This window comes from Cyprinodon tularosa, unplaced genomic scaffold, assembly GCF_016077235.1.
Source record: "Cyprinodon tularosa strain WSP-4 unplaced genomic scaffold, ASM1607723v1 ctg855, whole genome shotgun sequence".
Lineage (NCBI taxonomy): Eukaryota > Metazoa > Chordata > Actinopteri > Cyprinodontiformes > Cyprinodontidae > Cyprinodon > Cyprinodon tularosa.
The window spans coordinates 43,309-187,487 of NW_024039624.1; the positions used below are offsets into that span (position 1 = coordinate 43,309).

The 144,179-nt window shown below is 40.8% G+C and overlaps 1 protein-coding gene across 1 annotated transcript; it reads right to left on the reverse strand.

Moving 5' to 3' along the window:
- Positions 1-28,042: 28,042 nt before the first annotated feature.
- On the reverse strand, positions 28,043-103,660 carry LOC119775194 (POU domain class 2-associating factor 1). Its single transcript, XM_038273081.1, has 5 exons — positions 103,528-103,660; positions 83,766-83,893; positions 63,035-63,074; positions 62,654-62,946; positions 28,043-28,781 (listed from the first exon to the last, which is right to left on the reverse strand). The coding sequence occupies exons 1-5, from the start codon at positions 103,592-103,594 to the stop codon at positions 28,347-28,349; spliced, it is 963 nt and encodes a 320-aa protein (XP_038129009.1). The 5' UTR covers positions 103,595-103,660; the 3' UTR covers positions 28,043-28,346.
- Between the last annotated feature and the right edge of the window lie 40,519 nt (positions 103,661-144,179).

Here is a 144,179-nt window from a genome sequence, read left to right on the forward strand (position 1 = left end):
ACATTTATGTTCCATTTCCAAGTGTTTTTCCTTTCATATTTTTAGATCATTTTTGTTTACATCCAATTCTATGCAATACAGCTGTACTGGAGAGGTACAATAATTTTTTTTATTTATGAAGAAAATAGATTTTCATCTGGTTTGAACACATATTTTCGATAATTTCACAAAATATGCCACTTAATGTGATACAGACTGGACATCAAACCTGCATAGGGTGGCCAGATGTCTGGCTTTAGGGCGTACAGTCTGGATTTTCATTGCACTGTCCGGCGTCCAGCGCCGCATCCAGCCGGACGTGTCTTTGTCCTCCTTTATGAGGCACTAGGCTTGTAGAGCAGATTTTTATTTATAAAATTTTTTTGCTGGGCTGCAGCACAAAATCCAATTATCAAAAATGCATCACTATCTGATCTAACAGATGATTGGCTAAGAGTGGCGGCGTGTCAGATAAAGATCTGCTTGTCATCGGTTACAAAAGTAAACAAGGATCAGAATTACTGATGCTGAGTATTAAAGTTAGCGTCCTGTCAAAACCAGGACGTCGTTTAACCCGGAATGGAAAAAATGAATTTATGACCAAAGGTAGTGGAGATTCATTCCATGGTTTCTGCCACTTTGTCGATGCGATGTGGGCGTAAGCAGTCGAGGAAAAGCTGCACAATGCAAAAAAAACAAATTCTAGATAAGTCATTTTTTCTTAAAATAAGTGCATTTGTTCTTGAATTGAGGAGGTAAAAGAGACATTTTGCCAATGGAACAAGACAATTTACACTTAAAATAAGAAAACACAATTGCATTTTATTTATTTTAAGAGTAAAATTACTCATTCGATTGGCAAACTATCTCATTTACCTACTGAAATTAAGGTTGAATACACTTAATTTAAGAATTTTTTACTTATTTCTAGATCGTTTTTGCAGTGCAACTGAACAGTGTGTGAGTACGGATTAACATAAAAGTAATAAACGTGCAGCAGCACCTGCCCCCACCCATCCTCACCACCTTCTACAGAAGCACCATAGAGAGCGTTCTGAGCAGCTGTCTCACTGTGTGGTGTGGAGGCTGCAGCGCCTCAGACTGGAAGAAGGTGAGAACAGCAGAGAGGATCATGGGGGCTCCTCTTCCCTCCATTGAAGACATTTCATCCCAGCGCTGCGTGTCCCGAGCCCGTGACATCATCAATGACCCCTCACCCCCCCACCATGGACTGTTCTCCTTGCTGCCCTCTGGGAAGAGGCTTCACAGCATTCAATGCAGGACCAGCAGGTTCTGCAGCAGCTTCTTCCCCACCGCCATCAGACTGCTGTGTGTATGGGCTATGAAGGTGGTTATGCTCAAATTTTGTGACTTACATGTTTTGATATTAGTTTATATGGGTACGGCTTATATCGGAAATCGGAACTTCAGTGTTTGGAATACCGGCATATCGAATATCTGCTAAAAAGTAAATATTGTGCATTCCTAAAACATTTTAAACTAAACATCCTAGCAGTTTACTCTTTCGGTCAGATTTTCTGAAAATATAAAAAGCACAAATAACATTCAATGCTGCTTTGTGTGATAAAATGCATAGACGAAAATTGACAGGTGGGGGCTTGTATTTGTGCATTGTGGGCGGGTAGGTGTTTGATTATTGATTTATTTGTAATATTAAGCAGTTTAAGAAAAAAGAGCGAGTTCCTGCCTAAAATAAAAATTTCATCCCTTTTTGTAAATATGATGTTAATAAGACATTAAGCATAGGCATAAAGAACAAAAGCAGATCAAAGGAAGGAGAGGGTTCCACCTAGCCAGATGTGGCAACGGGTTGGACTGTGGAGGAACATCAACGGGTCTGGTTTGGATTACCAATCTAGACGGTGCGTCATGTAGTCTACAGGGGGGTAGCGAGGGGGGATTAGTTTCTCACGACATCCTCCTGATCAGAAATCGTAAGGTCGGATAAAAAATCAAACGTTTGAAATTCAGTTGGCCGTCGTAAGGTGGCCGTGGGCAAATCGATTAGTGTGCAAACAAGGATTCTGCTTCCTCTCAGACGAATACCCAGAAGCATGGCGGGTTGCGAGTGAAATGGCGTTTTGTCTGTCAAATTGACAGACTGTAGTAGCCATGTTTGCTCAGCCATGTCTTTGTCCAAATACGTCGTTGCCTTTTCATTTTAGTGCTGTCAGCAGAAAATTTCACAAATAGAAAAGGCGGCGCTTTTCACTCTCATTTGGCTTCTGGATAGACGAATCCGAGTGGTCTCACTGTGGAGCTGAGTCCCACCTGGTTTTTAGACGTACAGTGTGAGCAGGTAGATCGCATCAGGGCGTCGGGTCGCACAGTGTGAAACATACATCGTGAGCTGTGAATTTTTTAAACCCTGCGGTTTCGTCGGTCAATGTGAGCTGTACCTGCGTGCATCGATTGAAAACATTGCACAATGTTTGCTACAATTATTCTCTGTTGCCCCTCAGGGAGCAGTGTTGGGTTAAGGGTCTTGCTCAGGGACCCAGCATAGATGCTGTGAGGTTGGAACCAGGTAATTGAAACCTTCTCTGAACACAAGAAAAAGTCGTTCCCGTCAAACGTCTGCACTTTCTTCCTAATATGCATTACTTAAAATGACTGCAGTATCAAAAGTCTTGAAATTTGAATTTAAGAATTGATTTTAGTGGCTATAGTTCTGGTATCTGATATATCTTTATTTTAATTTCTCTCCACACATCACAGCATGTTCATGAATTTGCTTAAGAGTGAGAAATCACAAGTTACACATTAAATGCATGAATCTTAAGAGTCTTGAACAAAATCTACGCCCAACTGTGATACCATCACATCGTTTTATTGATAATGGTTTTTAACCATTATAATTTAATTTCATGATCTACATGAACACAGTTTATTTTATTATTTTAGATTTAATTGAGAGTTTCTGGCTTATTTAAGAGTTTTTTTTGTAACGAAACTATGTTCGACCCTAAGTTGAATTATATCTGTTAATTCCCAAATTTTGCATGAGATTTAGAATTTTTTGCATTTAGAATTTTAGAATTTATAGAAGCCAATTAACCTAACAGTCATGTTTTTGGACTGTGGGAGGAAGACGGAGTACCCGGAGAGAACCCACGCATGCTCAGGGAGAACATGCAAACTCCACTTTGAAAAAGTAATTAGTTATAGTTACTAGTTACCTCCCCCAAAAAGTAACTGAGTTACTAACTGAGTTACTCCACAATAAAAGTAACTAGTTACTAGTAAAAGTAACTATTGCGTTACTTTTGCGTTTCTCGCCCCGTAGCCCTCACCACCCGGCCCCCACCTTCTCGCCGTGTGTTTCAAAGCCAGCTGAATAGAGCGGACGACAAAGACAAGGACCTGCAGAGAGTTTAGCATTTATTGCAACACAACATAAATGACATCGGGGGGGGGACGCTATCTGACGGCCTATAAACCCCGTCAGATAGCGTTCCCCTCTTCTTAACATGGGGGGGACGGTATCTGATGCGGTGTAAATATCATCAGGCTGCTATCTATCTATCCATCCATCCATCCATCCATCCATCCATCCATCCATCCATCCATCCATCCATCCATCCATCCATCCATCCATCCATCCAGATTTCTCCCTTTCTCCATATGGCTATCATTTGATCCTTCACGCTCTCCATAGTTCTCCTGTGGCGCAAGCACAGGGCGGCTGTTGCGCGCCTTCAGCGAGCATGCGCGTTTCCTGTCGCTTGCGCGGTGAATCGTGCCGCCTGCGCAGTGCGGAGATGCAGGGGAAACCGTATCTGATGGGTAAACGCAGCTCGACGTAACACCGGTATTTCCATGTGGAAAACGCTGTTTTGCTGCTGGAGTCCTCCTCACTCTCCATCTCTCTGTGTGTGCTGTACGTTAACACCCACCAGCAGAAACACCCACCTACCCAACTGACAGACGGAATCTCACTATACATCAGCCAATCTCATCCTCCCCTCTCTCATGACAAGGCGCGCACGAGTCCTATCATGAAAAAAGGTTCATTGTGCGACCTGAGTAACGCGCAGTAACGGGGTGTCTGCAATGGTACCTGCGCTATAGTTACAGTCAAAGTAATTAGTTAGATTAACTCGTTACTAAAAAAAGGTAACGCCGGTACCTTTTTTTAGATTGCTACCCACTTCTCCACTGAGCAGCCCATGACAGTCAAATATTAACTATTAAATATCAAATAACATTGAAAAGCACTGAACTTGTAGCTTTCTGCACCCATTTCAGACTCTTTTTTTCTGATCACTGCTCCTTTTGCTCAGCCTGTCAGTCTAAGTGGATGGCCATGTATCATAGGCGTACTGTTAAACCAGAATCTTTCCATTCCCAGATTATAAATACAGTCATTCTATGTGAGACAATCAAAGCTTGGGATACTGTTTTAGAATTTAAGTTTCTCCAGAACTTTCTCCCTGACCTGTTTGCTGGGTTCCTTGGCCTTAATAATGTTTGCTAAAGTTTGCCAACCTCAGAGACTACAAACAGAAAAGTTTAACAAAAGCTTTCTCTAAAAATAAGGCGGCTTTTGAAGGCATTTGTCTCTACTTAGTTAATTTATATGTTTATAACATTTTTCAATGTCTAAAATAATTATCCTTCTGCATTACAGTCATGTGAGTTTGCAACGATCTTGCAACAGAATGAGAAAACTTAAGCAACAAATTGTATCTGATTTGTCTTCCACTATCCAGAAATAATATAATCCCTCCTTCCTTTCACTGCAGCTGTCACTGATACTCCTCCAGTGTGATAACTGTAGAGATATCCGCAATGTAGGAACAGTTACAAGAGATGACACAAGTGGACAAAACAAAAACATCTGTGTTCCTCGGACTAAAGCAGTACGGCTTGTTATCTTGATCTCAGCTGTCTTTTGCTGTTTGAGGATAAACTTCACATGAATTTTTTGTCTTTTTCCGGAAAATAAACCAAGGGAACAGGCTTCAACTTGATTGCTCTGGTTTCAGTGAACACCCGGCTGCTGACAGGGCATTTTCTGCAAAGGATGGGTTTTCATTACTGATATTGGCTGAGATAAATCACTGGAGTGAAAAACGGGGGAGGGGCGACGAAGACTGCACAAAATGACAAGCGTGGAGATTTTTTCTATAATAATAATAGTAGTGCATCTTTACTTCCGCATACCACCCAAAGGGATACAGATCTCTGATCAGCATACTGTGATTCAGGTTAGACATAAGAGTGAAAATTGCACAGTTAAAGGAAACACATCAACACATCCTAGATGGAGAACTTTATTCAAAAACAAGCTGATTAAAAAGGTGAGCGGAGCTTTGAATGTTGTATGGATTAGATGGAGGATTTTTGTGGATACTGAGCCAGACTGTGCTGAAGAAGGTCCAGGGGATTGTCAAAAAGTTGTTTTATGAACTGCAGGATTGACCAATGCACACATAAGGTGGTGATGCTTGACAGATGCTGAAACCTGAGAGGCAAAATCTGCTGCAACAGCCACATAAATGTCAGAATGACCTTTCTTCCACAGAACTATTAGTGTAATCGTTATGCAAAACTCAAGACCAATGTGTTCGTTTGGAAAGGCACGTACCCCTACTTCATCTCTTATTCGGAGCCAGGTTGCGGGGGCAACAGTCTCAGCAGACTCCCAGAGTTCCCGCTTCACAGAACCAGCGGCGCCATATGGGTTGGGGTGTGTGTGCATGTGTGTGTGTGGGGGGGTTGTTGTTGGATACAGACTGCAGAAAGCAGCACCCCCAAGACAATCTAAATTCAAAAAAGAACAGAGAGAGAGGAGAAACAGGAGAGATGCAGAAAGGTGTCCAACACACTGCAAAAAAAAAGTAAAAATGTCTTAAATTTAGTGTATTTATATGATTTCCAAGTGGGAGAACTTGCTTGCCATTGAAATTAGTATTTTTACTCTTAAAATAAGATAATTAGATGCAGTAATATGCCTCTGAAATAAGACAATCCAATTGTTTTTTCTTATTTTAAATGTAAATTGTTTTGTTCCATTGGCGAAAGTCTCACTAACTTCCTCATTTCAAGATAAAACTCACTTATTTTAAGCAAAAATTACTTATTTGGATAAAAATTTTTGCCAGATCCATGACTCAGCTTTTTAAGAAAGGTTTGCTACCTGAATATTTGAAATTAGTGACAGATCATTAACCTGTTGAGTAGAATAAGATAAGTCTTTGCAGGCTTCAATACTTAGTTAATCCTCCTGGAGTTTGGAGTGACATCCCATCATTAATGATGCCAACCAGCTGGGTGCTTTCTTACACTGTAAGTTTTTTTAATTAATTTGTTTTATTTCATTTATATTTTCCAAGATAAATTAAAAAAATATTATTTCAGAATCTGAAATACTTTATTAATTCCTTGCAGTAAATATTTTTCTTGACATTTACCATTTACTGAAGAGAGAAAATTGAGATTGTAAGTACAAATAAGTTATAAGAATATAATATGATATGAATAAAAAATAGAATAAGATACGGTACGGGGTCACATCACAGCACTTCTCGCTCCTGGCTTTGACCCCCACCAGTTTGCCTACAGAGCAAACAGATCCACCGAGGATGCTGTGATCACAGCCCTCCATGCTGCTCTGTCACATCTGGAGTAGAAGGGGAGCTATGTGTGGATGTTCTGAGTGGACTATAGCTCTGCTTTTAATACCATCCTCCCTCACAAACTGGTTGACAACCTGGAGCACCTGGGTCTTCCTCACTCTACCTGCAAGTGGATTATGAGCTTCCTGTTAGGGTGGGGGAACATTTATCCACTGCCCTCAGCCTTAGCACTGGCTCTCCACAGGGCTGTGTGCTGAGTCCCCTGCTCTATTGTCTATACACACTGCAAAAAAGGAAAATCTATACAAGTGTAATAAACTTGAATTCAGCATTTTGGTCTTGTTACACTTGTTTTTCAATGTATTTTCTTAGTAAGACTGAATATTGTTAAGATTATTTGACTTGATTTAAGAAAATTCATTTTTTTCATCCTAACTAGATAATACAACTAATTCTGAGCAGCTTTTTTCTTAAAATAGCACACATTGCGGACTGAATCGCGTTAACATTTAGACTGTGAGTACATTTTTACTTGTTTCAAGACAATAAGACAATGCATATTAACCTGTTTTAAGAACTGACCCCATCTCATTAAGATATTCCAGCTAATTAAATCTGATTGCATTCAAATTGATGGGGTCATTGAGATTATTTAGCTTTGAGATTCTGAACCTCAACTGTGGACCATTCACTGTTTACAATACATCATAACTACTGTACATCATCATTATTATAATAGCAGCTCTGCCTTAAAGGGGAACGCCGGTTTTTTATACATTTGGCCCTTAATTTTACATTATTACATCATGTTCTACTCACCCATATGAGTTTTGTGTCATTTGGAGCCGTTCTGAAGATATTCTGTTAGGTTATATCCAAGTAACGTCTTCCTATGAACTTGAAGGCACAAACTAAACTGTTCATCATTTATTCTTTATGGTACGCCAGCATTCAGAACATGGAGGCCAATCACTGTCCCCCAGACATCCGCGGTTATATTTTTATATTTTAGAAACAAAGCGGCGCGTGTATGATGTCATCCGTGTGCGCCGGCTACCATTTATTCATCCTGTCCGCTGAACTGCTGCTAGTTTTCCTCACATGCCTGGAAGATGTCTAGTGCTGCCATAGGTGGATTAATGACCGGGCCTACCGGGCCCAGGCCCAGGGGGCCAGAGGCCCCAAGGGGCCAGGCCAACTTGGCCCCGCGGCCGCGACCCAAGCAAAACTACTTTTGCAAAAATAAAAATCTTAGGCCCCAAGGGGCCAGGCCAACTTGGCCCCGCGGCCAAGATCCATAGAGGGTAAGAGGCCCCAAGGGGCCAGGTCAACTCGGCCCCGCGGCCACGACCCACAGAGGGCCTGAGGTCCTAAGGGGTCATGATCCATAGAGGGTAAGAGGCCCCAAGAGGCCAGGTCAACTCGGCCCCGCGGCCACGACCCACAGAGGGCCTGAGGCCCCAAGGGGCCATGATCCATAGAGGGTAAGAGGCCCCAAGAGGCCAGGTCAACTCGGCCCCGCGGCCACGACCCACAGAGGGCCTGAGGTCCTAAGGGGTCAGGCCAACTTGGCCCCGCGGCCATGATCCATAGAGGGTAAGAGGCCCCAAGGGGTCAGGCCAACATGGCCCCGCAGCCATGATCCATAGAGGGTCAGAGGCCCCAGGGGGCCAGGTCAACTTGGCCCCGTGGCCACGACCCACAGAAGGCCAGAGGCCCCAAAGGGCCAGGCCAACTTGGCCCTGCGGCCGCAAGCCACAGAAGGCCAGAGGCCCCAAGGGGCCAGGTCAACTTGGCCCCGCGGCCACGACCCACAGAGGGCCTGAGGTCCTAAGGGGTCAGGCCAACTTGGCCCCGCGGCCATGATCCATAGAGTGTAAGAGGCCCCAAGGGGTCAGGCCAACATGGCCCCGCGGCCATGATCCATAGACGGTCAGAGGCCCCAAGGGGCCAGTCTGTTCCCTTGCCATTTAGACATTTTCTTGATTCGATCATCACTGACCACTCTGCTCTCCTGCTGTCTATCAGACGAATCAGTTGATTCTCTGCTCTCAATTGTCTATGCTAGTAAGCTGTTATTCTCTGCTTTGGAGTGTTGATGCTGGGTTGCTAGTTTTCTAAATCACCTCACACACTTGAAGGAAGCAGCACCGATCATAAACACACAAACAAACTCACACACACACACACACACACACACACACACACATAGTTGGTTTATCTGTTGTGATAGGCAAAGAGCCAATGTGCAAAGAAAGAAGGGAAATATGGATCATAAACGTTTAAGTGGAGGAGCTAGAAAAAAAATTCAGCAAGAAAAGAAAAAAAAGGAATCAGTTTTACTTGAGAGTGTTCCAAATATCTCCAGCTTCTTCAGTACAAAGACATCTGCTGAAAGCAATTCTATAAATGCTACTGCAAATTCAGCTAAGGTTAGCAATGCACCTGAGCTAGCATGTAGCTCCCAAGATCCTGAGACCACTACAAGTGTAGACACTGAACCAAATGCTTCTGATGCTTATGATTCAACCAATTCAGCAGTAGCCAGTTGCTCGGATGAATGTGAGGTCACTGCACCTCTGGACAGCATAGAAAATGAGCTGAATCTTTCTTCAACACCATCTACAGTGACAACTCTACCTAGTGATCCCGCTAAATGGGCTGAGACCCTCACTGAGTCAATGAAGGAAGTTCTTATTCAAAGAGGTGCAAAATCATTTCACAACCGTCACAGCCATTATCCAGCTTCTGTGAGGAACAGTGGGCTAGGAGGCAAAACCCGATGCCTAAACAATGAACATTTTACTTCAAACTTGCCCAATGGACAACGAGTACAAAGAGAGTGGCTGATGTACTCTCCCTCTACTGGTAATGTTTACTGCTTTGCATGCAAACTGTTTTCCCCAAAAACGCATTCTTTTGTGACAGGCTATTGTGATTGGAAACACTCAGAAAGATTTGGTGAACATGAGCGAAGTGCTGAGCACATAACCTGCATGCAAGCAGTCTTGAACCGCGCCAAAGGTGCCACAGTTGATGCAGACCTGTTCAAACAGTTTCAGGCAGAGAGCAGCTATTGGAGGCAGGTGTTACAAAGAGTTGTTGCAGTCATTAAATTCCTTGCAGAAAGGGGCCTTGCATTTAGGGGTAAAAATGAATCGTTAGGGTCTCCTCTCAATGGGAACTACCTTGGTATTCTGGAGGTCCTGGCTGAATTTGATCCCTTTCTAAAGGATCACATCAGAAAGTTTGGGCAGATGGGTCGAGGTAATACCTCATATCTGTCCTCCACCATTTGTGAGGAATTCATTGAATTGATGGGTGCAAAAACCAAACAGGCTATAGCAGATGAACTGCAAGCATGCAAATACTACTCTATCATTGTGGATTCAACCCCAGATTTATCTCATGTGGACCAATTGACATTCATATTCCGTTTTGTTAGCAAAGAGGGCAGTGTTGTTGAACGCTTTGTGGGTTTTGAGCCCATTACTAGCCATACAGGTGAAAGTTTGACTAACTGTGTCATGTCTGTGTTGGAAAATCTAGGGTTAGAGCTGTCAAATTGCAGGGGGCAGGCTTATGATAATGCCAGCAACATGTCAGGGAGGTATAATGGGTTGCAGGCTCACTTAAAGAAAAGCAACCCATTAATACACTATATTCCATGTGCAGCTCACTCTTTGAATTTGGTGGGAGTCAACAGCATTGACAGATGTGGAAATGAAGTCTCTAAGTATTTTGACTTGATTCAGTCTATTTACAACTTCACAACTGCATCCACACACCGATGGGACAGGGTATTTGGCAATTCCAACATAGATCTCACACTTAAAGCTTTATCCAACACGCGTTGGAGTTGCCGTGCAGAATCTACCAAAGCACTGTGGCAGAAATACATTAAAATAAAAGCAGCACTACAGGTTATTTCCACTGATGACACAGAGAAATGAGACACACGAACTGAAGCTGACAGTCTAGTGCGGAAGCTGGATTCACTTGAGATGGCCTTCATGGCAGGCTTTTGGGACACTGTTCTGTCCAGATTTCAGGCCACAAGTCTGCAACTTCAAAAAGCAGACATGGACCTTGGTACAGCAGTTAGATTGCTGGAATCTCTGCGCACCTTTGTTCTCTCCCAAAGAGATCTATTTGATCATTTTGAGCAGAAAGCCTTAAACATGTTGGGTGGCACCCCATCTTACAGGGCTGAACGGACGAGGAAACGTAAAAAGTTTGCTGATGAATCAGCATCCCCAGATGTTGTGCTTGAGGTAAGGCAACTGTTTCAAATAGAGACATTTATTGCCTCTATTGATCAACTGAGTTCAAGCCTTAATCACCGTCTAGAGGCCTACAAACATCTGAACAATTTGTTCAGTGTCCTTTTCTCTTTGGATACAGAGTCCAATGCTTCAGTCCTTCACAAGGCCAAGATTCTCACTGAATCATACCCATCTGACCTCAATAAAAGTCTTGGACAGGAGCTTATACAGTTCAAATCTTTTATACAGCTCAACAACACTGATGAGGAGAGGACCCCTTCAGGACTGCTCAAAACAAAAATACATTTTGGACTACAGCCTACGTTTCCTAATACATACATTGCGCTACAGATTTTTCTCACTCTACCGGTCAGTAACTGTGAGGGAGAACGCTCATTCTCTCTTTTGTCAAGAGTAAAGAATGAGCTGCGCACAAGAATGACTCAGAAAAGATTAAATGCGTTATCTCTAATGGCAATTGAGAGTGAGCTGACAAGAGAGTTGGACTTCAATGATGTGGTGGATGATTTTGCAAAATTGAAAGCACGAAAGAAACCCCTTGCTTAAAGGTGCACTGTGTAAGATTTTTAGGTTATTTCCAGAATTCACCCATTCACTAATGTTAGGCTACCTGTTTTCATGAATACTTACCACCACCATAAAATTCTAAGTATCCATTATGACTTGGAGAATTGCACTTTCGCCATTTCTGGGAAGTGTCACCTGGATTGTGAAGATAGGATTGACTCTAGGCAGAAGCTTGGTGCTTTCTCTGGCAAACTTAACCTCAAGCTTCATTCTCTGCAGCTTTGCATTCTTGTGCAGACTTTCATCCACAAGGAACTTTTCAACTTCCCCACTATCGTGAAGGGGCCATCAAAAGATTTCAGTGTGTCCAGCATGTCTAGTCTCTTACTCTCCTTTATTTGAGCCATCTCTTGTTTCTCATCTGCCCTACTCTCTAATTTTGCCTTCATGAATTTACTCCAGTTGAGTTCAACCTCCCTTTTTGCTTGTGCTGCTGCCTTGAAACCTCTGAAGCTCCTGGCACTTCTGTAAAATTATTGACCTATTGACTGCGTTCAGTGTGCCCAACTTCTTCAGTTTGTAGTCCACCTTGCCACATTGTCTCTCCATCCCAATGTTGTGCACAGGGGTGCCATCAATGTTACTAGCCTGTTCACTGACAGGGTCCATTGGGAAGGTCTCCTCATCCATCCTCTGCCTGGCCAGGACAGTCTTCAGATGGGGCAGCATGAGATCTGTCAGCTGCTTCACTTCATCCAAGTATTCGGCAGCCACGTCTGACACTGAGTTCAGGACATGTCCAGTGCCTGTCCAGCCACTATAGCATTCTTGGAAATGGGCTATCTTGACCTGCATGCAGCCCTTGTACCATGAACTGGCCTACACCTTTCTTTGTGGTGCTCTCCGATGCATGTTATCATTTTACCTTTCTCCTTCTCCTCAAGCTTAACCACAAATAGATACAGACTTTGAGCCTCAATTTGCTGCACAGCTGTCGTTATGCCAAAGTGTTTTCCTAAGATATTATTTTATTTTTAATGATAGAAGGGAGGAAAAGGGGGCAAAAATCATGTCCGATTTAGTTTTTTGGGTGGGGTGGGGGGTTTATTTCATGATAGCTACCAACTTCCAATACCTAATATCTCTCAAATGACCCAATGCACCATCACTGAAGTGGGCATAATCATTTTCCAAAATGTTTATTTTTAGGACATTTATCCCCTCCCCCTGTGTCTGTGTGAAACCTGTGCTTGTCAGTGTCTGTGTGGTATACCTAATAGTGTGTGTGCAGTATGTGCACTCTTCTGTACAGGACAGTGTGCATGTCTGTTCACAGTATACAGTTTTTCTTGCATAGTGCGTGCGTGTGTGTGCGCCCGCACGCGCGGGGGGTTGAGGGGCCAAGACCATGTCAGGCCCAGGGGGCCAAAATTTCTTAATCCGCCCCTGAGTGCTGCTACCACAGATGATCTTGCTCTTGAAATGGAATTGAACGATTCAGATTAGCTAGAATGATTAGAAGAGGTAGAGCGTAGGGATAATGCTACATCACCATCTCTTCATTGTTTGCCCTGTGCAGCCCTCAGCTTTGTGAGCTTTTTTTGGAGGGGGGTTTCGCTTAATTCTGTGACATTTCTGCTAAAATATTAATAAAAAAACATTTTGAAGTTTTTGTCAGGTGTATTTTTCCCATACATTCACTACACCTAAATAATGAAATTAATTCTAGCTAAGAAAAACAGGCTAGTTTTTAGCCTTTAAATGAACTGGTATCAAGTACATTTGCCTTGTTTTTAAGTCTGTTGTATGCTTGTTTTGAGCAATAATTGGTTAGAGGTTATTTAACTCTAAGTAATAATGACTAATATAGAGAATACATTGCTTAAAATAAGACAAAAAAATCTTAACAAGTTAAAGAAAAATAGATTTTTCTACTTGATTTAAGTTTTTTTTGGATGCTTACTACTTGGATAATATGTTCTTGTTTTAAGAAATCTTACCAAGTCTCATTTGTTTGCTGCACTGGCAGATTATTTTGCTCAAAATAGGCAATTATTCACTTAAAACACTATATTTTTTTCTTATTTTTTTAGCAGGTATTTTATGTTGTGTACACATGACTGCACCTCTGCCCACCACAGCGACGCCATCATCAAGTTTGCTGATGTCACCACAATGGTGGGGCTCATCTCAGGAGGCGAGGAGTTGGCCGACAGGAGTGAGGCGGAGCGGCTGTTGGTGTGGTGCAAGGACACCAATCTGCTCCTTAACAACTCAAAGACAAAAGAACTCATAATAGATTATAGGAGGGAAAAAACGGACATTACACCACTAACCAATGGGGGAAAATGTGTGGAGAGGGTAGCTGACTTCCGTTTCCTGGGGGTCCACATTGAACAGGGCCTCACATGGAACATCAACACCTTGGAGCTGACAAAAAAGGCCCAGCAAAGACTGTACTTCCTGAGGGTTCTCAGGAAGAACAACATCAAGGAGAAACTGCTGGTGTCCTTCTACAAGTGCTTCATAGAGAGCATACTGACTTCCTGTATCTGCGTATGGTATAACAGCAGCACTGCGGCTCAAAGGAAAGCTCTCCAAAGGGTTGTGAGCACAGCTCAAAAAATCATTGGCTGCCCTCTCCCCTCACTGGAGGACTTGCACAGCGACCGCTGACTAAAAAAGGCCCAACACATCCCAAAGGACACTTCTCATCCCGGACATTCTCTGTTCACACTGTTGCCTTCAGGCAGACGATACAGAGCAATCAAACCAAAACCAACCGCCTTAGAGACAGTTTTTACTGACAGCAATAACAAAACTAAATGCAACCAAAAATAACCATTAATCATCATGGATGATGTGTGTGAGAATGTACTATTCTTATTAGTTGTTTTGTATCAGTTATCATTATTTATTTCTTGTATTATGTATAAATGTTGGTGACAGTGATTTTTGTTTTTGTTTTTTTAAGCATATGCGCTGATCGATCGATGGCACTTTTTAAAATTTCGTTGTTCTTGTGACAATGAATTGAATTGAATTGAAGATAAGGATCACTGTATATACAATCAACGGTATTTACAATGCTGCTAATTTTTAAATGACAATTACTGCACAACTGTTATTATTTTATTATATTATTATTGTACATAGTAGCTTCATCTGGTCTGTTCCTGTTTGGCTGTGACTCCATCCTGGAAAGAAATATCAGCTGTGCTGCTGCCATCAACACCTTTGTTTATAAATGTTGGAAATCGGCCTGTTTTCCAGTGTAGTCCTGTTTCTCTGACTGTGACTAACTGGATGTGCTCTCTTCATCCTCTGACATGGGAGCTGGCTCGGAGCTCGTCTGCCTGGCTGTGTTGCCTGGATGGAGCCACCTTTTACAGCTGCTTTTTGTATCTATGCTTCTTTTTCTATGTCTGCTTCTGTCTCCTTGAACCCCAGTGGGCCTCAGCAGATGGCCGCTCACACTGAGCCTGGTTCTGCTGGAGGTTTCTTCCTGTTCAAAGGGAGTTTTTCCTCTCCACTGTCGCTACAATCATGTTTAGTGTGAGGGATTGCTGAAGAGGTCAATGAGTCAATGCAATCAACTGGTTTTCCTTAGATAGAAAACTTTGAATCAGTTTGCCTCGATGATCTGGTGAACTGTAAAGTGCCTTGAGATGACATGTGTGAATTGGCTCTATAGAAATAAACTGAATTGAATTGAGTGTTATTGCACATAGTGAAGTATTGAATTAAATAAATAATAAGTAATGAAATGAAATGACCGTTAGAGAGATGAATCAAACAGTTTGATGGCCACTGGCATTTAGCCTTTTTTTTTTAGCCTATTGGTTGTCTGTAAGTAACACAGGGGCCAAACAACTAAGTCAGAAATCTCACAGGGCCAAGAATTTATACCAGACCAGTCAATAGTAAAACAGCATAGTCTTTAGAGGGTTGAAATCACCTGAGTGCCAGTAAATGTTTAGAGTGATATTAACATTAAATAACTGTCTATGTCCCTCATTCATTATGTAAATAAATGATCCACCAGAAGCATCCTCATCTCTTCAACCCACCCCACCCCTTTCCTGACCCTTGGAGGAAGGTGAGCTACATTATGTTTATCATTACAGAGTCTGTGGAAACCCCAAAATTTCCCAAAAAATTTTAATGAAACTTATATATATATATTTAACAGGGAAGGGCCATTTTGAATGGCTACTGCTGTATAAAATAAATAAATATCTGGGAAAACATTGACTGCAGAACCCTGCATTAAAACTAGTGTCAAGAATATAAAAGTTCAGTTAGATTTTCATATTCCGATCGAATTTTAGCCATTAAAAACATTTACAAATTTTGAAAATATTCATGAATATCCTGAAGCAGCCGCACCAATAATACACGTTTTGTGTATTAAACATATAGATGAATGAAAAATAAGATCTAAGGCAAAAAAAAAAAATACAAAATCTGTCCTCTATTGGTTATAGTGAAACCTATTAGGACCTATAGTTTCTTTTTTTTTTTAGAATATGCTGTTATTATATTTGAGAGAATATAATGAATATTTAACTTTTTCACATTACGAGAATTTTCATTTGGTAAAATTTTACAATAAAAAATGACATTGGGGGTCAATATAAATATCTTTCATGGGGACTCAATTCAAGTTCATAGTGACGCCCCCGCCCTGAACAATCATTTTTCATTTATCAAATATCTGATATTTGAACAGTTTACATTCAATATCAATTTTCTGAGGGAACATTGTTTTTTTTTTTTTTTTTTTCTTCTTCTATGATGAATGCTAAAATTTGCTGACTGACTTTTCCTATCTATATTTTTGCACGTGAGGTCAAATGTGGGGTTGAATACTGTCATAATCACAAAAAGATTACTAACAAGGATACGGGTTTACACAATGTTTAAATTGAAATAAATAGTCAGAATAAACAACTTATCAGACTAAAATCTTTAATGCAAACATATCATGCATGCAAATACTTGACACGTTAATCTAAATGAGCCAAACACTGTATCATTGTGCCATATTTCTGCCTTTAGTGGCTAATTGCTCTTGCTAGGGATTATTCATTTCAATTCAGATTATTTATATTGAGCCAATTCTCAAGGCACTTTACAGAGATAATTCAATCAGGTCATATAGCCAGATGGGTTCAAAGTTTTCTATCTAAGGAAAACCAGCTGAATGCATCGACTCATTGACTCGACAACACCAAGCATACTTTTATGGGTTCAAGGATACAGAAGCAGACATAGAAAAAGAGGCAGAGATAGAATAGAATAGAATAGAATAGAATAGAATAGAATAGAATAGAATAGAGTTGTGCCATGATCATGGTTTTTGGACATTGACAACCAGCGTCCATGTTTTATCTTGACATGATGACCGGAGAAGAGGAGCAACTTTGGCTCATAAGCAGTTAACATCTGTTTTTGCTGCACAAATGCAGCACAAACGTTTGACACCAATTTTGTCTAATTTGAAGCAGGTGGGGGGGGGCAACTTCACTCAGGTTAACTTGTCGGCGAATTATTTATTCTACAAAACACACAACTCTCTGCAACCACAGCAAGGCAGACAGTGAGCTACAACCGTAGTTTCCTCAAGACGAGTCTCTCATCGCGCTGAAAGATTTACATTGGAAGCTGTCATGATCTGGCCTGTCTGCTCCTCCCTAATTAGTAATTCCTCTCACCTGCCCTCTTCCTTCCCTGCCTCAATTATAATTTATTCCTCTCACCTTTTTCCTCTGGTTTATATTCAGTTCAGCCTGAGCATTCAGTGCCATATCATTTCTTGTCTTTCTGTTAGTCTGTCTGTTCAGTTTTAGTTCATGGTTCATGTCCTGGATCCTAGCAGCCAGTGGAAAGAGGGTTTTGTGTTTGTCTCGTCTCCTGATCGTCCACTGTTCCTCCCCCGCGGAGTCCTCTGGGTTTTTGGCCCATTATGTGGGGAGGTTCAGTTTTTATCCAGTAAGCCTGGCTCCAGGGAGGAGACCAGTTTAAAGTCCTGCTTCAAGTTCTGGTTCCACGTCCTGTCTCGGCTACCCTTTTCCACTGAGCCTGCCTTTCTGCACCTGATCCTGTCTGCTCCTGTGCGTGACCATCTGGTCATGCCTCTTGTCCCAGTCAGACTCTGAAACTTCCTGGGAGCCTGTGGATGCCTGGAAGTCTGGATCCTGTCACCTGTTTCTGTTTCTGTTCCTGCCTGATCTGGATCCTGTTTCTGTCTGTTCTGGATCCCTGACCAGGATCGGCTTCCAGCATCACCTCTGGGACTGCAGCACTGGGGACATTCTTGGTCTGGACTGTTAAACCAGGTAAGTGGCCAACGCAGATAATCTTCTATCAGATGATCGTGGTCACTTACCTGTGTTTCTCCCACTACAGAGTGTCTGAGATTGGGCGGTGCCCCCGCCAACCACACAATTATTCTTATTGCCACATTGCCAGACAGGACACTGTTAAAAGAAATAAAAAAATACATTGGACCCTATGAGGAGCTCACTGCTCTAAAAATGTGCAAGAGGAGTTCTTAGTTTTACTATAAGCTGATTCTAATCCACATCTATCACAATGTTTTTTTTTTTTTCATTGTTTTATTCCATTCTACACTCTGAAAATGTCTCAGGTATAGCTGTTTTGTTTTTCCACAGTCTGGATGTCTGCACGTGTCAACAGACACTTCTCAGACATACACACGGTATTTTTTTTCTTCCTGCGATAGGATCTGCGATGTTTTCAGGTGTTGGGGTGGACAAACGAGCTGCGCTCCATCACACCCTGTCAGTTTCCCCTGGGGCGACCCCCAGAAAAAGAAAGACTTCCCTGCCAAGACTAAGTGAACCGAGGGATAAATAGACAGTCTAGTTTTCTCACTTAACTGTAATGTAACTTAAAACTTTGGATTTCCCAAGTCTATTTTTACTACACTGCACACATGTTTTCTGGACCAACGAAAACTCAAAAGCAGCATAGATGAGCATCAAATTACTGCAACTATGACCTCAGATGACAGAAGGCTGGGATCTTTAAATGAACATGAGTTTAGCAAAAAATACATAAAACTGGAGAGATCTCAGTCTAATCGCTTTAATTTGCAGGTTTCTGGATAAAATGATTTACTATATATACTTGTGAATTGGTAGGTCAGATAAATCAAAATATTCTTATTTATTCTTTCCAAATCCATAGCAGATTCAAGTTGTCCTGCTGTCCTTTCAAATATATCTTAATGATTTCGATCAAAACAAAACATCTTTGTTGTATCAAAATGGAAACTCTGTATCTGAATGAAACATTTTAACCATAAACATGTTTGCATTTATTTCTGTTATAAAAACTAATGTACTTGTATTTGGTTGTTTCATAGTCTTTGAAGGTTGTAAATAGTAAACAATCATAAAAAAAAAAAAAAACCTTTGTCTTAATCGTGTTTTCTTTGACAATGTGTTCTTAAAGCGGCAGCATTTTATCATTCTTACAGTAAGCAGTTGATTCTGGGTGATCTGCTAATTATTAGCCTCTCTAGACCTAATCTAGTCGGACATAATCAAAAGCAGAGCTCGGCTTTTCCTGCTTTAGATGCAAGCAGTAGATGTGGGGCCTTAAATTAGCAATTTCATGACTTCAAATTTGCAATTGAAAACATATTCTGTACATTAAAAAAATCCATTGTCATTTAAGACCAAAAGCCGTCCCTTTCTGTAGTCATGTGTCAAATAAAGTATTTGAAGTACTCCAATATGTTTGACTTGAGGTTGAATGTTGAGTTAATTTTGTTACTTAAATCTTATTTCAAATTACAAAATGTACAAAAAGAAGCAAGGCAATTAGTTTTACTTAAACAATATTTCAAGACTTTGGGACTCATGCGTAAGCGGAGTACATTAACAATGAGTTGTAGCTTGATTACAAGCATGGGGTGCTAAATTAACCTGACTCCGCCAGATGGATTTGTTGGATTTGCTCCGCATATCCATCTGGAAACCTTCCGTAGAAGTAATTTTGGGAAGGGGCGAAAATACTGGTTAGCTGATTGGCCTATGTTGGTGATAGACGGGCCAAATAAATCAATCAGATCAACGGAGCATATGACGTACTAACAGAGCGACAACGAAGAGGAGCCAATTGATAGATCAAACCCTTGCCGAAACCAGTCGGGAGAAGAGAAAAAACATCTTTTCCTCTGAGAAAAGCCTCCAGAGCAGTGTTTTGCTCTTCTTTCAGTGAAGAAATACTCTGTAATTCCGATAAAACTTGCTCGATAGCCACGCTAACGCTAGTTTCATCGGCTGAAGCCGCCATGTTCTTTAGACTGAACTGTCGCGCTTCTCGTTGCGTCACACCTCAACCCGCCTCAAAGCCAACGCTGATTGGACGTTCGTTTGGTGAACGGCTCCTAATTTTCTTTAACGGAGAGTCTCCAGACTGATCTGCGAGTGAAACCTTGAAAGCTCGAGAGATCAGGATGGTCTCACGAGGCTAGTGCTAAATGGGAACAGGGATGAACCCTGCCAGGCCTGAAATTGGTGGTGAAGAAGAGATGGGATGAAGATGGATACCAGCTGGAAAAAGGCGGAGGTTCGTATGAACCTCCATAAAAAGCAAGCATAGAGTGACAGTGAAGAGAAAAATATTCTCCTTGGTAAGAATTCTCTTGCAGAACCAGACTCAACATGGCCGTCTCCTGCCAGACCTTGTGAAAGCAGTATTAGTCCAGGGAAAGGAGCTAGATGAGCTGGTGTGGATGATGGAGAAGCGGATGGAGGAGAGTTGAGTCAAGGTCATCAGAATCTAAGTCTGACATGCGATCTGAATCTCTGGCAGTGACGTGCGGTCAGGGGAGGCAGGTGAGGCAGTGCCTCACCAGCCATCATGGAAAGAAAGAAAATATATAATCATAAAGTAATTTAAATTGTTATATTCATCCGGTGGTTTGTACTAAAAAATATTCATTTTTCATGTAGCTTCACCAATTTCGATTTTTATTTGTTCAAAATCGCTGAATTTTCTTATTTTCCCATTCAAATGCTTGGAAGCGATGCCGGTGAGGCAGCAGCGAGCTCTGCCTCACCTTGGATTGCGCAACCCCTGGCTCTGCGCTGGCTGCAAAGCGGAGAGAGCATGTTGCTGTACGGCGTCAATAAAATGGTTTAAACAAATGTAATATGTGAACTTATTTCTAATAATTTGGCTTATGTATATAATGTACAGAGCTTTTTGTCACCAACTGTGTTTGTGTAACGTGTTTCGTGTAATGAGCGATTATAAACGGCAGAGAACAAGTTCGAGGTGAGGCAGGCAGTTCTCTTGCCTCATGGCAGGGGGTGCTCAAGAGACTGAAAACATAAGGCAGGAACAGGACGGATCAAGGAAGGCTTTCTTCCCTGGCAGTGATCTCCATTGAGACAGAGAGACTTTTAAAACTGAAGGAAGATAAGGAGGACTTCTATTCATTTATAAGTAAAGGTAAGACAGTAATAACATTTATTTTGTTTTGTTTTTTAAGGAAATGTGTGTTTTGTGAGCTACAGTTTGTATGTGTAAGGATGCAGAAGTGAAACATAACCTGTAAACTGCTGTCAATCTATGCATCTATTTGCAAATCTGATTCTGATGACGTCAGTGCCTCACCAGCTATGAACCTCACCGCACGTCACTGATCTCTGGCCAATGATTTCTAAATTTTGAGTTAGTATGCAGAAGGTATTTATGTATTTTTTACATTTTACAGGAATGGCCGCTGTGCTGCACTGATCTCCTGATCTCCAGCCAGATCCCACTATATGAATTAAAAGCTCAATTTTTCTGAGATAGGGCCAAGGATGAGGGAGGTCTTGTTGGTCTCCGTCTCCCGATACGCTCTCGCTTGTGTCCCACCTTTCAGACATTTCTACATCTTTTTCTGAATCCCACATTGTAGCATGGGATAGACAATTCACGTTAGCAGTTTGAAGAACACCTGCTGGCTTCTGATGATTTCCTTTAACTAACCAATGAGTGTTTATGACTCATCCAATCACACTAGTTTTCACTAGATGTTGATGAAGCCAATGATCTGGATTCGATGGCGCAAACATGACGGGAAATAAATATTTAGAAACATTAAACCAGGGATAAAATCAGTGGGTCCGAATAAAGAAAATCATCAACCAGTAAAGGTCCGGAGACATTTTAAATTATCTGTTACTTTAAAAAGAATTTAACACTGAAATAAACTGAGGTGTTCATACATTCAATTAAGTAAAAAAAAATATATATATATTTTTTATGTCCTGATTCCCATATTTTCTCAAACACCTGAACTCAACTTTTGTTATTTTCTTTCTTTTTTCTGTCTTAATGTTGGCAGTGGGCTTTAGGCTGCCCTGCAAGGCTTTAAACCTGGGTTTGAATGGAGACTAAGCCATTCTCAAGCACATATCAAGGTGCTCATTTTGAGCCTGGATCCAGCTTTATTTTTGATTCTGTTCATGGTGGAGAATCCAGGTCAAGATCCGCTATTGCAATCGCACCAAACAGGAAAAGAACGGTGAGAAGATCCGGTTTTTCAAATTAAAATATAGTAACAACAGATCAACTACAAATTAGAACATAATTCTTATATATTTCTAAAAACTAACACCGTCTATTTAAAAGATTGGATGCAGACTATTGGTTCTTCAACAGACCAGGAAGCAGATTTCTCATCTCCATCAGAAACTGCACATCTGCTGGATGCTGATGGGACTTTTTTTTATATGTCATATTAAATTAAGCGTCCATTTCTGCATGTTTTGATCCTGCAAATCTAATGAGAATATCGCTCATGCTCTCCTCGAGCTCTGAGGATGAGTAGCAAGCAATACTGGAGGAACAGCGGAGGCTGTAGGCTTTGCTTTGCGCAGGAGGTCTGGAGCGGAGCGGGGACAGAGGATGTGGGATTTCGGGGTAACAGGAGAAGCGGCACAAGTGACGTTTAGACACTGTCGTTGAACAACATGCGGTAATTTATAAATGTTTTAAATCAGCATGGATCCAGATTAGCCAGCAGGTTGGTCTGGATTAAACTGAAGCCAAGAGTAACGAGTAACGTTTGTTTTAAAAATGTAGGGAATAGAAATTACAAATACTTGTGTGAAAATGTAATGAGTAGAAGTTAGAAGTAGGAGGAAAAATAAGTAATGGAGTAAAGTATAGATACTTAAAAAGGTTACTTAAGTACAGTTACTTGACGCCCTCTGCTCCTAAATGAAAGCAAATGAGACAGTATTTAATATTAGAGCTTGTTTTTACAGTATTTCATAAAGCCCTTCCAGGTTTTTTTTTTTTTCCTGTTTGTCCAGTTGAGATCACTTACTTAGTAACCCAATGCTTATCTCACCATTCAACCTTACTGTTTTTAAAACATGAGTGGATTATTGTTGGTGTTAAACATTAAAATCTCTGAAGCGCTGACAGATAGACCATTATAGTGGTAAAAACTCCAGTTTACCAGCATGGGTTATTTTTGGTGCTTTGACCCATAGGCAGAATCACATGGAGAACCAGTGAATTTAACGTTTTATTTACAAAAGCAACAACAATCTGGAAGCACAGAACTGCAGGAAGAGAGAAAGCAGACTGATCAGGAAGTAGTTTTATGATGACAACTGGTGACAGATTGTTCGGTGGATTGGTTTGATTCAGCGGGCCTTGCAGACTGTATCCCAGAGGTCCAGGAGAATGTTAGCAGCCGCTTCAGGTGTTATCACCCCAATAAATGGCCGTTATTGGTGGTTATCAGTCCCATAGAATGGCTTCAGATTGTGCCTCCTGCCTAGCACTAGGCTTAGGAGGTTGTTATCACCAAAAGAATCATTATCCTAACCCAAACTGTTTTACTCACGGAATAAATTTAATGTATTTATGTGTAATCTGAACATAATTTTAGTAGTTCGGCATGCCAGTCATATAAAAAAAACTCCTAAAAAAAAAAAAATTGTACTCTGTCAACTGAGTTGTTTTTAAACACCGCATTAAATTTGTGTGACTGAAACATGTGGAATAAAGTAGATAAAAAGTATAAAGTATGTAAATACAAAGTGAAACATAAGGTTTAAGATGTGGCCCAAGTGACTATTATCAACAATTAGCTGAATATTATCTGCCATAAGAAACCTACTAGAACAGGCATCCCCAAAGTCGGTCCTCGAGGTTTTGCTGCTCCAACACAGCTGATTTTAATCGAAAGCTGTTTAAAAGGCTTTTGCTCAACCGCAATCATCATAATCAGCTTTGCTAAAGCATAGTATTGCATAGCATAGTCCCATTCTTTGGGACTCATAACCGCTAATAACAGCCATTTAATTATTGATCTTTGAAACTGGTGCGAAACGGGTGATGTGACCGAGATCTGAGCGTGTTTGTACTTGAAAGAGATGCCGTGCTGGAGAGCGGGCAGCCAGGTGATCAAGTCCTGGAACTGCTGCACACATGTACAACCTTTTCCATGAAGATCGGAGACGAATTGAGGTTCACTGGTTTTCTGGAACAATAGCAGAGTTCACATTAAAAAAGATTCACAAGAAGACAAATTGCAACAAGGAAGATATCCCTGGATTGGGTTTTACCTGGAATACTGTTGGGGTAATCACCCAGAGAAGATAGATGATCCTTCGCCTCCTAATATGCACATAGCCACCAGCAAAGATCCTCTCTGTGACGGAATCTCACTCACACCAAAAACACTGCAAAACCTCAGAGACCCCTAACATCCATATATTTTTTCTCTCTGATGGGGTTAAATTTTCTTCCACCATAGGCTATAACCCTTTAGCCTGACGTAGTTCTGCTCAATTCTAGTCAGAATATGAGTCTGATGCTGCTCCATAGAGCTGTGATTATGGGGCGTGTTTTGAAAGGACCAGGAAAAAAATGCCTCTGCACTCAATTGGATAGACCTACAACCAATCTGAGCAACGGAGTGTGTGACGTATGTTAAGCCAGGCATAGTTGTTGTCAACAAAAATCAAAGCGTGCAGTTGCGCGCCTTGAATAAGAAGATGAGCCTTGATCGCGTTTCTCTGTTCCTCTTTTAAAATTAATTTGCTGTCGATATCTTCTAGAACAGACCTAATAGCAGAATCTACTCACCTAAACTCTCCGGCGGCAGCCATTGTTGTTGTCGCCCAAGCGCGCTTTGGTCACGTGGTTGATTACGTTACTGTTGATCATCTGTCCATCATCGTATAAAGCCCGCCCTGACAATTTGATTGGATCGCCAGAGGGTGGGCGATCATACTCGCGCTACTATGGAGCAGAGCCAGACCGAACTTCCCGACCTCAAACCTTTTGGGCGGGACTAAGTTCGGAATGGCACCCAGGCTAATAACCCTTAACTTTTCTGGATTAATAAGGCACTGCTCCTAACACTAATTCAGAAGCATCAGAATGTAGGACAAATGGTTTAGGTCTGGGTAATTGAAATTAGGATTTGACAGTTTGTCAACTATAAAAATAACTGTCCCCCGTTGTGTTTGGTCTGCCCTCCGCTTAAGTATTTCTGTTGCTTTCAGTCAATAAAGGATTTTAGAGAATCTAGGTAATAAAAGTTCGTACAGTACAAAGGCTTTGCAACATGTGAGATGTTTTTGAATGTAAGACCTTGAAAAACCCAAATCTGTCTCTTCTCCCTCACTGTGCTGGAGTGTTTTTCTCTAAGTGACAACACAGGAAAACTTGGTTCCACGTAAGGCTCATCGTTTGACACCACCCTGCCCAAAAATCAGACGTTAGGCTTAGAATTTGTCGCTTGTTAAGCAGTAAGATCTTAGTATTACTGCTATTACATGTTTAAGGTGCTTCTTAAAGGATGTGGTGTGAACCAAATTGTCATTGTGGCATGGTCAGCTAATGTCACAAGGAAAACAAACACTCTTCCATGCAACTCTGAAACTCCAGTGGTGCAGAAGTAAGTCCAAAGCATTTTTTTTTCAATACTGTAAAGCAGAGGTCTCATATTAGTGAATCTGGACAAACCTGCTGGATGATCAGGACCGATGATGTAAAACATTTATAAATTACAGCATGTTGTCTGACCACAGTGTCTAACTTCACTCCTGTTAATATGGTAAAGCCCTCCGGAGCGTCCGGCTCCAGGCTGCACCTGATCCAGATTATCCAAAGAGCTGTCAGTTTGGGTTGCTGCTGCTGCTACTTTTAGACACAGCAGGAAAACCTGTGGCAAGCCGGGCGATGGGAAAGAAGGAGAAGACCATGAGAAAAAGAGAGCAGAGGAAGTGTGGACTGCTGGAAGAACTGCGGTGAACTGGTCAAAGAAAAGTGAAATGGCGTGCTCAAAGATCTCCTGGGCAGATAAGTGCTCTGGATTTTATCTAGAAAAACTACACTATATTATATTATTTTCCATGTGAATTCCAGATTGTTCGTTCTTCTTTGCATTTTCTAAAACATGCTTTAAATCAGTCCTACCTGTCTTTATACATGCTGGGTCAGATCCTGACGTTTGGAAAAGGAGGCAGGGAAAGCCGGATAAAGCCAGGCGTAAACTGTACGATTTTCAGGGCGATTTTCCAGTTGTGAGAGAATCTTTTGATCAGGCCGTCTTTCAGCCTGATCGTGCATCGTAAGTCGTGTAGTGCACAGAGGGTAACGAGGGGCGATCAGCCTCTCACGACCACCTCCGGATCAGGAATCGTGAGTTCGGGAGAACATCAAACATGTTTGATGTTCTCCTGACCGTCGTGGGCAAATCGCTCAGTGCGCAAACAAGGATTTGTCTTTCTATTCTTCCTCTCAGATGTAAACACAGAAGCATGGCGGGGGTGCAATGAGTGAAATGCAGTTCTGTCTGTAAAGCTGACAGACAGTTGAAGCCACGTTTGCTCAGCAATGTCCTTTTTTCCAAATACGTCGTCGCCTTTTCTTTTTAGGACGTTCAGCACAAAATAGCACAAATTTTGGCAGCACAGTTCACTATAGTGAGCTTAATATTCCCCTTCTACTTGTTTGGCTTCTGGATAGACGAGTCCGAGTAGCGCCATCTCACTGCAGGGCTGAGTCCGACGTGGTTTTTAGTCTTGCAGTGTGAATAGGTAGACCGCATCAGAGTGTCGGGCCTAATATATATCGTGAGCTGTGAACTCACGCTATACGACTAAACCCTGCGGTTAGACGTACAGTGTGAGCAGTAGCTGTGTGCAATAAGTGAAAAAAATCGCACAGTGTACACCCGGCTTAAAGCATTAGCCTTGCTGCATGCAGTTAGCCAAGCCTTGTAGCTAAACCAGGTCCTGGAAAAAGACTAAGTGTACAGTCTCCATCTGTCTTTGGACTGCTGATTAATTTGATGTTCATCTGATCAGGTCCAAATGCTTTCAACACCACTTTAAACTTGGTTCAAGGGATTTCACTTCCGTGACTACTTTAAACTGTCAATCAGTGACACTACCATAAAAATTATACACGGCCACTACGACTGTGATGACAGTCTCTGCCACCTATAGTCCTATACTTCTGTATTGCAGAGGAGCTACTGCGCATGTACAACTTGAAACGAAAGTAAATGTGCAAAGATTTTTGTGCCCTAGGGCAGAAACGCTTTACCAATCCGACGACAAATGAAAACAGCTTTATTCAGTATTTAAGATTAAATATTTATCTTGCAAATCTAAAAAATATGTATCAGTATTTTTCAAAATATTTACGTTTTTGTAAGGAATCCAGTTTGTGTGGGTTGTGTTTTTGTGTAATCTTCATCCACCACCAGATGGCGCCTGGTTCTCGTTGGCCTTCTCACACACCTGCGGATGGTTGCCTCATTACCTGAGGACTCTTAAGCTGCTGACTGCCACTACCTCGACACCAGAGGGTTTGCCAGTTTTGGGTACTCTAGCCAAGCTGATTTTTGCTGAGTCAAACTGAGTTCTTGTCAACCTGAGTCTTAACCTCGTTGTTTTTTGTCTTTGCCTCTCAGCAGGAAGTCATCCTGCAAACTGGATGTTTTGGACCTTCTCCCCCTGGAAGGATCGCCTGAGCTTCAAACTGAGCTGGGGATTCAAACAGGAGGTTTGGATTTACTTTTCCCTAAAGGATTGTTTGAGCTTCACACTGAGCAGGGGTTTCATCTCCACAAGAAACAGTTCAAGTACCATAGGAAATCTAAACGGCAGTCAGCTCCTCCGTTCCTCAAGGAAACACCTCAACCTGGGTAAAAACTGTCCGCCCTCCAACAGACAAGTCAATTACTGGAACAACCCACACCGACTGGATTCAGAGAAAGACACCTTTTCTGGAAACGTGAGTCCTGTTGCCTTTATTCCCTTTTGCAAATCTAATCTCAAATTTCCCACTTAGCCTGAACTAACCACAGGAACTTCCCCTTCACTTTTCAGTCCCGGTTCACCAGTGTTCAGACCAGCACTGGACCCATCTCTACCAGTTCTCAATAAACTTGTTAAACCTTCCTCTTGTCTCTCTGTTTGGTTTTCTGCATGTGGGTCAGATCTTTGAATAAAATCATGACAGTTTTATAATTAAATTTAAATTTTTGCTTTTTTTGATGTCTTACTGATGGTCATGAGGTGGGTGGGGCGGCGTCATAGCTCACTCTATTGGCCACTGGATATAAATGTAAAGGGGGCTGAATATAAATTCACATTACTATGCCAGATTTTCATTTAAAAAATATATTTTAAAAAATTTATCATTCTTCTCTTACATCACACTTATACATTAGATAAACATTTTGCAAACAGACATCTAGACAATTGTGGGATGTTTCCATGTTTGACATGATCTTGTTAAAAACAGCCACAACTACAGCAATTAACAATAAACTATTTTGACATATGCTATTTTTACTGTGGCAAATATTAATAGGATGCAAAAACTCATTTATCACTTGACCAAATATGGGAATTTAAAAAATGACATAATTTTGGTTTCACAGGATTGAACAGTTGTATCTTTAGACATTAGGCAAGAACAGAGAGCTGGAGTACGAATCTTTGTCTCCCTCTTCAGTATGCTCCCTCTGATCCTCCAGAAGCTTATCCAGCAAGTTAGGGGATTCTGGTTCCACTTCAGGATCCTCATGCAGAGAGTGATCTTGGGGTTCTTGGTCCAGATCATGCTGTGAGTGCTCTGGGATGTCCAAAATCTGAGGGTGAGGATCCACCTCCTGGGTCTCTGGCTGAGGGATCATGGTGGTCAAAGACATGGGTAAAGGCATGTGGACCAAAGAGGATCCAGGCAGAGCTGCAGAACCTGGGGCAAACTGGACTCCTGGATTGGGCATGGCAGATATGGCGGTGAGAGGCTGTGCCCATAAGGGGTAAGCCAGCCCTGTGTCAGGGAGCTCCATCTGAGGAAGAGACGTTGTTCCTTGAGCCACTGGTATGGTCTGAAACAAAAGACACATTCCACTTAGTTTCACAAATAATTAGAGAAAAAGCAAATTCAATATGCTGCTCGTGCAAATCAAACACTGAGGAACAATACCAATGCCTCTGAGCAAGGATGTCCTTTGTTCAAGGGTTTTCTGTGAGGAGTTTGAACATTTTTGATGGATAGGTTGCTTTGCTGAAATATGTTGGTACAGAAGGGGTTGACATATTAAATGAGCTTCAAGTATGCTTCATGGTTGTTGTCTACTGTGTCTCAATGTTGAGGCCACACCCCTTCTCTCACCCAGTTACAGCCACATTGATCTACATTTCGAAGTATAGTTGAATGTATTTGATAAGTTTTGAAATATTTAAACCGCCAAACATTTCCAGTCAATTTCAATGCATACAGTAATACTTTAGTGCAAGTTAGACAAATCCATCCTTCCCTCCATTTTCTGTCATGCTTATCACACTGCAAAAAACATCTAGAAATAAGTAAAAAATGTCTTAATTTAAGTGTATTTACCCTTAATTTGAGCAGGTAAATAAGATGATCTGCCAATGGAATTAGTATCTTTACACCTAAAATAAGATAATTAGATAATATACGCTTGAAATAAGACAAAGCGATTCTTTTTTTCTTATTTTAAATGTAAATTGTCTTGTTCCATTGGCAAAACTTCGCACTTACCTCCTCAATTCAAGAAAAAATGCACTTAATTTGAGCAAAAATGACTTATTTAGATTTCCTTTTTTTGCAGTGCAGGACTGGGACCCCGAGGAGTGCTGGTACATATATCTCCAGCTGTCAACGGGCAGGAGGCTGGGTCCACTCTGGACAGCTACAGGAAATCCAGTAAGACAATAAATCTTTGAAGCTTTGAAAACATTAGCAAGGCGGCATTATGAAAAATATCTTTTTATGGATAAAACGTTAATGGCTCTGATCTTTAAGAGGTGTCCCTGTGTTACAAAATCTATAAAACTTGTTACAGGTTCCTACAGCATAAGGCAAGTTAAATTCAAGACTTTTTAAGACTTTTTAATGCCACTTGAAATAAAAATTTAAGACCAAATTCACAAGAAACACAAGAAAAACCTGCTTGCGGCAACTTAACCCAAAGGTTTATTTTAACATAAACTACTGCACTAATGTTTCAAATTTTGAAAAGCTTCCCATACAGGAAGAAAGCTAAAAACACACAAATGACAGATATATTTTAACAATTATTTAACTTAATTCACAAACTTTGTTTTAGCAGGGAACAAAACAAATCAGTTTCAAAGCCACAACATAACCAGTGCTAAGTCTTTTTTGCAGCTATTTTTCTTTGTATGGTTTTCTTAATATGTTTGATTTGGTGATAAGTGGAGGCGTGTTTCGTGCTTCGCATGTGCGACTCCACTGCCTTAAAGGAATAGTACACCCAAAACATGATTAGCCTTCATTTTCTACTCACCCCCATGCTGAACAACACTCTGGAGTACTTTTTTGATATCTCAAATGCATCTGGAGATCTGGGAGGCTTCTTGCTGTCTGCTGACATTCAAATAATGGAGGACTATGGTGCCCGAGGCAGAAAGGTCCATAAAAGTCCACAGAAAACGTGTCAATATTCCTCCATACTGCTCGTCCAATGTATTCCAAGTGTCCTGAGTGGGTAGCGTCCAGAATTTACTCGAAATGAAGTCATTTAGAATGTTTTTAGAGCATAAACAGTAGTGTATAGGATTTCCTAAAAGCGAGTTCACGAGTCTACGGAAACCGCGGCAGACCAAACCAGATGAAAGTGCGCATTCAGCATCTGCTCTTCCGATAATGCAAGCGTAGAAGAAGAAATGTGCTGTTTACCTGTGCAAAGAAAGAAACAACGAAAGAAAAATGTCTGAGGACTTCAGTGTTGAGGAAGAGCATGAGTTCTTTGACGAGCTGAATGCGCACTTTCATCTGGTTTGGTCTGCCGCGGTTTCCGTAGACTCGTGAACGCGCTTTTAGGAAATCCTATACACTACTGTTTATGCTCTAAAAACATTCTAAATGACTTCGTTTCGAGTAAATTCTGGACGCTACCTACTCAGGACACTTGGAATACATTGGACGAGCAGTATGGAGGAATATTGACACGTTTTCTGTGGACTTTTATGGACCTTTCTGTCTCGGGCACCATAGACCTCCATTATTTGAATGTCAGCAGACAGCAAGAAGCCTCCCAGATCTCCAGATGCATTTGAGATATCAAAACAGTACTCCAGAGTGTTGTTCAGCATGGGGGTGAGTAGAAAATGAAGGCTAATCATGTTTTGGGTGTACTATTCCTTTAATTCCCATCATTCTGAGCTTGAATCGCGTCTTGCACTAAATCCACTGAGCCTCATGTATGTTCCCTGGTTTTAGCCATGGAGAAAACTCTTGGCTGGAGACAATTTTAGTTACATTTACACTTGCTCATATTTTCCAGACAAAAAGTTCATGGCGCATCTCCCAAATGTCCCGGCCACAACAACGCTTTATTGGTTCCGCTATCGGGACGGAACCAATAATGACGAGCCGTTATTTTTTTAAATAAAAAAAAGGTCAATTTTAATGTTTTATTTAGATTCCAAAAATAAATCGTAATAAAAATAATCCTATTTATGATGTTTTAAAAATTAAGACCTACGAAAGACTGATGTAAGACATTTTAATATCAATTAAGGCCTTAGTTTTATTTTGAAGAATTCAATGCCTTTTAAGACTTTTTAAGGACCCGCGGGAATCCTGTGTTAGTAAGTATTGAGCTACTCTGCAAAGAATGTTCATGTTATAGTGGGTGTAATAGCTGAGAATGAAAGCATGTGCACATTTTCTGCCTGTGCTGGAAGGCAGTTTTTTTTTCATGCTTTTTATGTAAACTTGGAATCTCTTCTATCTACATTTGACAGTTTAAATCAAGATCCATGAGCCATACCTTTCTCTAGTGAGTTAACACATGTTTTGGTTAGCTTCCAAGCATGCAATGTTCTACTTAAAGCTCTGAGTCTGGGAGCTTTGGCATCTTACACTATATCGGCTGTCAAAAGCTTGGGGGTTACTTTTGAACGAAGCATGAAATTTGATCAGCAAATGAGTCATGTTCTTAAAAATTTGCTTCTTCAAGCTCCGCCCGCTGGTTAGAGTTAAGCATTTTTTTGAGCTGGCATGCCCTATAAAAGGCCTTTCCTGCTTTTATTAGTTCAAGATTGGACTATTGTAATAATCTTTATGTTTGTCTGTATCAGACATCTATATCATGCCGTCAACTTGTGCAAAATGCAGCTCGCTTTCTAACCAACACATTTAGACGTACACACATCACCGCTTCAGTGCACCCTGGAGGGCGGCCTTCGATGACACGCTTTGGACATGCCTGCCCAAAGGCGTTGAATTGCTGCCATGTGACGGGCTGATGTACTATTTGTGTTTAAGACTAATACCTAGGGCTACATTATAAAACGGCAGGTTAATATACTTCAAGAACAGCAACTGTATTTACTCAAAATAAAAAACTTTCTTGCATTTTCAAGCCTCCTCATGACTTGAAAGACAACGAAAAGAGGACATGCAATACTTTTATTTTAATCTGAAGTTTAATTGGAAACAAGTTTCAACAAACACCTGATGCATGTTTTATAATCTGTTTTGTGGAAGTATTTTCCACGTTGCATTCAAGAAGGAGAAAAAAATATTAGTCTTTATAGAACTTGTCGCTTTGAAGCTGGAAACTTACAAAAAAATACGATTACAAAGAAGAGGCAAGGTAAAAGAAGTTAATGTTAAATTATTACCTTATCATTTTTAATGATATATATGAAAATAAAGAGTTTATTGTTTGTGCTCTGATTCTTTTTCACCGGTTTGTAATTAATGAAAATGATCCCCTCTGTAAGGGGTCTCCTGTCCCACTTCTTCCCACTGCAATGCTCAATTCCAAATTTTCCTGAAATCTTACTTTTTATTGCAATGTTTTTTACACTTCTTTTAAGATGTCGCCTGCATCTGACTCCAGTGTTAACTGTGACTCTGATGCACATGCAAAAAAATACTAATACTCAGCACACTTTTGTCCAGGAGTGTCATCAACTTTGCATAAAACTGGGTTCTGTTTCACAAAGCAGGTTTAACAAACTCAGTTTAAATCCTCAACTAGGGCTGGAAACTCTGAGTTTTTACTTTGACAACAGCTGCTGTGAGTCAGTTTAATCAACTCTGAGTAGGTCCACTAAGAGCATGTGCATAACAAGTATGAAAAGCCATTATACGTGGAGTACAGATTCGCAAATTACCATGAAAACAGGAAGTGCATATTTAACACAACTGGATTTAGAGGTTTTAACAAAAAAACAAATTTGCGCTACAGCTGCAAAGCAGATGGAGATGGCATCACAAGAGAAGTGCATCTGTCAGCAGGAAAAGATGAAGTATGAAAAAGCTGTTCTCACAGATGCATCATTTTATAGGGTGCCTCCTCATTTTATTTGTATCGTTAATTAGTGTCTATAAGTGTCTGGCTGACTGTGCCACTTTGTTACTTCTTTTATAATGCTGTGATCTAACATCAATGTGCGCTCATCTGTAGTAATTTATTATAAATGTATTAATTCAATTCAATTGAGTTTATTTATATGGTGCAAATTCACAACACGTCATCTCCAGGCACTTTACAAGTCAACCAGATCATAGACTCAAACTGATTCAGAGTTTTCTATCTAACCAAAACCAGCTGATTGCATCGACTCATTGACTCTTCAGCAATCCCTCAAACTAAGCATGCTTGTAGCGACAGTGGAGAGGAAAAACTCCCTTTTAACGGGAAGGAACCTCCAGCAGAACCAGGCTCAGTGTGAGCGGCCATCTGCTGAGGCCCACTGGGGTTCGAGGAGACAGAAGCAGACATAGAAAAAGAAGCATAGATACAAAAGGCAACTGTAAACCAGCTCCACAGGCGGCCCCGTCCAGGAAACACACAGCCAGGCAGACGAGCTCCGAGCCAGCTCCCATGTCAGAGGATGAAGAGAGCACATCCAGTTAGTCACAGTCAGAGAAACAGGACTACACTGGAAAACAGGCCAAGCTGCAACATCTAGAAACAAAGTTGTTGATGGCAGCAGCACAGCTGATATTTCTCTCCAGGATGGAGTCACAGCCAAACAGGAACAGACCAGATGAAGCTACTATGAGAAAAAGCAGAGAGAGCAGAACGTTAGAGATTGAACTAAGATTCTGCAGAGTGGGAGAATAGAGATAGAATGAAGCAGAATGAGAAAAAGGGGTCCCTATGTCCTCCAGCAGTCTAAGCCTATAGCAGCATAACTATAGAGATAGCTCAGGATAACCTGAGCCACTATAACTAAAAGCTTTATCAAAAAGGAAAGTTTTAAGCCTAGCCTTAAAAGTAGACAGGGTGTCTGCCTCACGGACTAAAACTGGTAGTTGGTTCCACATTAAAGAAGTCAATGCTGCAAATGTGAGGATGATTTAGTTCCGTTACGGTTCTCCCCTTTTGACTTTGAGTTTTGAGTCATGTAAGGACATCCATCCACACCTGCTCCATATCAGCTGATTACCCCAGTCTTTGTTCTGGCTCCCATTTACACTCTCCCTGTGCAGTTGTTCAGTGTTGGTTCGTTGTTGTTAATTGGCTCCCTGTGTGCGTTTCCCATCGTTTTTGGCTTCCAGTATTTTGTCCTTGGATTTTCTTTCTGTTGCCCTCTGACTTCATTAAACCAGCAAGCAGCCTCCCTCATCTCTGCATTTGGGTCCTCAACCAACCTCCATCTTGACAGCAGAAACTAGCAGTTCCTTAGTGGGTCAGTTCCAGAGCCAGAGCCCTTTAGCTGGCCAGTCCTCCCTTCTCCTCAGTCAGCTCCTCTTAGTTTTTTTCTTCCAGAGTCAGATGTATTGATATTTCGTTGTTTGTTGAGAGTCAGGTGCAGAAGGCAGCCTTTGGTGCATTTACTCAACAGATTCAGCAAACAATAGTCTAATCAGGGATTACAGGAAGGAAACAATGACAGATGTTGAGGTTCATCCCACTGCTAAGCAGAATCATCACTGGAACTCGTGTGGCACGATAGGGAAGCTAGTATTTTTACGAATGTCTAAAATTTCCTGATTACGGAGGCTGAATGTAAGGAGATGACGTGATCTGCTTATGCACTCTTTGTTATCAGAGAACTGAGCCAGAACTGAACCGCGCCGAGCCTTACTGATGAACTAGTACCAGTTTAGCGTGGTTTGATTGTATCTGGCACGGTCCATTTCACTTTTAGCTGCCATTGAACAGTTATCTCAATTACCCTGCTCGAAACCGATCTCGGAACAGTTTCAAAAGGGTAGTGTAAGTGGGGCTTATGCCTGACCTCTTGGTGTCCCATTGATCTTGGGTGATCTTGGATAGCTTGGGCCAGGATTGCCTCCTTATTGGTCCCTGGGCTCTGTAGGACGCGTTTAGAGCCACCCACACCTTATATTTAGCATATTTTCCTTCTGTGGAAGCTTTGTAATCCTTTATACTCTAGCATGTCCATGCTTACATATCACAGATGTTTAGGTGTTTACGGACACACACTAATACTAATAATATTGCGTAATCACTATAGGTTTTGCCTTGAACACACTTAGTTATCTAAGGGATATCTGCTACTCAGGAAAATGTTTCTTGATGTTTACTTTAGTTGTCTGTTGTCTTCTTTTTGCTGCTGTAATGATCTCTTTTTCTTTCCCTCTCATCTCAAATAGGTATGGAAGCAGAATTGTAGGAGTTACTGTATATCTTCTTTGTTGCCTGGTTCTGCTGGAGGTTTCTTCCTGTTAAAAGGGAGTTTTTCCTCTCCACTGTCGCTACAAGCATGCTTAGTGTGGGGGATTGTATTTGAGTCAATGAGTCAATGCAATCAACTGGTTTTCCTTAGATAGAAAACTTTGTATCAATTTGACTGTATGATCTGGTTGAACTGTAAAGTGCCTTGAGATGACATGTGTTGTGAATTTGGCGCTATATAAATAAACTGAATTGAATTGAATTGAATTTCCTATTTGTGCTGTTTTATTTTCTCTCTTTTCATGTGCTCTTTTCTATCTTTATCTCTTTCTCTTTCATCTTAATTCTTATACCCTCTTTCTTTCTCAGCTTTCTTTCTGTCTCTGTGTCCGTTGTATTTGATTTTACTCCTAATGTAATTTTCTATTTTTTTATTTTTTTAAATACATTTCCAGTAAAATTAAAATGCAAGTACCATGCAGAACCTTATGGCAACAATCATGACCATCTAGCTTTGGGACATCTATTCTCAGAGCTTTACTGGCAAACCAGGACACAAAAAAGAAGGATTACAGTAGCTGCTGGTGATTTAGCTTCCATCTCTGCATTTGGTTCCTCAAAAACCACCACACAACCTGACAGTATTCAGCTGTCAATTTAATAGTGTACATCTGATATTATATTTTACCTTCAGTGTATATTGTAATTTATTAGCATGCAGAAGTTATTTAAGCAATACATGCTTGGCTTGTCTATTTAAGGAAAAATAAAAAAACATTGCTGTGGTTTGGCAACCATGTCTTGTCTGTTAGTTATTGAATGAATAAATCCTTGATCCTTTAGCTGGTGGGGTAATTGTTTAGAAACAATAATGCTGTTAAAATGAACTGCTTTAATCTGATGCGGGTTAATAACAGCAGATGTCTGTACGAATTTCAGGCAAAAGAACAAGGATGAGAGCACAGAATATGGTACTGTTGGTCCTCGGAAAGTTATTAAATAATGAAGTACACACACACATACAGAAACACACAGTCTTGTTAGGATATTAAAAAGAGGCGAGGTTAATATTTTTCCAAAACAGTGGGTCTTTCCCTCACTTGTTAAACAACAATCCATCGAAATAACGACTTATTATTTCCACAGGGTGTTGAAAATCTCCAGCAGAACCAGTCTGAACTTGAATGAATGGTAGATTACATAATACTGCTGCAGAGTAATTTCAGGGTCTCCTTCCCCTTTTGAATTCCTTTGCGAACAGCAGAGAAGATCATCGTGGCTCTACTTCACCCCATTAAAGACATTTAATCCCAGCGCTGCGTGTCCCGAGCCCGTGACATTATCAATGACCCCTCACGACCCCACCATGGACTGTTCTCCTTGCTGCCCTCTGGGAAGAGGCTTCACAGCATTCAATGCAGGACCAGCAGGTTCTGCAATAGCATCTTCCCCACCGCCATCAGACTGATGAACAGTTGAAAAAAAAAAACTCTAAATCAAGTCACAGACTCTACATCACACTGATAACACCAAATGATAAAGAACTAGACTAAAAACAAAATGCTTTTCTATCAATAAAGGTGAGCATAAAAACCATATGTTGGGAGGTCAATTAATGTAGTTTTGTTATTTTAAACATGACTAATATATCCTGATCATAGGTGAGAGACAGGACATAGACCAACTTGCTTTACTTTTGGCTAAGCTCTTATCTCTACAAGACAAAAAAAGGGAGCTCAGTACGAATGCAGACATCTTTTAAGACACCAAGATAACTACAGCTAAGCCTTAACCCCAACCTATTACCCAATTTCCACTACCCTTGAAAAACCGATCCATGCCGAGACCGGTCCGAGCTCAGACCAGTTAACCAGGCCGGGCTCGGTTCTGACGACCGTTTACGCATCACGCTATCTCGGCTCCTCGACTCCTAGTGACGATCTGCGGTATTACTGCCAGTATTAAAGGAGGAAATCAAGCAGTTGGTGGCGGTAGTGCACCAAAAGTTGTTTGCCTACCGCCATAAAACAGAAGAAGAAGAAGACGAAGAAGGAGGGAATCAAGCAAATCAAAATGGCGGCGCCCCCTTGATTATTATTGCTGTACTTCAGTGTTTGCGGAGGGTTGTTCTTCTTCTTCTGTTTTGTGTTGGTTGGCAAGCAACTTCCAGAGGGGCATTACCGCCACCTACTGGAATGGAGTGTGAATCGGGATGTGCAGCCAGACTGAGATGACGCGTTCTGCTCATGCGCTATTGTTATCAGAGAACCGAGCCAGGGAAAAACCGAGCCGAGCCCACCTCTGGAAGTGGTCTGCAGTTAGCGCGGTCCGGTTGTGTCTAGCTCGGTTCAGTTCAGTTTGCTTTCCATTTACACACGATAAGTTATCTCAGTTACTGAGCTCGGACCGGTCTTTTCAAGGGTAGTATAAATGGGGTATATCAAACAAGGCATTGTACCCGGATGAGCTGCTTCTAATGCTGTCCACCTCAAACCTTGCCATGCTCCAGTGCATTCTGGTGGTCTTGGCCTCAAAACACTAACATACAAAAATAATCTTAAAAAACGCAAACATGAGACCCTTAGGGACCCCACTGACTTGCAGGGAAATATGTCTTTAGATGCTGTTTTGAGTCCATGTAGACTAGAGGCCAACTGACAAAGCATAGATAAAAGTTACTACTGCTTAAGTGGCATCTCAACACATTACTTGTAAGCATTTCTCCCCAGCAACAAGTTTTCCAACCCAACTGTTTTAAATGTGACATCGAGCCAATGAGGCAATCCAGACAATCGCTGACAGCAACACACTGGCCAGAGCAGCCACTCACAAGGACCCACACCACAGAGACGCTTTCTCCACAGCACTGATAGCTGTGTGGAGGCTCAAGGAGCCCAACTAGTCTTCATTTCTTTTGTTATCTGTAAAAATATGAAGGCTAAAATATCCAAACAGACTCTGCAAAGGTCACAGTATACGCACGTTCCGTCTGAACTATATGGGAGTCTTTGTGTTCCCTAACTACACACATTTGTCTTTACTGTTACACCTTAAGATCTTGTTTCTTAGCCAACAAAAATGAGATGGAAATACTTTTTTATCAGTATAAATCTGGCTGTTTCCTCAGAGGTTTATAAGAGAACATTAGGTAACAATCATGAATACAAAGAAAAGAAAAGACTCAACAGGAATATGTGTTTAAGGTTTAGGTTCTGAAATAATAACCCAGCTTACAATGTTTGCAATTCTGATTTCTTTATTGAGGGATTTCTGTGTTACATTACCACAAAAGCATGTTCTGTTGATGTTCTTTATGTTTGGTATTAAATTGTGGTTCATAGGATTTTTTCCTACATGATAAGGTGATGTTAACCCTGCTCTAGCTTAGCCTTATTTTGGCTAACATGGCTGAATCTCTTGTTGTCTTTCCATCTTTTCCCTGTTCTGTGTGCTAGAAGTTAGTTTATTCCTCTGCATCCTTTACTATAATAGTAATTGTAATTGATGTTGTATTTTGTAGCCTTTCACATAAAGGGAACTGGAATCTGGCCAATATCTGCTTTTAAGACTAACTCTGAAAGCTTTCCTTTGTGGATCTTTACAGCATTGTCCCTTTTCTTTTTATCGAGTGATCCTACCTCTCTCAGAGGAGAAGTATTCAACACCTTTACTTTAGTAAAAGTACAGGTCCTACAAGGTACTTAAAGGTACAGTGTGTAATAATTACAGAGATTTACTGACAGAAATATTATATACGTATTATTCATAGGTTTGTCATTTGTTATCATCTACAAACTGAAAGTCTCTATCTTCATGTTTGCCTTACCTTAGAGATTGCTATTTATAATTACAAGAGGGTGAGTGTGTCACTACCCGATCCATCTCGGAAGCATGATCCGTCCTGCACATGTACGAAAAGAATAACTTCCAGGTAGGCAACTCTTTGTTTTTCTTACTTTTTTATTCTTTTGTCTTTTTCCGGTGGGGGATTCCTTTTAAATGTTATCGTAGTTGTGTAAAAATTGCATATTCTAAAAATGTTAAAAAGCAATACACTTAAAAAGCCTTTGGAACATTACCAGACATCCCAAGTTACAAAAAATCTTTTCAGGGAGATGCTTATCGATGATGATGACGTCACGCAATACAACGGAGAGAACTTAAAACGTATCCATTTCTTCCAGAAAAGTCTTCAATATTTTCTATACAATGTAGCTTAGCATTCTTTAATGTTTTAAGTATATAAATAAGTATTTTCAGTACCGTTATTATGTATTTTTTTTGGCGACCCGTATCTTATTATTCTGTTCACACATGTGCAGGACGGATCGTCCGACAACCAGCCTGTGATTATGAAGATTTCAAGCGCCAGTTGTCTCCTGTGCTTTGCCTCTGTTTGTTTTGCCAAAACAGTGTGGGGGGGGTGAATCACCCGCACAACGGAGGTAAGGGAAGACGGCATTCCTGAGCTCAGGCAGAAGCAGCAGGACATCAAAGAACCACCGCGGCAGAAGGCAGTCTGACCATTTGGTGTTGCTGGAAATAATACATGTAGCTTTTGAGTACAATGCGTGACTGTTTGAATCTTCATCTTCAGTGTTTTCCAGCCTCCTGTCCTCATCCATGTCACCATCATTGTTTTGCTACAAACAACCTGGGCTCCAACTGGACAGATTCTCTTCATGCTAATGATTTCCTTTCTATTTTGTTACGACTCATTCATCATGTAGAAGTAGAGAGCCAGTTTACAGAAAGTTCAGGTATTTTTGTTAAAATGTATGGAGTAAAAATAAAAAAGAACTTGAAGAAAAATACTCATGTAACTGCTTCATTCTATCTCTATTCTCCCACTCTGCAGAATCTGTTAGTTCAATCTCTAACGTTCTGCTCTCTCTGCTTTTTCTCATAGTAGCTTCATCTGGTCTGTTCCTGTTTGGCTGTGACTCCATCCTGGAGAGAAATATCAGCTGTGCTGCTGCCATCAACACCCTTGTTTCTAGATGTTGGAGCTTGGCCTGTTTTCCAGTGTAGTCCTGTTTCTCTGACTGTGACTAACTGGATGTGCTCTCTTCATCTTCTGACATGGGAGCTGGCTCGGAGCTCGTCTGCCTGGCTGTGTGTTTCCTGGACGAGGCCGCCTGTGGAGCTGGTTGACAGTTGCCTTTTGTATCTATGCTTCTTTTTCTATGTCTGCTTCTGTCTCCTTGAACCCTAGTCAGCCTCAGCAGATGGCCGCTCACACTGAGCCTGGTTCTGCTGGAGGTCTCTTCCCGTTAAAAGGGAGTTTTTCCTCTCCACTCTCGCTACAAGCATGCTTAGTGTGAGGGATTGCTGAGGAGTCAATGAGTCGATGCAATCAGCTGGTTTTCCTTAGATAGAAAACTTTGACTGAATGATCTGGTTGTACTGCAAAGTGCCTTGAGACAACGTGTGTTGTGAATAGGTGCTATAGAAATAAACTCAACTGAATTGAACTATTTATAGTTCAATATAGTTATAGCTATTTATAATCAATGAATACAGATTAGAGCATATTGATGTGTGATAACAGCATTATAAAAGAGGTGACTGCACAGTCAGTCAGACACTTATTGACACTGTGGAATTGAAGACAGAAATAAAACCCTACAAAATGATGCACGGCTCCTACCTGTGAGAACAACTTTTTAATACTTCATCTTTACCCGCTGACAGGTGTGCTTCTCTTGTGAGATTTTACCTAAATATGATACATTGATAGACTACCATTTCACCAGTAAATTAGTTTACTTGTTACCGTGCTACCTTGGCAGCGCTTCAAGGCAGCGGCCAAGAGCAGCTCCTCTCGACAAATTCAAACGATACAAAAGATACAAACTAGACATCAAACCTGCATCTATAATCGCCAATGCCTGCTGGAGCTACTGTCACAAAATGTTTTAAATACCGACATTTTTGACCGTTTAAAAAGCTGAGAAGTGCTAGGGACGGATGTTAACTAAACAACAGCGGAAAATAACGGACGGAGGAAGAGATGCACGAGACGAAGCAAGCAAGCTTGCAGAGGTGGGCTAACTGTGAAGCTAAAGAGAGATCCTCACAGACCTCCGCTTCCATCAATCCTGCTCTCCAACGTCCGCTCGCTGGAAAACAAAATGCATAATCTCCAACTCGAACTCTCTTCAAAAAGGAGATATGTAACTGCTGCGCCATCATTCTGACAATACTGTATATATATCATGTTGCCATTCTGTACACTGAGTTTTAATAGCATATATTGATTTAACACAAATACCTTGTGCATGTGTATATTTATTGCACCTGTATGTTCTATTCAATGTTCTTTTCATATGAAATTCCATGGTTATAATTATTCATAAGTGCGCAGTGTCATAACTACATGTCTGACTTTTGTTAAACAAACAAAACAGTTTGAGAATCGTTAGAATCCGTGTATCATTCGTTCTTTCTATTTTCAATTGCCAATCAAAAAACAAAAAATAAAAAATTGACTGGTTATTTTGTTATTTGTTTTTTATGGTTAAACCAAAAACGAAAAAAGGATTTGTTTTTCATATATCAATTCTAAGCTCAGATCTAGAATACGAAATGGAAAAACGGACAGCAACGCAGAATTTGATTTTAATATTTAATCGGTACAGTTTACATGACCCGGAAGTTTGGTGGAGCTTTAGCTAAAAAAAACAATTGGCTTACCCCCATAGATATCCATAATAAAGGCTTTATTATGGATATCTATGCTTACCCCCACCACGTTCGATCAAGCTGCACCAGATAAGGCAGTCGGACCTATCAGCCATGGACAGTTACGGTCGAGGATCCAAGCGTGTGACTCTTAAGGAGGAGGACATGACAACGGAGAAAATCAGCAGGATTTTCCAGGTATAACTTTTTTCTTGAAACTTTTCTGTGCACTGTACTTTTAACTAGCAACAACAAACAGCGTTCTAGCGTCGCCATGGTAGCCACTTCATCACCCCACTGCCTCGCAAAGAGCTATTTCCGGGTCACGTAAACTGTACCGATTAAATATTAAAATCAAATTCTGCGTTTTTCCATTTCGTATTCTTGATCTGAGCTTAGAATTGATATATGAAAAACAAATCCTTTTTTCGTTTTTGGTTTAACCATAAAAAACAAAAAACAAAATAACCAGTCAATTTTTTATTTTTTGTTTTTTGATTGACAATTGAAAATAGAAAGAACGAATGATACACGGATTAACCGGTTATTTTGTTTTTTGTTTTTTATGGTTAAACCAAAAACGAAAAAAGGATTTGTTTTTCATATATCAATTCTAAGCTCAGATCAAGAATACGAAATGGAAAAACGCAGAATTTGATTTTAATATTTAATCGGTACAGTTTACGTGACCCGGAAGTTTGGTGGAGCTTTAGCTAAAAAAAACAATTGGCTTACCCCCATAGATATCCATAATAAAGGCTTTATTATGGATATCTATGCTTACCCCCACCACGTTCGATCAAGCTGCACCAGATAAGGCAGTCGGACCTATCAGCCATGGACAGTTACGCTCGAGGATCCAAGCGTGTGACTCTTAAGGAGGAGGACATGACAACGGAGAAAATCAGCAGGATTTTCCAGGTATAACTTTTTTCTTGAAACTTTTCTGTGCACTGTACTTTTAACTAGCAACAACAAACAGCGTTCTAGCGTCGCCATGGTAGCCACTTCATCACCCCACTGCCTCGCAAAGAGCTATTTCCAGGTCACGTAAACTGTACCGATTAAATATTAAAATCAAATTCTGCGTTTTTCCATTTCGTATTCTTGATCTGAGCTTAGAATTGATATATGAAAAACAAATCCTTTTTTCGTTTTTGGTTTAACCATAAAAAACAAAAAACAAAATAACCAGTCAATTTTTTTTTTTTGTTTTTTGATTGACAATTGAAAATAGAAAGAACGAATGATACACGGATTGTTAGACAATTGAGGAAGTTATGGTTATTTAAGTACATGCGCCATTGAAACACAACATTACGAATGAGCGAGCTGCCTGTGGCAAGATGGCAGTTTCAGACTTTTTTATTTGTAAGCATACAACCTCAAAATATTGTTCTTATTGTTTATTATATTTATTTCTTGTATTTTATTTATTAATGAAAATATTTCTGTAGAATTTTGGAGTCTTTGTTTTTATCCTTGTGGTATCGAAAATGGTATCGAGTATCGAATATTTTCCTTAGTATCGGTATCGAGTTGAAAAGTTTAGTATCGTGACAACCCTAATACAAAATGACAAAAATAAATCTGTCTAAGTCTAAATCTAGTTTTCTACCTGGTATTTTATCGTAATTAGAACATACTATAGAAGGCAATTCAGATATTTATTATTCTGGCTGAATACGCTTTTTTTTAATATCTGAAATACACTTTTTTCCTTGTCAGATTTTAAACAAAATGATATTCTTCATATCTACAAACATTCTGGATGTCTAGAAAGGAATTTCACGTACCGAAGTAGGCTACTTTAGTACAGTATCTCAGTAGCTACTTGACACCTCTGACCTTGCTGTTTCGATTGGAGATCAAATAATATCTCATTTTGCATGTTGCTTCAACAAAACAATTAAGGCTTTCTGTCAGGTCTAAGCACCTAAAACATCATACATTCATGCAGGCAAAGAAAGAAAGCACAGAGACAATTCATTTAGTTTTACTCGCGAGGAGAGTTGGAAGAGACTGCGGAGTTTACAATTTCCACCTCACTCTGCAGTCCCAGCGTTCTCCATCGCTATTTATTGGAATCAGTGGTCCCATCTGAGACTACACGGGGGGGGGGACAAGACAAGGAACTCTGACTTGCAGTCTAAGCAAACATGTCCTCTAAATCTCAGGGATTAGTCGAAGTTTAAGCTGTTGAAGCTGTTCACCAAAGTTCAGCAGGTTGAGTGCTGCTCGTAAATCAACCACAACCTCCCCAAAAGCAAGTTCACAAATCACAGTATACTTCAGAAAAGGTGGCTATGAACACATGCACATACCACACAGCTTTATGCATGATAACACTACAGAGATACATTAACACAATTATTCTAACACTTTTGAACTTTAATATGTTACCTAATTATTAAAATCTTTACAGCTTTGTTTAATTAATTATAACTTCTGCTTGTCAGTCCTCCCTTCTTGTTTTCTCAAGGTTAACTTTGAGTAAGTATGCTGTGGAATAATGTAAAATTTGATGAGGTAGAGGATATTCCAGTCTGGACAAGCAGTGTTCTTTCTGTCCCTTTTCAGCTACTCCATATTTTTCCTCTCTTGAATATTGGCTCATTGCTCTTCTTAGCTCAGCATATTTTGTAGATGGGACTGCTACAGGGTGACATTTATTGTGAAAGCTTTTTCTGGTCAAACTTTCAGTCTGTTACATCAAAAGGTCAATTGCACTGAGCCTTGTGCTGCTGCAGCTTTCTCTTTTGTCTCTACATTGGTGTGAGGGAATATTTAATGAAACAATGCACATGACTGTTCACTGTAGCAGCATGCACATCCAAGAAGAGTTAATTCTGCTATGACTCAATAAAACCTGTTAGGTTTTCTTAGATACTTTAAAGGACTTATATCATGCTGAATCATCTTTTTGATCCTTGAATCATGTTGTAATGTTATTCTTTTATCAAGATCATGCCCAAGCTTGTATTAGTCTCTATTCATGATCCACATAACTTCTGCCCTTTGAGCAGCAGCCCTATTCTCTCCTTGAAAATGAGTGGTCTTCCTCGGTCTACGTATAGCTGCAATCAGGTTCTAGCCCTTTGGTTGCCCTAGACGAGATTGAGTTTTGCGCCCCCCCGCCCCCCCACACACTTTTGCCGTGCGAAATACCAGTACTGTTTTCAGCATCTGTTTAGTGCTTCATTGAGTTGTGTTTACAGTTCCACAAAGAGTGCTGTGCGGTGAATTGTGCCTACAGTTGTGCAAAGCAGTGTTTGTTATTTTAGTTTTGTGAACTCAGTGAGTGGATTTGCTATAAGTATTAATAGTTTTAGAAATTGTGCTATAAGAATCAAGGTTGTGTTTAAGCATTCAGAAAAAAACTGTAACTTAGCATGGAGTGATGCATAGACAAATACCAGAATAGGTTTCAGTACCTTTTCTTTTTTATTATTTTAAATAATTTATTACACACTCAAAGTTAGGACTGTGCAAAAACACTTTTAACCATCTGTAAGGACACTTAGGTAAAGTATAACTAAAAAACTGGATTGAATCAATGAATGAATTTATTTCAGACAATTAACAAATTTAACACACATTAAACAAATATTAAATAAATCAATTTCAGAAATTACCAAATAACAATAAAAAATAATAAATTTAAGAAATTCTTCAACCAAGGACTACATAAAAAAGTAATTGATAAACATTAAATTAAATTTTCTGTTCCAGTTCAATTAAATCATTTGAACATAAATAGAAATGAGATAAGTAAATTTTCCTCTAAATAAAATATATCAGGAATATTTACCCTGATTTCTGACATTGATTAGTGATTAAAGAAAGGATTAACCCTCTACAAACAAAAGTGCTTTTATGAATACCATTACAAAATTAAAAGTTTGAAGTTCTTGTAATTCTTCTATCTATCAGTTGTTTCAGGTATTTCTATTCACCTTCAAAATTGATGCAGCATTAAAATTTGACTCGTCTGGACTTCCTAATGGCAAATTCGTTGAAGGTATCATCATGTTAAAAGAAAAAACTTGTCCTACCATTCATCTAATCTCCCGGTGTTATGCCCAAAAGTGCATGCCTGCTGAAATATGCATCCCCAGTCGCGGGAGCGCGCCTCGCTCTGTTGAACTGCATATCGACGAGGAAAACGGATTAAAATATGTTCAATGGAGCTTAGGTTCTTATATTAATGATATAAAAACGTTTAAAAATAGCTCTTGTGGGAAAAAAGTTGTGGTTATTTGGCAGATTAATTTACAAAAGTACGGATTTCTTGAACAACATTAAATCCAAAGATTTTGACCATGGTACGGCTGATTTATTTGTTGTGGTCTCTTGCTATTTACACACAACACTAAACCGTGATAGCCGACGTGAGTTTTGAATTTGCAAAGCTTTCTCTTCTGGAAAAAAGCAGGGGATGCAATTTTTGGCAAGGACCTGCCAAAAAATGCATCCCCTGCTTTTTTCCAGAAATATAGATTTGTAGCTGATGTTTCAATTTCTACAATTGTTCCACATGTGTACTGAGGTACCAGTGTGAATTTCATGTGTGTGGGACAATCTTTAAGTTAAAAACAAGGTGGATGCATTTTTTGGCAGGTCCTTGCCAAAAACTGCATCCCCTGCTATCTCAGAGGAGTTGACACTTCCACGTCTGTATTCCTGTATATTCATCAGTAATTAAGTACAAGGATCAGCAAATGCAAATTCTGCCCTGTAAAACAATGACAGTGCAATTGTTGCTTCATATGATCTGAAGCCCCATTTGGAGCTTTTAAACAGGATTTTGAAAAACTTTGATAAATTGCAGCTGTAATATTATAGATTTTTTAGAATAAAAAGCTAGCAGATGTGCATAAACAAACAAAAAAAAAATACAATACAGTTCAGTAAAAATACAGTTCTGTAGCACCATAGCTTTCTGACGCGCAGCGAACGCATCTCACTGGTCTGTGAACGCTGTGCTGTGTAGATGCGCGTTTGATTTTCCACTTAAGAGAAAGCTTTGCAAACTCAAAACTCACGTCGGCTATCACGGTTTAGTGTTGTGTGTAAATAGCAAGAGACCACAACAAATAAATCAGCCTTACCATGGTCAAAATCTTTGGATTTAATGTTGTTCAAAAAAATCCGTACTTTTGTAAATTAATCTGCCAAATAACCACAACTTTTTTCCCACGAGAGGTATTTTTAAACGTTTTTATATCATTAATATAAGAACCTAAGCTCCATTGAACATATTTTAATCCGTTTTCCTCGTCGATATGCAGTTCAACAGACCGAGGCGCGCTCCCGCGACTGGGGATGCATATTTCGGCAGGCATGCACTTTTGGGCATAACACCGGCCGACGTCCAATCTCCACTCATTGTCCGACTCGCTGTTGTTCGTCCGCTGCCTTCTCTTCATCTGAAACATCTGGGTCGAACATGTGAGGCTCCAGACACAAATATTCTTCCTCCGATACATCAGAATGGTCTCCTGGTAGGAATCGCTCGGTTGAAGTGGAAATTTTGCTTTCAGATTTCTCCTTTTGGCTATCGCATTTAGTGCAGTAGACCGCCATGAACGCTCCCGTTCTGACGTCACGACTTCCGGGTGGGAGGGCGCTTGAAAAGTGATCAGAATCTTTTCCGGTTTTCTCTTAAATGTGAAAAAATAAATAAGAAAACGGTGGTATATTTATTTGTTCATATTTTGCTATTTATATATACGTAAGGTTAAGTCAAACTGACGGACGCTTCATAACCGGTTTAATTCGCTTTTTTTTCTAATTCTATGATTAATGGGAAGTAAGCCTAAGGGCGACGCTAGAGGGTGCCCCCAACACATTTGTCGCCCTAGGCAATTGCCTAGCTCGCCTATAGCAATCGCCGGCCCTGGCTGCAATGACCCTCTCGGCCCAGGAAGCACCTACATAGACCATGTGGTATAAAACACGGCAACTTTCTCCAATCAACGATGAGTCATATTACAATCATTTCTGTTCAGATTAGTGTTTTTTTAAGACCTAATCTACAGAATGACAGTGTAGTGGGAAATTGACCTGTCCGCATTTATGCAGTTTATTTAAACTGTAAGGGGTTGTGTTTTTTTTACCACCTGGTTCCTAGGAGGAGAACCCTGAAGGTTTTTTTTCTCTTCTTCACCACATTTGTTTCTCATCAAAGTTCTACCTTGCACTGTAAAGTGTATTCAAGATGTGATAACTTTCTGTTTGTTGCATATTAGTTAACTCTGTGGTGAAAACTGTTGGGATTAACGTGTTATTGAGTAACATTCTTAAAACAAACAGTAACTGCATAGTGTCAGGACTCAGCCGACAGGGCCATGCAGTTTCTGCCGGTTCTGCTTTCTCCGCAGGTGTTTGCAGTTGACAGGTGGGCAGGGCGCTCACACCTGTGGCTGGTTGAGCTGCGTCTGATCGCACTATAAGAGCTGCATCCAGACAGCAGGAGGACGCCAGAGTGTTAACCGTAGTGGTACGACTAAGGCCACAGTCTCTCTACTGAGTTCTGACTTCCCTCGTTAACCCAAACCTCTGTGTTCCCCAGGTTACCTCTCGATCGCCTTTCAGAGGGTCCCACTCGTGCTGACTCCAGGGTCTGAGTTCCCACAGGGTCCTCCCTTTCTCCTGGCTCAAAGCGAGGTGCTTCGAGCCACTCTGGTTTCTCCTGCTGCCCCGGATCATTGTTAAGTCAGCGCAGCTCTGTCACCCTCAAGCCCGAGCCTCACCTGTCACTGAGACACCCGCCACCAGCTCCATCGATCAGAGCCTGAGTCCGCTCCGTCCTCCCCCGGTTAGGTTGCTGCGTCCGGTGGTAAGCTCACGTTCCTCTGTTCATTTTTGCCTGATCGCCCTTTCCGGCTAATCACCTACTTCTCCTTTCAGAAGTCGAACGGGTCCCGGTGCTGTGGCTTCCCCGTCGACTCCGTTGCTTCCATTTTCTCTCTATCAATAAACAGTTAACTGATCCCTGTTGCCGTGTGTGTTCTGCATGTGGGCTAAATACGTTCAGCCGAACATGACAGAAGAACACTCTGGCCAGACAGACCCAGCGGACACATTCGGCAGGGCGTTAAATGCCCAGCAGGATCAGATTCGGGGATTAGAGTCCACTGTTCTAGCCGTTCAGAATCAGCTGCAGGGCGTAGCCGCCCAGCTCAATCAGCAGACAGGTTTACTGAATGCAAGCGCTCAGCCTGCAGCCTCTGCACAGCCTGACCCCGCCCCCGGTCCAGCGCCAGCTGATTCGTTTTCACCTGTCCCTGAGACTTTTTCTCCCAGTCCTGAGAAATTCTCCGGGGACAGTGTAGATTGTTCTGGTTTTCTCTTCCAATGCTCCCTGGCTTTAAATCGTAGTCCACGCTCTTTTCCCCATGACGACTCCAAAATAGCCTTTATTTTGCGCCTTCTCACCGGGAGAGCCCTCAGATGGGCGGAATCCCGTTTTCCAGACTGCAGAAGATTCCACTGCTCATTTAGTGAATTCATAACAGAATTCAAGATGATTTTCGCTGCCGAGACGACTGATTCCCGACGCCTCCTCGCCCTCCGGCAGCGGGGAAAGCGCGTTGCAGACTTCGCAATTGAGTTTAGAACTCTTGCGGCTGCAGCTGGCTGGGAAGAGCGCGCGCTTAAGACTGTGTTTTTTCAGGCTCTAGACGAGCCACTAAAGGAGAAATTAGCCCGTCTAGAGGTGCCCGCCTCTCTAAATGAGTTCATCTCCCTTGCGGTTAGATTAGATAACCGTCTAAGGGGAAGGTTTAGGGGACGAGCTGAGAGATCCCTCCCGTCTTCTCCACCTGATCCTATTCCTGGTCGGCCCGCAGCGCGTCCTCCTTCTCCTCCTGAGCCCATGCAGTTGGGCCGGTTACGGCTCACCCCCGAGGAGAGGCAGCAGCGTATAGCTGCCAAATTATGTATTTATTGTGCTTCCCCGAATCATTTTATTGGCGACGGCCCTGAGCGGTCAAAAGACCGGGTCCGCCGGCTGTAGCAGGGAGACCGTCGGACCAAGTTAAGCTGTCAGCCCCTGCTCCTCCGCGTCTGTGCTTACGCGCCGCTTTAATTTCTTCCCGTGAAACCTTTAAGTTTTCCGCTCTGGTTGATTCAGGGTGCGACTTTAATTTAATAGACTGTTCTTTCGTTCAACGCTCCCAGCTCGAAACTGTGCCCCTGTGCACCCCTCTCCAGGTCTCTGCCTTAGATGGAGGGGCTCTCCCTCAGATAACCCACCGTACTAAGCCCCTTGAGCTCGTGCTTTCAGGAAATCACAGGGAGCAGATCTCCTTCTTGGTTTTTCCTGTTAAGCAGGCTCCTCTGGTGTTGGGTTATTCTTGGTTACAGCAACACAACCCAAACATTAACTGGGCTGACCGGCGCATCGAAGCCTGGTCGATTAAATGCCATTCCAGCTGCCTGCTGTCGGCGGAACCCGCCAGCCCGATCACAGTCCAGCCTTCTGCTGAGGTTGATCCAGAAATGTTAAGACTCGTTCCAGAGTCGTATCACGACCTCAAGTTGGTTTTTAGCAAGTCCCAGGCCTGCTCTTTGCCACCGCACCGACCCTACGATTGCGCAATCAACCTCCTGCCGGGCGCCCCGCTCCCAGCCAGTCGCCTGTATAACATTTCTCAGGCCGAGCGACAGGCTTTGGAGAAATACATTAAGGAGTCACTAGCAGCCGGGCTGATTAGACCCTCGTCTTCCCCCCTCGGGGCTGGGTTATTTTTTGTTGCGAAGAAGGATGGCTCCCTTCGCCCGTGCATAGACTACCGTGGGTTAAATGCTATAACGGTAAATACAGGTACCCCCTTCCTCTCCTTTCCTCCGCTCTTGAACCGGTCCAGTCCGCTACGGTCTTTTCTAAATTAGATCTGCGTAATGCTTACCACCTGGTCCGGATCCGCCGGGGGGACGAGTGGAAAACGGCCTTCAAGACACCCTTGGGCCATTTTGAATACCTGGTAATGCCTTTTGGGCTCAGCAATGCTCCAGCGGTCTTCCAATCCCTTGTGAACGATGTCCTCCGTGATTTCCTAAACCTCTTCGTTTTTGTCTACCTGGATGATATACTCATTTATTCACGAACCCTCTCTGAACACAGACACCATGTCCGCCTGGTTCTTCAGCGCCTTCTGGAGAATCGGCTTTTTGTGAAAGCAGAAAAGTGCGAGTTCCACAAACCCTCTGTCACCTTCCTTGGTCTCATCCTGGAAGGGGGGCGTGTCCGGTCTGACCCTGAAAAGATCAGGGCTGTTCTCGAGTGGCCTGAACCAGAGAACAGAAGAGAGCTGCAGCGGTTTTTAGGTTTCGCTAACTTTTATAGCCGCTTTATCCGTGGGTACAGTCAGATCGCCGCCCCCCTTCACGCCCTCACGTCCGTGAAGACTTCGTTCAGGTGGAACACAGAGGCCGACTCAGCTTTCCGTGACCTAAAGGACAGGTTTTCCAAGGCCCCCATTCTCGTTCATCCAGACCCCTCCAAACAGTTCATTGTCGAAATAGATGCTTCCGACACTGGTGTTGGAGCTGTGTTGTCTCAGTGCTCGGGACTGGATCAGAAGATGCACCCATGCGCCTTCTTCTCCCGTCGTCTGTCCCCCGCTGAACGCAACTACGACGTCGGCGACAGGGAGCTCCTGGCCATAAAATTGGCCCTGGAGGAGTGGCGCCACTGGCTGGAGGGGTCTGAGCAGCCAGTACAAATATGGACAGATCATAAGAATCTAGCTTATCTCCAAACAGCTAAACGACTCAATCCCAGGCAAGCCCGTTGGTCCCTATTCTTTTCCCGTTTTAATTTAAGTATCTCCTACCGACCTGGTTCCAAGAATCTAAAACCTGATGCTCTGTCCCGCCTGTACGCCCCCCACGACTCAGTTAAGGAGCCCTCTCCCATCCTACCTCCGACCTGCACCTTTGGGGCCCTCCAGTGGGAGATTCTGGACCTCATTTCCCAAGCTCTGCCTGCTGACCCGGACCCAGGTAATGGCCCACCTAACCGCACCTACGTCCCCTCCTCCGTTCGGCCCCGCCTCATCCAGTGGGCCCACTCTGAAAAGTTATCGGCCCATCCTGGAATCCTCCGAACTATCAAGTTCATTTCCCGGCGGTTCTGGTGGCCCGACTTACCCAAGGATGTTAAACAGTTCGTCCTAGCCTGCCCAGTTTGTGCACAGAACAAGCCATCAAACAGACCCCCTGCAGGCTTGCTCCAGCCCCTGCCAGTCCCTGAGCGGCCATGGTCCCACATAGCCCTAGACTTTGTCACCGGCCTACCCTCCTCCCAAGGTATGACCACTATTCTCACTGTGACTGATCGTTTCTCTAAGGCCTGCCACCTTATTCCCCTCAGAAAACTCCCCTCTGCTTTTCAGACGGCCCAGCTCCTGGTGAAGCATGTTTTCCGCCAGCATGGGATCCCGCTGGACGTTCTGTCTGACCGTGGTCCACAGTTCACCTCACGTGTGTGGAAGGAGTTTGCCGTGGCCCTTGGTGCCCGGTACTCTCTTACCTCTGGCTACCATCCGCAGACCAACGGTCAGACTGAGCGGCTCAACCAGGAGCTGGAGACCGCTCTCCGCTGTCTAACCTCCACCAATCCCTCCGACTGGTGTCAGTTCCTTCCCTGGGTGGAGTACGCTCATAACAGTCATGTCTCCACTGCGACTGGCATCTCCCCCTTCGAAGCTTCTCTGGGCTACCAACCACCTCTGTTTCCCGACGACCATAAGGAAATAGCTGTACCTTCCGTTGCCCACCACATCCACCGATGCAAAAGGGTCTGGACCCAGACCATCCAAGCCCTGAACCGGACCTCTGAGCTGAACCGCCGGTTTGCTGACCGCAGGCGAGTCCCTGCTCCCTCCTATCACCCCGGTCAGCGGGTCTGGTTATCTACTCGAAACCTCCCGTCCAGATCTTCCCATCGGAAGTTATTACCACGTTTCACTGGCCCCTATGAGATTGTCTCCGCCCTCAGCCCGACGACCGTCCGCCTCCGTCTCCCGTCCCATTCCAGGACCCACCCTACCTTCCATGTCTCCCAAATCAAGCCCGTCCTCTCTAGCCCGTTTTGCCCTCCGGCCGAAACCCCTCCACCCACCCTCGACCACCTGGGACGTCAGGTCCAAAGGGTCGTGGCCTCCCGTCGGCGTGGTAGAGGGTATCAATACCTCGTCGACTGGGTGGGCTGCGGTCCGGAGGAACGTTCCTGGGTTTCTGGTTCCTCCCTCCCTGACAGGTCGTTGGTGGACTCTTTCCTCTCCTCTTCCTCGAGGTCGCCGGGTGGCGACCATTGAGGGGGGGGTGGTGTCAGGACTCAGCCGACAGGGCCATGCAGTTTCTGCCGGTTCTGCTTTCTCCGCAGGTGTTTGCAGTTGACAGGTGGGCAGGGCGCTCACACCTGTGGCTGGTTGAGCTGCGTCTGATCGCACTATAAGAGCTGCATCCAGACAGCAGGAGGATGCCAGAGTGTTAACCGTAGTGGTACGACTAAGGCCACCGTCTCTCTACTGAGTTCTGACTTCCCTCGTTAACCCAAACCTCTGTGTTCCCCAGGTTACCTCTCGATCGCCTTTCAGAGGGTCCCACTCGTGCTGACTCCAGGGTCTGAGTTCCCACAGGGTCCTCCCTTTCTCCTGGCTCAAAGCAAGGTGCTTCGAGCCACTCTGGTTTCTCCTGCTGCCCCGGATCATTGTTAAGTCAGCGCAGCTCTGTCACCCTCAAGCCCGAGCCTCACCTGTCACTGAGACACCCGCCACCAGCTCCATCGATCAGAGCCTGAGTCCGCTCCGTCCTCCCCCGGTTAGGTTGCTGCGTCCGGTGGTAAGCTCACGTTCCTCTGTTCATTTTTGCCTGATCGCCCTTTCCGGCTAATCACCTACTTCTCCTTTCAGAAGTCGAACGGGTCCCGGTGCTGTGGCTTCCCCGTCGACTCCGTTGCTTCCATTTTCTCTCTATCAATAAACAGTTAACTGATCCCTGTTGCCGTGTGTGTTCTGCATGTGGGCTAAATACGTTCAGCCGAACATGACACATAGTTACTTTTTGTCTGTTAGTTCCTTTAACTAGTAACAAGTTACCTTTTTTCTTGAGAAGCAGCTAGTTACCCTTACTAGTGCTTTTTTTTTAGAAACGTCCAAAACACTGGTGAAGTGTGCCTAAAACAATGTTTGCCTTTGAATAAGCTTACATAGGCAGTTTGGCCTTCTCTTACTTTATTGGAACAACCTTTTATAATTAATTTTCCACAACAAAAACAAAAATTTTTCTTGAGTAAATGTAAACAGATGTTTTTAGGTGAGAGGTCTTAGACTTTGTTCAGCCTTTTCAAGGGGAGTCTAATGGCTGGAAATGCCTTGATGCAATGCTGCAGTCGCTCTAACCTGCAAAAAATGTAAATAAACCAAACAGAAAAAAAGGAAAAACATTCAATAATATATAATGTGCGAACTAAAAAAGGGCTCTTTTGTGCATAATAATAAAAAAAGAACGAAAAAAGAAATTGACCTAAAATGACAATAAAAAGTGGAAATATCGTCCAAAAATTAGAGTATTATTGAGCATATCCAAACTATTTGCACTGATTTTTAGGTGCTGGGAATTTTAAAGAGGCACTAAAACTTATGAATTTGAGAACATTGCCAAATTTAGAAAGTGCCTGCAACATCTCTAAAGGAGACCACATCACAGAGGAAAAAACTCCGGTCTGGGGGAGTTTGGAGAGACCATGGAGGAGGACTATCGGTCGGCCTGTAAAGTGTTCTTGGGGAAACAGTGCTTCACTGTTTACAGTGCGGGTGGGGAGCTTCTGACCTTGATTAGGGATGTTGTCGGGAGGAGGAAGGAGTACTTTGTGGATCTCTTCAATCCCATAGTCACGCCTTCCGAGGAGGAGGCAGAGGCTGGGGAGTTAGAAGTGGACTCGCCCATCAGCCAGGCTGAAGTCAGAGAGGTAGTTAGAAAGCTTCTCGTTGGCAGGGCCCCAGGGGTGGATGAGATGCATCCTGAGTTCCTTAAGTCTCTGGATGTTGTAGGACTGTCTTTGCTGACACATCTCTGCTGTATCGAGTGGCGGTCAGGGACAGTACCCCTGGATTGGCAGACCGGGGGTGGTGGTCCCTCTCTTTATATAGGGGGACTGGAGGGAGTGCTCCAATTACAGAGGGATCACAGGAGTAGGAGTAGGGGGTGCTCCAGGAGTAGGAGGTCAAGGGCCCTCTGTTAAGGGCTGTTCGCTCTGTGTATGACCGCAGCAGAAGCAGGTTTGCATTGCCGGCAGTGTGTCAGACCTGTTCCCGGTGCATGTTAGTCTCCACTAGGGCTGCTCTATGTCACCGGTTCTGTTCATTAGATTTATGGACAGAATTTCTAGCTGCAGCCAGGGACCAGAGGGTGTCTGGTCTGGGAATCTCAGGATATCATCCCTACTGTTTACAGCTGATGTTGTCCAAACCAGGACCTCCGACGTGCACTGGGGCAGTTTAGTGTGAGGCGGCCAGGATGGGGATCAGCACGTCAAAATCCGAGGCCATGGTTCTCCACCAGAGAAAGGTGGACTCCCCTCTTCAGGTTGGTGGAAAGTCCTTGTCTCAAGTAGAGGAGTTCAAGTATCTCGGGGTCTTGTTCACGAGTGAGTGACAGATGGAGAGTGAGATCGATAGACATATCGGTGCAGCACCTGTCTTGGTGAAGTGGGATCCAACCCGCACCTATTGTCATGAGATCAGGGTAATGACCGAAAAGACAAGATCACGAGTTCAAGCAGCCAAAATTAGTTTCCTTCTCACGGTGGCTGGGCTCACCCTTCAAGATCGGGTGAGTAGCACAGTTACTCGGGAGGAGCCCAGAGTAGAATCCTCCTCCACATCGAAAGGAGCCAGCTGAGGTGGCTCTGGCATCTGTTTTGGGTGCCTGCTGGTTGCCTCCCTCAGGAGGTGTTCCAGGCATGTCCCATTGGGAGAAGGCCTTGTGGAAGGCCTAGGAGATGCTGGAGGGACTATGTCTCTGACCTGGCCTGGTGTCGCCTCGGGGTCCCCCCAGAGCAGCTGGAGGAACTGGGTGATCGGGAAATCTTTGCATCTTTGCTTAGTCTACTGCCCCCACGCGGAAAAAAATGGGTGAGTGGATGTATGCTTCCCAAAATAATCCAACATCCCCCTTCTTCTTTTTTCACAACGAGACAAATGCCCCAGCATGAATGAGACTGTGGAACGTTATCGTTTCTTTACCACCAATCAGGGGGCCAGCGAGAGCATCAACAGCTAAGTCACAAAGCTAAGACTGCTAATTAAAACGTGCAACTTTGGGACTTTGGGATTCGCTCCTTCTCGACAGGATTGTGTGTGCAGGTAACAATCAAGGCATGAGAGAACGACTTTGTGAGAAAAAACTCACACTTGACACGTGTCTGCAGCTGTGCAAAAATAATCACCAGCTCAGTCACGGAAGAGGTGCATGCTGTGCGAGGAGCTCAGCTCCAGTTAAAAGACAGCAATATAGTGTAAATTCTGTGGGAAAACACATGACAAGAGGAAAGACAAATGTCCACCATTTGGAAATAGGTGTGCAAAGTGTAGTGCAAAGAACCATTTTGCAGCAAGATGCAATGCAAAAATGGACCAGAGAAGCCACAAACATGTAAGTAAAATAATGACAGAATCTGTAAGCAATGAATATGAGGATATTTCCTGTGTTAAAGTAATAGAGATGGAGAAAGTGGATGCTGTGGAGACACAAAATGCTAGAGATAAAGACATGAAACATGGAAATGAGACAGACGGGTAAAAAAAACTCTCAGCTTCTTTATGCAGGCATGCTGCTGGGAAATGACACAGTGCAACTCCAAATAGACTGTGGTGCTAGCTACAACATTATCCCAATCAAGCTGCTAAACCCAGACATCCAGCTGGAACAGAATAAAAGGTAAGGGAATAGGGCTTTGAATCCTGAGGTTGTGAGTTCGATCCCCCACTCCCACAGACTGCCACTCTGGGTCCCTGGGCAAGACCCTTAACCCCACACTGCTCCCTGGGCGCCGCACAATGGAAGCACTATATATATATATATATATATATATATATATATATATATATATATATATATATATATATATATATATATATATATATATATATATATATATATATATATATATATATATATATATATATATATATATAATCAGTTTAATCATATCCAAATGAAGTGACAGACTAATCAGCTTCTTTTTCAAAGACTCTGGTCCAAAGACTATAACTTCTGTTTTGTCTGCATATTCAGAAGGAGAAAGTTAAGAGTCATCCAGGTTTTTATGTCTTCAGACATGCCTGTAATCTATGTAATGGGTTAGCTTCATCTGGATTATAGACAGATATAGCTGGGTATCATCAGCATAACACTGAAAATTAATCCCATGCTGTCTAATAATTCTACCGTTTGGAGGCATGTATAAAGTAAAGAGAATTGGTCCTAGCACTGATCCCTGTGGTACTCCACAGGTAACCCTGGAGCATGTGGAAGATTTATCATTAACGTGAACAAACTGAATTCGATCAGATAGATAAGATTTAAACCAGTCTAGTGCTGTTCCTTTAATGCCAACAAAATATTCAAGTCTTTCTAAAAGAATATTATGGTCAACTGTATCAAATGCAGCACTAAGATCCAACAGGACGAGCACAGATACAAGTCCATTATCTGAGGCCATGAGAATATCATTAGTGACTTTCACCAGAGCTGTTTCAGTGCTATGATGAGCTCTAAAACCAGACTGAAACTCTTCAAAAAGTTCATTATGGTGTAAGTGATCGCAAACTTGTTTGGCAACTACTTTCTCAAGAATTTTAGATAAGAAAAGAAGATTGGATATAGGTCTATAATTGACCAAGTCATCTGGGTCAAGAGACGGTTTCTTAAGCAAAGGTTTAATCACAACAACCTTAAAAGCGTTTGGTACATATCCCTGTAACAGAGATAGATTAATCACATCTAAAATGGAGGAGGAGATAAAGAAACTGAAACGTTATTTTGCCCGTCAAGGGACTCCAGATGAGTTGATCTAAAAAAAATGGCCCACAATATGTGTATCAAGAATTTAAAAAGTTAGCAGACTGTGGGGATTTTAAGTCCTCATCTGCAGGTTGCACTCAGAGTAATGGCAAAGCGGAATCGCCCATTAAGACATCAAAATGACTTCTTCTCAGAGCCAAAGCTGCTGGACAGGACTAACCTGACAGGACCATCACTCACCGTTGCAGGGCCTAGACACCACTCCAACACAAGGACTGCTCAGTCTGCACATTAAATCATTGTTAGCAACTTGCAGGTTCCTTGAGTCAAGCAGGAGCCCATGAACAGGCAGGTGCACCAAAGAAACTACAATAATAGATCAGCCAAAGATTTACCACCTCTCAAAATTAGGTATGGTGTGAGTATACAGCCATGCTGGATACAGCTCAGACTGTCTGGAGATGTGACCGTTTGATTTTGTATCTTGGAAAAATGTATTATCATGAGCAATGGCGTAACGACACAACAATAGGCCCGTTAGCAACTTTATCTGGGTTGACCCCATATGAAGTACAACACCTGATAAAGGTTAAGGATAAGGCAACAGTACCATAAATCGGCCAAGAAGATACAATTATGCAATTCTCAGTAGTATATGATCACACACATCACACACTGAAAAATAGTGACTGCGCACCTTGAATGGAAACATTGATGACAGCGCACCACCACATGTTACAGACATCCCAAGTGATTATCACCCCCCCAAAAAAAGAAATCACAATCTTGACTCACTGTAGCAGCAACGTCCACCTCTCCCTCTTCGGTTTTTTGAAAGAATGTTCTTCCAGTAGCTCTTCTTTGCTTTTTCTTTTCTGGAATCCGCTTAAGTACCTTTTTTTGGTATCGATCGTCACTAACACTTTGTATGTAACGGTTTTAATCTATGCTACGGGTTACCCATGATTCCAAGTCATAGTGTAAAAAATAAAATACTCGAATACATTGTTCTTTTAAGATCTTTATTGCTGTTTCAAACACATTATATGAGTGTATTTTTACCAACCATCTAATGAACTATACACAGTTATTAACATAGTAATTAAAAGTACCACTGTCTGTTTTGCTATTGGTGTTGTGTTTACACTGCTCACCATCATGTTGAAATCTGCCATGTGTTGCGGTATAAATACGGTCAGTCACTTCAGTATCAGGTGGGTTTAAGAGGAATTTTCGCACCATTACATCTGCAAAGTGACGTCCTAGTCGACAACTGCGTTGGGGACGCACCAGGTGTCAGTGATGGGGCCGTTAAGAGCTTGTGGGCCCGTAAGCAAATGCTGTCTCTGCTTACCGATATTTATAATCTGGAGAAATCGCAGACCCCTGAGACTTGCTACTGTACGGACTGTCAGCCAGCCAGAGTTTAAAGGACAAGGACAATCAGGGTTGGCTCAGTCCCCACATCGTGTTTTGGATCCCACTCGAAGAGACATGACTGAAGGACGACCTCTTGTCACGACCAGAGCAGGTCGCGCAGTGAAGTTGCCAGAACACTATAAGGACTATGTACTCTCACACAGTGGAAGTTTCCGTGTTTTTCATGGCCTTCGGGTTGGTGTTATTTATTTTTTAAAGTTATAGTGAAACCGAATCTGACTGTATTTTCAAAATCCTGTTTGGATTATTTCCTTTTGTTGAGATTTGAAACTGTAAATGATACTCTGCGGTGCATCCTTATGGTAGTTTAAAGATTTAATGTCTTTAATGGGGCCTCAAATTCCTGGCACTGGTACTGCATGAAATGGATGTATCTAAATGTGGTGTTGCAATAAAGACAAGTATGTTTCTTCTAGTTGGGAAACATTACACCAAAAAAACATTTATGTTTTATGACAAAATAATACTCTGTAGTGCTACAGGCAATATTTCATCAAAAATATGTCCGTAGCTGACTTTGGAAGGCTCGATATAGGACCTTTAAAGGGGTTTTTCTCTGGGATTATTAAAGTATGTCTGATTCTGATATAAAATTTGCAACCAGTATGTTTGTGTGCTTGATTGACTGTGAAGTTCTTTAATATAAATTCTGTTCATCCATCATCGGAAAATGGAAAACCCAAGGTACAGCTGCAGACCCACGAGGGAATAACTATCCACTGAATCGGAAATATGGGGTAAGGGGAGCATTTATCAAAGAGTCAAGTTCACCTCAGTCACAGCAGTAGCTGCAGTGTTCAACAGCCAGGTGGGAGAGTCTGTCAACAGGACAGCTATTAGTTGTGCTCTCACAGATCTGACCTTTATGGAAGACTGCCACAAAGAAAGTCCCTGCTGAAAGAAAACCATAAAAGGCCTATCTTGCACTTTTCCACTGTGTTGTCAAAGAAGACCAACATATTTAAAACAGGATTCAGACTATCACTATCAGACACTTATCGAAATAACCTAGAACAGAGAAAGACTGAAACATGATTTATTTAGGCCAAAACACTGAAGCTACGTGCTTTTTCTGATTTAATATGTAAGAAACCTTCAAAACCATGAATCAGTTCCCATGCAATTCACAATTATTAATGCATTTGGGTTGTTCTTACACATAAAATCCAAATTAAATACCGTAAAGTTTGTGGTTGCATTGAGACAAAAGAGAACAACTAAAAGTGATTCAATATTAGTATCTGCTACCACTAAATGCTAAGGACTTGACTGCTCTCTGGTATCCATATGCGTCAGTTTCACTCTACATGAAGGGAGTAATCATGGGAAGCTGACAAGTGCAGACAAACATGTTCACAGTCCATCAAAAAGAAAACATTGCACAATCTACAAAGTAAACACTAGCTGACAACTGATGTGAGTGTGAGCTGAAAGTGAATGACAGTGAATGTTTTAATCTGAAAGGAACAGGGGGTGAAAATGATTTTAATCAAGTCAGCTGCTTATTAGAAAACATAAATAAAGGTGCTTTAGGCTATAATGTTACATTAAACACTGTTTTTCACAGAAACATGTAACCAGGATGGGGAAATGGGCATAAAACGCACCAAGCATTTCAAAAGTATGCAACTAATATGATCATAGGGATGTTTTATCCCTTCGGTCTAAAGAAGAAATAGATTGTTATGATCCAGTGACCCTCTAGAACAGTCATGTGGTCTGTATCACGCCACGGTATCAAATATGTTAAACACCATTTTTTGTTGTAGAAAGATGTAAAGCATCAAAGTAAAGATATGCACACAATATTGCAAGGCATGAGGAAAATGTATGCTTTTAGAAATAAACCTGTAAAAAACTGTAATAGAGCCAATTTTAATTCAGTTTATTTATATAGCGCCAGTTCACAACACGTTACATCTCAAGGCACTTTATTATTCAACCAGATCATCCAGTCAAATTGATTCAAAGTTTTCTATCTAAGGAAAACCAGCTGATTGCATCGACTCATTGACTCTTCAGCAATCCCTCACACTAAGCATGCTTGTAGCGACAGTGGAGAGGAAAAACTCCCTTTTAACGGGAAGAAACCTCCAGCAGAACCAGGCTCAGTGTGAGCGGCCATCTGCTGAGGCCGACTGGGGTTCAAGGAGACAGAAGCAGACATAGAAAAAGAAGCATAGATACAAAAGGCAACAGTCCAGGAAACACACAGCCAGGCAGACAAGCTCTGAGCCAGCACTCTTACTTTCTTTATATTTATCTAAAAGCTGTGAAGATTGTGGTTATGTAGTGAAGCGCTTGCCTTCTAAGATGATGGATCAATTCTGTTTCAGACATGTAGGAACTATTCTATTCTATTTTATTTTATACTTCATGAACAAACCCATTTTAGACAACCGAGGTGTTTGGTTGTAGTATATAAAGTTTTACAGGGAAATGTCGCTTTATACTATAAATAAACTCTAAATCAGTGGTCACCAACGTGATGCCCGTGGGCACCAAGGGCCCTCAAGGACCACATGGGGTGCCCTCAGCATCTTATGAAAACAGAACAACTCACCAGTGGACTAAGTTTGCAATGTTATTTTTTGCCTTTGCTGTTACAGTATGTTTTATCATTAATAGAGCATTTCATCATATCAATAATTTAAAACATATAAGCATTTACAGGGACTTCAAAATGACAATATCTAGAAGCAAATTAGAAATGTAAAGAAACGATAGAAATATTTTTATCTATGAAGTTTAGGTGAACGCTGACTCCTCCAGTTCATAGGTCAATATTAGTAGCCCATCCTGTGACTCAATACCCATGAAGTAGCACTTATTCTTAAAAAGGTTGGTGACTTCTGCTCTAAATCATCTGGTTTTATGCGTTTGTTTCAGGACCATGCTAGCCTTCTAAAGCTAATTTGAAGCTTGAACAAGGATTTCTCACTTACCCCAAAGTTTGTGAGCAGTGGTGTGTGTGTATAGGTCAGCATGGTATAGCTGGGGCACAGAGTCTGCATGTATACATCAGCAGTGAGGGCAGGGGCAGCGGGGTAGGCCAGAGTCTGAGCAGTGGAGTCCTGCTGGCTGTAGTCAGATGAGGACCATGGCATCATAACAGACTGCAGCCCAGCGTTGGAGACAGAGGAAGCCGCTTTCCAGCCTGCTCCCTGCAACGCATCATCTGCAGCACCAGTAGACTGCTGAGCTGGAGAAGTACTGGCCACATCTGAGCCAAAAACACCTAGATATCAAAGTTCAGTTTATATTATTTCTGCTTACAGTGTTCTGTTTTTTTGGTTAATGGAGTCCCAGATGGGAGAAGCACGTACCTTGTGTAAATGATGAAAGATTGGTGTGAGCCGCCACATCCTGAAAATGAAATAAACAAAACAAAAGGAAAAAAAGAAACAGTTAACTGGAATTGTCACAACAGCAGAACAGCAGCCATCCATGCTTTGTTGATATGTAAATATGAATGTGCGGTCGAGGCGGGAGCAGCAACTGAGGCGGGATTGGTTCAAATGTTCATGTGCAACTTACACCAAAATGAATGCAACCAGACAGGGCAGATTTACCATTAGGCAAAACTAGGCAGCTGCCTAGGGCCGCTGTATGGTTAATACAGCCATTACTTATTTTCGCACGTTAACTATGTTTTTGATAAAAATCCTTTCGTTAAAATGCCATTAGAACGCCTATAATATTAAACGTGTTTCGGGGGGCCGCCCTGCTCTCCAGAGCGAGTAGATTGGTAACCCCGCCTCCTGCTCTCCTCTATCTTGTTTGCTGTCATGATTCATGCAGCTATTATTTCATCCAAATAAAAAATGGAGAACAGATAAGCAGATCATGGCTTGTCTACAGTGAAAAGAAGGACTGGGTTATTTACTTTGGCCTTTTTGGAAACACAGGAAGGAGCAATCAGCTAAGTGAGCTTAGTGCTTGGAAAAAATCTTTTATTCCTTTAGAGACAGCATGAAAAGTCAGCTGAGTACAAAACATAGAGAGGAAAACAAGAAGAAAAGGGACAAGAAGAGAGGGACACAACCTAGAACACATAATGGATGTCTATTCTATTAACATTTCTCTTTCTGTAGAATGGGGCTGTTTGATGTGTTGTCTAATCAGTTCAGGGGGCCCCATGCCTGTCTCTACCTCGGGCCCCAAATTTCCTAAATCCGCCCCTGGTCAGGATAAGTGTCTGAGCTGTAACATTTCACCCTCAGTCTGTTTACTGGGTAACCTAGACGATGTCACCTTAGGCAGCTATGTCATCTTCACACACAGTCTAAACGTTAACTAGTTCAGATTGATTCTATTATGTTAATCTAGAAATAGCCTCTGCATCATTAATAAATAAATCGTCTATCCTTCCTACACTGCAAAAAAAACAAAATCTAGATGAGTAATTTTTTCTTAAAATAAGTAAATTTTTCTTGGATTGAGGAGGTTAAAGAGACATTTTGCCAATGGAACAAGACATTTTACACTTTAAATAAGAAAACACAACTACATTGTCTTATTTTAACTGCATATTATCTACTTATCTTATTTTAAGAGTAAAAATTCTCATTCCATTGGCAAATTATCTCATTTACCTTCTCAAATTAAGCATAAATACACTTAATTTAAGACATTTTTACTTATTTCTAGATCGTTTTTGCTGTGTAGTAGGGGTTTACGGTAAGTGGTTTGGTCCGGTGTGGTACTGAGGCTGATTTGGAGCACGTCTTTGCCTCTGGGTCCTGATTGTCGGGGGGGGGGGGGGGGGGGGGGGGGGGTGACTTCTGGAGGATGGGTGCATGGTTTTTCAGGGATCTGCGTGGGTGGACACAGGTTACCCGCCTGGCAGTTTTGTCAAGCCACAGTGGATTTGTGTTGGTCCTGGGGCTACCTGAGGTCAATGGGGTGGAATGCCCTGGTGGGGTCCATTATGGGGGTTGGGGGCTTGGTTCTGGACCGATCTGCTGCCTCATTTTATGTTTTTTTTTTGTGCCTAACTTACTCTGGGGTCCATTGGCGCCCCTGCTGACACTGGGGTCCATTGAACTGGTGAGGGAACAGGAAGACGAAAGCCATGTTTAACCTGCAGGCAGGTGGTATGAGTTAATTTTGCAGTCACAGGCATCAGACTGAGAAGTAGACCCTAAATCTACCATCTGAGATTGTGTTTAGATATTCTGTATTGAAAAGGTACACCTTTAAAATACTGAGGAGGAAACACATTTTAACTGCTTAACAGTTAGACAGAGGGGCTCTAACTAATGCTAATATTTTGTGTCTGTGAGAGAAAGACTAAAATAACAGAATAAGCCTTTAAGTGCAGTCTTACCCTCCACTCAAACAAATGTGTTTGTTTTTTTAGCCTTTGCACTGGGCTCCATTGTTGCTGGCGTTCCAATGAGAGCACATTGAAGGATTTCTGTTTGATGGAGCAATAGAGCTTGAGAAAAGGCTTGAACCATTTCTGGAATTAAACATCTTCTCCACCTCCCTGACTGAGCGTCCTCGTCTGTTTAGTGATCACTGTGTCTTTTAACAGGATAGTGCTCCTTGGTCCATTTCACAACCAACTTCTTCCAGTAAAAGGATCTCCCTCTTTAAGCTCATCCCACTTGATCACACAACCTAAAACTCTTTGAGAGTTTAAGTAAGAACGGCAAGTGAAGTTTACCCGGGGGGGCCAAATTCACCACATTGAGTAGAGTTAATAAAACCATAGAGGAAGCCAAAATATATATTTTTTGTGATATTGCTATTGTTGTTTTATTTCTGATTTCTGGTGTTACTTTACTTAGGCTATGTTCACACAGCAGGCTAAAGTGACCCAAATACAATTTTTTTTACCAAATGCGACCTGAATCTGATCTTTTCATGACAGTCTGAACAACTCAGATCCCATTTTTCCAATGCGATCCAGGCTACTTGGCTCTGTGGTTCTGAATCCGATACGAATCTAATCTTTTCAAATACGACCTGTGTCTGAACAGCCAGGTCGCATTCTTCCGACCTGTGTGCCACTGATACCCTACAAAGGTCATTATTCTGCATCTTGTTTCGCAGAAGCAGCAATAAATACAAACAACCATGGTGGACGATGATGTAGAGAGCAGGCTTTATGTTTAACGTTCTTGAAAAGATTGAGTTTTTATGGTTGAGAAAAATCGCTAGATGCGCTCTGGCATTACCATCCATGTTTACCTAAGTAAACACAGAGCAAACTGGCTTGTGATGTCACATACAAGTCGCAGATATTTAGAAATGTGGACGGCAACGCAAAAAAATCGGATTTCTCAAACAAATCGGAATGGTGCATTAAGGCCTGCAGTGTGAACGTAGCCTATCTGTAGGTATCCTTACTGTAGGTGTAGAAGCATCTTTAGGGGGTTATCCTGTATTCTTTTTATCCTTTGTTCACTTTATAACTTTTCTTTGTCCTTCACTGTTGTACCCCAGAATTTCTCCCTTTCTTTCTTCTCTTTCACCCTTTTGTTTTCTGTCTCTGTGTGCATTGCATTTAAAGTAAAGGAGCTTGAGATTTCTTTTTCTTCTTTTCTTTTTTTAGCATAACAAATTTTGTATTTGGCCAAGTACTTTGCATTTCATTTCCTCCAAGGGCCTTCTGTCTTACTTTAGCATGATATGTTTAAATAGATATGTGTGTGTGTGTGTCTGCAGCAGGAACAATAAAAAGTGATTAACCGTTCTCTGAGCCATTCAGCTTGTTTTTATAGTAAATCTCTCAGGATGTTAGACAAACGTTATGTTAAGGTCTACCTTTAAAGCTTGTAAATCTACTCTTTTTACCAGATCTGGAGGAAATCAAGGATTGACAGTAAATTAAAGTAAAACTCTTAACTAAGATCCACTTCAACAACTTCTTAAGGCTTCTAATAGGATTAAGAGATTTACTTGTGTCACAGCTAAGAGATCTTTAGGAACTAGATTTGCTACTTTGGCTCTGGAATCAGAGATGGCAAAAGTACTCACTTTCCGTACTTGAGTAAAAGTACAGATACTTGTGTTAAAAAATACTGTTAAAAGTACTGATTAAACTTCTTTACTCAAGTAAAAGTAACAAAGTACAGGCTTGTAAATTTACTTAAAGTATAAAAGTAAAAGTAGAAACCACTTTTTTCATGCCATTGCCTACATTTTAAATGGATGTCTGCCAAAAGGACTAGATCTCCGTTGTGTTCATTTTCAATCATCTCGTCGTCCATGCTACTATGCTAACGCCGCCGCCACCAAGCTGCAATGATTTGCCGCCAATGAATACCGCCGAATCTGTCGATTCATCTTGTAGTGGTGCGTCAAATGCAACGTAGATTCCCATCCAATTAGATTGAATTTGGTATTGATGACGTGAAAAATAATAACGGTAACTCCATTGAAATGATTCAAAACTAAAGTAACGAGCCAATTTTTTAAAATGTAAGGAGTAGAAAGTACAGATATTTGTGTAAAAATGTAAGGAGTAGAAGTAAAAAGTCGCCATAAAAATAAGTAGTAAAGTAAAGTAAAAATATCAGAAAAATCTACTTGTCTACAGTAACTAAGTATTTGTACTTTGTTACTTCCCATCTCTGTCTGGAATTCTGCTCCATTTTAAAGTGGATAGCTTTCTTTTTGATGCTTTTGCCTTAAACCTATAGTATTTTAGCCTGATAAACCAGATTAAATAGGAGATTAAAGTTGTTATTTAGTCCTGCCAGATGAGACGTCGGAAGGTTGTTGATGAGAACAACGCGTTGTTTTTTAAACCATGTCTGTGCCTATTGGCCAACGGTCTGACCAATGAGAGCAACTGACTGTGACGTAGGAAGCGCGGCAGGAAGCTGGTGGGGGAGTTTAAACAAACAGCCTGTCGGTGAAACGGCGAATACGTCCTTCTCAAAAAGGAATGAGCGTAGAACCCCAAGTCTAATCCTTCCAAAACTGATTCCAAAGCTGAGCCAAAAATCGCCATTAGAGCCAGCAGTCCTTAACACAAGACTCTGCCGAGAGAGGGCGCGCTGCAGACGGGCTGCAGTTAGCCCTGGCTGCTGTAAGCCTCGGAGTTTCGCTGGTTGCAGTGTTTCTCTCAACTTCGGAAATTGTTTTTTTTATTACGCATTAAATCGGTAAATGGACTTTGTCGTCACGACATCAATACCCCACCTGCTTTGCATCCAGACATTCAAAACACATCTCTGCGTTGTTATTGGCCCGCCAGATTTAGGGCCTGGGGCATTGATCGAGGCTAGACCACTCGCACGCAAAAAAGATTTTGGCCGCTAGGCGGTGGGGCTAGTTTACTAGGCTGAGAGTATTTCAACGTACAATACAATTTTTCCACAAAATGTTTTGTATTCTCTGTTTATACTAAGCATTCCTAAGTAATTTCTTCAGATAATTTTTAATGTTTATTTTTGTAGTCCAAGAAAAAATATGAAAAGAATTATTACATACTACTACTGTCTGTCTTTTTTTTGTGTTTTTTTAGGAATAACTTTGGCAATAGGTGCCCTAGTTTTTGGTTTGAGGACCTGTCCTCTGATCTTTAAAGGACTTTGGTCAGTAGGTAACCTTTTGTCATAGACCACAAAAATCATATGTGTCGTTCCCCAAGACTCCATCCTAGGCTACCTTCTTTTTTAAAGGTACACTATGCAACCGGTGTTGATTTTCCAGCGAGGCTCCCCCCAGAGGGCGAAAGTAAAAGTGCACTGTCGTAAATATGCACAGCTGTTCTCCTGGTTTCTCCGTCAAGCCAGGCGCGGTTGTTTTGAGCTTAGCAGACAGGCGAACGCAACGAATGACTAATGCTGCGTTCACACCGCAGCTGGCGCGACAGAAGCAGCGAGTTTACATGCAAAGTCAATGGTTGACGCGCGTCAAGGCGCAGCAAAAGGTCCCGCGGCGCGTTTTGAGCAGCAGGCCCAGTGCGTCTGAGCAGCTGAAGCAGCGCGTCAGGTGCGTTTAATCATCTGACGCAGGGAGAGAGACACAGCGCTGATGATCAGAGGCTATGATTTCTCCTCTTAAACAGTTTATTGACGCCTAAATTAACTTAAAATGCAGAAATCTGCCGGCAGAATATGCAGTTTGGATTATTTAGATGAAAAACACCTACCAGCTGCCGCGGTGAACCGCGAGGAGGTGACCAGGCCAGAGGCTGCTGATGAAGGGATTCCTAGGCGCACCGCTGGTATGTGGGGGTCTGAGCGGCTCCGACAGAAATAATATTGAAGGCAGGATAATAATCTGAATGAACTGACGGCACTGATTACGTTTTCAGGTGTATTTTCTCATTTAAACACATATTAAAACTACTTTATTCCAAATGATCAAAGCAAATATAGCTGCAAGGCAGAGAAAGGATAGTGAAGCTCCGCCCAACGCGCGTCAGACACACTTTTGCACCGCGCAGCCAGAGCAGCAAAGCTGCTTCAGCCGCGCGTCAGAACTAACTGGTACAAGCAGCAAAAATGAAGCAGCAGGCGGGATTTTGCTGCTTTTGCTGCGTGAACGTAGCATAACTGCACAAAGATCGCCACTGTGCTAGCAACGAGCATGCTTTTAACTGGGGGGTGTAGCAGTTCTCGCCGTAAAGCAAGACTGACTCTCACGAGACTTCTGAGCCTGTGGGTGCGGGTCGGTGCTCCTGCAGTTGCAAGTGCAGTATTTCCCACACAGACCACCAGGGCGGCCGAGAAAACCTTTGTTCAACCTGAAATGACTCATTTAATCATCCAAAACGTTATGGAACACATTAATTAACTGAAAAATGTTGCATAGTGTGCCTTTAATATCTACATGTTTCCCCTTTGCAGACTATGCAGTTATATGACCGGAAACCGCAAATCAGACACAAAATCTGGGTTTAGTGATGGACTCAGACCTGAACCTTTAGAGGAACTTTAGGGCAGCAACAAGGTTGGCCTAAAGAACCTTTCCAGGATTCAAAGATTAATGTTTCTGCAGGTCGGCCCAAATAGTCAAACAAACAGCAGCAGCTGCTGCAGAATGTTGCCGCCTGAAGGGCTGCGTATTCTCCCGCAGCTGCGTGTTGCAGTTAGCTTGTTGCAGATTTGAAGCAGATATTTATGATTTATGCAAAGTTGTGAAGCGTGATCTGCGCTATGTTATTCCACGCCACACTTTTCACAAAGACACTTTTCGGTGTCTTTGTGTCAGTTTGATGAGCTTGCTCGCCTTCTACAACCCCTTATCCAATGCCGGACGACACACAGTTCACCTGTGAGTGTTCCTAAAAGACTGGCCGTGGTGCTGCATGTTTTGGCTTCGGGTGCAAACCAACAGAATGTCGTACAGAGCTACAAACTAGCGTCCTGCATGGTGTCTGGGATAGTGTCCGAGGTGTGACAGGCATTGTGGACGGCACTACAGCCAGAGCTTCTGCCATTAGGTACCAAACAGGAAATACGCATAGTTTAGAGCGGACGTAGAATTGACCAATCAGAGGCCTCCCTTCTTTCCTCCCTGCGATGCTATCTGCTGCACTATCTGCAGTCATCTACAATTTTGGGAAGGTGCACCGGAGTGTCTGCGAAAGCAGGGGCATATCTGTTTTAACTGCAAAACACACACAGATGACCCGGTTTCTGAGCATAAACCAGACTTGAGTCATCACTAAAACTAAGAAAGTAGAGCACATCCCCCCAGTGCTTAGGTCCTTCCACTGGCTACACAAATTTTAGAAAGTAGACTTTATAATACTTGTTAGTCTATGCATGACCTAATACCTAAATGGCACGTTGCCTGTACTTATACAGCGCTTTGCCAAGAAAAGAGACTTCAACAGAGCTCTTTATACTACATTCAGTCATTCACCCTTTCACTGACACACTGATAGAGGCAAACTCCATTGTAGCCACAGGTGCCCTGAGGCTCATTGAGAAAGATGAGGCTGCTTTACACAGGTTCTGACCACCAATGGTAGGCAAGATGAGGGAAATGTCTTGCCCAAGGACACACATTGAAAGCCAGAGTCAGGGCTTGAACTGGCGACCCTTCAGTTGCAGGACAAAGTCCTGCATCTGACAGCATGGCTGCCCCTAAAGACCTATTAGATCTCTCTCCCAGAACCAGATCTGAACATGGAGAAGAAGCTTTTCTCCACTAATATAGAATACACTTTTATAAAAGTGCTTTGAATGCAGATTTAAAAACCTTTTTGTTTAGAGTGGCATTTTATATCTAAATACCATTAGTTTAAGTCCAAATTTCAATTTACTAACAATATATTCTTCTTATCATCTTGCAATGTACTTTTCCATTAGTATTATGTATATTGCTTTGTCTTTTAAAGTCTACTGCTTAATTAAAGAGTAACACAGTAGATGAGGCAGAAACAACAGTTTTACGCTACTTTGTGTGGGTTTATTACAATATTTTAATTTGTGCGTTAGAATTAGAGTTACAAAGATGATAAAGATTGTATAACAGATAAATTCACTGTAATATTTCATGATTAGCTATGCAATTACGAAAGATGTGAGATGAAGATCTCTGAAGTTACACAAAGATTTGCAGTTCATGACTTCTATTTCGCTTTCAGTTTTATGGATAGAATATCAGTTAGACAATCAGAATTCCAACTGTGAATATGAGACTGCCAAAGTTTGAAAAATGCAATAAAAATCAGACACAATGATACATTTCAAACAAGAATAAAAAAAATTTGAAAAAAATGCAGTAGAAATACACTAGACAAAGAATTAAGATACAATGGAGAGAACACACAAACAAGCCTGTGGGAGGATGAAATAGTAGACCTGGACAAGGCTGTGATGGGCTACAGCAAAACAGGCAAACCGCTTGGACTGAAGGCAACACGCATTGGCCTCTTTGTAAGAGGATGGAACAAGCTCAAAATGTTGGTCAATATCCCTCTCGAAACTTCATATAATTCATGAGGAATTTTAAGGATCATCCCAGAACTAAAGTAATCAAGACATGGTCAATGACCTGAAAAAACACTGGGCCGCGGTCTCAGACAAGGCCATTCATTACCCACTATGTCTCCATGGATTAAAATCCTGTAGCAAACAAAGTGTCCTTTTGTTGTGTTTGGATGTATAAGAAGGGTGTGTACAACCCCAATAACATCATCCCAACTGTGAAGTCTGGAGGTTATAAAATTAATTTGGCCTTACAAGGCCATATGAGTCCATATAAGGCCATAAAAAAACCGGATCACTGCTTGACATATAACAGGCTCTATTTCAGTCTTGACTCAGTTGAAACACTTGTAAATCAGTAACCACAATTAGTTCAGAGCTAATGACCACATAATCTATAGAGATATAAATAATTGCACATGAAAAATTTCAGCTAGATCAAACAACTGGAAGTGGGTTAGTAGCATTACTTTATGTCCCTCATAAAAGAGACAAAAGAAGAAGAAATACCGGCAGCTTTTACAGCACAATATCATAATGTTGCAAAAGTATACTGTCAACAATACTGTCAGGATCCCAGTTTTTGTGTTCGTCTATTTGTCTTTTTTGTGTTTCTCCCTTCCACAACCAGGAGGCGCCTGGCTCCGGTTCGCCTCCTCACACACCTGCAAGCTGTTGCCTCATCACCAGACTGCTCTTAAGCTGCTGGTTGCCACTACTTCGAGGCAAGAGTGTTTGCCAGTTTGGGGTACTCTAGCCAAGCCTTGTTTATGCTGAGTCTAATCTGAGTTTTTGCATTTTGAGTTTTTGTCCTCTAGCCAAACTGAGATCACATTGAGTTTAACTGCTTGTTTCTCCCTGAGTCTCAACTTTGTTTGTTCTTTGCCTTTCGGCAGGAAGCCTTCCTGCAAACTGGACCTTTCCGGATCGCCTTCTCCCAAGTGGGATCAACTGAATCTTATGCTGCTTTCACACCGGACGCAGCAAAATCGCGTCTGCTGCTTCCTTTTTGCTGCTTGTACCAGTTAGTTCTGAGGCGCGGCTGAAGCAGCTTTGCTGCTCTGGCTGCGCGGTGCAAAAGTGTGTCTGACGCGCGTTGGGCGGAGCTTCACTATCCTTTCTCTGCCTTGCAGCTATATTTGCTGTGATCAGTGGGAATAAAGTAGTTTTAATATGTTTTTAAGTGAGAAAAATCCACCTGAAAACGTCATCAGTGCAGTCAGTTCATCCAGATTACAATCCTGCCTTCCAATGTTTTTTCTGTCGGAGCCGCTCAGACCCCCACATACCAGCGGTGCGCCGACAGTAGGAATCCCATTCAACAGCAGCCTCTGGCCGGGTCGCCTCCTCGCGGTTCACCGCGGCAGCTGGTAGGTGTTTTTCATCTAAATAATCCAAACTGCAGGCAGCAGGATAATAAAAGCGAACATATTCTGCCGGCAGATTTCTGCATTTTAAGTTAATTTATGCATCAATAAACTGTTTCAGAGGAGTGATCATAGCGCTCTGTATCATCAGCGCTGTGTCTCTCTCCCTGCCAGCTCCCAGATCAGCTTCTCTGATTGGCGCCGAGCAGCAAAAGTTAAATTTTTCCATCTCGAGCAGCAGCGCGTTTGCGGCGCGTCACGCGCGTCAGCTGCTTCAGGATTCCAAACAGGAGGTTTGGATCCACCCAACTTTGAAGACGCTGAGATCACTCTCTGAGTAAGAAAGTCATCTTCACCACGACCCGTTCAAGTACCACAGGAAAACTGAGATGCAACCAGCGGCTGCATCATTCCACCCCGTCCGAGTTCTGGGTAAACCCTGTCCCTCCACCGAATCAAACAAACTCTGGAAGACCAACTCACAGACTGGAGTCTACGTGTCTCCTCTTCTCTGGAAACATGAGTGGCAACAAATCCTCTCCTTCAGAATTAACAACTCCAATTCCCCACTGAGCCTGAATCTAACAGTCTGTCTTCCCCTCGTCTTCCAGTTTCCCGGCTGAGCAGAGTTCGGAGGAGCTCTGCACTGAACTCAACATTCCCTTCAATAAAGCCCGTTCTAACTTTTACTCTGTTTCTCTCTGTTTGGCTTCACTGCATGTGGGTCCGAGCTTTAGATAAAATCATGACAAATACAAGGCAGTGCCCAGGGTCCCAAGTTCCTATAAAACCCTGTTTGCATGTATGGTTAATACAACTATTCCTTATTTGTGCACTTAAATTATGTTTTTGATAAAAAATACTTTTGCTGGAATGCCATCAGAATGCTTATAATATGAAATGTGTCTCATATCAGTTTTAAAAATACTAACTATTCAAAAATATAAATAAAATGTTCTATTATTAGTACATTTCTGCATAAGTTTCAAATTAGTTTTAAAGAACCTGTAAATTTAAGAAACCACCTGATGAATTGATGTGTAGAACCACCTGCTATAGATTCTACACAATTTAGAAAGATCCTTAGCATAAAAATGCCACAAAAAATAACTATTTTGATTATTATTTCTTATTTAAAAAGAAACAAAAAAAATAAATAAATAAAAAAGGAGAGCCTTGAGTCTCCTCACACTCCTAAAATGGAATAGAGGTTTAAGGTTGAATAAATTACCACAAAGAAACTACAACTCTGCTTTGAGAACTCATCCTACTGAACAACTTGGTCACATGGCAACAAATAACACCTCAATAAAATTGATAAACTAATAAAATGGACCCTGAGTTTTCTTTAAAAGATTTATGTCCACATTCAGACCCAAGGGCTGCTAGCTGCCATGTTGAAAATACATTTCAATAAAGAAAAACAGTAGCAGTGGACTACAAAGCTAAGCTGAGCCAAAATAGACAAGAAACTAGCAGCTTGTTGGAAATGGAGTGGAGTAGAAAGTTACAAGTGTCAGGATCTTGCTGCTGATGGCTCGCTTGATTGCTCATTCCATTCACCTGACTAGCTCTGTTCCTCTTAACTGCTCATCTGATCCACCTGCTCCTGCTTCTATTTAAACTCCTTGGTCCCAGCCATCAGTGCCAGATTATTCTTCAGCCTTTGGTGTTGAGAGTTCCCTAACGTTTCTATTGTGTTCTGATTGCCGTTTCTGTATTTGACCTTTGAGCCCGCCTGCCCCTGTCTGATCTGTGTGCCTGACCTGACCTTCGTACTCCTGTTGGATTCTTCTGTGGACTGAACCTAGATCTTTCTCTTGACTTTGCCCTGTGGATTATCCTGCCTTCCTTCATCTGGTTGGATCTTTTCTACTGTAAGCTCTTCTTGGCTTCTGCGTCTGGAACTCTCTGGCAGAGTTTGCTGCAACTTGTCAGCTGACTGGCTGGAAACATCGTCGTTCTCTGGCCACGAACTGAACTGTCCAGTCAGGTTAGTGACTCACGCGTTCATGATCCCCCTCTGTCAGACTATCCTGGTCACTAGCCTGTGTTAGCAGCTAAGCTGGTGCAGCCGCCATGACTGCAGATCCCTTCCGCTATTGTTTTGAATACACGCTTTTTAAATATGTCACTGCTCTCTTGCCTATATTCTAATAAAAATTAATACTCAAGTACAGTAAAGATACTCAAAAAATATACTTAAGTACAATAATCAAGTAACTATTTCACTTTCCACCATTGCAGATATGACATAAATTGCGAGCAAGTGTGAAAATTTCAAGTATTTGCTTAAGGAGAAGACGGGAACATAATGGCATTATGGGAATGTTTTGTATTAATGCTTTTAAAGTCTTTGTTTTTAATAAATTAGTTTGAAATGTTGATTTTACAGCCCCTAACCCTTCCGTAGCCTTCTGTCTTTAGAATTTGGAGAATTCAAACAGCTCTTATCATGTTTGCTGCTTACATACTTGTGGGTCATTAAGGAAACTTACTGAGCCAAACTAGACACTGTGACCTCCCCCTCCCCTTGGGTGGTCAGCAGGCTGAGATGCTTCAGCTCATCACATTAACTTGCAGACATTGGTTATTATAGGACATTTATTTGCAAATGACACGACTATTTGACATTTTCAACAAAAAAACTGTTGATTTTCATCCAAGTTTAAAAACTGTTCAGATTACTTCCTAGATAAGTAGTTTGTTTTTTTTTACACTTAAAATCAACAAGATTTTAGCTTTTATAACCCATTCTTTGTTTAAATAAAATTCCGTTAAATAGTTTGTTCCTTCATATGCTAACTAAAATAATGATTTTCTGTGTTTAAAAAGAAATGTGATGAAGAACGCAGACATTTTATGGTCAGAAAGCAAAGATTTTGCTCTCTGAAAATACTTGAATTAAAACATTTTTAAATCTCAACCCTGCAACATTATTCATGGATACAATGAGCTGATAAGTTGTGATGTTGTTTCTATGCTTCAATTTCTGCCATTAGTAGCTGCCCAAATTCAAATTTAATTTATAGCTTGATGAACTTAAAATTCTTACTTACAGGAAATTTTTTAAGCATTAATTTGACTTGTGCTTAGAGGTAAATATTACTGTATTTTTTCTCTCTCTCTTAAAGTTGAATTCAATACTAAGAATTTAACTTTATGATTAAGTTCGTTTTTTTAATTTTTTTATTTATTTTGGCAACTTTTTTTTCCAAACAGTAAAATGTTTATATTTTAAACTTAACATGTTCTGCTGGAGCACATTTTTTTCATTTTCTTCAGCAATATTTAGAAAATCACATTTTCAGATTTTACAAAAATGTCTTTCACTATGAACATTCATGCAGAACAGAGTTTGATCTGTTATTTGATCAAAGTATTTTTTTGTTAGGGATTATTTACATGTGAGTGGGTAGCACTGCTGCCTTGCAGCAAGAAGGTCCTGGGTTTGATTCCCAGCCTTTCTGCATGGACTTTGCATGTTCTCCCTGAGCATGGAGGGGTTCTCTCCGGGTACTCCGGCTTCCTCCCACAGTCCAAAAAACAAAACAAAATTGGCTTCTCTAAATTCTCCTTAGGTGTGAGTGTGTGCGTGAATGGTTGTTTGTCTCTGTGTTGCCCTGCGATGGACTGGCGACCTGTCCAGGGTGGACTCTCGCTTGTAGACAGCTGGACAGAGGCACCAGCACCCCTCACCACCCCAATTGTGATTAAGCGTGTAAAGAAAATGGATGGATGGGTTATTCAATGTATAACGTGGTTAGTAAACTAATGCATAATATTGCCCTGTTTGATTGTTTCAGTTACCTATTCAATCAGAAATGTGCTACATGTGCTAGCTACACCTTTATCATCAAATCAATTAATTATCTTAAAAGAAGACCAAGATGTCTAGAGTTGTGGAGAATAATAATATTACTTTTTAAGTGAAGAGATTGGTCCAAATATAAAAACATTTACATCCAGGTAAAACGCTAACATGTCGACATGAAAGGATTCTGAACCAATAGAAATGGTAGTTATTTAAGGTTATTCAAGGTTAAGAAATATATACTAATTGAATAGAATAGAAACTTTATCATCATTGCATCGACAATTAAATTAAAACTGCTATCACCCAGTGGATCATTCCTTCAGCAGAAGAGCTGAAATATGCTGAAGAAGCCACTCACATCCATTCATGTCAGGTTCATGGGCTGTTTTTGAAAACAGAGTTTGGTTATTGCTGTGGAATAGTAACAGCATAGTTTAAGAGCAGGTTGGCGTAATGCTACTGAGCTTTGATGTACAAAATTACTTTAGGATAAAAGGAGTAAGTCATTACTTTACCAATGTAGGACTGGTTTCAGTAGGTTTGTCAAATGCAAACTGAAAAAAATAAATAAATCATGAGGCTTAAAATAAAATGTCCACAAAACGCCTTGAGTGGTCCCAGATAAAATGATCAAATTTTACTGAAAAAACTGTATGTAAATATTTGTTTTGTAGATTTTGATGGGTCCAAATCGTATTATAATGTAATACCGGTGAAAATGCTAATGTTGATATGAAAGGATTCTGTATCCTTTTTCTCATAGTAGCTTTATCTGGTCTGTTCCTGTTTGGCTGTGACTCCATCCTGGAGAGAAATATCAGCTGTGCTGCTGCCATCAACACCTTTGTTTCTAGATGTTGGAGCTTGGCCTGTTTTCCAGTGTAGTCCTGTTTCTCTGACTGTGACTAACTGGATGTGCTCTCTTCATCCTCTGACATGGGAGCTGGCTCGGAGCTCGTCTGCCTGGCTGTGTGTTTCCTGGACGGGGCCGCCTGTGGAGCTGGTTGACAGTTGCCTTTTGTATCTATGCTTCTTTTTCTATGTCTGCTTCTGTCTCCTTGAACCCCAGTCAGCCTCAGCAGATGGCCGCTCACACTGAGCCTGGTTCTGCTGGAGGTTTCTCTCTGTTAAAAGGGAGTTTTTCCTCTCCACTGTCGCTACAAGCATGCTTAGTGAGTCACCTGACACAGAGCTAAGGCCCTGCCAGGCTCTAGTAGCTCAGTGGTAGAGCTTCTCCTCTGCTCTAAAGTTCTAGGATTCAAAACATGAATCAGATGAACATCAGTCAGATTTCTAAGCTGTGGTGCCGAATTAGGGAAGGAATCAGACTCAGAAGGCACACAGATATTGCTGCTTTCCTTCTGGACAGGTAAGTGAAATGCAGAGATGGCAAAAGTACTCACTTTCCGTACTTGAGTAAAAGTACAGATACTTGTGTTAAAAAATACTCTGGTAAAAGTGGAAGTACTGATTAAACTTCTTTACTCAAGTAAAAGTAACAAAGTACAGGCTTGTAAATTTACTTAAAGTATAAAAGTAAAAGTAGAAACCACTTTTTTCATGCCGTTGTCTACATTTTAAATGGATGTCTGCCAATAGGACTAGATCTCCGTTGTGTTCATTTTCAATCATCTCGTCGTCCATGCTACTATGCTAACGCCACCGCCACCAAGCTGCAATGATTTGCCGCCAATGAATACCGCCGAATCTGTCCATTCATCTTGTAGTGGTGCGTCAAATGCAACGTAGATTCCCATCCAAGTAGATTGAATTTGGTATTGATGACGTGAAAAATAATAACGGTAACTCCATTGAAATGATTCAAAACTAAAGTAACGAGACAATTTTTAAAAATGTAAGGAGTAGAAAGTACAGATATGTATGTAAAAATGTAAGGAGTAGAAGTAAAAAGTCACCATAAAAATAAGTAGTAAAGTAAAGTAAAAATATCAGAAAAATCTACTTGAGTACAGTAACGAAGTATTTGTACTTCGTTACTTCCCATCTCTGGTGAAATGTTTGCTGCTGTGCGAACAGCTGGCTGCTAGACAACAACAGCCCCTAAGAAAAATGCTTTCTGTGCTTTAAGCAATAAACAGCAGGAACTAGTTTTTAATAGGTCTTATTTGTAGAATACCACATTTTTAGATATATAAAAAAATAAAAAAATACTTTCATTATAAACTGATTAAACCTAATTACAGTTATAGTTACCTGCAAGCACACTTTTTTCAAAGATGTTTAAATTTCCAAATCCCTCATTTACAGAGGAGTTAAAGGTTTTAATGTTTATTTTTCCAGTAGAAGTATAAATCCTACTGTTTAAAAATACTTTTGTAGAAGTTAGAGGATTAACTTAAGCTTTTTACTCAAGTAAAAATCTAAAAGTAAAAGCAATGCAGGAAAAAATGTTGACAGAAGTTTTACTGCACTACCCTATTAAAGGAAAAGTTTTCTACAATTCTGGATGATAACTTCCATAAACCTCATTTTCTTAGTTTTATAAGCTGTGGTAGTTTTATAAGCTGTGGTTAAGCTGTCGGTTTGGTGTTATGGAGCCTCGGCGGAAGTTCAACTGAATAAACTGAATATAACCTTCATCCACCTACGAAACCACCAGTTTCAGGCCTGGAGGGAAACAGCCCTGTTCTTTACTCCTGTTCATGCATATCAAACTAAATTCAGCGCTATGTTTCCTGCCGAGGTCTGAGCGCCAAAGACTAAAGTATTTGTATCAATAAATTTATTCTAATTGTCTTTTTTCTCCGTGTGAATTTTTCAGATTGAGTTAGAGTTTTTTCAACATTCAGCAGTCTGATGGCGGCGGGGAAGAAGCTGTTGCAGAACCTCCTAGAGGGCAGCAGGGAGAACAGTCCATGGTGGGGGGTGAGGAGTCATTGATGATGTCACAGGCTCGGGACACGCAGCGCTGGGATGAAATGGTAATCGTAACAGTGTCAAATTTAACTTTGCATCTTGTTTGAAAAACTATTTAATTTTGTATGTGGGGAACAACAAGTTGGGGCAGCACCAAGTCCAGCCACAAATAAATTAATTGTCTGGATGAAACTAATTATTTTGATGATTTTTATTTTATTTAGATAATAATAGACCATAATGAAAATGAGCCTTGATGAAACAAAACGAGTCTATTTTTAAAATGTAAGGAGCAGAAAGTGGCGATAATTTAAAAAAGGAATGTGTGTAGTTGAAGTAAAAACATGTATTGTTTTACTTGACTCCTCTGCTCATTTATCATGGATGCATGAAAATCACCCCAAGAACCAACAGAAACCCATGAGTGATACGTAATTATTGAAATATGAGAATGAAACCTCACTGCCTCTGAGTACCTCAGTATTTGCTAACATGCTGAAACCATTAACAACTGTCCGTATTATCTGAATAAGTTTGTGGATGTCGGGGGGATTTCAGTCCCACCTCCCTAAAGGAAGAGTGGTGCAGTTCTTTATTGACTTGGCCACTTTTCAGCAGTAGCTATGAAAAGAGAAGCCAGGGCAGAGTTAAAAAAGGGACAGGAGTTGCTCTAGGGTTCCCACAATCCAATACTTCCTGAGAAAAAGATGTCAAATATGGAATAAGGAAAAAGGGAGACTTTCAGTAACATTTTTCTGTTCCGCTGAAAGTCTAAGTCATGTTTACATGCAAGCGTTTTGCAGTCGGATTGAAATTTATTTTATGAGCGGGTGTAATCCTCTGATCCAAATGGTGTCAAGTTTCTGTCTGCTCTTGGGTCTAATGTTGTGATACCATATCTTCTAAGAAATCTTTTAGTGTTTGAGAATCATCCATGTGAATAACTGACTCACCGTGTGCCCAGTTTTAAGCCTAAAAGCTCCAGCGGAGAATGCACCCACTCCATCAGAGATCTCCACATTTATATGATCCCTCAGAAACACTGAATAAAGATAACTTTAAAGGAGAAGTCCAGTCAAAAAGAAATAATCAATGGATCATTACTTATACTTAAAACTAATATGTTTACGGTGATTTAATGAATTAAGCGTTAATCAGTAAATAAAAAGAAACAATATATTTTTGTCATGATCACTGAATCTGGGAGCGGCCATTTTTGCCCTAATATAGTAGCCCCTCCCTCCTGCCATCTTCCAGCAGCGACGTCACGGTGCGGTAAGCCTAGCGCCATTCTCCCCGCTTTACAAGCTAAATCAATGGGAACTACTAGACACATCTGCAATCAACAACAATTATTGAAGATTTCCAGAGGACTTCACCATTGAAATTCACCAGAGCTATAGTGAAACTGACAATGCCCACGTGCATGGCAGCTGGATGCTGGAATACATCGGGTAAAAGTGGAAAAAAAAGAGTTATTCCACCTTTCTGATTCCTGATCCTCCACGGACGGGTTGGTCGTTGGATCGCCAACTTGAAGAGGGAGGATTTACCATCGAACTTCTGGCCAGAGAAAAAACCCGTAATATGTAGCCAACATTTGGAAGAAGAATGTTTTCAAGATGACTTGGATAATAGCACGTTGTGACAAACACCAGATACAGCACTGGGACTTGATCAACAGCCGATACCGCACCGTGACGTCACTAACCAGTAGGTGGCAGTAGTGTTCTTTGACAAACATGGATGCCTTCAGTAAAGCACATTCACATGAAAATTACTCTGAATTAAAACCTCTGATCATTTATTGAACAGGATGGAATCATTTCATCCGTTGCATTTCCAAACTCTCCCGAGTGGTGCCCCACTTTACACGAGTGATTAAAGTGAATCTGATTGGTCGATTATCAAAGGGGCGGGATTGTTGTGGAGGAAGGTTCACAAACATTTTGGTCGTGGACGGGTTGTCAGAAGCATCATGCTAACCAGTTAGCAACTTAGTGCTAGCAGGTTCCCAATGGGAAATTCCATTGGGACCAAGTAGCACTAAATTGGTGACTTAGAAACGACGCTGTCAAGGAACGCTATGGACAGAGGAAACATGCAAGAGGAGGAGAGTTTAGTGTCGGAGGTCGTGGATGAGTCTCCTCCGTCATCCATTTTTTATTTAGAGGAGGAAAGCGGGGACGAAGATGTTGTAGAAGAGGACGCCAGGGCGGCAGAAGCTTGGTTTGGTGTAGAAGGCTTCTAGCTTTACATTTTTCAATTTTTTTTTCTTTTTCGATTCAGTTTATTTCTATAGCACCAATTCACATCATGTCATCTCAAGGCACTTTCCAGTTCACCAGATCATCCAGTCAGATTGATTCAAAGTTTTTTAAGGAAAACTAGTTGATTGCATCGACTCATTGACTCAAATACAATCCCTCACACTAAACATGCTTGTAGCGACAGTGGAGAGGAAAAACTCACTTTTAACAGGAACATGTTTGAGCCCTTGCCTCGCAACGCTGCCAGTTCTGTTAGCTCTACGCCTGCTGAAGACACAGACGTCCATCCCCGTGAACACTGGGACACAACTCAATGGGAAAGGAAATTATTCTCATTTCGTATATTAGTATATTAGCTGCGACATATGAATCAAGATGCTATGACCGAAAAAATGTGATTGACAGATGACCGTTGATATGATTGGCCGACTTTAGGTGTTCAGGCTGATGATAACTAACTGCATAAAATAATAGGAAAAATCCCCCACAGATTTTAAGACAGAATTTTTTTCTTTTTTAAGAAGTTTTCTAACTTTTGGGACAATATCCTCTGATAAAGAGTACATTTATAAACATGTTAAAGCCAGAACGATTTAACATTTAAATATGACTTTCCTACAACATTAAAGTACTTTCAGAAGTTTGAATTCTGAATAAGACCGGACTTTTTCTTTTAAAAAACCCTGTTGATCTTTCATTAAAATGGTTTTACTTGTTATCTGATGAAAGGTAACTTCTACTTAATAAAAACATTCCATTTACTATCTCTTATCATGCTGCCTGAGTAAAGGAGTTCAGACTCAGTCGTGTGTGAGGGAGTTTGCAACTGTGTTGTGTACAAAAAAACCAAGTAGGAGGGCTTTTTGGCAAGCGTATGAGTTAGTTTGCATAGGGCTGCATGCCCAGCCCTGGAGCCACACAGAGAAGGGCTGTAACTGTCATGGAAAAACACCTGGAATATATAAGGAAACCCCCCTGTGTGCTTTGGAATAGGCCAGGGTTCCCCACTGCTCACAGCTAGACAGAGCCACAGGGTCCCATCGTTCAGCTTTTTGGCGCAACACATAATTCTCAAACAGATCAATGAAGATGTCTCCCACAGAGAACAAGCCTGTTTTGCCAACCTGCCCTCTTCTGCTGAATGGTTCTGTTTCGCAAACTGATAGGAGGCTTCACCTCTGGATCTGATATCTAAATTGGTAAATTTTTTGCTGCAGAGCGGGAAAATACCTGGATCTATTCATCATTATGACATATCAGAGTGAAGCAGAACAGCCTAAAGCCTCAGATGGGCTAAATAAAAACAACCTTGAAACACGGCAGTGGTTTATACGTTCATTTCTGGACATGAAGTCACGGAAGGACAGACATGTTATTTTAATGTTCAACAGAATCCATGCAGATAATCTCCCGGGATTAGAGCTGTATAATTTGTCCAACAGCTAAGAAATGAGTCATGACTTTTATTGCAATACCCCCTTTCTTCTTAATTGGATAAACCATGCTGCTTATTTGGATTTGATGGAGGAGTTACTCTTCTGGGAAACCTATGTCATACTGAATAAAAAATGTCCATGTGTCCAACTCCACTCCTCCGGGGTGGATGTCATGCATGTTTTAGTGGAGTCCCTGCAAGTTCACAGAATATTAAAACCATGAGGTATCTTAGGTTGACCGAAGCCCAGTAAGAAACCAGCATCTCCTTCATGTGTACTGAATCAGAAGAAAAGCTTGCAATCATGAACGATACCAGCAATCGGGGACCGGTTTGCAACATCGTTGCATTATGTGATTGTTTATTTGATGTGTCATGGTTTCCTCACAGCTGGGGAGTGCGTGGTCTTGGTGCTCTGATGCTCCAGGCTCCTCTTCCTCCTCAGCAGCTCCTTGACCGGATCCCGAACTCTGACTCCTTGATACGGCCGGGACCGTCCCAGGGTGGATGGCTGTGCTGGAAACACCAGAATCACACACAGACATGAAGGTGCTTTCCCCTCTAACTGCTTCAGGGAAAATCAGTTGAGAATATCACAACAAGCACATTTGTGGAGGCAGTAAGCAGTAAGTAAAAAAAACATCATGCATTTATTTTGATATTTTGTGCAGAAGCAGTTAGACTTCATTAAGATAAGACTGATCGTCAAGTTTTAAGTTCTCTTTGCGTGTTGGCTGCTTCTTCATTTATTCTTCATAAAGCTCTTGAACATGGTCCTTTTAGGATCGATGGATTGTTAAACAACTTAGCAATGTCTCAAATTTTAAAAGGTCTTCTGAACATAGAAGCTATTTTCACATATCTTAGAGAAAATGAAATGATCCAAATAGGAAAATGTTTTCAGTCTTTTGAGAGAAAAAAAACTGAAAAAGTTTAATTGTAACATTCTAAATCAGGGGTCACCAACCTTTTTAAGGCTGAGGGCCACTTCAAGGGTACCGAGACGTAGGAAGGGCGACCATTACTGACCCATGAGCTGCAAGGGTTAGCGTTAGCCTAAACTTTGTTCATTATCAACATATTTTTATTGTGTCTGTTAATTTCTAAGTTTATTTAGACATTGCCATTTTGAAATCTCTATAAATTATTAAAAAGAAGAGCAACAGAATAAAGTAAAATTTCAAACTTAGCCCACTGGTGGGTTGTTCTTTATTTAGAAGACTCTGAGGGCCCCCTATGTGGTCCTTGAGGGCACCTTGGTGCCCACAGGCACCGCGTTGGTGTCCCCTGTTCTAAATCATTCTAAGTAAAGTAATACCAGTTTAGTTTTTTCATTTTGATATTGATATCGTATTTAGCTTCATCCATTGTCTCATTTTCTCTGTTCATCCTTTCTGTCTCTGTTATGAATTATGCTGTCATGACCATGTCTTACCATCAGCCATGATGTGCAGTCATCCTGAGCTATTTCCATAGTAATGCTGCTATAGGCTTAGGCTGCTGCAGGACATAAGGACCATTTTTCCCCATACAGCTTCATTTAACTGCTATCCTCCCATTTTGCAGTAATTGTTAGTCCTAACTTTACGTTCTCTCTGATTTTTCTTGTCATAGTTGCTTCATCTGGTCTGGCCCTGCTTGGCTGTGACAAAACTATCCTGGAGGAAAATAAATGTGGGCTTCCTGGTATCGACACTTTCCATTTGGAATAATTTTGCCTGTTTTTGCAGTGCTTAATCAGGTTTTTCTCCTAGACATGGCTATTCCTGCCGGTGTGTAGGGTGTTCTCTGTTTCACCCCTTTTGATATGAAAACTGGCTAAGAGCTTTCCTCCTTAACTGTTTACTTTCCTAGACAGAGAGCCAGCTATGGAGCTAGTTTACTTTTTCTACCATAGAAAGTATTCATGGATCAGTGCTTCTTTTTACTTTTCTGTGCCTGCTTCTATGCCTTTGGAACCTGGTCAGTCGTGGCAAAAAGGCAACTCACACTGGGCCTGGTTCTGTTGGACGTTTCTTCATGTTAAACTGGGGTTTTTCCTCTCCACTGTCACTGCATGCATGCTTGCTGTGAAGGACTGCTGTATATTTAGATGAAACAACGTAAGCCAGTTTCTACTTAGACTTAGATTTATTTTGTCATTTTGTATACACAAGTGTATACATAAAGAAATTTAGCTTAAAACAGCTCTAGGCAATTTTATCTTTTGCAGTATAGCTTGAAAACAGTAATAAGTACATTAAAAAACAGTAATATAAACATATGAGTGCATATTTACAGTTCTAACATTAATTTATTTTTTTAAATAAATAAAATAACTAGTTTTACATACATTACATACATTAAATTACACAACATTCAGCAGTCTAATGGCAGTGGGAAAGAAACTGTTTTGGAATCTGCTGGACCTGCATCGAATGCATCGAAGTCTCTTCCCAGAGGGAAGGAGAACATTTATGACAGAGGTCTTCAACAGGGGGTCCGCGGCCCCTAGGGGGTCCACAGAGGTACTGCATGGGGGTCGCAAAAGTTTTGATTGATTACTTTTTTTTTTATATTCCCTCCTGCAATTTCAACAGACTGTAGTAAACAGATAAATGGAGGCAGAAGATGTCTTTCAGTCATCAATGCTCACATTCAGCGACACACAGGAGCTCTTTCAAGCTGGGCACCGTTTCATTCACAACACCTGTCCCATCAACCAGGAATCAGAAATACTTTAATAATCCCAGGGAAGGATTACTTTGGTTTCATTACTCCATCTGTATTAGAGTGACTATAGAACCAGTTTGATATAACACAATTTCATACAATATATAAAATTAGGGGGTCCCCGCTCCATCTTGCCATCAGTTTGGGAGTCCTTGGCCTGGAAAACATTGAAGACCCCTGATTTATGATGTTTACGGGCTCGGGACACGCAGCGCTCTACTGTCATCACTCTCACCAGGAGGAGCAAAGTAGAGAACTCAATGCAATCAGCTTTACATAGACTACTTAAACCATCTGACTGTAGGATGTGATTGAATTTTCTCTGTAAAGTTCCTTCATGGGTTGCACAGTGACACAATGGATAGTGCTGCTGCCTTGCAGCAAGAAGGTTCTAGGTTTGATTCCTAGACCTGTGTCTTTCTGCATGGAGTTTGCATGTTCTCCCTGTGCGTGTGTGGTTATTCTCCGGGTACTCTGGCTTCCTACCACAGTCCAGTAACATGACTGTTAGGTTAATTGACTTCTGCAAATTTTCCTTAGCTGTGAGTGTGTGTGTGTTCATAGGTGTGTGTGTTTATCTATCTCTGTGTTTCCCTGTGTAAGACTGGCGACCTGTCCAGGTTGGACCCCTCCTCTCGCCCAGAGACTGCCGTAGATAGGCGGCAGCCCCACCACAACCTGACAAGGACTAAGCAGAAGATGGTGGAAGTTCCTTCAGATGAAATATGTTTTAAATTGCCAATATAAAGATTAAATTAATTCAAATAAAACTCACATTCTTTATCTAACATAGTATTTTGATCTAGCCATTGTTTATTATGTTAAATGGAAATTTAATGCATTTTGTTTTGCAGTATGTGGGTAAACAGGGCTGAGCATTGACGGATATCATGCTATGATTTTTTTTATTATTTTTTCTGTAAAACAGGTATAACATTTTTTTATGCAATTATCTGCTTTTATTTTTCAGTGCATATTAAATGGAATATTTTTTTCTTAGAGGTTTGGTTTCTAATAGGATCCGATGTGAAGAAAGTATGAATATTTTTATGGAATGCATATAATAGACAACTAAGCAAACAAAATAAAAATAAAAACGTTCATCTGCAGGAACTCTTGCTTGAGTATAATGAAGCATTTAATTTACATAACTTTTTATATTTGCAACTAAAGAAACACAATCCATCCCACTGGATGAATTATCCTGTTTAAAAACTGTTAAAACTGTATTTCTTATTAGTGTTGTTTTTTTCATGTTATGTGATTCTTCATACCTCACTAATAAATAATGGTTTTTAAAGAAACCAAATTCAATTTTTTCATAAGAAAATAGAAAAATACAAGCACATCTGTATTCTCAACAGACACAACAAATAACCTGAAAATTAAATTAAATGCAATAAATGCCTTTTTGTGTTGCAGTAATGTGGATTTGGCTGTAATACAATCATTTCATCAACTAAACCACAACAATATTTACAGATAAACAGAAGACTCAGTCTTCTAAAAACATTTTCAACCCAAAGATCTCAGACATGACCAGATGTTTATAGCACAACAACTGCTGCAGGTTCCAGCATGACCCATCACTGAACCTCTACAGAATCAAGTCATCCCGTTAACACCGAACAAGCAGACAAGGCCTGCAGACAAAACCATCATTCAGTACGTCCCAAGGCCCTAAATAGCAGATTCAGTGACCTGGACAGACCATGCTGCACTTCAGCCGTATGAGCTTCAGAGATTGTGTTATGCAACAAAGAAAACAAATTAGCCAGAGGAGATAGGTGAGGTTGTAAGAAAGATATGTCCGTCCTGAGAGGAGGCCCAGGCTGAAGGATTACATGTCCTTTACTGAGCTGCATTTCATGGACTTAGTGAGTCTAAGTAAATCTAGGATAGTTTATTAATGTAGCACAATTTTTTACAAAGAAAATTCAAAGTGCTTTATGTAAATTAAAGAGTAAAATTGAAGGAAAGTAAAAGCAGAATAAAAGACAGTAAGAATAAAAGCTGGATAAAAGCAGGTGGTAAGGCAAATAAAAGATTAATAATACCTTAGTTAACAATTTAACTTCAACAGCCAAAGGCAGCTCTAAACAAATTGGTTTTTAAGTTTGACTTTAAAAAAAAACCTCGGGCTTTCAGCTCTTTTCCAGTCTTCTGTTTGTTCCAGATCAGTGGAGCATAGCAGCTAACTGCTGCTTCTTCATGTTTGGTTGATCAGTGTTGTTTTGGTCAACAGTGACGAAACTAATTCGTCGACGCTCCTTGTTTTTCATCACGATAACGAAAACTGACGAGCTAAACATGAATCTTTGATCATGAAAACATCATGACTCATGGGTGTGATTTTTCTTTGACGAAAAGAGGCTAAATAAAAATATTAGCGGATGGTCGGTCAGACGTTTAAACTGCATCATTGTGCATTATCAGCCGTGCTGCTGCGTCCAGTTTGATCACGGCTCCCACCTGGCGTGACGCGGTGCACATTCTGCAGGACCACAGATGGATCATGGCAGCAGTGGCAGGGGTGAAAATAAGCCAGCTGGAATGTTCTGGACTTTTTTCTGCTACTGGAGACTTTGGAGACAACATCTAAAAGCAGCGAACTCTGCTCTCCAGAGCAAGTAGATTGGTAACCCCGCCTCCTGCTCTCCTCTATCTTGTCTGTTGTCATGATTCATGCAGCTATTATTTCATCCAAATGAAAAATGGAGAACAGATAAGCAGATCATGGCCCCATGGGTCACAACCAACCCAACCACGTTTCTAACAGATTTTCCCCCCTCAGTGACACACCCTCTGGGAAGGCCACTCTGGTAATTAGTAGTGTTGCACCGATACCAGTATCGGACGGGGCCCCGATCCAGTGCTAAAATGGTGGTATTGGTATCGGCGAGTACCAACAAATAGAGCACCGATACCATTTTGAGAGCCATAAGTGTATTCAACTATTGTCACCCACTCCTGGTAGGCAAGAAAAAGTTCTACTGGATTCACTTTGTATTAGATTTTTTCCTGCTTCCCAAAGGTAGGCAGCAGCTTGACAAAGCCATGATGGCAATTATTTTACATTATTACAGTATCGGTATTGGCCGATACTGCACAGCCAGGTATCGGGTATCGGTATCGGGGCCAAAAAATGGCATCGGCGCAACACTAGTAATTAGTAGCTCCATAGTCAGAAAAATGTAATTAGAGACACCAGGGGCTATAGTGAAATGTTTGCCGGGGGCCAGAATGGGCAATATCAAATCCCATGACACAGCGTGCTAACGATAAGGTTAATTACAGTTAGATTAGGGCTGGGTAAAAAAATTGATTCAATCAATTTTGGATCGATTCTTTTACATTTTAGCAAAATCAATGTTTAGGGAATGAGATTGATTAGTTTTAGTGATTAGTATAGTGATGCGTGTGACGTTTACATTCAAATGAGCAGGCGTGAGCAAATGCCGACCCAAGTAACACACCGCTCAGCAAGCTGTAACCACACAAGGTGTTCCAAGGCCAGCCCATAGACTTTCACCCCCTGTGCCTCTTATGGGTAGGATGTGCCTGTAACACCCACTACGAAGGCTTCTAAGCTGCATACTAAAAAGATCTCAGCAGCCACCTCAGCTGACTCCTCTCGATGTGGAGGAGTAGCAGCTCTACTCCAGGCCTGTCCCGAATGACCGAGCTCCTCACCCTGAGGAGAAAGTCGCTTGTATCTCGGATCTCATTCTTTCAGTCATGATCCATGCATTTTACAGTAGCAGCCATTCAAAATGGCCCTTCCCAGTCAAAAGCCAGCCGAATGGCAGAAAAACCCCTCCAACTTCTCATAGACATTAGGGGTGTAAATAATAATCGTTTTGTATCGATGCATCAATCCAAAAGCCGACGATCCGATGCATCGACACGTCCGCAAGATAATCGATTCATGTTTGTTTTTTCCTCCGGTCTATTTTTATCCATTTGCTCCTGGGCGTAATTCTCCTCCCGTGCTGCGGTGGCGCTAAACATATTTTGCCCTCCTACCTCGCTTCCTGGTTATACCCTTACAGCAGTGTGTTGCAGTGAGCTTGACACAGACATTTTTAAATTATGCTCAATACTGAAGCGTGGTCTGTGCTACACGCTGTGGGTCTAGATACGGCCAAGGCGGCAAGGAAGCGGGGGCGAGTTTAGTCCGACGACGGAGGGACATGAGGGCCATGAGGGCTCTTCTAGCGGGTCAAACTTCACGAGTTGTTTTCCGCAATTTCGGTCATAAAAACAAAACAAGCTGGCCTCTGTGGCACTGTTTGCAGGCGTCTACAATTTCAGAGAGGAGCAGCAGAGCGTCTCTCAAGGGGGCAGGGATGTCGACACTCTGGAGCCGAGGTATTTCATTGAACTCATTGCACTGAAATAGTGCAGTATTTTTGCAGTATTTTTTGATGCAACTTTTCTACTTCTGTTATTTGCTGTTTCTAAAAAAAATGCATAACGATATTACAGCTTTCATTGATTTATTTCAAACTTGAAACTTTGTTTAGCCTGTAAGGTGTAAAAAAAAAATAATAATAAAATTTTTTTTTACCGATTAATCGATTAATCGGATCTAATCGAATCGAATCGTGGTGTATTCTTGAGTATCGGAAATAATTGAATCGTTGGGTCAGGAAATCGATACTGAATCGAATCGCCATGATGGATGTGATTTACACCCCTAATAGACATGCATTTTTTTTTTACTCTGACTCCACCCTTTCATTGAATTACAGGGTCTGACCATTAGATGAAGCTTCTCTTTAGATCTTAATGTCCACAAATCATGACAGAAAGAATATTTTGGATGTTTAAAAAGAAATTGTAGGGGACCAGCAAATAACCAGCCAAGGGCCCATCAAGAAAAGTGGGGATATCTTGAATGGCTACTACTGCAGCAGCTTGTACCGGGATCTCATTATATTGGTCATGATTCAGATTTCATGACGATAGGTGAGGCTATATTATCAATATAAAATAAATCTAAAATAGACTTGCAAACAGCAATGCTTGGTAATTGTCCAATTTTATTGTGATCAGCCCTGACCAGCAAGCAGCTGGTCATTATGAAGATGGCTGCTTTTAAGCACCAGTACTTGAAAATAGGCAGGACTAGCTGGAAATCAGTGTGAGAACACCAGCTGAGAGAGCACCAGAACTGTAAACAGACCCCCAGTCATGACCCCCTCGGGAGCTAAGGAACCAAAGCTTTAGAGGCAGCAGCTTGCCAGTGCAGTGCTACCTCAGGAGGAAAGCAGAGGAGCACAGAGGTCGATCAGAGAACCCGGCTGGGCAAACAGAATGCTGAAGGCATGGGAGAAGGCATGGATGGGGACACTGAGGACAGTTCTTTTGCCAGGATAAAACATAATCATGTTCATTGTGTATGTAACAAAGATTTGCAAATGAAATGGGAGCATTCAGACAGAGAATCAGAATCAGACATGCTTTGATAATCCCAGAGGGAAATAACAGTTTCAGTAAAACCATTCATCACAATACATCACATACAATCCAGAATAACACTTATTGTTTTGAGAGCAGGCTGCACAGGAATTTCCTTCAGCCTTGAGTCTTTGTCTTGCTGGCTCTTAGGCGAAATCCAATATTTCAAATGTGTTGGGCTTTTCCACCTTGAAGCTAGCGTGCACATCCAAGACGTTATACCATCTCGCCTTTGAGTTCAACCACCGCAGCCAACCTGCGTTCAATCGCACCCAGCTACGGCTCAGCTCCCGATCTTGCTCATTCACAGCCTTTGTGAGGGCGTCAACCGCTGCCGGCAGCTTGATCAATGCCCAAATTGCTGCTGAAATCCCCTGTAATTGAAGATGCATCAGGTATCCTCCAAATCCAAACAGGAGAAATCTGAGTATCATAAAACCAAAAATCCAAACATCTTCGATATCCTCCAATGACAACGCTGTGAAACACACCGTCCTCCACGCTTTCCAGGAGTCCATGGTGTATCCCACGAAGTATGTCCCAGCAGGACAGGACGGGTCCTTTTTCTCTGTCTTCCAGTTGAATAAATTTGATTAATTGCATTGAAAGACCAGCTGACCAGATCCATTTTTTTGAGTTTAGGTGATATGAAGAGAGAGCTCAGAAAAAGACACAGCAAAGCAGACACAGGCAGGGAGGTGCAGGAGCAGCAGGAAAATGCAAACCGTCCTTTGAGAGTCAGAACAGCATAAAGGGATTAAATTCAGTTCAATTCAGTTCTTTCTATAGTGCCAATTCACAACACATGTCATCTCAAGACTCTCTACAGTATAACCAGATCATCCAGTCAGACTGATTCAAAGTTTTCTATCTATGGAAAACCACTTGATTGCATCAACTCATGGACTCAAAGGCAATCCCTCAAACTAAGCATGCTTGTTGCGACAGTGGAGAGAAAACACTCAATTTTAACACGAAGAAACAGCAGAACCAGTCTTAGTAAGAAGGTAATTCTTAGCAGAAAAAGTCATTGTCCTTGTCCTTGATCTAACAGCATTGTGTATTATCTCAATTTGGGCGGGTCCAATGGTGTCTCAACATTTAAGAAACAACTTGTGCTTGATGCAATGATGCGTGATATGATTATGTGACAAGGTGTAAGTCTGTAGATCCATAAAAAGCTTCTTTTAACTGTTATTCAGTGTTCTTCACAAATGAGGCGAGCCAGGTAAGGCCTATTGTATGTAACCTGAGCCATTCCTCTGCTCTGAGTAAGATTAAACTCTGTTAAACCTGCCCTCAGGTTTTATAGTCACTTAATAAATATATATTGGAAAGTTTTATTTATAAAGTTTGCTCCAAATGATCACTTCCAGGAAAGAATCGAGGAGAGATAACCTATTGTAAACACTACAATTTTCATTACTCCTACAAAGATATTGTGATGATTCTACATCCTGCTTGAACATTATGACACCAATATTTTGGCCATAATCAGTGGCTTCTTGCTGTAGTAGCTGAAGCTGTGAGCTATCTCTGGATCTGTCCTCCATCGGTCCTTAGTTTTCCTTCAGATGGAGAAAATTATGACATATCCATAGATGGATCTGTTCTATGTACCCAATGCTCTGATAGGATCTAGCCGACTGTTGACATTGTGATGTAAAGCTGTGTATTGTCTGCCTAGTGATGCTAACTGATCTTAACACTTGCTATAATCTGAGCAAGGGGGTCCGTCCATCCATCCATCCATCCATCCATCTTCTTCCGCTCATCCCGGGGTCGGGTCGCGGGCGCAGCAGCTTCAGTAGGGAGGCCCAGACGTCCCTAGCCACTTGGGCCAGCTCCTCCGGGAGAATCCCAAGGCGCTCCCAGGCCAGCCGAGAAAGATATTCCCTCCTGCGTGTCCCAGATCTCCCTCTGGGCCTACTCCCGGTGGTACATGTCTGGAACACCTTACCAGGGAGACGTCCAGGAGGCATCCTAACCAGATGCCACCTCAACTGGCTCTTTTCAATGTGGAGGAGCAGCAGATCTCTTTCTTTTCTTTCGGTCATGACCCAAAGCTCATGACCATAGATGAGAGTAGGAACGTAGATCGACCGGTAAACCGAGAGCTTTGCCTTTTGGCTCAGCTCTCGCACGCTTCAGAAGCAGACGCCGCTCTGATCCACCTGTCAATCTCCCGCTCCATCTTCCCCTCATTCATGAACAACACCCAAATATACTTAAACTCCTTCACCAGGGGCAGTACATCCTCCCCAACCCGGAGAAGGCACTCTACCCTTTTCTGGCTCAAGACTAAGGCCTTGGATTTGATGGCACTGATCCTCATCCCGGCCGCTTCACTCTAGGCTGTGAACTGCTCGATTGAGAGCTGTAGATCACGCCCTGATGAAGCCAATATAACCATGTCATCTGCGAATAACAGAGACGTGATCCTAAGGTCACCAAAATTAATCCCCTCAACACCTTGGCTGTGCATAGAAATTCTGTCAATAAAAGTTATGAACGGAATCGGTGATAAAGGGGAGCATGTAGATATTGAATATGAGGGGCCCCAGAATGGTACCTTGAGGGACCCCAAAAGGCATTTGTCTGGTCTCTGAATTAAGTAGACATACAACCTGGGCAGTCTCAGTACTGTGGTTGGATCAGAAGCCTGACTGAATCTTTAATCTTTACTAAGAACAAAAGTTGAAAAAAAAAAGTTAATATTGGTTCACATGAAACATTGTTGTATACAAATGTTATAGGCTGTTAAACTTTTATTTTTAAGAATTACATCTGGTCAACCATTGAATTTCAATTGCATTTTATCTGATAGAGCAACATAAAGGGAAGATAAAGCTTTAAAGATGAGAAAAACGATAGAGTACATCTAAAAAGTGTCAAATTGTGATTGATTGGTGCTTTGGGCCAAGGTGCATATGTCTACCGGGAAGCAACAAGGTAAATAAAGGGATTAAATGTAGAGTAATGATACATTTATAGAACAAAAACAGGGATTAGAGACAAATAAAACAAACAGAGGGCTTAGCAGAGGAAACAGGTTCAGGCTATGGGTTAAATAAGGAGACAGGTCAATCAAATCAACTATTTAACTAGTGGCTTTAGCAGAAGCTGGCTTAACAAATAACAGTCCCCTGTCTGCTCCGTCAACCATACCAAAAGGTTGTCGTGTAGCTATCCTCACTTCATCTATGTAGGATCGGTCTATACATCTCCTTTTCATTTGCAATCTGTTTGGGACTCTGAGTTTTTAGTTTTCAGTTATTCTGTTTTGTTGATATTTGGTTTATTTTGAATAATATATTAGCACTCTTCAGTTACTCTCTTTTCCCCCCTTGTGCTTGTTTCCTTTCCCCTTGGATTCCTTCTACAGTAGCAGTCATTCAAAATGTCCCTTCCCAGTCAAATCCAGCCGAAGCGCAGCCTACTCCCCTGCAACTCCCAGCCAAATCCCCTCCTGTTATGGTTTTGGTTATGTTCAAGTTTTATCTCTAAGTTTTCATTGGTCTTATTTCCATTCTTGTCTTCTAGTAATTTTTTATTATATTTTAGCTCTTAGATATTTTTTGATTGCCCTCTTGTGTCAGTCTCCTTTTCCCTAGCTCCCTTCCTGCCTCTGTTCACATTCTCCTCCTCTTTAGTCACTCTTTACTAGTTTATCGTAATTTTTTGCCCCCTTGTTGTAAGTATTCATGGTTCTCTATTTTTGTGGATTCTGGGGATTTTTGCTTCTGTTACCCTTTTGTTATTAAACCTTAGGGTAACCACCTCAAGCTTTTGTGTCTGCATTTGGGTCCTGTCAGACCTTCACCCCACCATGACACCTCCAACTTCCAGCCACTGGCCTTCTCCTAGGCACTAGCGTAACTTTCTGAAGGACTGGTGTGGACATGTCCCCACCAACTTTGGTCATAAATTCGCAGCAGCACTCAGTGAATTTTAACTGGCAGCTACTCTGATATATGTTTAAGTAAAAGTTAGGAGACGGTTAAAAAAATCAGAGATGCCACCGAAAAGTCAGTTTGTTACACATACAGAGCTTTTTCAGCTAAAAATGGTGGTAGATTTTATATTTATATATATAAGTTAAAAAAGCTGGGCTTCTCAGAGGATCATTACTCAGTTACAGATTAAAATGAACACAGATCTGTTGAACAGATAATGAGACTGCAGAGCTTCTAGATATCTGGAAAATGATTTTCTCAGGGATCATTATAGCAGTGATAGCCATGCTAACTATGTAGGGGCAGTGATAGCCATGCTAACTCTGTAGAGGCAGTGATAGCCGTGCTAACTATCTAGGGGCAGTGATAGCCATGCTAACAATGTAGGGGCAGTGATAGCCCTGCTAACTCTGTAGGGGCAGTGATGGCCATGCTAACTGTCTAGGGGCAGTGATAGCCATGCTAACTGTCTAGGGGCAGTGATAGCCATGCTAACTGTCTAGGGGCAGTGATAGCCATGCTAACTCTGTAGGGGCAGTGATAGCCATGCTAACTGTCTAGGGGCAGTGATAGCCATGCTAACAATGTAGGGGCAGTGATAGCCGTGCTAACTATCTAGGGGCAGTGATAGCCGTGCTAACAATGTAGGGGCAGTGATAGCCGTGCTAACTCTGTAGGGGCAGTGATAGCCATGCTAACTATCTAGGGGCAGTGATAGCCATGCTAACTCTGTAGGGGCAGTGATAGCCATGCTGACTATGTAGGGGCAGTGATTGCCATGCTAACTATGTAGGGGCAGTGATAGCCATGCTAACTCTGTAGGGGCAGTGATAGCCATGCTAACTATGAAGGGGCAGTGATAGCCATGCTGACTATGTAGGGGCAGTGATTGCCATGCTAACTATGTAGGGGCAGTGATAGCCATGCTAACTATGTAGGGGCAGTGATAGCCATGCTAACTATGAAGGGGCAGTGATAGCCATGCTGACTATGTAGGGGCAGTGATAGCCATGCTAACTCTGTAGGGGCAGTGATAGCCATGCTAACTATCTAGGGGCAGTGATAGCCATGCTAACAATGTAGGGGCAGTGATAGCCGTGCTAACTCTGTAGGGGCAGTGATAGTCATGCCAGTCCAGGGACTGACTGTATTTCTACTGTAAGGCGCCTTGGTCAAGGTCAATGACTGGCGTACCTGACATGTAACAACCGGACCATGCATATAGGGGGTTTTCAGGTGACGTCACGCTCACGTGACTACTCAGCGCGTCCGCCATATTGGGTGGCAGCCTTAGGCAGTATTGACAGTGAAAAATGGTGAAATCGTGTGTAATTGTTGGTTGCACGGCCCGTGGAGGTGGAGATCAATGCTCTTTCTATCGCATACCAGCCGTAATCGTGAATCAATGTGAAAAAACAAAACAGCTATCTGAACAACGCCGTCACCTATGGCTGACACGGATATCCAGGTCCGATTTGGACGGTGTTAAGCTGGAATACGCCAGAGTCTGCAGTGCTCACTTTGTCACAGGTAATTAACTGTCAAGCATTTAAAACATGTAAGAATATATTAATAATAGGGCTTGGGCGTCATGACGTATTACTTTCCGTGGCCGCAATGTAGACCGTCTCCGCCGCTGCTACTCAGACTACTGCCTATGACTACCGCGTACTGGACTCCCTCTCTCAGCCGTGTTTTAATTTGATTCATTTCACCTTAACTTGATTTCAACCAGCGGGAAAAGGCTCAAATATGTGAGAAACCCGGAGGGTTTAGGGAGGTTTGGCAGTTAACGTTACTAACCAAACCTTTGAAACACATAGCAGCTAGTTAAAAGTACGTTACATGCCTGAGTGGTTGTTAGCACTAACGGTTAGCACTGTTTGCTGGCTTTATGAGCTGCAGCTCCTGAACCCATCCATTCGTAAACTGCACATGAGACTCCAAGGACTTGTAGCTTTGGAACTGTTCGCGCACGCCGGCCGTTAGCCACCTAGCATAGCGAGCCCTGCGTCGGATTGTTTACATTTTTACCATCTTAAAACTCACCCGTCCACGTATGATGGCGATTTCCTTCATGTACATCACTTCGACATCTCGTACCCAACCAGATGTGAACTGGTTGTGAGCCTCTAGACCCTTGTACGCTCTCATTTCCTCAAGAGTGTGCAGAGGGTTTTCACTGAACACCGGGTAATGAACTATGTCACCATGCTCTACATTTGGCCAATCACTGGATTAGTGCTAAACAAGGCACCGTGGAGGGCATAGGAGTCCATATGGTCAATCACGGAACATTTCCTCAGATATGTTCCATGATCTGGTGGCTCTAGCGTGCTGGTGTACTAATCCACCCGCGACATGATATATTTGATATACGATAATATGCCACCCAAGCAGTGTTGGGCACGTTACTTTGAAAAAGTAATTAGTTATAGTTACTAGTTACTTCTCCCAAAAAGTAACTGAGTTACTAACTGAGTTACTCCACAATAAAAGTAACTAGTTACTAGTAAAAGTAACTATTGCGTTACTTTTGCGTTTCTCGCCCCCGTAACCCTCACCACCCAGCCCCCACCTTCTCGCCGTGTGTTTCCAAAGCCAGCTGAATAGAGCGGACGACAAAGACAAGAACCTGCAGAGAGTTTATTTATTGCAACATCAGGGGGGAACGCCATGTGAAGTTTTTAAACAGGGCATTCAGATCTGGTGAGTGAATGAAATTAATAACTGGGGATGTCTCATTCTTAAATCCTGTGTGTTTGGGTTGTTATAGATACTGCAACATCTATCTATCTATCTATCTATCTATCTATCTATCTATCTATCTATCTATCTATCTATCTATCTATCTATCTATCTATCTATCTATCTATCTATCTATCTATCTATCTATCTATCTATCTATCTAGACTCTGTGTGTGACATAAAATATGGATCTCCATCCCTGCCACAAAGGCCATCAAATAATGTTTAAAATAAAAAATACAGTAGGTTGAGAAGGCAGAGTATCCATCCATCCATCCATCCATCCATCCATCCATCCATCCATCCATCCATCCATCCATATTTCTCTCTTTCTCCATATAGGCTATCATTTGATCATTCACGCTCTCCATAGTTCTCCTGTGGTGCGAGCACAGGGTGGCGGTTACGCGCCTTTAGCGAGCATGCGCGTTTCCTGTCGCTTGCGCGGTGAATCGTGCCGCCTGCGCTGTGCGGAGATGCAGGGTATGTGATGGGGAAACGCAGCTCGACGTAACACCGGTATTTCCATCTGGAAAACGCTGTTTTGCTGCTGGATCCTCCTCACTCTCCATCTCTCTGTGTGTGCTGTACGTTAACACCCGCCAGGAGAAACACCCACCTTCCCAACTGACAGACGGAATCTCACTATACATCAGCCATTCTCATCCTCCCCTCTCTCATGACAAGGCGCGCACCTCTGGATGACCTAAAAAATAATCTTTAATATCTCTTAAACAAAAGAAGCACAAACAATATTTTTTTCTGCACAAATCTGCACTAACGTTGCACTAACCATTCAGTCTATTTGCAGAGTTTTTTGACGTGGGTGGGGTGTCAGCTTCACGCAGCTGCGCACGAGTCCTATCATGAAAAAAGGTTCATTGTGCGACCTGAGTAACGCGCAGTAACGGGGTGTCTGCAATGGTAACTGCGTTATAGTTACAGTCAAAGTAATTAGTTAGATTACTCGTTAGTAAAACAAGGTAACGGCGTTAGTAACGCCGTTACTTTCAACGCCGTTAGTCCCATCACTGCACCCAAGATGGCGGACCGGAAGCTGGCCAGTGACGTCACTGAAAACCCCCTATTGCTTTAGCTTAATAGACTATAGACAAGGTACGCTTCCTAAAAAAAAATCTATCATCCCCCTTCTTTTTTAACAGTACGTTTATTAAGAGGCTTATACCAATTCTTTATTCTTTTAGATGACGCGAGTTCTGCATCAGATGCTGAAGTGAAGGAAGGATGTGAGTGTGAGGATGTGGGATATGTTGAGCTCATAGAGGCAAAAAGAATTTACTTGCAGCAATTATGTGGGCACCTTCTAGCAGTTTAATCTATAACGGGCAGCCAGAACTATCATTAACTAGGAAGTAAGAAGGCCAATGCATCAATTCAGCAGGTGAATGAAAGAACCATTCATTTGATATAATCTGGTATGATTTTAGCATAAAACCCTTTGCTTCATGCACTAGCACAGATGGAGCCCCACAATTTGGTGCTACGCCCATGGGTGTAAGTCATAATATGGGGCAAAATTAGGTGCTTGGCGCTCTCTGAGTGCTTTTCTGTTTTTTTCCTTTACTTTCTATCTACCTGTTTATGATTTTTTTTTTCAGCAAACATTGATATTTAAACTCTTATGTAATACATAATACAGTTAAGGAAGGTTGTTATGAGAAATGGACATAAACAAAAGTGTGCAAGCCAAATTATCTATGACAGAGGTCACGGATTAGCGGACCGCATCCGGATCAGGACCCACCTGCTGGCTAATTCAGACCCAGCCTGATTTAAAACATTTATAAATTACTGCATGTTGTCAGACGACAGTGTGTAACTTCACTTGCGCCACACCTCCTGTTAATACGGTAAAGCCCTGGGGAGCGTCCAGCTCCAGGCTGCACGTGATCCAAATGAGCCAATGAGCTGTCAGTCTGGGTTGCTGCTGCTGCTACTTTTAGACACAGCAGGCAAACCTGTGGCAAGCCGGGCGATGGGAAAGAAGGAGAAGACCATGAGAAAAAGAGAGCAGAGAAAGTGTGGACTGCTGGAAGAACTGCTGTGAACTGGTGAAAGAAAAGTGAAATGGCGTGCTCAAAGATGACCTTGCACATTTAGAGGATGTTTGGCTCAACCTGCTGCTGTGAAGCAGGATTCTCCACCATGAACAGAATCAAAAATTAATCTGGATCCAGGCTCAAAATGAGCTCCTTGATATGTGCTTGAGAATGGCTTAGTCTCCATTCAAACCCAGGTTTAAAGCCTTGCAGGGCAGCCTAAAGCCCACTGCCAACATTAAGACAGAAAAAAGAAAGGGAAAAAAATGACAAACGGTCAGTTTAGGTGTTTTATAAAATATGTGAATCAGAAGTTTTCTATATACCAAACTGAACGGTTGTTGTTCTCTACTTCAAAAAACACTTTAGATTTTAAAATAAATTAAGAAAATATTTTTTCTAATTAATGCATTACATGGTTGTATTAAGCTTATTTTCTTTCAGTGTAAAATTATATTTAAAGTAACAGAATATAATTAGAAATGTCTCCGGACCTTTACTGGTTGATGATTTTCTTTATTGTGACCCCATTGATTTTTAATTGGTTACTCCTGATGTATGATTTATGATAAGTTTGTGTATCCTCCTAACAATTATAGTAAATAAAAAAAAAAATTGAAAATACAGAAAATGAAGCATTTTGCTCTGTTGTCCATCATAAATAGACTTTAACCCACGAAGGGAAGCTGTTTGTCATATTGCAGCCCAACAGAACACGCTAGAAATACAGCTATTTATGACGGAATGGAGGGCACATGGAAGGAGTCTGCACGACTATGGGGTTAGGGTGAAATAAATAACATGGAAAACGAGTGACTAACACAAGAAAGAAAGTCACAAAATGATCCAGCAATACAGAATAATTTAGTGAGAAAACAATGCTATGACCAAATAGTCACTCTAAGACATACACAAGAAATATATCTGTTTCAGGACTCCTGTCTGTGTGTATGTGTTCTGTGTTTGTCACCCTTCCTCCACCAGGAGGCGCCTGGTTCTGGTCCGCCTCCTCACACACCTGCTGATGGTTTCCTCGTTAACAGAGTGCTCTTAAGCTGCTGACTGCCACTACCTCAACGCCAGAGTGTTTGCCAGTTTAGGGTACTCTAGCTAAGCTGAGTTTAGCTGAGTCAAACTGAGTTCTTGTCAACCTGAATTTTAACATTGTTTGTCTTTTGCCTCTCAGCAGGAAGTCATCCTGCAAACTGGATTTTTCGGACCTTCTCTCCCTGGAAGGATCAACTAAGCTTCAAACTGAGCTGGGAGTCAAACAGGAGGTTTGGATCCACTTTCCCCAAGAGATCGTTTGAGCTTCACACTGAGAAAGGGATTCATCTCCATTACGACCCGTTCAAGTACTGCAGGAAATCTGAGTGGCAGTCAGTTTCTCCGTTCACCTACTAACAACCACATTCTGGGTAAACCCTGTCCACCCTCCACCGAATCAGACAAACACTGGAACTACAGCATACAGACTGGAGTTAAAGATTCAACAACTTCTCTGGAAACGTGAGTCAGCAACCAAATCCTCTTCTCCAAGTTCACAAGTCAAATTTCCCACTGAGCCTGAACTAACCGCTGTGTATTCCCCTCACTTTTCAGTTCCGGTTGAGCAGTGTTCACAGCAACACTTCTCTCTGCGTTATCTCTTCAATAAAACCTGTTAAACCTTTTCCCCTGGACTCCCTGTTTGGTCTTCTGCATTTGGGTCTGAACTTTAGTAAATCATGACAATCTGAGCAAAAGGAGAAGAACTTGCACCCAGACATTTTGAATTGAGAAAGTTTCCTGGATGGGAAGCGAAGCGTCTTCAAACATGAAAAATACCAGTGGATTGTTTTTTTTTTTATTTAACATTTTGGAATAAAACAATAGACATTTTTCCTTTTTTTAATTTTCATTGTTTTGCACAATTATAACCTTTATAATCAGTTAAACAACTTCAGGTCTGTCGTTAACTGACAATATTAGGCAACAAACACTTGTCACACACAACAAGCTTGGCAAGACTCTTGATCAGCTTGCTTTGAGATTTGCTTTTGATCCAAATTTATTGGCTGAATTGCATCAGCATGTCATTCAGCTCCTTGGAGAGGCCTGGTAAGGAGCCATTTGGTTAATTTAGGTGTGTTGAGGCTGGGATGAGATCGCTCAAGGAGTGAAAATGGACACTCCTCCCTTGGAGTCCCTTGAATATCTTTTATTTATTTCATTGCTTCTAGTTTTTACCAATACAAGTCAAGTGAACCGATTTGATGGGAGCTACATGTTTTTATATTTAAGCTTACAGGAAAACATCAGTATTTTTGTCTTCAAAATTACTTTAAAAACAAAAACTTCCCATAATTTTTATACAATTTATTTTTATAAACTCCTTTAAATGCTTTAAAGATAAGACATTTTTGAGTGTGTTAAATGAAAGCTCCTCACTGGAACTCCCAAACAGTTTCTCATTTCAAATAAAATACAATCAAACAGTGAACATAATGGTATTTAGGGTTCTGTTGACAGGAAGTAATAACTCACAAGTGTGGCTCAGTGAAAATGAGAAGAATCACTGTTTTGGGAGATGATTAGAGGTTACATGTTAAGTGAATGAAAAAAAAGGTTCCTTAACCAAGCCAAACACCTAAATTTCTCATTCCCAGGTGGCACTGTGGACTAATGCCAACCGAAACTGCCAATGTGTGGCTTTAAAGCTTCATTCTGAACAAGCTGGAACTTGTGAAATCCCCCCCAACCCTGAAACCTGTCAATGCTGTTGCTTTACAAGTTTCTGTTAAATCAACGTACCTCTACCATTTTTTTCTTTTCTTTTTTTTTTTGCAGCCCTCCTGCTCGTGAACTGGAGGACTTCAGTCATATTCCCTTTGCATGCACGGGCAATTGATCACTGAAGACTGGATACTTTTTGGAAAGGCTTTATTCTGCTCATGTAAACTTGGGATCTGTCTAATTGCCTTGCCTCTTGAACGAAACCCTGTGCTGTTTTTTTGTTTGTTTTTTCTCCACGATACAGAAAAAAACTACATTCAATAAAAATGAAATTAAACTCCTAAAATCAAATGGTGAACCTGTTCTTTCCAAAGTTAGAAAATGCTAGATTTATCAAAATTCTTTTTAATACAGAGGGTTTCCTTAAAGCAGGACTCTTCCTTTCTTTTAACTTTCACACAGTAAATTTGCCGTAACGGGATGTAGGCTTGCTTACTGACAGAGGAAGGAGACCTGTGGTCCACCCCACTTCTGTGTCTGTCCTCCACTTGACCCCCTGTCATGACAGGCTGAAGGTGTTCTGACAGGGAGAGAAGATTCCATCAGCAGCTGACTAAGCTACCTCCATGGGCTGCAGCTTTTCTCTTTAAACAAACAGACCATGTGATACTGTGCCACCATGTATAGACAAGCCTGATAGAAAACTGGCCATTATGTTTGCCCCACCTGCTGTAGTTGCTGTCATTTTGCAGAGCAACAGTGCTAACACGTTCACCACAATGCAGCCTGATCCAGCATTTTCATTTTTCATTTTTCACATGTCCGTTGCTCTCTGTCTTTACCTTAGGCCTTAATTGTCATACGGCATTTAGGGAATGGGGTTTTGATTACACACAAAGGGAATATTTTTGCACTTTCGACTTAGAAATACTTCTACTTCTGCTTTAAGCTTATGTTAATTTATGTCTTAGACTTTGTCTAAGTCTAAGTCAATGCTGTTGACTGTTCTAGTTAAAAAGTTCAACTAAAACATAATTAGTTCATTTTTTTATTTTCTTTGGTCCAACTGCTTTTAATGTTCTTTCTTGTTTCTGCATTTTTTTTTCCTACTTGCTTTGATTCTGTTTTATCTTCCTGTATTTTAATCATGTAAAGCACTTTGCATTGTCTTTGTACTGAATTGTGCTATACAAATAAATTTGCCTTGCCTAAGTCATAAATGAACTATAGCATAAATAAAAACAAAATTTCATTTTTACAGCTCTCACAACATTTCCATTTCTTAACCCTTTAAAGCCCGATCCAAGAATAAAAAAAAACAGAAAATTCCTTTTTTTTTTGTTTGAAGTCCTTATTTGGCCTTTAAACAAAATATGTAAAAAGAAAAAACAGAAATACATTTTTGATATCAATAATTTATTACTATGCGACAAGTCAAGATTATTTTTTGTGTAGTCTTCTGCCTTCTGTTATCAGGTATATCTGATTGTGTACAATAGGATTTTGAGCAAAGTTTTTACCATTAAATTATGCAAAAGATGTCAGACGAAAAACATTTCAGAAACCGTATGTATCAAATATGATACATTTGGCATTATTGGGTTAAAGTGCAGCAGTGATCAAATGTAAATGTAAATGTAAAAGCGCATAGATATGGAAGTTCACAGCATTTAATATTATATATAAAACATATAGAACATTAATCATCTGTCTAAAAGACATTAGAGCATGGGCATGTCAAAACTGACTTTTTAACGTAAAGCGTTCCATGTTTTGTACTGACCATGAAACATGTGGAACATTTAGGGAATCTGTTCGTATTTTCTGTCCAACTATTATTTTTCAATAAGAACAATAAGAGCAATGACAATGAACGCATAAATTTGGCTGCGATCTTTCAGACCTGGGCACAAAAAAAACAATGGGGAGGACTGCTCGTTGGAACGGGTTTTGTTTTGATCTTAACCCTCTGGTGCATAGTGGTCACTGTAGTGGACAGCTACTACAAAGTAAATATCTCTTTAATTCTATGGTTTCTATAGTGAAACCTTACTGCCCAGCAAACACATATACTGTAGGCTCCCCATTGTAAGACCCTTCCTAAGTACACTTCAGGAGACATTCAAGGCAGCAGCAGATCCTGAGGAATTTCAGTCACTTCAGTAAGCTATGAGTGTCATTGGTTTCCTTATTCGGTTCTTAACATTGTGCCTTTATAATGTAAAAAATTGAACAAAACATGTTGAAATATTTTTCAAAGCATAAAATGAATCAATGGTCTGCATTTTTTACAACAGAATACTAGATCATTATTTTTTTGTAATAAATTCATAATATTTTATATTGAGTTCTCATGTGCGCATAGTCCACTCCAGTGGACATATCTGTAACTTCATGAAACAACAATATTTTTGGAAAAAAAAGTTAAACATTTTTTTTCATGTCCTAAGAATAATGGTGGTTAAATTTCAAGAGAAAGCACCACAATACAGGAAGTAGGGAGGATAGTTTTGATAGGAACCTCTTCATTAGAGGAAATCTGTCTGCTGAAGGTTTCCATTTTGGTGTTTTTGAAACTTGGGTTGTTAGAGATTATGAATCTGAATCTGGTAAAAATATGAGACCTTTGGCCTAACTGGATATTTACAGAAGCAGCCATTCAGAATGGCCCCTCCCAGTATAACGGCAGCCGAATGGCAGCCAACTTCCCTCCAACTCCCAGCAAAATCCTCTCCAACTTAGAGCCACTGCACTTCTCCTGCGTGCGCATAATTTTTTACTCTGACTCCACCCTTTCACTGAATTACAGGGTCTGACCAGGAGATGATGCGTCTCTTTAGATGTTAATCTCCACAAATTATGACAGAAAGAATATTTTAGTACAAAGATTGATGTTTATAAAGGCATTGTAGGGGACCAGCCAAGGACCCGTCAAGGAAAGTGGGGAATTTTTTAATGGATATTTCTGTATGTTCCATCAAAAGCATAACCCATAAATTTAAGGTTGAAACATCAAGCAGAACTGGGCTTGATGAGAGCGTTTTTTTGTTTGTTTTTTTTTACCGAGGCTGACTGTCGCTTATGGAGATAAAAGCAGGCATACAAAAAGAAGAAGATATACAAAAGATAACAACCACAGATTGCTCTGTTCACGAAAGACACAGTCAGGCAGATGAGCTCCGAGCTAGTTCCCATTTCAGTGGATGAAAGAGAGCACATACAGCTAGTCACAATAAAAGAAACAGGACCACACTGAAAAACAGGCCAATTTCAAACAACTATAAACAGAGATGTTAAAGGCAGCAGCACAGCAGATATTTCATTACAGGGTGGAGTCACACCCACAGGGAACTGACCAAATGAAGCTACTATGATCAGAAAAAGCAGAGAGACCATAAAGTTATGAGTGGAACTTATAATAAATACTTATTAAATACTCAGCATGCCCCATTAGTATTTACAACTGTTTTAACGTGTATCCCATGCACACACACAAAAAAAAAAAATTAATGTGAGATGGGCATACCCTTCAAAAAACACCAAAAAGTAAGTCATTAAATTTTTTGAGGGACGTGACTAAAGGGATACATGCCCGATGAGGTAGTTTAAAGTCTATTTTTGGTACAAAACTAAAGGGATAAACAGGTATTGACATCTGACATTCTAACAGCGGCACAGGTTCAACACAAAAACAGGTTCAATATCCAACACTGAGAATTCAAAGCTGAATTAACGTTTCCTTTTCTAGCCAAAGACGTCGCTGACATATAGGTTAAATAATGAATGTTGATTCAGCTGCTGTAAAATCACAGACAATCGGTGCAGACAGTAAATAAAATAAACTGTGGTTCGATGTTCCTTTGCTGTCTGAGCGGCTCACTGGGATGAAATCATTCTTCATAAAAAAAATACATGTTTTTCTCATCTACTATTTAAAATACTTGTCACCAACATGTGTAGCTTGATGTTCTGAGATTGATGGACTCTAATGGCGTCTGTTGCCTGTGTGAAGAGCAGCACATATTCCCAAAACCTCAAGCTACATTTATTATTAGATAGTCACGCTTTTCATATATAAAACCCCTCGCATTTTTGTGGCAGAGCTAGATTGTCATCCTACAGTTAGTTTTACTTTAATTTATTTGCTATATATCAATTAGGGCAAAATATAAATATAAAAACAATACAGAGGACATGACCTTGGTGTCCTCAGTGGTAGTGACAGCCCTGTCTGAGGCCATGAGAATATCATTAGTGACTTTCACCAGTGCTGTTTCAGTGCTTTGATGAGCTCTAAAGCCAGACTGAAACTCTTCAAAAAGTTCAGCACAGTTTGAAGGGTCACACACTTGTTTAGAAATTATTTCTAAACAATTCTCAGGAATTTTAGACAAGAAAGGAAGATTTGATATAGGTCTATAATTGACCAAGTCATCTGGGTCAAGAGATGGTTTCTTAAGTAAGGGTATTACAATCATCTTAGAAGCCTGAGATACATATCCATGTAACAGTGATAGATTAATCACATCTAAAATAGAGGAGGAGATCAGAGAGAATGTTTCCTTAAATAACTTGGTTGGAACCGGGTCTAAAAAAGAAGCTTAAAGGAATAGTACACCCAAAACATGATTAGCCTTCATTTTCTACTCACCCCCATGCTGAACAACACTCTGGAGTACTTTTTTGATATCTCAAATGCATCTGGAGATCTGGGAGGCTTCTTGCTGTCTGCTGACATTCAAATAATGGAGGTCTATGGTGCCCGAGGCAGAAAGGACCATAAAAGTCCACAAAAAACGTGTCAATATTCCTCCATACTGCTCATCCAATGTATTCCAAGTGTCCTGAGTGGGTAGCGTCCATAATTTACTCGAAACGAAGTCATTTAGAATGTTTTTAGAGCATAAACATTAGTGTATAGGATTTCCTAAAAGCGCGTTCACGACGCTACGGAAACCGCGGCAGACCAAATCAGATGAAAGTGCGCTACCCTGCTAACGTGCGTTGTGTGGAGCACTCATTTTAATCAATGAAAACTGTTCTACATCTACCGCTAATCTTTATTTTTCTGCGTTTGGATAAACTATAAAATTCAAATAATCTTAACAGAGCAGAAGAGAAAGGAGCATGGATGTAGTTTACTATCCTTTCTGGAGTTCTGGAAAAGAACTGCACCCACCCCTACGTCAGACACACCCACCTCCGAATAAAGGGTTTGGAGCAAAATTGATTAATTTGTAATTACATAATATGATTTCAGGCAGAGGAGTCCAACTTAATCAGTAGAAGAGAAGTTAGTGACAGGAGCAGCTTTTTGAATGTAGTGCTCAAGGAATCTGTGATAGATTAGTGGCACCTAGGAAATATTGCAATTTTTTCCTCATACTTGGACCCAATCAGTACAGTTTGCATCTATTCCGGGTTTTTTCTTGACCTGCCCATACTTGATGATGAATCCTAATACTCTGACAGATGGGATGGTTAAATACTTTCTTCTTAGCCTTGATGAACAGATGTTTTTGTGTGTTTGTAATTGAATGACTATGTGGATATGTGATAAAGATATGCTTTTTCGAAAATATCTAGATGATCTCCATAAAAAAGAAAAACTGATCCAGAAATTAATGCAAAACATCATTTATTAAGGACTGAAGAAAAGCGGTGATCATTCTTAAACCCAAAGGGGATTAAAATGAATGAGGAGTCTTAAAAGCTGTTTTCAACTAGCCTGGCCGGTTAGACTGAACTACACAGAGTTTAATTCAGCCTGGTAAACCACTGTTAACTCCGGCCACACCATGCCGGTCCAATCATAGGACAAAGAGGTGGGACTTTAAGATGTGCCACTCTCAGTGCCCAGTGTTACCAACTCAGGGACTTTGTATATTTAGCAACTTTTCAGACCCCTCCAGCTACTCTTTTTCAAAAAAGCGACTAGCGACAAATCTAGTGACTTTTATGGTGTCACTGGCGGCTTTTTGAGACTCTTAAAACTCTGAAAACACGCATCGTTCCTACTCTTGTAAAGGAGGAGGGTTAGTATTGTAATAAAATAAATATTAATAAAAATATTTTTTATTAATTAAATAAAACTAAAAATGTAATAAATAAACATTAATGGACATAAAAAGTAGCTCTATATATCCTGAGTGACGTTATTTCTCCCACAGCGTCAATAACATGCACATCACATCATGTGGCCGATTCTACAAATTAGGCAATGACATCATTCAGCAACTTACAGCACAGCCAATAGCTCCTTTCCTTACTGGGGAGTTGGCAACACGGTCAGTGCCTTTCTGCTAGCATGACAGTAAGATGGCGACCACAAAGGAGAAATATTTTAATGATGCCTTTCTAATGTCCTAAGTAGGACTGAACTTTCTTTAAAACCTCATCTAAGGACAGTTTCAGTGGGATTTGTTTTTAAGAAGAACTTATTTATTATTCTAAGCATGACATGTTTTATGAACTATAAAATTACAAAAACCAAGTTGTGTCCCTTAGAGATTTTCCGTCACATCTGTAGTTATCTGATTTGCTGATGACACTGACCCTGTTATTCCTGTGTTGGAAACTGAGCTCTATCAGACTGATATGCCAAGTACACATCATCAGTCTGGCTTGCCAGGCTAATTTTTCACTTGTCACCCCCTTGGATTCTGACTAAATGGTAGGCATTGCGGAGAAAATAGTTGGTCCATATATGTGTTCAAAGGCAAACGTGAGGAGGGTAAGAGTGTTTAATGGTTATTCAGGGAAGTATCGAGATTGATCTGCCTCAATTCAAGATCCACACATGCACAGTAGAATTCACGCAACCACAAAAAAACCACACACACGAAGGACAAGATTCACAGACACACAGAACGATTGACGCAAGCACACAAGATCCACACATGCACAGAACAAGATTCGCCAAAATATTTCTGTTCCATTAAAAATTCTAAATGAAATCATAAAGTACCAGTGGTCTTTAAACTTCACAGCATTTGTGAGTGGATTTTTGAGACTCTCTTGACGTGCCTCAATACACCAATGCATTTTTATCAATGGGATGGTTTGAAACCAATCACAAAGCTCCCTTGTATAAGCCAATCACAAGAAAGTACTCCACTTACCCCCAGATTCCACATCCTCCACTCCACACTGCTAACGTGCGTTGTGTGGAGCACTCATTTTAATCAATGAAAACTGTTCTACATCTACCGCTAATCCTTATTTTTCTGCGTTTGGATAAACTATAAAAGAAGTTCTGTGGTAATGGTGACCTTGGATACTTGTTTCAATCATATGTCCGGCATAATGAGCCATATGACCATATTAATCTATCAAACATTCTCTGTTGGAATGTTGGATAGATTGGTTAATTACATTAATTTGTTGAGACTGGAAAAAGAAAGACTGACATTTGCCATTTACGCAAAAGTTACTCCATGATTCAATCAGAACTGTTCTTCAGTTAAGATGGGGAATATGAAGAGAAAACCATGGATAACCAAGGACCAGGGGAGGCTGTGGGGAACGAAAGGTGAGTGGTTCTCTGTGAAGAAAACAAACAATAACCTCAACTGGCTCAGTCTTGCTGGTTTTGAAAGGTAAGGCCTCATTAGTTTGTCTAAACAGTAGCTGCATTCTAATGTGCTTCGCCAAATTACTGTCAATTGGATTGCAATTCGGAAACTAGAGATAGTTCAGTCAAATCATGCAGTTGATTGGATGAGCTTATGGTGATCACATTTGCTTGTATTTTGTAAGTGAAGGGAGAAAATCTCCCTATCAATAGGAAGACATCTCCAGCAGACCCACGCTGAGTGTCAGCTGCCTTCTGTTTAGGCCAACTGGAGATTCAAGGAGAGAGAAGCAGACATAGGTAAGAAAAAGCTTGTTCCTGTTTGGAACAGACCAGATGAAGCTACTACAATGAGAAAAAGCTTGCTCCGTCTTGCAAAGGAAAAGTTAGGAAGACAATCGTTAAGCTAGTTCTCATGTCAATGAAAAAATAGACCAGATCCATCAGTTACAGTAGAGGCTAAGCCCATAGCCTTGTCTGACGGGCCTACAATGAAAAATAAACCCCACTATATCATCTATACAGTAACTGAAAGTGGTGATGGTAGCAGCCCCGTTGATATTTGTTAAGGATGGAGAAATGGTCTGGTCCTGTTTGGAACAGACCAGATGAAGCTACTACAATGAGAAAAAGCAGACAGAGCATAGAGTTATGGGTTGATCTAAGAAACACTGCAGAATGGAAGAAAAGAGACAAAATGCAGCAGGAAGAAGAAAAGTAATCCCTATATCCTCCAGCAGTCTAAGCCTATAGCACCATCAATGTAGAAACCAGCTCATGATAACCTTATGATTTTGGGTGAGGTATGGAAAAGGTAGAGCCAAAGAGAAATAGCTGTCTGGACAGAATTCTTCCCTGCAGAATCTGTTAGTTCAATCTCTAACGTTCTGCTCTCTCTGCTTTTTCTCATAGTAGCTTCATCTGGTCTGTTCCTGTTTGTCTGTAACTCCATCCTAGAGAAGAATATCAGCTGTGCTGCTGCCATCAACACCTTTGTTTCTAGATGTTGGAGCTTGGCCTGTTTTTTTTTAGTGTAGTCCTGTTTCTTTTATTGTGACTAACTGGTTGTGCTGTCTTTCATCCTCTGATGTCTTTCCTGAACAGAGCCACCTGTCAACCTTTTCCTCTCCTCTGCTGCTACAAGCATGGTCGGTGTTAGGGATTGCTGAACAGCCAATGAGTCGATTAGTCGAATTTCCCTTAAACTGCATTTTTTGCACACAAATTATTTTTTTTCCCCCTTTTGGCTCTTTTTATAATTTTACATATTTTGTGAACAGCTATAAAATTCTGTCTTATGTTTCCACAAAATATTTTAAATGGGTAAAAAAAAATGTTGCGGCCTTTAAGAAGAATACAGGTGCTGGTCATAAAATTAGAATATCATGAAAAAGTAGATTGATTTCAGTAATTCCATTTAAAAAGTGAAACTTGTATATTATATTCATACATTACATACAAACTCATATATTTCAGATGTTTATTTTGTTTAATTTTGATGATTACAAATGACAACAAATGAAAATCTCAAATTCATCATATCAGAAAATTAGAATATTACTGAAGACCAATAAAAACAAAGGATTTATAGAAATGTTGGCCAACTGAAAAGTATGAACATGAAAAGTATGAGCATGTACAGCACTCAGTATTTAGTTGGGCCTCCTTTGGCCTGTATTACTGCAGCAATGCGGCGTGGCATGGAGTCGATCAGTCTGTGGCACTGCTCAGGTGTTATGATAGCCCAGGTTGCTCTAATAGTGGCTTTTAGCTCTTCTGAATTGTTAGGTCTGGTGTATTGCATCTTCTTCTTCACAATACCCCATAGATTTTCTATGGGGTTAAGGTCAGGAGAGTTTGCTGGCCAATTAAGAACAGGGATACCATGGTCCTTCAACCAGGTACTGGTAGCTTTGGCACTGTGTGCAGGTGCCAAGTCCTGTTGGAAAATGAAATCTGCATCTCCAAAAAGTTGGTCAGCTGCAGGAAGCATGAAGTGCTCTAAAACTTCCTGGTATGTGGCTGCGTTGACCCTGGACCTCAGAAAACACAATGGACCAACACCAGCAGATGACATGGCACCCCAAACCATCACTGACTGTGGAAACTTTACACTGGACTTCAAGCAACGTGGATGAAGTGCCTCTCTTCTTTTCCTCCAGACTCTGGGACTTTGATTTCCAAAGGAAATGCAAAATTTACTTTCATCAGAGAACATGACTTTGGACCACTCACCAGCAGTCCAGTCCTGTTTCTCTTTAGCCCAGGCAAGACGCTTCTGACGCTGTCTGTGGTTCAAGAGTGGCTTGACACAAGGAATGCGACAGCAGAAACCCATGTCTTTCATACGTCTGTGTGTGGTGGTTCTTGAAGCACTCACTCCAGCTGCAGTCCACTCTTTGTGAATCTCCCCCACGTTTTTGAAGGGGTTTTGTTTCACAATCCTCTCCAGGGTGCGGTTATCTCTCTTGCTTGTACACTTTTTTCGACCACATCTTTTCCTTCCCTTCGCCTCTCTATTAATGTGCTTGGACACTGAGCTCTGTGAACAGCCAGCCTCTTTAGCGATGACCTTTTGTGTCTTGCCCTCCTTGTGCAAGGTGTCGATGGTCGTCTTTTGGACAACTGTCAAGTCAGCAGTCTTCCCCATGATTGTGTAGCCTATAGAACTAGACTGAAAGACCATTTAAAGGCTTTTGCAGGTGGTTTGAGTTAATTAGCTGATTAGAGTGTGGCACCAGGGGCCATCAATTTTGAACCTTTTCACAATATTCTAATTTTCTGATATGATGAATTTGAGATTTTCATTTGTTGTCATTTGTAATCATCAAAATTAAACAAAATAAACATCTGAAATATATGAGTTTGTATGTAATGTATGAATATAATATACAAGTTTCACTTTTTAAATGGAATTACTGAAATCAATCTACTTTTTCATGATATTCTAATTTTATGACCAGCACCTGTAGGTATCAGTATGGATATTTGTATGACACTAACCCTGTATTTACTTGGTACTGTATGTAAATTCATATTATTTCTCTTTGCTACAGACTGAGGAATAAAGGGCATTATGGGTAATTATGTAAAGAATGAAGTAAGACTAATCTACTAACTCATACCTGAATTATTTAGAGGAGAAGAATGTTATTATGTTTCTGTGCTGTAGTTTTATATATGACCCTTTTTTTAATTTGCCACACTTTACTCAGGGTGTGCTATTTGTGTTTTTAAATGCAGGTCTTTTTGTGGCTTTGCTGTCTTGTGATAAATACTTAAATACTAAAAAGTTTCCCTCATACATTTTACATGAAATGTCCCAGGCTATGTCAAATATTTTTTTAGTTTTTATGTACACTATTATCACTTGCACTTAACTATACGTTTACTTGCGTTTTTCTTTAGCATGGCTATTTATTAACCATTTAGATTCCAGGAACAGTTCAAATTGTTTCCATTTTAGTTTTTTAATTCATAGTTATTCAGTTTGACTTTGAGAACCAGACTCACTAATGGTAGCTTGTCTGCTCAACTACAGATAGCGAAAAGCATGGAGATGGTCACATCAGGACTTTGCTTCAATCTGTCACAGAGCCCTAGAAAACGGGTAATTTACCTTTTAAGAGTTCAACATTTTAACCCATCATGGGGGAAATCAGTTTGTCCTCTAAGTGTCGTTAAGAAGCAAAGAAAAATATTGATATGGAAAAAGCTTATCCATTTAGTTAATCTGACAATAGAGGAAGCTGTGGAGAAAACTCAAACTGGTTTCACAGTATCAGACCTAAGGATAACAATAAAGCATACGCTTAGAACACAACTTAAACCAAAATGAAAACACTAAAGTTTTTTCCTTTCACAACAAAATGCAGAACTACAGTATAAAACAAGAAGCTGAAAGCACCAAATGTGGAGAACACATTCTCCCTGATCTCGATGAATAGTTAGAAAGAGCCAACAGCACTGTAAAAAAGAAGACCTGGCAATACTCCTAGAGACAAGCCCGGTCAAAGGGAAATAGACAGTATTCATTTTGATGAAATGGAGAAAGAAAAATCTAATTAATAGAACAGGGATACTATGAGGTTGGCTCCATAACAAACAAGCAGTTTGGCTTATGGCTCAGAAAACTGCATACAGAAAAAGCAGTGCACAACATCAGAGAGAGAGAGAGAGACCTCTAGAAGAGTTTCACAATGCAGCATGTAAAAAATGCATTGGAAAACTTTTACCAGACCTCATACATCCAAACCAAGCATTTTTTTTCAATTTGTAATTGAAAAAATTACAAATTGAAGTCAATAATTTTAAACAGAAGCAATCTCCTCCTTTAAGTCCTTTAAGTCTCAATGAACGGACAGATTTGCAAGAGAATGGTGCAGATCATAGAGGGAGCAATTAATACCAACAGTACAAAAAGCCTCATCTACACCCTGAGGGCGGGGCTCATCCCTCAGCTTAGAGAGAGGCTGCTTTTTCAGTGATCCCAAGGGAAGGTGGAAAAACACAAAAATGTAGATCTAATAGATCTATTATCATCTTCAGTCAAGATTTTAGGTGACTTAAAGCTATTTTAACCAATGTAATAGTGTAAATGTAAACAATATAAGGATCTGTATATAAGCCATCCGGATTGTACATATCTTTATTTCTTATTTTTTATTTTCCTATTTTTATTTTGTTTTTCATTGTGTGCGATACTTGAACACTTGCACCTTAATCCTATTTATCTATACTGTATATACCTGGATATACTGTATATATATTGCTTATTCTTAATGCACCTTTTTCCTCCCTGTTTGCACCTTCTGTAACTTCTATGCCAATATGTGACGAGTGAATTTCTCCGCTGTGAGATCAATAAAGCTCATCTAATCTAATCTCTAATCTAATCCACTCAGTTGAACATATGAAAAAGGAAAACATTAGAGGAATGCTAAATGGCAAGGATGCAGGATAAAAACATTTGCCTTAGTGGGCTGAGAGTTCTTCTTTTAAGTTATGAACTAATCCTTGAGATTTTTATTGAAGGCATTAAAGTAGTGCAGATGTACATACGTCCCCCACAATCAAGCTCTTTCAGGAATTACTCACCTGCAATGGATAACTAATGAAAATTCCTGTTGTTTAAAATTTCCTACAGCAGTAACCTAAAGACATTAGCCGGAGGGGCAGTTGTTGATTTAGGTAATAAGGATTTTTAACAACCATTAACGGGGGCACGCCTAGACACAGCCGTTTGCTGCTCATCTTTTTGGTGTTAAGCACGTGCCAGACTTGATGTCTGCAGGCTGAATCTGGCGCACCAAGGCTTTTTATGCAGCCCTTCAAGAATCTAAATCATGTCGTAAGGAAGAGGCATATGTTGAAGAAAGTTAACGAAATGGCAAAACTGCAAACTAAACAGAATCATTATAGTGCCAGATTAAGGAACCCTTTTGAGCCTTAATTACTTTTGACACATAAAGCTATAAGTGCCTCTTAAAGACTCCATGATATAGATGTGGCTTTATATTAAAAATGAGCTTCACATCCCTGATATCTGGATGTCGTGGGTTTCTGCTAAAGTTTCTGCTTGGCAAACTATACCTACATATTTGACATTTTACAACAGGACTGTTGTCATTCCACTTAAAAGCTACTGCAAATGTTGTCTTGATTTAGACTAGGGTGACCATTTCTAAACCATCAAATAGGAGGACATTATGCAGCATATAAATAAATTACTAAAGTGTAAAAAAGAATCTGGTATGCTCTCATTTATAGTACAATTTTTTAGATGTTTTAAGAGGATACTTGTGTAGCTGAATAGGAAAAACATATAAATGAAAACTCAAAAAGTATTGGTTCACAGTGTTTGAATTTACCGTATTTATTTTGTATACCATAAGTTGCTACTTTTTACGCTTTGAACCATTTGGCTTATAAGAACCTGGAGCTTTTCTGTTTATATTTTCAAACCGCCAGAGGGGGAAGTCAAAGCTAGAAATGAAAGAATAAGGGGCTAATTTTAATTTAGCACAACAACATGCTAGCAGAAGGCACGATGGAGAACAAATGTCCAGAATTCACACATTTTGACATTTATTTGCCGCATTAAAGCAGCGAACCATTGAAGAGACTGATCTTAACTCCTGAAGAGCTAAAGTAAAGAGCTGATGAAGCCCCATCTTTCAGTAGAAGCTCCAAGTGCTGCGAGCTAGCAAGCTAACAGGAACTAGCATTCTTCTTCATTCCTACTCTATATATTTTTATTATATATATATATATATATATATATATATATATATATATATATATATATATATATATATATATATATATATATATATGATATATATAATATATATATATATGATCAACGGCCAACACCTATTTAACTCTCCCTATTGTGTGGCTTTGGGCCTTGATAGAGGAGACATTTGCTGATTTTCAGCTGAGGCTACATTTGTGGCCTCCAAATGCCCTCCAAAGAACAGTCTGTGTTCCCTGGCCAAATCAGACTAGTTTTGCCTATTTCACAAGGATCTGGACGTAGGGATTGTTTTACTGAGTTTCAAACTAAGTAGAACACAGTTTTTTTAACCCGCCTGCTGTAGCAGGTGATGAAACTATCCAGCTCTGGCTGACACGCGCTGCTGTCCACAGAGCTGGGCCTGATTTCTGTTTACAGAGGAGCCATTGATTCAGCCGTGTGAAACAACCGGACCGTGACCCACTGGTTTGGTTGCTGTCCACGAATCATGACAGAAAGAATATTTTTAGTGCAAAGATTGATGTTTAAAAAGGAATTATAGGGGACCAGCCAAGGACAATGGGGAAATTTTGAATGGCTAATACTGCAATCATCCTCTGAGTATCACAGTCAATAATCCGTGTTTCTCTCCAACTGAGCTTCAGTCATAGACGCCCTTAGCCACTGTAACCACTGCAGATCCACAGCCCGTCTGTGAATTTAATAAACGCTTTGAATTTTCTTTGATATTTCTTCCAATCACATCGCCTTTTTTTTTTTGATGAACTGTAACCTTGGTAGTTGCTGTTTGCAAATTTAGTTCCAAAAACAAAATGCTGCTGCAGAGTAATGTGCTGCAATGTAGATCTGTACATATATAAAGGCCAGTCTTCAGAAGCAGTTAAGATAGATTGTCATACAGTAGTTGGGGATTAAAAGTTGCCCTTTTGGGCTAAAAGGTAGATGGGTGGCCTGGTTTGCGACCGAGCTCAGCCAAGCATAAAAGCCAGCAAGTCAAGGACGAGTCAAACACCCGTCATGAAAACAGGGGAACATTTAAACCGCTACGACTGTACAGCCAGCGGGACAGGAAGCTGTAGGAAATCAGTAAAGTGATGGGCTTCATATGCAGGGGGCAGTGTTTATTCAAACAAGTGATCAATAAGCAACATCTTTTTTTTAGCAAAAAATAATCTGAACAGAAATGTGTTCAAAACGAAGAACATTATTTCCTCTTTCGTTGTGAACAAATGAAAATATCCAACATATCTCAAAGCAGAGATATCGCCCAGTATAACGTTTATGAAGGCTGGGAAACAAACCCAACCTGGAACACAGTGAAACGGAGAGTGTTGTTGACTTTTAACCTTTGTGTTTCAGATGATACCTCCTGAGCATACAGCAGCAAACAATCCCCACGGTGAATGTACTCCGACTCAATCAACACAAAAGAGGAAGCTCTCCAGATGTGCAGCTTTTTACTGCGGAGGGGGTCACATTCGTACTTTGCATATCAAGATTACAGCCCAATACCAACATCAAGCCAGCCTTAAAAAGACACCCTTCCTCTTTCCAAAAGGGCGGCACGCAACAGCCAAGGCTTTGGTTCCGACTAAGTCCATCAACGGGGAACGATAGCTTTGTTTGTTGTATTTGATTTTACTGTAGTCTTCCATCATATTCTCTGGCATCGTCAATATAAATGTGTGTCTTCAATGTATGTGAGTGCGGTTACATATACAGTATGTCCAGGATATTTCATATCAGTAAACCGAGTTCAGAGTATTCATTAAATCTTGAACTGTACTAAGCAAATAAAAAAAAAGAAACTGATTAGAATCAAATTTCTGATTTTTTCCTGTAACCATTTTGTAAAATTTCTTCGGATTAAAAAAAATCTAAAACCTGAAACGAACAAATACACTGTAAAAGAAAGCTGAATATTTTTGCTGTATATGCGATAAATGTAAATTCCCAAGCATCAACAAATAGTTATGCATAGACATCATTCTACAAATCAATCAACCAACATTCCCTAAAAAGATCATAAAGATTGCAAAAATTCTGACGGGACAAAAGTGAAAGAATTTTAGACTTTCTATTCCACTGTCATCATCTTGCCCACCGAATAATGAAATAATTAAGAACATTTATAAATTAAGAAAAAAAGGTGAATTAAAAATATTACTTTATATCTAAGAAATGGTTACAAATGATGGATGCACAAAAACTAAAGCAGAACAGCTTGATGTACTTACATTTTTCCCAGTGCATACTGTTTATCTGGCCAAAATATCAAGCAGTTAAACTGAAGAATATTAAAGTGGAGAGTTGACTGACGTGCTTTATAACAGCCTGAAGCTAGCTAACAATCCCCCAGGGACTTTGCAGCTTCTCTAACCACCGATTTCCCCCTTGCATCTAGTTTCAGTCTTCATGCAGTTAAAGCTGAGGAAAAACGACACAGGAGAAAATGTTTAAAAGAAGAAATAAAGCTGATGATTGAAACATAGGGGCTAGAAATTATTGATGATAATATATTAGTGATAGAAGAGCTGGTTTAAAAAGTCTTTATGCAAATAGACTTTTACATACTTCCTTCCATTTGTCGTTTGTTTTTTCACAAGTTGGTACAATTTTAGTTTGAGGTGCACCTCTGAAAAATGACTAAAGAAGAGAAACTGAAAGGTAAAAAGATGACTCCATTAGACGGCTAAGATAGGTGACAAAGTTTGCCCTCTTTCATTTGATCCAAGAGAAGTGTTCTCAGTATTGGCTGGTTTTAGTGATGGAGCTAAATCTTAAAGACTTGGTTAGCCCAGGAATGTCCCAGAAGACAGGAAATGAAGAGAAGATGGATCGACATTGGATATTTCATTTATTTATATTCTCGACTGACTGGAGATAGGCACCAGCACCCCTCGCGACCCAAACTGGGATAAAGCGTGACGGTGAATAGCCTGCACAGCAAGAAGGTTTCAGGTTCGATTCCCCGGGTCTTTTATGCATGGAGTTTGCATGTTCTCCCTTAGCATGCGTGGGTTTTCTCCGGGTACTCCGGCTTCCTCCCACAGTCCAAAAACATGACTGTTAGGTTAATTGGCTTCTGTGTTGTCCTGCGATGGACTAGCGAGCTGTCCAGAGTGGACCCCAGCCTCTGGAGACAGCTGGAGATAGACACCAGCACCCCGTGCGACCCCACTTGGGATAAAGCGTGATGCAAAAATGAATGGATGGAAAATGGAAAGGAACGGAATGTTCTTGGCTGCAATAACAGCAGAACATATAGAGTGATATAGATAATAGCAAATCTGTGGATTTTTGGACTTGCTTGACAAACTGTGGGAGAGTTTGTTTGCTTAAGAAGGTGGGCCTCAGTAATAAACAATCACACCTACCCTCAGTGGTGTTATGAAAACATAAAACTAGTCAAAGAACTATAAATGCTCCAGGACACTTAGTGAGACTATATATCTTCCCAAAAACTTTACAAGACTGCAAAGACCTATTTTTATGGTATCTACAACATTCCTCATCTTAATTCTTGTTTCTTTTTCCATTTTATGCAAAATTTCAATATCCTTGAGTAAGAAGCTTAAAACCAGCATAAAATGCTTTGCAGTGAAGTGACAAAGTTTATTTTTGGCTCACTTTGGGCTTCCTGTTTGGAGATGTCCTGAAGTGCCGTGTTACCAGCAGCCCTGTAGAGTTTCACATGCCAGGAGAAGAATCCAACACTCCAGATACCAAAGTCAGGGGAAAGTACCTGCTTATATATGTTGGGGCTTGTTGGGGATTCACTTTGTGCATAATTTTGAAATAAATCCTTCATTCCCGTTTTCACTTTCAAGGAGGAGCAAATAAAAAGGCAATGGGTGTTTTAAGAGCCGGATCTTTCTGGTTGCCGAATCAGGCTGTAGCATCTTAAACAGTATGGTTTGCTAGCACTGACCTGTTTAGGCATGTGAGCTGCGAATTGGCAAAGCTTCCAGTGTTTGTGTGGAGTGTCAGAGGTTCCTGATAAGAAATAATAACCTTTAATGACTCTATGTTAAAATCTTAGGGCTGACTAAACATTAACGCTTTGCTTAAGGAGCCAGACCTGGTTAGAAATTACACAGCGGTCTCTGCATGAAGCAAGATAAATCAGGCCTTTCACACAAGCACAAATGAATATAAGAAACTCACATTCCTGTGTCATATAATATTCTTACAATCTTTATATGATTTACACCAAAACAAAAGTACATTTTGAGTCACAGAGAAGGGCAATAAGTATCAACGTTTTCTTTATCTCATTACTCTGTAATGATTCATTATCAGAGCAGTGGGGGTGGGTGAGTTCTTGTTTTCTGTTTTTTGCTGGGGGGATTTCATGACTGAAAACCTTTCACTGTCATTAACTTTTAGACAAATCTGCAAAGCCTTGCAAAGTTAACCTAAACACATTGAACCTTCCAAATATTTTTCACCAAACCCGAACTTCTACATGTTTCATTTTGATTTTATGTTGCAATCAAAGACAATCTATTGCAGGACAGTTGGACTGTTTAGACAAGAAAACTTTGAAAAATTAGATGTGCTTTTGCAATTAAATGCCCTCATATAATACATTTGGTTAATAAGAGTCAAGCTGTGTGTAACTGTTTTCTTCAAATCGATGTGTGAAGCTTTATCTGACATTACCTGGTTTAAAACAACATCTGAATACTTGAAAGGGGATGATATGAATGACAGCGATTTAATGTCAGCATTAATCTGAGTTAGGATTCCAGTTTGTGCGGGTTGTTTTTGTGTTTTTTCTTCTCTCCACCACCAGATGGTGCCCTGTTCTCGTTGGGCCTCATTGCACACCTGCGGCTCATTGGGTCTTTACCAGAGGAGTATTTGAGCAGCGGGCTGTCACTACCTCGACGCCAGAGTGTTTGCCAGTATTAGGTACTCTAGCCCAACTGAGATTATCAGAGTCTAACCTAAGCCTTGTCTCTCTGAGTCTAAACTTGCGTTGTCTTTGTTCATAACTGGATGAGTCTGGACCTTCCGAGCAGCCAATAGCAGAGGGGGGTATTAAAGCCCAGCTGTTCCAGTTTGCCCATCAGATGCTGTGGGATGATGGTGTTGAAAGCTAAACTGAAGTCCAGGAACAGCATCCGCACGTGGGTGTTCTTCTCCTCCAGGTGTGCCAGGCTCAGGTGGAGAGCAGCAGAGATGGCGTCCTCGGTGGAGCGATTTCGTCGGTAGGCGAACTGGAACGGGTGGAATGTTGGCGGCAGACTGGAGACGATGTGTTCTTTAACCAGCACTTCATCATGATGGGAGTCAGTGCGACAGGCAGGTAGTCATTAAATGAGGTGACCCGTCTTTGCTGGCAGACTTGAAGCATGATTGTATTATGGATTCTTCCAGCGAGGTGTTAAAAATGTCTGTGAGGACACCAGCCAGCTGGTTTGCACACTCCTTGTACACCTGCCCAGGTATTTTATCAGGCCCTGGGGCCTTCCTTGTGTCAACCTTCCTAAGACTTTTCGGACGGACGGACGGACGGACGGATGGATGGATGGATGAATGGATGGAATTTATAGAGAAAAAAATTTACTCTAACCATGTCTGACCTACATTAGAAAAGTTAAGATCAATGCTAATAAATGTGTTAGAAGGGCCAGGTCAAAGCTGCTCTCATGAGGTGACGATGAAGCAAAGATCAAAACAACACCAGACCAGCCAACCAGAGTCCTTCCTATACAGTTCAATGTAATTCTAGTTCAGGAATTAAAACGCTTAAATAGAGATAGTGATAAAAGTCTGTTGTTTTTTTAATAAAAATTATGACTTCATAAAAGTTGCCCAGACTCATTACCTGTAGAAAAAATCGTTGACCCACTGCTTAACTGTGTTGCCAATACTTTTTTTTTTTTTTTTTTTCATTAAAGATTATTTTATAGTGTTAGCAATGTGAGCTGGACTTTAAATAAAAACTATGATTTAAAAAGCATAAAGAGCCTATTTTAACCATACTGTATTTAATGCTTATAAATGGCATTAAGGAAACTTATGGAAATTGCGATGCAAAATAGTTTGATTGTATTCAATTAATTAAAAAAAAGCAACACATGCACCAGATTAGGTCTAAAAAAAACTAAAAATCTTTACCCCATGTGGTTGGGAAAATCATTTTACTACCACAACTTAAAAAAGCTCAACCTTAAAGGCAACAGACCAAAACTAATACTTGGTTCCACAGAAGAGGAGCCTAATAATTAAAAGACACTTTTCTACTTGTGTTGTGAGTTCTAGCTTGACTTTCTGTTATTCTTGGATGTCAGCAATTGCTGAAAAGGCAGTGGAGCCAGTTCTCCCCCACCCTTACTCCACCTGTCAAAAACGAGAAAGAGTGGAAAAAGATCTTGGGTTTCCTTGGAAAACCTCTGTTGATTAATGGGCTATAGTTCATAAAGTATTGTCAAACATTAATTCATACACATTAATTATTTCAACATGTTTTGCCATTCCCTCTTTGGTTGCTTCAAGTGGGGAATTTTTTTTACCAACTATGGAAAGTGATTACACACATTATTCTGAACGGCTGAGAGCGCTGTTGATAGCCCAATTATTAGATATGAACTATATGGCTGATGTAAGGTGAGAGGGTTTGTGAAAAAGTGTGAATCAGTCTTACATCATGTGGTTTACATAAAATATTTCAGAGCTCATTTTGAAAAAACTGTTGATTTTCTCCATCGCTCTCCGTAGCTTCTGCTGAACTTCCTCTTCCTAACTCAACACAAATGTTGGATGATCAGATAAACCAAAAAACAAACTTAAACACTCAAGTGCAACAATCTCGACTCGCAGATCCTTGCAAAAAAATTATCATTCTCTAAACTTCTTACTTTTTTTTCCCACTTTAAGACCTCAAAGATTATTACATTTAGTGGGGAGAATCACCTCAGATCAGGGGGGATTTACCATTATGCAATACTAGGCAGTTAACTAGGGCCCCAAGTTCCTGGGGGCCCCATAAAACTCTGATTACATGTATAGTTAATACAATTATTCGTTATTTGTGCACATTAATTATGTTTTTAATAAAATTCCTTTCATTAAAATGGCATCAGAACGCTTAGAATATTAAGTGTGTCTCAGCCCCCCCTTCAGTGTCCACCATATTGGATCAGTCCATTTGCTGCACATGTTCAGAAAGGTCCAAACAGACAGCAGCAAACCATTTGAAAACAAACCATGCAAAGAGCAGTGTTGCCAACTTAGCGCTTTAGTCGCTATATTTAGCCCCTTTTCAGACCCCTCTAGCACTTTGATTTCTAAAAAGCTCCTAGCGCCAAATCTAGAGACTTTTTTCTGCTACTGGAGACTTTGGAGACAACATCTAAAAGCAGCGAACTCTGCTCTCCAGAGCGAGTAGATTGGTAACCCCGCCTCCTGCTCTCCTCTATCTTGTCTGCTGTCATGATTCATGCAGCTATTATTTCATCCAAATGAAAAATGGAGAACAGATTAGCAGATCATGGCTTTTCTACAGTGAAAAGAAGGACTGGGTTATTTACTTTGGCCTTTTTGGAAACACAGGAAGGAGCAATCAGCTATTCAAAATGTCTGATTTTGACATTTTGAATTGAGAAAGCTTCCTGGAGGGGAAGTGAAACATCTTCAAACCTTGGAAACCAAGTCCAGTGGACTGTTTTTTAAACTTTTACGGAATCATTGATGTTTTTTATATTTTTGAATCGGTTAACCCTCCTATGTATTTCCAAGCTTGTATCAGTCTACATTCAACCAGATCAGTAAGATCAGCCAATCAGGTAACTTAGGTTGATCACTGCTGGAAGCTAGAGGAGACAGATTATTTGCTGAGTCCTGAAAAGTGTTTGGTGGAATATCACAGAAGCGCACTCTCTTTCTGTTTTAAAACTTTGTTAAAAACCATCCTGTTTTCACTGGACTTTAAATTAATCTGAACAGATTCTTTAGTGATCCTTTATTATTGTTACTATTTTTCAGCATTTTAACTTGATTATTCTTTTTTTATGTTATGGATGTGTTATATTGTCTATTTGTATTTTTTCTTGTGTAAAACACTTTGAACTGAGATATCTGTATTTCATGTGCTTTATAAGTTAAGTTGACTGTGACATTGACAAATAAATATCATATATTTACAGAAGTCTACCTGGCTGTGTGTTTCCTGGACGGGGCCGCCTGTGGAGCTGGTTGACAGTTGCCTTTTGTATCTATGCTTCTTTTTCTATGTCTGCTTCTGTCTCCTTGAACCCCAGTGGGCCTCAGCAGATGGCCGCTCACACTGAGCCTGGTTCTGCTGGAGGTTTCTTCCTGTTCAAAGGGAGTTTTTCCTCTCCACTGTCACTACAATCATGCTTAGTGTGAGGGATTGCCTTCGAGTCAGTGAATCGATGCAATCAGCTGGTTTTCCTTAGATAGAAAACTTTGAATCAATCTGACTGGATGATCTGGTGAACTGGAAAGTGCCTTGAGATGACATGATGTGAATTAGCGAATAGCAATTAAACTGAATTGAATTAAATTGAAGTAACAAACACCCTCATACAGAATGTCTCTTTCACAGAGAATTTGTTGTAAATCATCTAAAGCCGGGAATACACTGTACGAGTTTTTGCCTGTTTCAGGCTGATTCTCCAGTTGTGGGAGAATTTTTGGATCAGGCTGATTTTTAAGCCTGATGGTTAGGGGTGTAAATCACATCCATCATGGCGATTCGATTCAGTATCGATTTCCTGACCCAACGATTCGATTATTTTCGATACTCAAGAATACACCACCATACGATTTGATTAATCGATTAATTTTTTTTACATTTTTTTTTTAGACCTTACAGGCAGTGTTGGGCAAGCTACTTGTCCAGTGTAGTGAGCTAAGCTATCAGTTACTCAACAATAAATTAAGCTTCACTACACAAAAGCTACCACCTAAAGAATTATAGCAAGCTAAGTTACACTAATGTGTTAAAAGTAGCTTAACTACATCAGAAGCTACTTAACGTTGTACCAACCTAATATCAATTCAAAATGAGTCTGATACAATGGTTAAAATATTTATTAAAGATCAGCCAATGACATATCAGTGTAAAAATTGCTTTATGATCAGCATATTAAAATAAAAAGTGAAGTAATTACTAGTAGACAAACTAGTAAACAATCTGCTGTTATTAGAACCAAATGAAAGGTATTGTGTAGAGTTCTACATATCGAGACATGGCTATGAGTTTGCATTCAATGGACATCTCTAGGGAAAACAAAACCCTACAAAAGGCATCTTATTTCTTTACGGTCTCCCTTAGAGAAAACTTCTTCAGACCTCAATTAAACAGTCGATTCAAGTAACAAAGGAAACTGTTTACAAAAAAGGTGAAAAAATAAAGAAGGTAATTAAGTGAAACATATATTTATGTCTCACCATATACTTTAATTTCTACCTACATATTTATTCATTGTATTTTTGGGGGCAATTAATTGAATGCTTATTTATTTATTTATTGAGCATTTATTTTTTTATGTATTTATTTTATATATACGGTAGAGCTGTTCCTCCATAAATAAAAAATCTTATCTGTGCAAAGCCTAAAAACAGATTAATGTAAACATCCTGTCGGATAAACTAGGCCATGAAAATACAATATGGAAGTTTCCCTACTGCTCTCTAATTAGAGTATCTTAGTGGCACATATGGGAGAATTATCCTGCCATAATGCAAGAGCACATCATTTCAATTTGAGAAAAGAATTTCATCTTCTTGCACTCAAAACTTATAATGCTCACACTCCAAACATGCGCTCTCTCTCAAATCTTTTCTCTTCTCTCTCAAATCTTTGTTTCTTCTCTCAGACTTAATGCTTCTTGCTCAGATATTCTCCTCTCGCTTGCCTCCTTCTCGTCGCGCACAAACCGCGCTCTTTTCGAGTCTCAGATACGCTCGCAAACCCGTAGGCTCTGCTTGCGGATTTTTGTTGCTCTCTCGGACTGCAGTTGGATCGTTGCCTAGCAACCATTCCAGCCAATAGAACGACAGACTCGGAAAGGGTGCGCTTGTTTAACCCTACTGAGTGTGCCTGTGCTACTACGCCACTTGTAAGAGCATCAGCTGAAACTGCTATTTACAGTAGTTTTGTGGCTGATTGTTGTTTCAAAATAGAAAACCTGGTTTCATTTCTTAGTTATGCCCTGGATTTTGTAGCGTTTGTGGACGCTACGTCGCTATTGATCAAAACAATAACGTCGCTACAGGAAAGTTACTTGATAAATAAAGCAGCGACGCTACGGTCAAGCTACTGGAAAATGTAGTTAAACTAATAGCTTCGCTACATGTAGCGGCGCTACTGCCCATCACTGCTTACAGGCTAAACAAAGTTTCAAGTTTGAAATAAATCAATGAAAGCTGTAAAATTGTTATGCATTTTTTTTTTAGAAGCAACAGCAAATAACAGAAGTAGAAAAGTTGCATCAAAAAATACTGCAAAAATACTGCAGAAAATCAGTGCAATGAGTGCAATGCAATACTTCGGCTCCAGACGTCCCGCCCCCTCCACAGACGCTCCGCTGCTCCTCTCCCAGATTGTAGCTGACCGCAGACAGGAGGCCGGCTTGTTCTGTTTTTATGACCGAAATTGCGGAAAACAACTCGTGAAGTTTGACCCGCTAGAAGAGCGAGCTGCACGAGAAAGCTGGAACCCTTTTTCGACCTGGATCTCCGCCTTTTTGGCCCTCATGTCCCTCCGTCGTCGGACTAAACTCGCCCCCACTTCCTCTCCGCCTCGGCCGTATCTAGACCCACAGCGTGTAGCACAGACCACGCTTCAATATTGAGCATAATTTAAAAATGTCTGCATCGAGCTCACTGCAACACACTGCTGTAAGAGTATAACCAGGAAGCAAGGTAGGAGGGCAGAATAGGTTTAGCGCCACCGCAGCACGGGAGGGAGAATTACGCCCAGGAGCAAATGGATAAAAATAGACCGGAGGAAAAAAAAAACATGAATCGATTCTCTTGCGGATGTGTTGATGGATCGGATCGTCAGCTGTTGGATCGATGCATCGATACAAAACGATTAATATTTACACCCCTACTGATGGTGCGACCTACGTAGTGTAGTATACAGGGGCTAACGAGGGGCGATTATTAGCCTCTATCGACCAACTCCCAATCAGGTCAGGAGAAAATCCACCAAGTTGTCCTCGTGAGATATTGGTGAGCGATTCTTGCTGTTCAAGCAGAGCTACGAGCCGATTTACCTCAACCTCCCTCGCTTCACATGTGCAAACAAGGGAGTTCTTCTTATTCTTCTTCTTCCAGGCTGACGAGTCCAACCAGCGCCATCTGTCTGAGTGGAGTTTGACGTGTGGTTTTTTAGCGTACAGTGTGAGCAGGTAGATCGCAACAGAGCATCTGGCCTAACCCTGTATGATCATGCATCGTGAGCTGTGAACTTTGAAACCCTTAGCTTTCATCGTACAGTTAGAGCTGCAGCTGAGTACAACAACTGAAAATGTACAGTACATATCCCGGGCTTAAGAGGTGTGTAAAAATGTTAGCCATATACAGAACTCACAAATATGCAACTGCTGTCACACTCCCCACTGTGATGTGTCTCCAGCTTCACTGCGTCTGTCCTGTTTTGAAACACTAGTTTGCGTGAATAAAGTCAGTTATTTGGATCCCCAGACTTAAAAAGCAGAGGGGTCAAGTAATGAAGTAATGAAGTACAAATACTTTCTTACTCTACTTAAATACACTTTTTAGGTGTCTATACTTTACATTAATTATTTTTCTTCATGTCAAGGTTCGTTGTTTTGTGCTCTGCTGATTCTCTTCCAGGGGTGATTGTTGGTGACAGGTGGGCGTGGCCCCGCACCTGCGGCTCGTTGAGACTGCTTCTGCTGAGCTTAAGAGGAGCATTCAGTCAGCTGAAGGACGCCAGAGTGTTAAACCATTGTGGTATGACAAGGCCTCTGTCCAGTCGACAGATCTCTAGATAACTTGATGTTTCTGATTCCTGATTCTAACCTGTCTCCCTCAGGTCGTTGAGCTCTGGATCGCTCACCCATCTATCTCCTTGCTCAGAGGACTAGCCTCTGGATCCCTGCTGCTCAGATTCTGCTCTAGCGTTCCCCTCGAACCCCCTCGTTGCTACCGAGCCAGACAAGAGACACCTTACCTGGATTCACACTGGTTCCTGCAGCTGCTCCTCAAACCTGCCTCTGCTGCTCAGACCCCCCCCTAAGTCCCACTTGTTTCTCAGCCACCTCCTCCCACCAGCAAGCTGTAAGCTACAGAACCCATTCCTCCACTCACCCTCCCCGGATAGGTTATCCGTATCTGGTGTTAAGTAGAGCAGCAACTACGCAGGTACTTTTGCTTTTCTTAGTCTTAATCAGCTTCCTCTCCTCTCCCACAGAACCCCGAACACTGATGTTCAGCACTAATTTTATTATTGTTGTGTGATCAATAAACATCTTAAACTGCTCCTGTTTTCCCCTGTCTGTGTCTGTGTCCAGGTAAGTGACTCACTTAGATCATCATCCTCAGTCAGATGATCGTGGTCACTTGGGCTGACAGCTGACACGGCTTGCGTCACCCAGAGTGTCCTCGGTGCTGCAGCTCCAGAGGAGTTGCAGGAAGCCGATCCAGGCCAGGGATACAGGGCAGACAGGAACAGACAGGTGACAGGATCCAGGCTTCCAGGCAATAACAGACTCCCAGACAGGTTCGGAGTCTGACAGAGTTCAGAAGCGTGGCCAGACAGTCACGCACAGGAGCAGACAGGATCAGGTGCAGGTGAGCAGGCTCAGTGGAAGAGGGTAGCCGAGACAGGACGTGGAACCAGAACTTGATGCAGGACCTTTAAACTGGTCTCCTCCTTGGAGCCAGGCTTACTGAGATAAAAACTGAACCTCCCAGTGTAAAGAGCCAAAAACCCAGAGGACTCAGCGGGGGAGGAACAGTGGATGATTAGGAGATGAGACAAACACAAAAACCTCTTTCCACTGGCCGCCAGGATCCAAAACATGAATCAAGGAATCAAAATAACAGATAAGCTAACAGAAAGACAAATAATGATCTGGCCCTGATTTCTCAGGTTGACAGGGGCGTGCACACATAGACACTAGGTGGTGCTAAAGCACTAGGAAGTTTGCCCTCTATCAAAGAAAATGCCCTTTTGAAACTCGTTTTTTTTTTATTATTGTTAATATTATTAAGATTTTACTGAGGTCGGTTTTGAAATGATCTTTTGAAAACCTGAGCCATTAAAAATGACTGAAACAATGCCCCGAAATGACCGACCTACTTGCGCACAAACGACCCTCTCTCTCTTCCTTTGTCACGTGAACTCGCTCGGTCGCCCGCAGGGCATGCCAGATGCGCAGCATCATAGCAGTTTTCAGATAGCAGGAACGGTCGCTGACAGGCTGCTTCTCCCGTGCCCCATTAGCCAGGTAATATACAGATCAAGCAGAATCATTTTGTTGTGCATTAAAATGTCTCATTCAGCAGCACCAAACACGCATTTTGCCGACTGGTCACCAGATAAACTAGTTGTCTCCTTGTAAGATGCTATTTTACTTTTTATATTTTGTATCCATATTTTTTATCTTAAGTGTATACATTAGTCTATTTTATTGCATGACGTATACCCACAGTTTTTAGATATTTTTATAATTTTATTTACCTATTCCATATTATATGTTTCATGTTGCACGATTGTACCATAAAAAATTCCTAGTTTGTGAACTCCTTCACTAACAATGGCAATAAACCTGATTCTGATTCTGAAAGTTTTACACTGTAGCCCAAGTCAATGACAGATAACGTGAGGACGAACACATAGGCTACAAATAATTTTGGTAGAGTTTGCAATTGCAAATACGGAAGAGGATTAGGGCCACTGAAAAAAAAAAAAGTTAACTGATTTTTACATTTTATTTCAGTTTAGTATGGGAAAAAAGTCAGAATGCTGACTTTAATCTCATAATTCTAACTTTTTTCTCATAATTCTGAATTTTTGCTGAGAATTCTGACTTTTTGCTCAGTATTCTGACTTTAATCTCAGAATTCTGACAATAAAAAAGTCAGAATTCTGACTTTTTTATTGTCAGAATTCTGACTTTTTTCCCATGTTAAACTGAAATAAAATTTAAAATTCAGTTAACTTTTTTTTTTTCAGTGGCCCTAATCCTCTTCTGTACAAATCTATGTGTTAAGACAAACGTTTTCTGTTGTATAGGTTTTGTTAGGCAACATAAATTAACACATTTTGGTCTCTTTATTGTCTTAATTGTATATTGATTTAGTAATTGCAGTACAATACCAAGAAAGGAGGGTTAATCGTATTGAAAAATATTAAAAGCTGTTCACATTTTATTTTTAAGTGGTTTGTGCAGCAGGTATTAAAATAGCTATTATTTTGTAGGCTACCATAAGTCATATCCACGTGACAAGACTTCCAGTCATGTTGCCCTAATAGCCCATTATTTAAACTAATGTGGCATATTTGTTAAAGCTATTATTATTATTATTATTATTATTATTATTATTATTATTATTATTATTATTATTATTATTATTATTATTATCATTATTATCATTATTATTGTCATGATGGTTATTATTATATTGTAGCCAGTCACAGCAGGGAAGCTCTATACCATCAACATCTACCAGGACAGGAGATGAGGAAGAGTTCAGGGAAGACACAGAGACAGAAAAAGACCAGGATGAGGGAGAACAGATGGATGAGGGAGACCAGATGGGTGAGGGAAAACAGGGAGATGAGCCAGATGAAAGAAGTATGCTTTAGTCTGTTCTGTTGGTGATGTGACTTTTTTCCATTGAAAACTCACGTTTAGAGAATGTTACAAATAAAAGTCTAATTTCATTCAACATGCGTTTATTTTTTTTTATAATTAAGTGTTACACGTGCGCTAAAAAGTGCCCTCCCCCCCCTCCTGAGCACCTGCCCCCCAAAATGTCTGTGCACGCCTCTGCAGGTTGAACAGAATATAACCCCGAAGAAACAGATGAGAGGAATAACTTATAATTGAGGCAGGGAGGGAAAACGGCAGGTGAAAGAAATATCTAATTAAGGACGAGCAAACAGGCCAGATCATGACATATAAAGGCTGGTTTATGCTCAGAAAGCAGGTCGTCTGCGTGTGTGTTGCAGTTAACACAGATATTTTTTTGTGAACACTTTCCATGGGAGCCTTTCCCCAACCAAGCAAAAATAGGTTGAAACAATACTGAAAAGGCAACGTGATTTAGGCCCAAACATCTTTTACATTTGGTTGAAAAGTGGAAGGTGAAAATATGGCATTTTCAGATTACTGAAAAGATGTTGAGAGCTGGTTTTGAAACGTCTTTATAACATCTGTTATTGGACTAAAGTGGGACAAAATCTGACAGACCGAACAAAGTGTGATGTTCAACTGTTCCTGGGCTAAACCAAGACTATGATGGACAGACCAGATTTAGCCTAATAAAATACTGTGTAGAATTCAAATTGATCTACACAGATAAGCCTGGCTTATGACAGATCTGTGTTGGGATCTGGAGATCTGCCACCTGTCTCCAGCAGAGAGCGCTGTGGGCTTCCTGAGCTGGAGTCCTCACCACACCTGAGGATCATCAGCTCATCAGAAGACCACCCTTCATAAGCAGCAGTCAGACCTTCCTTCGACGCCGCAGTGTTGACCAAGTTTGGTTAGCGAACCTGAGCCTCTAAGAATTTAGGAAATCTTGTAGACTCTAGAGAGAAACAAGCTTTTCTAATCTGCCTCTGTCTTCTTTGATCACAGGAAATCCCACCGACGTCTGAAGCTCTGGATGAGCTTAATCTGAGAACCTGCCTGCCTGCCAAGTAAGCCAAACCTGAAGATCTCAATCTGGATTCCTTCATCAGCTCTCAGAGGAAGAGCTTGGAAACATACTCAAGTCTGAAAACTCTCCAGCTCGAAGCTAGACGCTGCTGCTGCTTAACTCTCTGCCTCTTCAACTGTCTCTGGACCCAACCGGTTCCCCCTCTCATAGGATCTGTCAGAACCTCTTCAGGTACATTAAAAGATTCAACTCTCTCATCATAAAATCAAACTGCAAAGCTAATGTAACTCTCATCTCTCCAGAAAGAAGTTGAAACCAGTCCCGGACCAGCACCTGAACCAGTCATTACATTCTCTGTGTATGTTTCTCAATAAACTTTGTTCAAACTTTTACTCAGTCTCCAGTAGTGTTCTGCGTATGGGTCAAGTCCTTAGCCCATCATGACAATCTGGTTTAGAGTGATCTGAATCCCAGTGGGCCTCAGCAGATGGCCGCTTACACTGAGCCAGGTTCTACTGGAGATTTCTTCCTGTTAAAAGGGAGTTTTTCCTCTCTACTGTCGCTACAAGCATGCTTAGTGTGACGAATTGCCTTCAAGTCGATGAGTCGATGCAATCAGCTGGTTTTACTTAGATAGCAAACTTTCAATCAATTTGACCGGATGATCTGGTTGAATAGTCTCTACAAAGTGCCTTGAAAAGACGTGTTGTGAATTGGCGCTATATAAATACACTGAACCAAATTAAATATGCAATGCCCGTTTGCTGCCATGCCAATGATTCAACTTCTAAGATCATTATGTGTTAAGGATTACAAAATGATTTAGTTTTCATTTCTATTCACAGGACCCAGCAGTCAAGAATTTCTCGGTATGCCAAGATATTGGCTTAACTAAGAGGTGATTTGTCTGAAAGGCAATACTTGCCCCAAACTTGTTTATCAACAGTACCATGGTCCGAAACACTGCAATAAATCTAGAACAGCATCACTAAGAAAAATAGAACAAAATAAAGGTCTAATCAAAGTCTAGACCTCAGTTTGACTGAAATTATGTGATGAAACAATTACAGAGCTGTGCAGAAAATGACCAAAAGCAACTCGATATTCCTCACATCTGCGGTTGCACTGACTTTTTCACACAAAGCACCATTTCATTTTGGTTTTAGCACAACAAAGTCTGACTAAAACCCTCTTGGAACCTGAGATAAAGTCAGCTTTTAAATTTGCAAAGACAAAATTCTCACAACAATCTATTGTCAGCAGAGAAATCCAGAAATGGAAAGAATTACAGAGAAATATTGGAGAATTAAACATTCAACTTTTTAAAAAAGGCAGAGAAATTTTTTGCACAAGTCTGTATCTTAAAACATGGTTTTTTGGCTAATGCTGTGCATATTATGTCAATATAGATATTGTTTTTTTATTTCTTTTTTTTTAAAGACTTTGGTGTAAATAACGGCGACCTTAATAAGATAAACCTGCTTGCAGATCCTTCTTATTAAGTACACAACTGAAATATTTCTATTGCTATGACGTAGGCTGAGCCCCTGGCTAATGTTTAAACCCTAGACTAGCTGGGTTTGGTTATGAGGGAAACACCTGCATGTTCTTCAAGGTTCACTGACCAGCAACGACAAAAACCACAAACAAAAACTCTGACACGTCTGCATGTTTCACTACCTAAATGAATGCTTTACTGGATTTAAGTATTTTAATTTTTCATTTGTTGGTAAATTTAGATCCAGCTGGTCAGTAGCAGACAGCTGAGGCCAGCTTTTTTTTTTTTCTTTCCAGCTTCCAGGCCCTATTCAGAGCATCATGACGCAGACAGCAGCCGTCCACAGATCCAGAGCCGCACAAAACTCTTACAGTTTCACATGTGATTCAGGACGTTGTCTTAACAATGATCACAATCTGGTGCATCAAGCCAAGCAGAGAAAGAGACTCAAAAGAAAAAGCATAGACTTACATGATAAAATCCCAGACAGCTTTGTCTAGTTGCCATCAGCCTCTTTAGGTTTATAGAAATGATGTGCTAGTGGAGTTTGAATGTGTTCAGTAAGTGATGCAAAGCGTTTCTTTAGTCAGATAGTGGATGCAAAGAGGCGAGAGCTCTGGTGTGTGACTCTGCAATCAGGAATCCTTTCATGGTTTGGATTCGCTGCCTGAAATGTTTATGTTTAACAACAGACAAACAATAGAGAAAAAAGAGTCTCAGGAACAGTTTATGGGCTGAAGGGGGGGCTCAGTTCCAGCCCTAATCCTATCTGAGCTGCCCTCTGCTTCTTTAGGGCGGCTGCATTCTCTCAAGTGAGCTGATTCACAGAAGATTAACTCCGCTTATCCCTCCCACGTGGCTTAATGCGCCAACAGAGACACTTTTTTGAATGTATTTTACCAAATATAGAGATTTTAACTATAGTTATGTCATGAGTATGAAAATGGAAAACACATAAACTAATAGAAAAGGAGTTTTGTGAGGGCGAGGTTAACATTCAGGATGTACAAAGAGTTGAGAAACAGCCTATAGCCTTGAGCTAAGGACACCTCTGAACACATCTGGAGCTCCTGGAGGTCTGAAAGGCTGTCATTATATCTAATTATGCTCATAATAGAGGTGCGTTTATGATGTTTTTTTTCTCCTTTTCTTTAATAAGGAAATAAGTATCTTAAAAGTGTACTTTGGGTTTAACTGAGGGATGTCAAATTCATTCAATAAATAGCTTTAAAGAGATGTGTTGTTTTATCTATTCATCATGAGAATGAGGAGCATATGATTGTATTTTTATGTTTGGTGCATTTTTATTTAATTTCATGTCGGAAAAGAGGATGGGGGGGGTCATCATTATTATAATTACCTTTTTTCCCTTCTGCATTAGCACTACATTTAATTTAAGTATGAGAGATGCATTTAAATGTTTTATGTTAGTAAAGGATTATAAGAATATAACAATTTGTCAAGCTTTTCCAGGTAATTTCTTTATTAAATATTAAAACAGCTGGAAAGAAGGTTAATTGAGGAACATATTTTAACTTATTACACGCACATATTCAGCTATGCACGATATTCCAAAAAAATGCTGTTAAATGACAAAACATTTCATCAGCCATTTCAGTCCCAGTGATGAATCCTGAAAGGGGAAAGCTGAAAAGAGGAGGTGAGAGAACTTACATTGACTGTACGAAGATTACTTTAGACAAAAAAAGGTTTTCGGTTTTAAAAAGCAGATGCCAAAAAGTGAGAAACCAGTCATTTCAAACAAAGGACATTTGCTAACCTGGAATTTTTAAAATATCAAAAGCTTTTTGACACTGACAATATCACATATTTTTTTTACGAAGTAGTACCAATAAGTCGGGACATTTAAAAATGCAGTTAACAAAGACAAAGGTATCATGTTATGTTCTGCCCTCTGGTTCAGTTTATCTGTAGTTGTTTTCTGTCAGTTTGTAGTTCTTCAGTTACTCTCTGTTTCACCTTGTGCTTGTCTCCTTTCCCCTTGTCCTCCCTCTAGTTAGTTCCACTCACACCTGCTCCATATTCTGCTCATTAGCCCATCCTTTGTTCTGTTATCCCATATATACACCACCTCTGCAGTCACTCAGTGATGGTTTGGTGTATTTTTTTGTTGCTTCCTCATCTCTGGCTCCCTGCTTGCCTAATTCAATCTGCAAGACTCACATCTGCCTGCTGGTCTCTGCATTTGGGTCCTCAAAATAACCCACAAGGATTGGTTTGATACTCCATGCGATTGAAGCAGCTGGTTTACATGCAAAGTGTATGTTTGATGTACATTAAGGAAAATCAGAACGTCCTGCAGTGCATCTCTAGCAGCAGGAGAAGCGCATCTTGACGCAGCTGAAGCAGCGCCTCAGGACTTTCCCAGCATCTGAGGTGCGTTATGCCCTTCACAAGCAGCAGATGCTGGAGTCGGAAAAATAGCAATTTTGCTGCTTGACGTGCCACATCAACCAATCAGAGAAGCTGATTTGAGAGCTGGCAAAACCCAACGGCAAAATATGTTTGCTTTTACTATTCTGGTGTCTGCAGTTTGTAAAACATACCTGAAAAACTGTAACATCTACTAACAGCCCCCACGAACAGAAGGGGAAAAACCCCAAGAGGTGACAAGGCCTGAGGACAGCACAAACAGGTTCTAACAGAGTAGAAAAAGAAGTGGGAGGCCGCATTGCACAACTGAGCAAGAAGATAAGTACATTAGAGTCTCTAGTTTGAAAAACAGATGCCTCACAGGTCCCCAACTGGCATCTTCATTAAATAGTAGCTGCAGTAGCCTATTGGTGCTGTCGTCTGATGGGAGAGGTACAGGCTGTTATAGGAAATCTTCAATTTCTTAGCAATTTCTCACGTGGAATAGCCTTCATTTTTAAGAACAAGAATAGACTGTCGAGTTTCAGATGAAAGTTCTCTTTTTCTGGCCATTTTGAGCGTTTAATTGACCCCATAAATATGATGCTCCAGAAACTCAATCTGCTCAAAGAAAGGTCAGTTTGTAGCTTCTGTAAGGAGCTAAACTGTTTTCAGATGTGTGAACATGATTGCACAAGGGTTTTCTAATCAATTAGCCTTCTGAGCCAATGAGCAAACACATTGTACCATTAGAACACTGGAGTGATGTTACTGGAAATGGGCCTCTATACACCTCATTTACCACATTAGCAATGCATAGAGTGTATTTCTTTAAAGTTAAGACTAGTTTAAAGTTATCTTCATTGAAAAGTACAGTGCTTTTCCTTCAAAAATAAGGACCTTCTGAACGGTAGTGTACATATATATATATATATATATATATATATATATATATATATATATATATATATATATATATATATATATATATATATATATATATATATATATATATATATATATGGCCTAATGGTTGGAGCAGTGTGCTTGTGCTCTGAGAAGGTTGCAGGTACTTGGTTTCATCTCGACAGCCTCCACTCTGGGTTCATGAGCTAAACCCATAACCCCACACTGTTCACCAGGCGCCACACAATGGCTGCATGTTTTGATAAACCCATCATGAGCAGGAGGACCATATGATTGTATTTTTTGTTTGCTATATGTACATTTAATCTAAAAAAAATATGGGGGGTTCATCATTCCTATGATACATTTTTGTTTTATCTTGTAGTCTCTGTCTGGTAAAAGTTTTTTTTTTTTCTCTACATGAAGCAATCACCAGCAGACTGAAACACAACCTCTTCCCCTGGGCTATAACAACTGCTAACAAGCACAGTTACACAAGCAGCCCCCATCACTAATAACAGTTTCGCTAACAATCATGAGCAACTCCTCTGCTCCTTGGAAAGATCCGTTTATAAACACAGCCTCTTGCCTTTATTTTACCTTCCATATGATATAAAGGGGAACTCTTTAAATAAAACTGTTTAAAATTTCTTGAATGTTTTTATTTTTAATTTCCAAAAGTTTATTTATATAGCGCTAATTCGAAACATGTCGTCTTTCCATAGACAGTTCAGATTTGTAGAAAGTAGTGATGTTCTGAGATGACAGCGAGGCTTCGAGGCGTGTGTTGAGTAGTGGAGAGGGAGTTTCTGTGAGGCGTGTGCCAAGGCTTGCTTCAATTGAGGGAGGAGCCAAAATAGATGATGCCCAAAGCCACGTTACCCTGCGGTACCGCGGGGCCGCTTTGGGAAGTGGTTCAGCTCGCCCTGAACTTCGACAGGCATTTAAACATTCTCAGTGTTTAGTCAAGTTGTGGGAGTTTGTAGGAGAGTTTCTGTCAGATTCTAAGAATAGATTGATTGGAAAAACAACCAATCTAGTTGGTTAATACTATTTTGGTTCAATTTAACAATATAATGATCAAAATCTGAGCAAGTCACTGGTTTTAGTTGTAACATCAGTGATAAATAGTATAGTTTTCTGATATAGTCACCATTGCCAGCTGTAAGACATTAACATTCAATCCTAAAGCTGTAGGTTCATAACCCACTTTGGACTTTTAAAGATTGTGACAATCTTTTATAGATATTTCTATAGCGCCAATTTACAACACATATCATCTCAAGGCACTTTACAGTTCAACCAGATCATCCTGTTAAATTGATTCAGAGTTTTCTGTCTAAGAAAAACCAGTTGATTGCATCAACTCATTGACTGAAAGGCAATCCCTCACACTAAGCATTCTTGTAGCGACAGTGGAGAGGAAAAACTCCCTTTTAACAGGAATACTTAACAAGACTTTTGGCTAATGTGATTTTGTATTGGTTTGCCCTACTACAATTATAAACTGTGTAAAAACACTGCCAAGTTAGATTGGTTGGTTTAGCCAAAAGATTGGTTGAACACATAACTTCCAAACCAATAAAACCAATAACTGTTGAAAAAATATTATTTTTGAATAAAAATAACTAAAACCTTTCATTTTGCTCATCATTTTCTAATTTGCATAAACACTTTCATTGTCTGTTTGAGCTTATTTCAACAAAATGGCAGAAAAACAGTAAATGATTTTTCTCTTCTTAAACATTTTAAACACAAAAAAACTTAAATATTTTATTATTCACACCAATCATTAACAACTTCAAAGGAACTTAAATGGGGGTAAAAAACAATCGAAAACTCAGATTATATTACAAACTGCAATTCTGCACTCCAGCAGTAGGTGGTGACATGTTCAAATGAAGCTTCATGAACTGTGGGAATCGTTGAAGCAATTAGTCCAAACAGTTCGAGGCCTCATGAGGCTTCATCTCACCATCACTAGTAAAAAGTTTCTAAGGAAAACCAGCGGATGATATACATTAGCCGGTCAATATGATTCCATCCAGATTAAGTGACTGAGTCAGGAGGTCAAGCAGTCTGGGAGGTGGGACCCAATCTGCTCAGAGGAGTTTTCAGCTAAACATGTCTTCAGTTCTTTCTGGTGCAGCACACCAAGCAATCCACATCAACAACCACAGAACAATGGCAGACATGTGCTCTGTTCGAAAACCTAGGATGCGTCCTTTGAAGGCCAGATTCGAAGGCCGATTACGTCATAGCACGGCGCCGAGGTCTGGTTGGATTCCAAGAGTCCTCGTTATGCGGCCTTAAAATGTGTCCTTCTTCTTGCCCGATTTGAAGGTCGGGTCCAATGTATCCTCGGTATCCTTGGTTTACCCAGGATTCATTGCGAGACCGAGCAAGCTGTGATCAGAGGAAAGGTTACTTGGCGCCAAACAGTGGTGAAAATTGGAAGTTCAGTTTAATATAATCCAGTCTGTGAATAGTTCCGTCTGAAATGAATGAAAATAGTTCTTTTAATGGTTATTGAGCCAGATATGTGGCGGTAATGTTTGATTTATCTAAAGGTTTTTATCTGCTACTGTGGAAATGGGTTTGGCTGTGATTTAAGGACAGATTCTAATATATCTGCAGGGTGGGGACTATAAATCTGATAGGAGTTTAATTTTTTTATTGCTGTTTTGGACAATATGCTTAGTTAAGTATTTTTTGTTGTTGAATATTAGAAATTTTGCAGATACATTTTTATACATACATTGTTTAGATTTACTTATATCTTTCTACCCCTTTTATAGAAAAGAAAATCCCTTTATTGTCCCACAATGGGCAGATTTACAGCAGAAAGATTATTGAAAATGGTCACACAAATGTGGACCTTAGAAAAATGTATAAGAATAACATAATAGGGAAGAGTTAAAATATAAACAATAAAATGCTGTAAAGTGTTTTAACAATATAAAACTGGAGAATTAATAACCAATATGCAGCTATGGACATTTTTACAGTAATGGATATTTGAAAATAGCAGCAACATCAGAGATGTGCAGAATGACAGCAGCAGGTTATTTAACTGACTAAGGTTTCTATCATTACATTTGATTTTATTTGTTCCTGCTCCCGGTGGTTGGAACCTTTATTCCACTCTGGATTCTCATGAGTGTATTCTTTGTTCACTTTATAATAAAAAATAAATAAACAAACAGTTTTGAAAATCTCGGTATTCATTCTTTTCCTGCTTTCACAGTTGCTAAGCAACAGAGCATTCGGCGGTAAAACCCGCCGAAGGGTAGACCTGTTCGAATTCACAGCCAAAACTCTTCCAGTCTCCTTATTTTCAAGGACTTCGAAGGATCCAGTCTAGGTAGACCGCGTCCTTGGAGGATGCAGCCCAGGTTTTTGAACAGAGCCATGATTCTTTAATAGAGGTGGAACTAAATTGGAAGAAACCATTGAAAAAGGATACTCAGTTCCAAAAAAACAACAAACAAGAATATTTGTTTTAAATAAACAGCTAATGAAGCAATAAATTCACAAATCAAGACAAGACAGGGATATCTTAATATCACACTCACAATTTAACATAGAAGAGACCACATCCCCCCACCCCCTTTCAATTCTGTAATGGTGCAGCCTTATGCACACCTGCTTGCAGAGGGAAATGGCAGAGGTGAGTATTTCAAGATGAACTTTGATATTTGACCTCTAATAAAACAGTAGAGACACTCATTTTATTCACACAGACCAAGGCAAGCATAAAAACCAGAAAATCAGAATCTTTGCCAGAGGAACTGAAAAGTTTTTTGGATTCAAAGAGGTCATCTGGGAAAACATTGTTACATGAAGTATAATAATAATATTAAGATATTGTTAATAATAAAAAGTAATTATATTAGATACAGATAGAGGATATTGGGTTATTATAATATTGATGTGGTGGTAATGCAGTTTTAAATTGTTTGCCAAAAGGCAATACAATTCCATAAAGAAGAAGAAGAGAGCTCTAATTCATGTGTTTCCCTTTTAGGAAGAGTTTGGTGATTAATACAAATATTGTAAAAGGAAATACATTTATAAAAAAGAAAACAAAATGAAAGAAACCACACCCCAACCAAATCTACTGCATTCAAATCAACCAAAATAAACTAAACTGCTGTTTAACTGTTATCTTTAGCAAATATAGAGGCAACAACGGCTCATTGTTACAGACTCATTAATCAGGTACTTTAGCAAAGACTCTGGCCCAAATACAATAACTTCTGTTTTGTTTACATTCTATAGCAAAACGTTTAGAGTCATATAGGTTTGTACACATATAGAACCCATTTTTCATCATTCTGCTTCATTCTATCTCTATTCTCCCACTCTGCAGAATCTATTAGTTCAATCTCTAACGTTCTGCTCTCTCTGCTTTTTCTCATAGTAGCTTCATCTGGTCTGTTCCTGTTTGGCTGTGACTCCATCCTGGAGAGAAATATCAGCTGTGCTGCTGCCATCAACACCTTTGTTTCTAGATGTTGGAGCTTGGCCTGTTTTCCAGTGTAGTCCTGTTTCTCTGACTGTGACTAACTGGATGTGCTCTCTTCATCCTCTGACATGGGAGCTGGCTCGGAGCTCGTCCGCCTGCTGTGTGTTTCCTGGACGGGGCCGCCTGTGGAGCTGGTTGACAGTTGCCTTTTGTATCCATGCTTCTTTTTCTATGTCTGCTTCTGTCTCCTTGAACCCCAGTGGGCCTCAGCAGATGGCCGCTCACACTGAGCCTGGTTCTGCTGGAGGTTTCTTCCTGTTCAAAGGGAGTTTTTCCTCTCCACTGTCGCTACAAGCATGCTTAGTGTGAGGGATTGCTGAAGAGTCAATGAGTCGATGCAATCAGCTGGTTTTCCTTAAATAGAAAACTTTAAATCAATCTAACTGGATGATCTGGTTTAACTGTAAAGTGTCTTTAGGGGACATGATGTGAATTGGCGCTATAGAAATAAACTGAAATTAATTATGTCTGCAAGAGAAGCCTGTAGTCAAAGTAATGGGATGATTCATTAGATGCTGTTGGGCATGATGGTTCTACAAAATCACTGATACATCTTCATGTTTCACCAACCCATCTATTTTGTTCCATTCCTTACTTTTCCTTTGCATGTGTTTTATGTGTTAGCATCATTTATGTGTTTACAGCTAATTGCATTTTGCTTTTCTCCACCTTTTGCTGTGTTTTTGCTTTGCATTGGTTTGTGTTTGTTTTCATTTTTATGTTTGTGCTATTTTTTGTTACATTAAAACATTAAAAAGGTTGGAATAAATATAGGTTAAAGGAGAAGTCCAGCCATATTAAGAAAATGAAACTTCTGAAAGTACTTTAATTATGAAATGATTAAATACTGTTCAATAAATGATCAGTGTTTTTAATTAAGAGTAATTTTCTTTTGATTGTGCTTTACTGGAGGTAAAAGAAGTGAGGTTTTACTATATTTGGGTAAAAAAGGCCGCTCCCAGACCCAGGGATCGCTACAAAAATGATTAACGCTAAATTCATTAAAGCAGAAATAACACATTCCTTGCTGACCGGACTTTTCGTTTAATGTAAGATTAATCAATTATTTTGATTTCTTTTTCCTCGAGTTGCTTTTCTATATTTACCAACTTTTAGGAAGCAGACTTAGTTGTTGTTGTTTTTTTCTTGGAAAGCAAAAGTGCTTATTGGGGCATAAAGAGATTTTACTTTCACTTCATATTAAACACATACCCTGAGGTGACATGTTGGTTAACGTGATATACTTTTACCCTTTGCAGTAGCCTCAAACACGCACTCTTAAAATCATTTGTTGTTTCAGTTATACTATGAGGTTACAGTGGCAGTGCACACTGCAAAATATTTATATCTAAATAAGTCATTTTTTCTCAAAATAGGTGCATTTTTTCTTGAATTGAGGAGGTAAGTGAGACACTTTGCCAATGAAACAAGACAATTTACATTTGAAATAAGAAAAAACAATTGCATTGTTATATATATTGAATATTATCTAATTATTTTATTTTAAGAGTAAAAATATAATAATCTTATTTACCTAATCAAATTAAGAGTAAATAAACTTAATCTAATAATTTTTTTACGGATTTCTGGATCGTTTTTGCAGTGCAGATACTAAGTGTGATAGATGTTTATAATGTTGATGAACTATTGCAACTTCCCTGTTGATGGTGCAGTTGAAAAGAACTCAAACAATGCAAAGGTATGACTGATTTCCAAACACAAGAGCCAAACAACCTGGCCTCTGCCTCAGGGAGTCTGCTCCTCTTTATATTCCTCCTGATTAGCCCAGAGGAGACGTAGCTGCAGGAGCACATCTGGCATTCATACCCTGCAGAAGCAGGACTCGCATACAGACAGGAACCTGCACTCAGCTCTGTGGATATCTCTGTCTTAATGGCTGGACTGTCACACACTGCTATCGCTTGCATTTAACTAGGAAAATGGCACATTCAGAGACATTTCTTCCAAATGCTTTTTATTATTTCATCAGATTGCTTCATGAAGTCACACATGGAAGCAGTGCGGTTGAGGACTTCTTTTACAGAATTACAACTCTGTGACAAAATCATTCTCTCTTTCCAAAAAATATATGTCTAGTCAGAGTAATCATAGTGTTCAAATAGAAATCAAATAGTTTTTCCTAGAAAGTAAAAGAAAAGGCTATTTTTGTT

Coding starts and splice junctions, on each gene's coding strand:
- LOC119775194 (XM_038273081.1), bottom strand. CDS start 103,594: ATGACAGGGGGTCAAGTGGAGGACAGACACAGAAGTGGGGTGGACCAC. Junction 83,894..103,527: donor CAGGTCTCCTTCCTCTGTCA/GTAAGCAAGCCT, acceptor TGGTGTTTCCAG/CACAGCCATCCACCCTGGGA. Junction 28,782..62,653: donor CACTGCTCACAAACTTTGGG/GTAAGTGAGAAA, acceptor CTTTTGTTTCAG/ACCATACCAGTGGCTCAAGG.